The sequence below is a fragment of the Oncorhynchus tshawytscha genome, linkage group LG12 (assembly GCF_018296145.1).
Source record: "Oncorhynchus tshawytscha isolate Ot180627B linkage group LG12, Otsh_v2.0, whole genome shotgun sequence".
Taxonomy (NCBI): Eukaryota; Metazoa; Chordata; class Actinopteri; order Salmoniformes; family Salmonidae; genus Oncorhynchus; species Oncorhynchus tshawytscha.
Window position 1 is genome coordinate 64,862,357 of NC_056440.1, and position 144,179 is coordinate 65,006,535.

General features: G+C 42.3%; 1 protein-coding gene across 2 annotated transcripts; it reads left to right on the plus strand.

Moving 5' to 3' along the window:
* The first annotated feature begins 28,077 nt into the window (after positions 1-28,077).
* LOC112263673 (polypeptide N-acetylgalactosaminyltransferase 18) lies at positions 28,078-113,631 on the plus strand. Of its 2 annotated transcripts, XM_024440162.2 has the most exons (11): positions 28,080-28,741; positions 66,380-66,575; positions 67,310-67,476; positions 83,294-83,477; positions 84,720-84,917; positions 85,391-85,505; positions 91,787-91,972; positions 95,344-95,481; positions 97,571-97,666; positions 107,916-108,080; positions 112,922-113,631. In XM_024440162.2, exons 1-11 carry the CDS (start codon positions 28,504-28,506, stop codon positions 113,066-113,068), a joined length of 1,830 nt encoding a protein of 609 aa, XP_024295930.1. In that variant the 5' UTR covers positions 28,080-28,503; the 3' UTR covers positions 113,069-113,631. The 2 variants fall into 2 exon arrangements, with proteins under 2 accessions (XP_042186855.1, XP_024295930.1); XM_042330921.1 differs by lacking the exon at positions 97,571-97,666 and having other exon boundaries at positions 28,078-28,741.
* The last annotated feature ends 30,548 nt before the right edge of the window (positions 113,632-144,179 follow it).

The window sequence follows — 144,179 nt, forward strand, 5'->3', positions numbered from 1 at the left end:
AGCCATAAATGTCAAAGCAGTTTATCTCAATATCAAATCATTTTTCACTAACAATTAAGTACCTTACTGGAATTGTTTTCAATTACAATGGTCAAAAATAAACAAAAATAGCTTATTGGCAAAAGCTATTTCTCATGCAAGAATTTTGCTAGGACTGTCTGGGTGGGGAGGGGGAAACTGAAAACTAGTTGTTATTGTCAGAGAGGTTTGGAACTCTCTTTTTTATTGGTCTATTGATTAAATTACCACCTGGGGATGTCACCAGACAGGCGAAAACTCCATCCTACCAAAACAGGCAACATTTCTAGCCGGTCTTTTCAAACAGCTCTTACACTAAAAGGGCATTATCACCATTTCGCAGTATTATTCCCACCTCATAGTGTGGAAATCTATATAAAACACAGGAAAATCACATTTTTGACTGCACTGGGACTTTTATAAGGAATTTTGGAAATTATTGATGGCTGTGTTTTTTTAAATAAAATAACTTTATTATGGCATTTTAAGGAGACGCCTGAAAGGTCACTTTAACAAGTCCTTGGAGTGATAGTTTGCATCATCAAAATGCAGCTTCAGAATCTTAAATCAGATCACAAGAAGCTGACAGTACAGGAGGTAACAGACAGTAATTCCCCATAGTTATCTGGCTCCCTGATCAGTTTTGATGTATCAGCCATTATAGATGGATATGATAATGGATTGTCCTCCATTCAGATTGGATTCTATAAAGATTTACTGCGTGAGACCAATTTATGGGAACCTATTGGACAATGTCCTTGAACAGGACATTTTAACAACCTAATTAATTCATTAATTATAATTTCCCAAGTCCCATAAATCAAGCAGTCAGTTCACACTTGGTAGCACATTCCAAGACCTGAGGTATCAATATCATTTCGGAAATATGTGTCACATCCTTGTCTATCAATTTTATGAATGGAAATTATGATTTATCCTATTAATAGGCAGTAAAATAAACCTATGTTAGGTCTTCTGTTAAAACCATTAGACGAAAAAAAGGGAGAACACATTAAAAACGGACACAGAGTCAGTGTGACACTCTCCTCTTGGATTGACATTTTATTATGACTTATTGGAATAGATTCATGTTCAAGATAAAGATCAAATATCTTCCCCTAAAAAGGGGAAAGGATTGTGATAAAAATGAAAGACGCGATCACCAGATTACAGCAGGTATCAAAGGGAACGTGAATCATTGTTGCATATCAAAACTGAATTGCTGTTGGTCTGAGAATAACATGCATCTAAAAGACAAAGGACATATCCTAGAGTGAATTGTCATTCATCAGTTAACTTCCAAATGTACTTTGTACAGTAAGGTCACAGTAAAACCTAAAATACACATAAAAGTGTTGGCCATTGTTTCACAACCCCTGACAATGCAAATAACCTGAAAGATTAAGTCGTTACACCAGGTTCTGTGGAGAGAATGGTCAGAATCTGCTTCCCGGTAAGAATTTATGGGGATCTGCCTGGCTGTATCCAGCTGAGTTAAACCCTCTTGAGCTCAGTAGGTGTTAAGGGATTTATCCCTCTTTGCAAATGGCCATTAGATTCCAACAAATCCTGCTCTCTATGCTGTGTGGGGCCGACCCAGACAGCTTGATCCTCACCCTGGAGGGTCTGACCTAATGATGTACCCAGCTCCTGTTGAACAGTCAGGAGAATAGACCAGCCATTTGAAGTATTCATCTAGCCAGTCTTGTCTCATGACAGAAGGATTCTGATCAGAAGCAGCAGTACTACAGGACAACAATGTTTGAATGAGATATATTTGTTTTACTCTTGTTTTGCGGAAAGTGTAGGTTGGGAAAATGGAATTCAAATGACATTGTAATGAAAACTGACACATTAGATGTGTACTGTGCTGCAAAGGAAATTGGTCAAAATCATTCCTTAGGGACACATGCAATCAGTTGGAAAGCAATTGAACAACAATGTATATGTAAAAAACTTAATTGGAGGTTTACGTTTCACCATCTTCTTTGACTTTGTAGTAAGGGTAGGGGTTTACACAAATTACATAGCCTGTGGCTGATGTTGGATACAGAAGAAGCTATTAATACATTGCAAGACAGAATAGATTTCACACTTTCTTTCCTACTTCTTTCTTATGGGGTTTTCACATACTGTGAGCTCCAAAAGTCCTGGGACAGTGACACGTTTTGTTGTTGTTTTGGCCAGTGGTGGAAAAAGTACCCAATTGTCATACTTGAGTAAAAGTAAAGATACCTTAATAGAAAATGACTCAAGTGAAAGTGAAAATCACCCAGTAAAATACTACTTGAGGAAAAGTATTTGGTTTTAAATACATGTAAGTATCAAAACTAAATGTAATTGCTAAAATATACTTGTGTCAAAAGTAAAAGTATAAATCATTTAAAATTCCTTATATTCAGCAAACCAGATGGCACAATTTTCTAGTTTTTTAATTCACTGGTAGCAAGGGGCACATTACAACACTCAGACATAATTTACAAACAAATCATGTGTTTAGTGAGTCTGCCAGATCAGAGGCAGTAGGGATGACCAGGGATATTCTCTTGATAAGTATGTGAATGGACCATTTTCCTGTCTTGCGAAGTACTTTTGGGTGTCAGGGAAATATATGGAGTAAGTAGAAGTAAAAGTTGTCAAAAATATAAAAAGTAAAGTACAGATACCCCAATAAATGACTTCAGTACTTTAGACCACTCGTTTTGGCTCTGTACTCCAGCACTTTGGATTTGAAATAATACAATGACTATGAGGTTAAAAAGAGGGACTATGTACAAAAAGTGCTGTCATTTCTAAACAGTTCACCCGATGTGGATTAAAATACCCTCAAATTAAAGCTGACAGTCTGCACTTTAACCTCATAGCCATTGTATCCTTTCAAATCCAAAGGGCTGGAGTGCGGAGCCAAAACTAAAATGTGTCACTGTCCCAATACTTATGGAGTCCACTGTATAGTCCTCTTTAAAATAACTGATCTCGGCCCTCTTTAAAAAAGCAAAATAACTCCGTTCTCTTCGTAGTCACACTGCCCTTGTCTTTGAATGATGTCTCAGCTGTCTTGCCAGTTCACTTCAAAATGTTTGTGGTCTGAGTCCTCTTTGCATTCACATTGCTGAGTTTAGAAAAGAACCAAGATCTTTTTCCAACATTCACTCAATGCACTCTGGGTAAATCCTCAGTGCAGGACAAGCCATACCATCACAACCTGCTATCAGACAGCCATGGATGTACCTACATACATTTTGAAAGGTAATAGTTTGTATTTAGTTACAAAATAAAAATTATAATCAAAATATAATATTTACATGTAAAAATGACTGGTAGCGGGATAAATAGCAGAATAATAATTGCAGGTTTAAATAATGCTTAAATTGAAAATGTTATTCTCTAAATTTTACTGCCAACCTGCACATCATCTTTTTTGTTTGTTTGTGGCACTAATGAGAGGGGCTATGGCAGGGGAACTGTTTTGCAGTAGCTAATGGTGCTTGATGTGGAAATAATGACAAGTGAACCTGGAGAGCTTTGTGTTCACATTGCACTAAAACAGGGAACCGAACTACAGACTTCAAGTGAACCAAACTCAGACCACCTCTCAAGATGTTCTCAGTTTGGTTCACTTCATGGGCTCTTCTGAGGGGTCTCTGAGTTCATTTGGAGCATTCACAATGCACAAAAATGTAAGCGAACCGCACTGAGTTCCCAAAAATAACTCTGAAAGGGACCAAGTGTGAGTTCCCAGTTCTGCTTGAGTGAGGCTCGACTTTGGTAAATGGATGATGAATGACTTGTGTCTTGAGGAAACGTCCCCATGGCCTAAAAGCCATAACAGTAGGTCCATAAATGATTTTAGCCGCTGGTGCAGTGCCTGAATGAATAATGTTCAGACATTTAAGATATTTTAGAGCTGCAAGTTTTCCTTGCTGAACAGACGAGCTGGCGTTTTCATTGTACTGCGCTCCTTGACATTAGACAGTAATTGGTTTAAGCTAATTGCACTCTCTAGCAGGAGAAAGACAATAACCGAGCTGAGGTTGTTGATTAAAAAAAGTATGCTTTTAATCAGTACAGTTACAGTTCCATTTTTATGTGTGGACATCCATTTTACTAATGGTCTCCAATTTGCTGAAGCAATTTGTTGTTAATGCATCGTTACCTCTCTCTCCACCTAAACCACTGGACATTGCCCTTCTCTCTGACTTTGACACAATAATGAGGCAGGAGAAATGGGATGTTTTTCATATCCATTGTCCTTACAGTATCTTCACTCATCAGGCAAACGCCACTCCAGTTAGACTTCAGTCTGAGAGTGTGAGGGAGTAGCATGGACATGAGGAGAGCAGAATGCAAATAATTCCCTCTCCAAATGAACCTGCCCCCTTCCTTCTACCTCACAGCCACTCAAAGGAACATTCTGGTGACTGTAGAAACCTGTGACAGGACCATTGGATCCATGAGCACTTCCGTTTCCACAAATGAAATGGGCCATCCTTCTCAATGAGACCCAGATCCCTTCCTCTTCCAGAAGCTGTGCAACTGTGCTCCCTCTAACCAGAGGGAGGGAGCACAGTGGGAGGAGACTGGAGGAGGAAGGAGGAGGCCTGGAGGAGACTGGGGGAGGATGGAGCATGTAGAAAGCGGGAGGAGGTTGGGGGAAGCAGGAGGATGCTGAAGGAGACTGGGGGAGTCAAGAGGAGGTGGAAGGAGGCAAGAAGAGGTGGAAGGAGGCTGGAGATTTACTGGAGGAGGCTGGAGCAGGAAGGAAGAGGGAGGAATCTTAGGTAGACTAGAGGAGGCTGGGGTAGACTAGAGGAGGCTGAGGGAGGCAGGAGGAGGCTAAATGCGATAGGAGAAGGCTGGAGCAGGGCTGGAGGAAACTGGAGAACGGCTGGAGCAGGAAGGAAGCAGGAAGAGGCTGAAGAAGGAAAGAAGAGGGAGGAGGTTGGAGCAGGACTGGGGGAGTCTGGAGCAAGGCTGGAGGAGGCAGGAAAAGGGAGGTCCTGTGCTGCTGAGAGGGACATCCCAGCAGGAAGCTTTAGGCTCCTCTCAGAGGGAGAAGCTGGTTGGGTGACTCTGTATGTGTCCCAGGCAGCCACCATTATTTGCTCCATTTGCAAACACAGGCACTGGGATTTGGATGTTGTTGTGTTAGTGAGACAATTTTATCTTACTGCATTGTGTGCCTTGAGGACAATATAATTTAGCTTCTCTACATGAATGGCTTTGCTGTCGCTTTCCTGCATTCCTATTTCCTTAGTGCTGCGATGCTTTTTCTCTCCCCTCCGTCTGACCCTGGTGAATAATGAGCACACACTGCTATCGATTACCCCAGGGCCCATACAGCCAAGGTCTACAATTCAGAGAGGAGTCAATAGTATCGTGACAATCAAGGTTAGCGCAATGGCTATAACATGCCCCATTTACAATTAGATTGACTAAACAGCAGGAGAAAGACACTTGTTAAAGTTCACTTTGAGATAGTGTCATTGACACATCTGGTATTCAATAGTTTTCTGTTCAATTGTTTCCCGGTCTAATTGGCTAACTATAGTACACAGCTCAAAAGGAAGCACAAAGTGAAATGCTTTGAGGAAAAAAATTTTTTTAAACATTGCATTTCTGGTTGTGGTTGAGTGAAGTTTAATTTCAGGCTGCTAATATTATTTAGGAAAAGGAGTCCATGCCATTGCCAGTTCTGCAGTATTCAGATTGCGCTTGCTGGGGCAAAGTTAACATTATTTTGATGCATTTTTTGAGAACGTTTGATTATTCCTTATGCTTCTTAAACACCACTCTAAAATGAGCTGGTGCTATTTATTCCCTCCAGAGTTTGCATTAAAGGGCAGCAGCGAAAATGTGATGTCGTGTTTTGGCTAGGGCAGAGGCATGGGGGAAGATGATTGCCCGGGCTAAAGCTCCACTCTGACCCCTGACTCTGACTCTGGCACAAGACAGCTACGTTTCTCAGGGCCTGACATCCAAGATGAAGAGTGATTGTTGATCCGAGACAACAAAAAACTGCCCAGTAAACAAACAGTGTCCCAGAATGCCCTCCAGGTTATAGCATATGCGGTACTAGTTCTGCAGAGAGGGATAACGTGTGGTGAGTGTAGAAGAAGAAGAGGCCGATTACAAATCCCAGACAGCAGGCAGTAAATCGGCAGTCCCTCAGCGGTTTGAGATGTGAACCAAGTCACACTTCTACCTGCATTTGTGAGACTCGGGAGACCGTCTGAATGGCTTGTTATGTAAGTGGGGGGATATGTGTTCTGACAGCATTGGTGTTTTGTCTGTTTACTACAATTGTTACATAAGAGTTCTTACAGCTATAGATATAATACAATGAAATATCATTACTCTGTAGAATAGACAATAGAACTCAGGTAGAGAGGAATGGTTACATCATGCCACCTCTGGCACAGCATCAATCTAAGGTGAAGGCAAAGAACACTGGATTTCAACCACACTGGCTATTGCATTTTTGCCTGGAGCTGCCGTGGATATTTGGTCACATAGGGCTGTTATGACAAGGTGTAGACAATACTTTTAAATGACACAAATGCATGAGAAGCAACATTAATAAATAAATCAAAGACCCAGTGGAATCACAGGCCATTTATAGGGAAATTGTGTTCAGTTATAGCTTAAATCATCCTTTGCCAAAGTAACTCTCCAGCACACACACACAAGTGGCAAAGCGTGCAGTATAAAGCCGCTGTTGAATCTTTTCTGTTTGTACTGTAGGCTAGTCTATGTCTGGAAGTTAGAAAGACCAATCCTGTTTTGCTATTGTCTATGCAGCTAAACCTAAAACTGAATTACAAGTGTATGCAGCTGGAAAACGTAAGTGGTGTCGGTGGTGTCCCTTTGGGGGTTTAAATCCACTTCTTTCCATTCCTAGAGTGCTTCAGAGAATATCAGAAGCTAGTGAGACAGTTGAGAACCAACAGCCGTGAACTGGATATGCCACAGGCGTGTCACCCCAATTTCAAATGTTAAAAGAACCAAATGAAGCCAAGGCATGCATGGACTGCCCTAAAATATCATAGAACACTGGTGTAGGGGCTCTAACTCAAGATTGCAGTTGTACTGTTTACATGTGATCATTTATAATAGAGACGAATGATGCTCTGTGTCAGCCAAGCTTATTATTTAGTGGGCCATCAGGTCAATTCAAGTAACGCTTTTTAATAAAATAGGCAATCTTCCTAATGACTGTGAATTGTACAATGCATGCTCGCTCTTATTAGTGGAGTCATGTTGCTCATGTCTCAGAAGAGGGTAAATGAACTGCAAAATACTCCACAGAGTATATTATACATTCACAATTGATATCTGATGATTAGAGGAAAGGTAAGCAGTGCTCTGTGTTCAGTTTTAATATTGATAATAGTTTCAGGATTGTGAATTATTCCATATTCCTTTGTTTCAGCTTCAGAGCTTTGAGACACAACCACAACATGTCCACACAGACACCTGTTTCCGGCCTCTCCTCTTGGCTGATCCATCCAAACTCCCATGGATCCAAATGTTCTTCCCCAGGTTTCCCAGCCTCATCCATCTCTCTAATGTCTCCTTCGTCTCACCTCACAAACTTTGTCTCACCTCACTGGCTGTGATTGGATATACCTGATTGGACATAGCTGTGGCACCAAATTGGGTGTCGGCCTTCGTTTACACTGGTTACTGGTGACACTGGGATATGGAACAGACAGGGTCCCTTGCTTGTCTGGGGAGCTTCTGCCAAGACCTTTCAAATGAGGGTGGGTGTAGTTGATGTATGGCCTAATGTTGTTTTCTGTGGGTTCCTCTGTCTGAGAGTGAAGAAGGAGCTACATTATTTCTGCCTTATATATCACTGTGCTTCCAGGGACTTCATTTAGAGTCCTGCGGTGAAGCTGTAGGCTGATGGAACACTGTTTTAGTGAGGAGAGACGCATCACCTTCTCTGAGAGAGGATTGTTTTAGTTTGTTTTGTGGAGGGGATTGTTGTTGGATTTCAATCTACTGACCGGTGAGTGTTGTACAACACTGTTGTAAACCATGAGAAAACATTCCCTTTGTGTTTCTGTATTTCACCCTGTAGCCATCCAAATTCAGTTAAAATCTCAAGGGTGGTCTTGCTAAAACAGTCTTGTCTATGATCCACCTTTATACAAAATCCATGTTTTTTATTTTCTAAATAAGACATCAAGGTCAGGGCTACACGTTCAAATAACTTTGCGTAGTAAGCAACTCTACGACAAGCCTCTGAGCCCAATTTAGTTTTTTAATAGACGAAGCACCCAGTCAGCACTCCCCACTTTATAACTCTGACTAATGAGAGGAAGCAGTGCACTCTGGATCCAGCCACAGCACAGAGCAATAGCAGAGTGACATTTCTAGCAGACACAGCATCAGGAGGTCAGCGGCCTAGCACACAGGAAACAGAGCAGGGAGCTGCCCGTCAGCTTTTGATGTTCTCCCAACACAAAGGAAACAAACACAACAAGTGCTGTGAGTGACAGCTGAGGACTCGTTCGCTCATCAAAGCCTCAGTCTGAATCCCTAACCATATCAACTGGGCACAGAGAGCACCTGCATGGCTGTCCTAATGTTAGAGAAACGCTGGCCCAGAGTCACTTGGGAGAACCATCACCCTCACTCCAATTGATTTCCCCTTCTTTCTCAGACTTAATGAAATCAAAACCAAGTCTGGAAGGCTCTCTGTTCCCTCCCCCTCCCTCCCTCCCTCCCTCCCTCCCTCCCTCCCTCCCTCCCTCCCTCCCTCCCTCCCTCCCTCCCTCCCTCCCTCCCTCCCTCCCTCGCTACCTACCTATCTCCCTCCCTCTCTCTTTCGCTGTTGCTTTGAAGTGCAAATTAGATTGGACTGCTGTATGAAAGCAGAAAGCTCAGATCGTACACAAGAGACCTTTTAAATCACAGAGGGCATGCAGGAGGTCGGGGGGTGTCAGAGTGCATCTATTTCACCAGACGCATAGTTCAGAGAGGTCCACGTTATGCTATCAGTAGGGCGCCGGATCAGGACATGGTCCTCTCAGACTTGTTACTTCTGCTAAGTATATGGACTTAACGCCAGAGAGCTAGAGGATTGGTTATTGTTCCATGTGATTCAATCTGGATGGTGGAAAATGTCTCAAAATTGATAGTCAATATCAATAAGGGCAACTGGTGAGCTAAGTCAGAGACGGAGTTCAGAAATTCAGTGGTGTGAGCTTATGATAAAAAAAATGTCAACAGCCATACGCAGTAGACTACTCACAACTGTTCTTACTGTATAATACTGCATGCCCTATTACAGTTTGTATGCAACTATTTCACACAGCATGATAATGCAGTCATTCGTGCAGGCTGCTTAACTGCTACAAGGACACCACAACATTGGCTCAGATATACAAGCCTATGGCCACTGGGCAGTGTTCAGTGCCAGCGGAACAATACAATTCAGACATAATACTTATCACTGGATTACTGCTAATTATGTTTGGGCTTCCAGTTTCCCAAACTGTTAATGGTGTTCCTGTTGGATTGAAGAGAGAGTTTGTGTTGGATGGAGGGAGGGGCTTACCTTAGAAATGGACAGAATTAAGGGTTGCCCTGATTAGGCCTACAGTTGACTAGTTACTTGTTACTTACCGAGGCCCTTATACTGTAGTTTATGTAACCTAGCACGATGTACAACTATGGCTGACGGCCACTGAAGGTCTTTGGCTGACATGAATGGGGTTCCTTTCAGACTTTTCACGAGTGGATTTGATCAGTGTTTGCTCCTTGACTCCTCCACTTCAGCACATAATTCCCTTTTGGTCCCATATATTACCGTCTCCTGTTCAGTTCATATTGTCTATAATACCATTTTCTGGCAATAAAAGATGTGTGCGACGCTTATGTGTGATAAGATCTAATGAATTAGCCATCCCACCTCCTGCACTTGCATCCATTTATAGAGAGAAGAACAAAACGACAACACAGACAGTGATGTCCTCACTTGATTCCTCCGCGATGACATCTGTCCCCTGTGCTGCTGGAGCTCTTTCAATAATGCAGGTTTTGTCGTTCCGCCTCAAAACACACACTCACATACACTAATACGTCAGTGAGTGACAGGAATCACCATGTGATTGACAGGGTAAACATGATGCGCTCGGTGCTCCGTAACAAAGCCGGCAGACATCAAGGCGTCCAGATGGGCTCGCACAGTCCCCCGGAGAGAGGATGTCAAGACTAGTTAGCATTTAACAATCCAGGCCCAACACCTGCTGCTACTGCTCATCCAATGATCTTCACTAACTACCCCATCAACTAGCAGAGGGCTTGTCATGTTATACATCACTCTGCATTTGGTCAAGCCTGCCATTGGAAATGGGGAAGCAGAAGATAAGAACCCACTGGGTACAGACATCAGTTCAACGTCTATTTTGGATTTATATTTGGTTGAGTCAACTAATGTGAATTCAACGAGAATTCACCATGACATTGGATTTAGGTAAAAAATTGGGTGAAGAAAAGGCTAAATTCCCTTATGTTGATGACTTTTTGCAAATCCAGTCAATTTTCCATGTTGATTCAACGTCATCACATTTAATTGTTTTTGCTGAAATGACGTGGAAACAATGTTGATTCAACCAGTTTTTTTTCAGTGGGAAGTGACCTACAGTATGTCTATTCCTAATGAATTGTGATCTTCACTACAGTTACCCCTTTGTCTTCTAGCTACCTCACAAGAAATCCATCTGCCTTGAGGAGGGAGCAAGTCCGTGTCTCCCAAGAGGGTAGACTTTAACTTTGCTCTGAGACAGTTTGTTTTGTGATCTCAATTTGCACTGCTTGAGCAAATTTTCCTTGTCTAAATAGGCTTGACATTTCAAAGAAATGTGTGTTAATTCTGTCGAAGGGACATCGTAGAATGGGTTTGTTAAAGCCTTGACATGAAACAAATGCAGACTTCCATAACTGACATATGGCCATTCTGCTTCAGAAGATACACTTGATAACTGAGATTCACTTAATGTGTTCATGCATGCAGTCGGTTATCCTCCAAAGTAAGTCTCTACTCCTCTCTACCCCTATACACAGTATACTGTATTACCTCAATTACCTCAACTACCTCGTACCCCTGCACATTGACTCGGTACTGACTCCTTGTATATTGCCTCGTTATTGTTTTTATTGTGTTACTATTTCCTCTTTAAATTTGACAAATATTTGTCTTACTTTTTAATTAACTCTGCACTGTTGGGAATGGGCTCATAAGTAAGAATTTCATTGTAAAGTCTACACCTGTTGTATTCAGCGTATGTGACCAATGAAATGTGATTTGATTTTGATTTGAAAAGGTCTCGTATAGCTACCAAAATATATCAGATTCAGTTAGTAGCATAAATCAGAATCAGGTATAACATACAATGCCTCATATACACAAGATACTGTCATTGTTGTTCACGGTGCTTGACTTGGACTGAAATAGGTTCTGGTACTCATTTTTGGTGCAGGTACTGTTTATATTTAGGGGCAAGAGCTCAACAGTACTTTTGTGCTAATATTCTATAGGAGGAGCAGGAGCTCAAGCAGTAGAACATTTGAGGTGCCGGTGAGCTCTGGTGAGCTCCTGCCCAAGTCAAGCACTGGTTGTTCAATTAAATAATATCCCCTATGCACATGGGTCAGAACACTAATCATCTCTTGATGTAATTCTATCCCTGCTCATGGGTCTATCTTTGTGTTAATAATTCAGAGACTCAAAAAGCATCAATCTAATGGGCTAAATCATTAAATTGTCAAGAGGTCGGAGCCAGGAGAATCCTCACAATTGATTTTCTTCTCAAGTGTTCCTGCTATGCCTGTACTTAGATGCTATTACCGCTCAAACCCATAGGCTATTAGATTATCAAAGACCATGGTCAGGAAATACAGTACATTTCTCAGGAAAATACTAATGTTGTTCAAGCCTCTTATAGGTGCTTGGTTACGGATATGAATCCTCGAAATGTTACATCTGCTCCTGCCATGCCCTCTACTGCTCATCCTGTGTCTCCTTGACCTTCCGCCACTCCCCGAGTGCGTGTGTGGGCGGAGACAGGTGTGCTGGAGTCGGAGCAGATCCCCATCAGCTGCAACTTGTTCCATAATCAAGACCTCTACAAATACTCAGCCCTGCCACTTCCACGCTGCCAGATCGTAGCCCCTACTCAGTCAGTCTGCGTTTTAGCCATTGGCTCACGCATAGATCCTGTTTTCATGCTGTGCCCGTTTTCCCTTGCCTGACACTGTTTTCTCTCCGCTACAGTTCCATCTGCTCTGACTCTGGTCCCTGTCTCCAGCCCCACGTCTTTTCAGTCCTGCCACCCTGCCTAGAACACCCACTCCACTGCTTCCTTGGATTCCGCTCTGGACCTACTTACCCAGCCCCAACTCCTCTTGCTCCAGCCTTAGCCTCAGAACCTGGCTTCCTGCAACCCTCCCAAGCTTCCCCAGGCCTGCACTCCATCTTTCCCCTGCTTTTCAATAAATAACCTTGGATACCTTATCCCAATCTCCTCGCCTGAGTCTACTCTTGGGTTCACCTGATCCGCTCTGCGTAACACTCAACATTGCTACTGGGTGTTCAGACAAAGTGTTCTCTTCACACACTGATTTGTAAAAGGCTCACTTCAGGGACAGAGTTTCCTCTTGTGTCCTTGTTCTGTGCTGCCCACAGAGAACATGGAGATAAGTGACAGTAACAAATTGATATGAGAGATGAAGTGGCAGACACAAGGACGGGCAGGCGAGCAGCAAGCACCGACTGGTAGGCTGCCCTAAAAGCTTTTGTTTCAAAAAGGCCTGTCGCAGAGTTCTTGGTCACAGTTCTCAAGCTTTAATAGCTTTCCACAATATGTAAAGGGCTATACCGTGGTGATTACAAAGACACACACTCAAGATACATGAGTATCATCTGTAGTATTGTCAAACATATGAATATGCTATATTGATCTGATATGTATGTCATTCGTTTTATAGGTCTAGGGAGAAATGAAAACAAGTTCCGCTGAGAAGGATCTGAGTCACAGTGGATGCAGCAATGACAGTGAAGTACAGCTGTATTAGAACAATTTTACATTTACCCGGTTACCCCTGGGTGCCTAGGAATGACCGAGGTAAGATGTAGGAGTGAAATAGGGCAAAAGTGACCAGGGGCTTGGAAGATCACTCTCAAATAGGCCTAGAGTACAATATCTGGTTAAAAAAAATGTAATTTCCCCCTTGCAGGGATGATGATGCATTAGGACAGAAGCAGCAGTGTTCATTTCCTGTCTAAATGTCTCTACTCTATAGAAAACCCCCATGCAGTCATTATCACTGACATGATGACCTATCTCCTAAAGAGATCCTCTTGACGATGGTAATTTCCTCAGATGAGGCCAATAGGGGGTCTGATGAGAGGTCAGGGACTGAGGATCATGGGAGGTCAGGAATTAGACCCTGATCTACTCTGACCACATGATGCCTGGCTGCTCCTTGCACTGTTGATACGTGACTCACTGCTCACCCTGACATGTGGGCGAAAATGTGAGAGGCAAAAGTACATTCAAGAGCAGACTGTGTCCTCTCCTCAGAGTATTGTCAGTGCTCTTCTTTCTGTATACACCAGAGAAATGGAGCGGAATTGCTGCCTCCGCCTGCAACTCTAACTGAAAAAGTGGGGCAAAGGGATTTTCTCCCGGGTGTTAGTCCACTACTATTATTATGTTATTATTGCTACTTTCTGGTGACTGGGAGAGAGCAGAGCAGAATTTGTACAACATTTGGGAATGCAAATTTTGCATTAAGTCATAAAGGGCCATAAACGGTAAAGACCTGCAGTATAAGCAGGAACCACACGCTATAAGTACAGCGCTATCTATACATAACATTCCAGTAGCATAGAACTGACATGCAGCTGTCTCCATGCATTGTTGGCCGGTTACTCAAAGTCTGTTGATCAGGAGGAGAGTTCATTGGATTGGATTAGAATAATTGATTAAACCAAAGCTGTACTTGACAGGGCTTATCAATTGGTTGTTTTCCTCAGCATAAAAGAGCAGATTAAGGTCAAATAAATACTTCACCCATCCAGCACAGATTAACTGGACAAGCATCGTTATATATCTATGTGGGACGAACGCAGCTTAAGTGTACGGTTGTTCCTACATGATGCAAAGCGACATTCAGTACTAAAACGCCTCAGAGATAAATTGCAGTTTATTTGCCAAATTTTTTGTTTTATTTTGTTTCTATTACAAGAGACCCCTATGATGTATTTAACATAGCTAAACATGTGCCCTCAGCAAGCAAAGCTTTCTCCTATTTTCTAACCTCATGGATGTAACTTATGTCTCATACTGTAGTTCAAGAACAACGTTTCTCCAAGTCAAAATTATTTGCTTTTCTACTTCATTCAAGCAAAGACTGTGGTTTGCTTCACAACCCAGGGTATTTTTAAGGATAATCCTGTCAGGTTTAGCCTGGCATCATGTCAACAGACTGGAAGCTAGTCTCTCTCTCTCTCTCTCTCTCTCTCTCTCTCTCTCTTATATCTGGGAGGGCTTCAAAAATGTTCAACTCATTCAACTCTTGGATTAGGGACTTTCTGAAATTAAAGAGACCATTATGATTCAATGTCCTTTGCGGCAGCATTGTCTCACTAAGTTATCCTTATTTGACTCCTGTCTGCCTGCAGAGAGAAAGGCCCCAGACTTTTGTTCCAAGGGACCCAACTGTGCCTGTTAATCTTATTACCTCTCAAATCCCCTTTGACATCACAGACGATTCTCTTCACATATTCATTTTCCTGCCTGTTGTTTCTCCTTGTTTCCTGATTATTTTCCACAATCTGAAGCAATTCTTTTTAAAGGCTCACATCTGGCCCCACTGAGCTTTCCCAGCATGCAGCATGATGAGAAAATTAAAACATGTCCCCTGCTAACTCCCCCTCGTTGGTGACCTACAGTGTCTGTTCCTCCTGTCTGAAGGCCTCTGTTTCCTTCCATTCTCTGGGCTCATTTATTGTGAATTTATCTGATGCCAGCGAAGTCAGAAGAGACTGGCCAAGGGCAGGAAATGTGATATCCCTGTTCCACCTTAATCTCATCTGTGACCACCCATCCGACGGGTCAACAGAATGGGGCACAGACAGTAATGAAAAACAAACAGACATTCTCCTCTGGGTCCATTTACAGCTTTGAACAAGATAACGTAAAGTTCAGAGCTCTGCCTCTATTATTATAGACTTATGACATGCATGTGAATTTTGAATAAAAAAAACATATCTTTAAACACTACAACATCAGTTTAGAAGTATGCCATGCTTCCAAAATACACACACACACACTACACATACTGCACTATACTGTCCAAAGAGAAATTGGAGTCCATCCCCCAAAGACCTACCATGAAGACCAATAAAACTGCTTAGCTAAAACCCTACCCTAAACACCCTACACAGATCTCTTTAAAAGTGTTAGGGAAGATACTGTATAAAGTGAATTAGTTATATGTGCCAAACGCAGCGCCGTAATCCCTGCAGACGCACAGAAGGTACACAGAGCACCTGCCTCCTTCCTGTTGCCGTTAGGTTTTGCACACTGTAATAAACTGTGAGCTCATTAACGTGGAGCTGTGTGTTTGTGTTTACTATTGAGAGGATCCATTTCAAATCTTTAAAATCTCCATATAAAACCTTAGTCCACTCTTAATAATGAATATGCAAAATGTGGAGACATTTAGAAAAATGACTCAAGCTCCTTGAGGTTATTTATTTCATCTGTGCCTGTGGCCTATAAACTGTGTGGATTGTTCATGCATGCAGAGAGAGGATTAAAAGCATGAATCCCATGAATTATTCCACAAATCACCCAACCACCACATTCCCTAGCTAAGAATCAATCGGTTGATTACTAGAGGGACTCATGGGACCCCAGAGCTTGTGTAGGGGATGCCATAACCCATAATGAATCTGTATGAATCCCATCAAATTATTGATCATGGAGATTGGTCATCACTGAACATTTTCTGACATGATAACGGAGTATGAGTGTTCTCTGGTGCTCAGATGAAGGAGGGTGCCTGCAGACAAGCAGCCAGAGGAATACATTTACATCAGCATTATTCACATTATATTATTATATTATATTATTCACATATTCACATCAGTGGGACTTATCAAGTATCATATTGTCAATAGTGTAATAAGTACACAATTGTAATAGGTAAAGATACCTTCATAGAAAATGACTCAAGTAAAAGTGAAAGTCACCCAGTAAAAGTCTAAAAGTATTTGGTTTTAAATATTTTTAAGTATCAAAATTATTATTTAACCTTTATTTAACTAGGCAAGTCAGTTAAGAACAAATTCTTATTTACAATGACGGCCTACCAAAAGGCAAAAGGCCTCCTGCGGGTCAGGGGCTAGGATTTAAAATGAAAATATAGCTCAAAACACACATTACGACAAGAGAGACAACACAATAATACATAGAGACCTAAGACAACAACATAGCATGGTAGCAACACATTACAACACAGCATGGTAGCAACACAACAGGACAACAACATGGTAGCAACACAACATGGCAGCAGCACAACATGGTAGCAGCACAAAACAGGGTACAAACATTATTGGGCACAGACAACAGCACAAAAGGCAAGAATGTAGAGACAACAACACATCACGCAAAGCAGCCACAACGGTCAGTAAGAGTGTCTATGATTGAGTCTTTCAATTAAGAGATTAAGATAAACATTTCCATTTTGAGTGTTTGTTTGCAGCTTGTTCCAGTCACTAGCTGCAGTGAACTGAAAAGACGAGCGACCCAGGGGTGTGTGTGCTTTGGGGACCTTTGACAAAATGCGGACTGGCAGAATGGGTGTTGTATGTGGAGGATGAGGGATGCAGTATAGATCTCAGATAGGGGGGAGTGATGCATAAGAGGGTTTTATAAATAAGCATCAACCAGTGGGTCTTGCGACGGGTATACAGAGGTGACCAGTTTACAGAGGAGTATAGAGTGCAGTGATGTGTCCTATAAGGAGCATAGGTGGCAAATCTGATGTTCGAATGGTAAAGGACATCTAGCCACTCGAGAGCACCCTTACCTGCCAATCTATAAATTACTATAAATCTAGCATGGGTAGAATGGTCATCTGAATCAGGGTTAGTTTGGCAGCTGGGTTGAAAGAGGAGCGATTACTTAAGGGCAGAAAAAGCTTGTTGGACACTGAGAAAGCTTTGTTGTAGAGCATTTAACACAAGGGAGGGGCCAGCTGAGTATAAGACTGTATAATCTGCATATAAATGGATGAGAGATCTTCCTACTGCCTGAGCTATGTTGTTGATGTAAATTGAGAAGAGCGTGGGGCCTAGGATCGAGCCTTGGGGTACACCCTTGGTGACAGGCAGTGGCTGAGACAGCAGATGTTCTGACTTTATACACTGCACTCTTCGAGAGAGGTAGTTAGCAAACCAGGGCAAAGACCCAATACAGAGACACCAATACTCCTTAGCCGGCCCACAAGAATGGAATGGTCTACTGTATCAAAAGCTTTAGCCAAGTCAATAAAAATAACAGCACAACATTGCTTAGAATCAAAGGCAGTGGTGACATCATTGAGGATCTTTAAGGTTGCAGTGACACATCCATAACCTGAGCAGAAACCAGATTGCATACCAGAGAGAATACTATAGACATCAGGAAAGCCAGTCAGTTTATGATTGACATGTTTTTCCAACACTTTTGTTAAACAGGGCAAAATAGAAATAGGCCTATAACAGTTAGGATCAGCTTGATCTCCCCTTTAAATAAAGGACAAACCGTGGCTGTCTTCCGAGCAATGGGAACCTCCCCAGAGAGGAGAGACAGGTTAAAATGGTTAGAGATAGGCTTGGCAATTATAGGGGGACAACCTTAAAGAAGAAAGGCTCTAAACCATCTGAACCAGATGTTTTATTGGGTCAAGTTTAAGGAGCTCCTTCAGCACCTCGGACTCAGTGACCGCCTACAGGGAGAAACTTTGTAGCGGGGCAGGGGAAGAAGAGGGAGGAGCATCGGGGCTAGTCCCATTAGAAGGGGTGGGAGATCAGGAAATGTTGGAGGCATGGCTGAGTCAAATAGGAATCCTGACTTAATGAAGTGGTGATTAAAAAGCCCAGCCATGTGCTTAGTCTGTAAACACCACATCATCAACTTTAAGGGACATGGGCAGCTGTGAGGAGGAGGGTTTATTCTCCAGGTCTTTAACCTTTTTCCAGAACGTCTTGGGTTTAGACCCACAGAGAGAGAACTGCTCCTTAGAGTAACTAACTTTGGCCCTCCGGATAGCTTTAATGAACTTATTTCTCATTTGCCTGAACGAGAGCCTGTCAGCCTGAGCATGCGTGTGCCAAGCCTTTCGCCAAATGCAATTCTTAAGGGGAGTAACTCTACAAGATCACGGTCGCACTAGGGGCTGAACCTGTTATTAATTCTCATTTTCTTCATGGGGGCGTGTTTAAAAAAAATATTACTGAAAATATCAAAGAAGAAGGTCCAAGCGTCTTCAACATTGTAACGTCCGTTGTTCGAATTTAGACCAAGATGCAGCGTGAGGTAGATTACTCATATTCTTTAATGATAACCCGTGAAACAAGAAAAAGAGAACCAATGAAATGTACAGCCTTGCAGGGCTCAACAGCAACAATACAAGGACAAGATCCCACAACATAGGTGGGAAAAAAGGCGGCCTAAGTATAAATCCCAATCAGAGACAACGATAGACAGCTGCCGCTGATTGGGAACCACACTCGGCCAAATACAAAGAAATACAACACATAGAATGCCCATCCAAATCACACCCTGACCAAACCAAATAGAGACATAAAAAGGCTCTCTAAGGTCAGGGCATGACAGACGTATGGGATCAAGCTGATTCTATACCAATTTACAGAGGCCAGGCCATGAAGGAAGGCTTGCTCATTGCTTATTTTTAGCAAGTGTCTATGACAAATCAGGACAGGTCATTTCACTGAGCAGCCATTACGAACGCAGGCTGTAAAACAGTGATCACTAAGGTTATTACATAAGACTAATCAGGACTTTTTGTGGGGATAACATTGAGGAGAGTAGCCTTTTCTGGGTGTTTGGAGTCGTACTTTGTGGGATTGGTAATAATCTGAGAAAGATTTAGCAAGTTCGATTGCTTTAGGACTTGGTCAGGTGGTTTAAACATGTCCCAGTTTAGGTCACCTAGCAGGACAAATTCAGACTTAGTGTAAGGGGCCAGGAGAGAGGTTAGGGCTGGAAGGGTACCGTCCGGGGCTGATGGAGGACGATAACACCCAGCAACAGTCAACGAAGAGCTTTTTGAAGTTTAATGCTTAAAACCAGCAAATCAAATTGTTTGGGGACAGACTTGGTGGAGACAACCGAGCACTGAAGGTGATCCTTGTTAAAGATTCCCACTCCCCCAAGTTCCGTCTTTCTGAAAAAGGTTATAACCAGAAAGGTTAACATCAGTATTCAAAACGTTCTTTCTTAACCACGTCTCAGTAATGACCAACACATCTGGATTGGAGCTGTGAACCCACACTTTCAATTGATCCATTTTCGGTAATGAGTTTCTATTGTTAACGTGCAGAAAACACAGGCATTTACGAGAGCGGAAGTCTGTGAAACAGATATCAGAACACAAGTCAGAATTCAGGCTAGCAACAGTAGATGGGCCCGGGTGTACATGCACATTTCTAGATATCATCAACAGTAATACAATCAAGGCACGGCAGAGGACAGGGAGAGCTCTGCAGTGTTGATTTATGACATTTGAATGTGTATTATATGGCAACAAGATCATATTATACAGCAATTTCATCAGGTAACATGAAAACAAACCTGGCGAGAGGTGGTTAGAATAGGATGGGAGGCAAAAAGTCTGTGTAACCAATAGAGAGTCGGAATCCCGAGTGTGGGAACAAACATAGTCTGTCCCACAGTTGGGTAAAGATGAAAGTTCATAGTCAACAAAGCATGCAGGAGTCATGAGGCAAATATCAAAATGCACAAGAAAAAAATATATAACGACTTGGGGATAGCCATTGTAAGTTCAGAGTCACTCGCCCCAACAGTGCCTGTGTGCTGGAGGCGAACGAAAGCTCAGTAGAGAGGGGGGAGTGTGGTGGGGGTACCTGTACAAGACAGAGGGAGACAATCCGAGCAGACGGCGAACAAATCGCCAGGTGGAATCCAAGCAGCAGTGCAGCAGACAACAGGAGAAGGTGTCACACCCATGTGGGAGAAGCTTTTATTTCTGGAGGCAGATTTATTGTAGAATACTCCAGTGGATGATCTCTGAAAAGGAGGGGGCTTCAAGGCCTCTGGATTTGGGTGTGGTAGCCTGCCATATGTTGGCCTCAAAGGCTTTGACACCTCTCACTCCACACCTCCGTGCTAATTGAAGTTGTATCTGTTCTGTCTGGTCTGTCTCAGTTCTAGGTTGGATGGTGTTTTAATCCTTCCAGGTAATGTTGTCCATAAATTAGGTTGTAGGTTTGGAGTTTTGATCTGGAGTGAAGGTTATGCTGTCGAGGGTAGCCTTAAGCTCTCAGAGTGATTAAGTTGATCTAACTCAAAATCTATATTTTTGCAAAAAACATGTTGAAAAATGTGAGAGCTCACATGCAGCTGTCTCTCTCTCTCTCCCTCCACCTCTGAAGTAAATGTAATTGCCAAAATATACTTAAGTATCAAAAGTAAAAGTACAAATAATTTCTAATTCCTTATATTAAGCAAACCAGACGTCAACATTTTTTATTTATTTACAGATAGCCAGGGACACATTCCAACAATCAGACATCATTTACAAATGAAGCATTTGTGTTTAGTAGAAGGGCCTTGGTCAGGGAGGTGACCAAGAACCTGATGGCCACTCTGACAGAGCTCCAGAGTTCCTCTGTGGAGATAGGAGAACCTTCCAGAAGGACAACCATCTCTTCAGCACTCCACCAATCAGGTCTTTATGGTAGAGTGGCCAGACGGAAGCCACTCCTCATAAAATGCACATGACAGCCCGCTTGGAGTTTGCCATAGGGACCTAAAGGACTCTCAGATGATGAGAAACAAGATTCTCTGGTCTGATGAAACCAAGATTGAACTCTTTGGCCTGAATGCAAAGCGTCATGTCTGGAGGACATCTGGCACCATCCCTACGGTGAAGCATGGTGGTGGCAATGTTTTTCAGTGGCAGGGACTGCGAGACAGGTCAAGATCAAGGTAAAGATGAACGGAGCAAAGTACAGAGAGATCCTTGATGAAAACCTGCTCCGGAGCCATCAGAACCTCTTTGGCAGCGGCCCAGTCAGAGCCCGGACTTGAACCCTATCGACATCTCTGGAGAGACCTGAAAATAGCTGTGCAGCGATACTCAACATCTAACCTGACAGAGCTTGAGAGGATCTGCAGAGAAGAATGGGAGAAACTCCCCAAATACTGGTGTACCAAGCTAAGGGGTATGAACACTTTCTGAATGCACTGTACCCCAAAAAACTACTTACTGTAAGTAGTACTTTAAAGTATTTGTACTTAAGTATTTTACACCACTGCATAATGTGTCTTGCAAGACTTTAGTTTTGTAATATTCCTTTCTAGCAAGTTTTCGCAAAGAGGAAATTAATTTCAAACCAGAGGCACTATAGGTTGAGTCACATCCATGTTTGTAGGCTATAGTTCAGATTGCATCCTTGGTCCTTAGACAATAGACATAAAACTTCCTACATCCATTCACAGTGAATCATTGTTCTCTCTGTAATGTAAAGGTCAGACTCTATAAATATACAGTGTAAGGTTTGTTGATTAATGGACCCTGTCTCTACTGGCTTAGGGCAGTTTCTCTGGACCCCCGCAAAGTCCAGGTCTCTGTCGGGCCTGGGAGGCTGCTAGTGCTAGTTGCTGCAAAACTAGGCCTACTGGCTTCCACCTGCGATGGTGTTTCGTCAAACGAGGACAAGGGGGTACCTTGCTGATGTGGCAATTTGCCACAAGGTTGATCAGATAAAGCTTTTTTTGCGGCGTATTTGTGCACCTCTTGGTCTTGACTATTATTTATCCATCTTGAACAATTCACTCATTCTCCATCCGAGTCCGATCTGATTCATCCAACTTTTTTTAACTTGATAGGCAATTAGGTGATGAGTCTGAGGCGGTTTGCCGCCGGGGCCGTTGCAATATAGGCTAATTAGATTCATGAAAACTATATTGTCTGACTCACCTACTGTAGATTGGACAACACAATAACTCTGCTTGCTAATTTTATTTATAAAAAATATACAGTATCAAGGCACAAGGCGAGACCCAAATGCAGACACAGGAGGCAGATGGTTGGAGTCTTACATTGTTTATTAATCCAAAGGGGTAGGCAAGAGAATGGTTATGGACAGGCAAAAAGGTCGAAACCAGATCAGAATCCAGGAGGTACAGAGTGGCAGACAGGCTCATGGTCAAGGCAGGGAGAATGGTCAGGCAGGCGGGTACAAAGTCCAGAAACAGGCAAGGGTCAAAACCGGGAGGACTAGAAAAAGGAGAATGCAAAAAGCAAAATGCTGATTGACTTGGAAACATACAAGACACCTGAAGGGGGTGGAGACAATCACAAGGACAGGTGAAACAGATCAGGGCGTGACAATGCAGTACATATACAATTTAAACAGAGGTGTGAGATGACAGGCGCATGAGCCCCAAACTTAATGACAACACACTGCTCTGTCACTGTGGAAGCAAGGTTTCCATGGTTGGCATCCTCAGCCATTTTTATACCTGTATACAGAGATTGTTTGAGGATACTTTGACCACAACATATTAGATAATTCTATGTTGGGAAATGCCAGCATGCACTGTCAGGACTAGATGTAGTGGGTTAAAGTGGATGGAGTAGATTTGCGTCAGCAGCATGGGCTGGAATAAGGGTAAAACTATTCAGCCTATAGCACTCTCACGATTTAATGGCCTCAAAACCTAAGGGCCATCTGTCAGCCATGTCTGTCATCAGTGTGATTAAAGACAGAGAATATCATATTAATAATATGCTGGTCTAAACCCAAGGAGAGTTGCCATCTGCTTTCTATACACTTTGATTAAAAAGCTAATTCCATACCTTGAAGCAGGAGAGCTTAAGGCCAGTTCTGTACCATGCGACGAACTGTGCAGGGTTAGAACTCAGTTAAAAAGCACTTCAACTGACCCGGAAAAATCCAAGTCAATGTTTTTTAGGACAGTCTGAAAACTCCAAGATTTCCAAGACACATACTGTAGTGTAGATAGATATGGCAAGGTTAAATGAAAGGAATGGAGACTGGGCTGGAGTGGTGGGGTTGACATTAATTCTGATGTAAGTGCAAATAAGCAGAGCCAGATGAAAATAAGCACTACCATTTTACATCACACCCAGGTAGCCCTACAAACCGCTGACTTCACACTGTAGTAAATCACAGATGTGCAGTGGGCTGTATGCCTGTTAGCTGGGAGGAATGGACCACACTGATCATACTGTATAAGGGCCTGACTCATTCTCCCATGAGAGTGAAGCTGATGAGATGGAGCAGCATAGGAGACCAGTGGTTGTTTGTCATGCCACCTCAGGGCTTACACAGGGAAGGGGGAATGGAAAACAAATGGATCCCATCTTAATGATCAAATATATTTAAATAACAATGCTCTCTATGTTCAAATGTGATTCTAATGGGATTATAAAGGAATACAGTTGATATCAAATGGTAAGCAGATGGTATTACATCTTCTAATTGTGTTTGCATAATGTCTTCCCCTACTGATCCTTACAAATTTCCCATCAATGCAATTGTTAAAGCTTTTTAATTCCCAGAGATGCTGAGGCTGCTTGGTGCTCTCTACTTGTGGCATCCTCTCTCTAATCAAGTTTGTAATCGAGGCCAGCCACACAGGCGGCCAGTAATTCATTCTGTTCTGAAGAGGCAGGGACTGTGAGTGTCCCACAGCGAAGGTTGAGAGGGCACCCGCTACCTCCCTGCTGTGACATATGTTTGGTCAAACTCCTTAAGCAGTGCAGACGTCTGTCAGGGGCAAAGACCTGTCATAATTATCCGCCTTTAATCCGGTGTTGAAAACACAACTGGCCTGCTGGGGCAACATTCCCTGCCTCTCTTTCATCACATCTATTGTGAGTCTGGCCCTGCTGCTGTCTTTGACTGGTGCTTGTGATGACTAAGACACTGAGTGCAAATGACCCTCTAGGTCTCCTTCAGATCATATTGAGAAATGTAATTTTAGGTCGAATGCTGATACCAGACTTTGATACTGCCATTTATGCCCAACCCTGAGGGAGAGGAGGCTTAGAAACCCGGTGCTTTAGCAATAGGGAGCTACACAAAAGTCATGTTCTGGTCACACTGCAACAAACCTCACAAGAGGACCATGGGGCCAGTGGGATTTATGAATACAATATATAGAGTGGGCTGACCTGTAAAAAGGTATAAATTAGTTCCTCTTGATTGGTGACAGGAAAAGGGCTGTTGGAAGCTGCTGGTATCAGAGGAACATTTGGGGCATTACACAGATGTCTCTCATCTCTAAAAGCAGCCAGCATGAAGAGCGAATCAGAATGGGATTTGGGAACGTTTTGTTCCAACTGGCACACAAACAGAAAATCCATTGGCCCCACTGCACCAAGAACATTATATTCCAGCAGATATGAGAATTACAGCATGGTGCTTTGGACTGAGATTTTTACAAAACCCTCACCACTCTGACTAGGTTCTGTGGAACAAGACTGGCTTTCTGCTGTGCCCCTTAATTGAGTCTCCACTCTCTCCCACAGCTGCAGTGTGCTTGGCACTTACAAAACTGGCACTGAAGCCATTCACAAAGGGCCTGCACTCTGGGCAGACGCAAATACCAATTTTCAAAATTCAAGTTTCATACGACTAGACGATTTGAGATCCATTAACGGCATCACAACAAAAGGGAGGCCCAGAAAGGCAATTAGTGTACAGCAGAGCATGTAATTCAGGAAGGAGGATGCATTGTTGGGGTGGAGGATGAGGAATGAAGGGACATGACGGAAGAGGTGCAGCGCCCCAAACCTTTACCTTTATTAGCCTTTCACCTCTGACCAATGTCACATACCGTACATAAAGGTTGGATCTACAGTGCATTCTGAAAGTACTCAGACCACTTGACTTTTTCCACATTTTGTTACGTTACAGCATTTTTCTAAAATTGATTAAATTGTTTTCCTACTCATCAATCTACACGCAATAGCCTATAATGGCAAAACAGATTTCTAGACATTTTTGCAAATGTATTAAAAATAAAAACCTAGTCTGAGGTCCTGAGCAGGTTTTCATCAAGGATCTCTCTGTACTTTGCTCCGTTCATCTTTCCCTCGATACTGACTTGTCTCGCAGTCCCTGCCGCTGAAAAACATCCCCACAGCATGATGCTGCCACCACCATGCTTCACCGTAGGGATGGTGTCAGATTTCCTCCAGACGTGACGCCAAAGAGTTCCAGACATTCAGGCCAAAGAGTTCAATCTTGGTTTCATCAGACCAGAGAATCTTGTTTCTCATGGTCTGAGAGTCCTTTAGGTCCCTTTTGGCAAACTCCAAGCGGGCTGTCATGTGCCTTTTACTGAGGAGTTGCTTCCGCCTGGCCACTCTACCATAAAGGCCTGATTGGTGGAGTGCTACAGAGATGGTTGTCCTTCTGGAAGGTTCTCCCATCTCCACAGAGGAACTCTGGAGCTCTTTTAGAGTGACCGTCAGGTTCTTGGTCTCCTCCCTGACCAAGTCCCTTCTCTCCCGATTGCTCAGTTTGGTGGGGCGGCCAAACTTCTTCCATTTAAGGATGATGGAGGCCACTGTGTTCTTGGGAACATTCAATTCTGCAGAAATGTTTTGGTATGCTTCCGCGGATCTTTGCCTCGACACAATACTGTCTCGGAGCTCTAGCACAATTCCTTCGACTTCATGGCTTGTTTTTTCCTCTGACATGCACTGTCAACTGTGGGACCTTGTATAGACAGGTGTGTGCCTTTCCAAATCATGTCCAAACAGTTGAATTTACCACAGGTATACTCCAATCAAGTTGTAGAAACATCTCAAGGATGATCAATGGAAACAGGAAGTGCCTGAGATCAATTTCAAGTCTCATAGCAAAGGGTCTAAATACTTACCGTATGTAAATAAGGTATTTATGTTTTTTATTTGTAATAAATTAGCAAACTTGTCTAAAAACCTGTTTCGCTTTGTCATTATGAGGTACTATGTGTACATTTATTTTTATTGAATCCTTTTTAGAATAAGGCTGTAACGTAGCATAATGTGGAAAAAGTCAAGGGGTCTGAATATTTTGCGAATGCACTGTTGATAGATAGAAAAAGACAATGCAAAACCATGCATCAATGAATCGCTGTGGTGCTGAATATGTTATCTTTGCTTTACTGTAAATCCATTAACTTACAAAATAATGACGCCATATTGTTCAAGCGCTGAATCACTCGTTAGAGGGGAGGAAATAATGCCTTTCCACCAGTACATTTGCATTCCTATGAGGCATAAAACCAAAGTCTCAATGTGCAGCTGAACTCACGCTGGCATCAGAGATCAATAGCCTTCTCAACTTTACAATATAATATTGCATATCCATCTTCCATGATGCCCCCCATTGAGCGGCTGCTGAGTGTTTATTGTCGTTTTCAGGCCTGCAGGGGTGAAATCGTTTTTAGGCCTGAGGGGTGACATTTCTCTCATGCTTTCATGTTCCAGAGGAATACAGGGGGAGAGGGATCAAGGCCCTGTCTGATGCACACAGCAGGAGCAACTGGGCACACTGGGTTCCCTCCAGAAGGAGCCACTGTGCATGATGGGGTTGGTTCTAAGACCATTGAAGGAAGAACTGGCGCCAAATGCTTTCCCCATGGTCCCCACTCTAACAGTTGTAGCCTGTTTCAAGTAGGCTTCTCACTCAGGGACACCTAAATGCACACAGCAAAGATAGATTTCTGTGCCATTGTGCAATGAAATATGTTGTTGTGCATGCAGGGAAAATGTGTATTCTAAGTGACTGATTATAATAATAATGATGATGAGGATGAAAATGTGTTTCAGCACCATATTGTTTTGTTTGGCCGTCTGTTTGTCTACTTCACTGTGTCCTCACATAGCGTAACTGTGATGATCAATGGAAATGTAGTAATTGGGTTGTCCAGTGTTCCCCCCTTTGGAGAGAGAATAGGTTTAATCTACAAGCAACAAGCAGGACACTGTTATGAGATAAACGTGTTCATTTTCTAACATGAACCTTTCCTGTCGAACTGATGAAGTAGTGTGCACAAACACTTATAATACACCTTACCATTTAGGTCCCAGTGTCTCTGTCTTGTGGCTTGATAAAGTATTGCAAGTGATCTCTCACGCTCTTACTCAGTGCCACATCCATTGGAAACAAAGTTGAATGTTCAATTTGCAGGGAGACGCTATTAAAAAAATTGGTCATTAATTTATTTGGATACAAAAAAGATTAGGTGTCAACAATTACCTTAAGCGATATGGGGATAATTTTGTCACAAGAACAACACATGACATACCAACTGAGTGTTTTCTCCAAGCCAATCAGTCTGATTGTCTGTAAAGGTGGCAATATTTAATATGCTGTCATCTCTAGGATATGTTTACTAGGCCTACTCTTAGTATGTGACAGGTTGCAGATGACAAGAATGCATGTGACAAGAAATAAGCATTTGACAAGAATTTAAATGTCACATTTCACAATGTAAATTGTAGCCTAGGTTTAATCTAGTCCTTGATTGGAAAACAGTAAAGTCAAATTTAAGTCATTGTATGACTTCTTGGACTGTACAGTAGCCTACCTTTATATCAAAATAGGAACATCTTGAAACAATTACAGTTAATAATTGCTGCGACATCTTAAATGAGTAATTACTAACTATTAATTATTAGCGCAATTGAAAACCTTCACAATAACCCCCCCCTCCCCTCCCCTCCCACACATTCTAATCTAAATGAATAATTGTGGAAGTGAATGCACAGTAGCCTATTACACAATTTCACTATTGTTTCTCATTGGACAGCGTTAAACGCATGTTCCACACGCCTTCTGTCTGTCGGTGAAATCGCGACTGGTGTGGACTTGCAAATGAAGCGAAATAGGGAACGTTCGTCACCAAGACAATCACCTTTACTTTCCAACGACAGATTTTTTTTATCCATTTTTGACCTACCTATTTGGATTAAATCATAGCCTTCTGCGCGTGAAGGCAGAGTGCGGTTATTGGATCCGGAGGCGCTGGTTGCCCGCATTTGCAGAACGAATTGCATCGTTGTGGAGTTGTAATTTATCCAGGTTGCTCTCAAGTGACGCGCATAGCACATTCTAGGATTTTGGTGGGCGACAGTCGCACTTGTCCTCTGGTGTATTGAATTTCGTTGGCTGTATGGAGGGATGTCGGGATGGCTTGCACCAGGAGAACCAAAACTTTGGTGTCTACATGCGTGATCTTGAGTGGCATGACCAACATCGTGTGTCTGCTCTATGTTGGATGGGTCACTAATTATATCGCGAATGTATACATCAAAGTCCCTATGCCTGTCCCAGAGAAAAAGTTAGAAGGCGATAAGCAGGGGGAAACCCTACGGATCATAGAACGACTTGATCGACTTGAGAATGTGGTCAACCAGCACATACAAGGTAAAGTAACCACTACAAGGAGCAAGTATCCTTTACTTACCGTTTGATAGATTCTGAGTTGCATATGTTTAATTGCATTGAATGGATGGTTTGCGATGCATTAATGATATCGACCTATGTGAATGAGCCTATATCTCCAAACTCAGCAAATAATGACATTGTTGATTTATAACATAAGATGAACCTAACATGTTCCTTTATGAATAATGTGACCAACATTTGTCATCCCCTTACTTTGAGTGGTCTGCCTGTCTGGACAATGTGACAGAAAGGGAAAAGGACAATGAGATCATTGCAAAAGCCATTTATTCTCTCTGGAGGCAAAATTCCTAGTAGTCTATGTATTATAACTGGAGCAGTGTTGGTGAACTTAATGGCTTCTCCCACAGCATGAAATATACATATAGTCAATGTGTAGCTGCAGTTATACTCAACCTCATTGTTTGCTGTCTCTCACATGCTGAAGCTTAACCTTATTTTTCATACATATACATTTTGGCATAATTGTCTTTTTTTTTGTTCATCTGCTCATCAGGTGTATTATGACTGCCTATTGTGAAAATATTGAAGTTTGTTTTTCTGTTAGGCCAATAGTCTCATGAAGACTGTAGTGTATACTGTGAATGTGAAAACTAGCTCAGCGTACTGTACGTATCTGCTACAATGTCATCTATTTTGAGCTTTAAAACTCAATGTCAAATGTACTGGGACTACATTTTGAAGGATTTTATATCAATGTAATATGTCACACACAGTATATACTGTACCCAAACAGAGGTTGGTCTGTTTTCCCCAGACATAGCGTTGGATATACTGTTGAACTTGCAGCGAGTGAATTTCCACAGACATAATTTTTGTTATACTGTTCTTTATAGTATTATCTCACAAGCTCAATTGCTACAGAATGGGGCCATTAATTCAATTAATCTAATGGTAATCTGATATAAAAAAAACATTGAATATCCTTTTTACTTTGGATTCCTCTTGTGTTCTTGGGAATGTCTGGATTTCCCTTCTCAAATTCCTTCAGGCTTTGCCCCTAGCATACAGCATACAGTTACTCCATACTCATACTGTAATTCTCTCCCTCCCTTTTTGTGTCATGATTTGAGCTTCACTCTTGTCAACACGAGAATAATGTGAACCAGGCTCTGATTTGACAGGTAGAGTATGAGTTACGGGGAGACACCCATCCCTAGGTCACGGGCAGAGGTGGACTTCACTGAGCTGTGAGGCACCATACATAGTCAAGCCTGGCTGGCCAGTTGTGGTGCCAAGACTACATTTCACTATTTGGCACTGACAGAGAGCAGCCTGTTGAACAGCGCTCTGTACGTTTTCTATGTAAGAGTGTCTGCCTAACTGTCATCTCCTCAGGAAATGTTTGGACTATTTGTGTTACTCAAAAGGGGAAATGTCGCATTAGGTCAGATTGTAAAGATCAATTCAATGTGCCACAGAACACGGAAACACTGGAAGGACAGAATGCCCTCTGTCTATAGCACTATACTGTATGGATGACGGGTGGACTGATAAAACATGCACTGTAACTCAGCTGTGCATGCATGTTGCTTTGGAATGTATCATCACTCAGCCTATTAGAGGACCTCAGATTTGAGATAGGTTTGAAGACACGGCTTGGGCAGGCATAAAAAAAATGTGGATTAGTTTTTGTAGAATAGTAAACTAGGAAGACTACTACTCAGAACACATCTAGAGTTCTGTTTATCTTGCCAATGTAACTGCCAAGAATGAAAATATTTCTAGTTTGCTGTCCCTGTAACTGTCACAGACACACACACACACACACACACACATACTTTTGTTTTACTATCCTTGTGGGGACCAACAAATATATTCCCATTCAAAATCCTATTTTCCCTAACCCTAAATCTAACCCTAACTCCTAAACCTCTAACCCTGACCTTAATTCTACCCATAATCCTTATTGTAACCCTAAACCTAGCTGCTAAGCCTAAAATAGCCCTTTTCCTCGTGGGGACCGGCGAAATGTCCCCACTTATCCAAATGTTCTTGTTTGACTATCCTTGTAAGGACTTCTGGTCCCCACAAGGATAGTAAAACTAAACCACACACACCTCAAACGCTGCTTGAGATGTAAAGATAATGCCCCATGTCCGACAGTGTGTCACTGCATGTGGGAAGGGTACATTTTCACCATGTTGGACAAATCAAATCAAATTTTATTTGTCACATACACATGGTTAGCAGATGTTAATGCGAGTGTAGCGAAATGCTTGTGCTTCTAGTTCCGACAATGCAGTAATAACCAACAAGTAGTCTAACTAACAATTCCAAAACTACTGTCTTATACACACAAGTGTAAGGGGATAAAGAATATGTACATAAAGATATATGGATGAGTGATGGTACAGAGCGGCATAGGCAAGATGCAGTAGATGGTATTGAGTACAGTATATACATATGAGATGAGTATGTAAACAAAGTGGCATAGTTAAAGTGGCTAGTGATACATGTATTACATAAAGATGCAGTAGATGATATAGAGTACAGTATATACGTATACATATGAGATGAATAATGTAGGGTATGTAAACATTATATTAGGTAGCATTGTTTAAAGTGGCTAGTGATATATTTTACATTTCCCATCAATTCCCATTATTAAAGTGGCTGGAGTTGAGTCAGTGTGTTGGCAGCAGCCACTCAATGTTAGTGGTGGCTGTTTAACAGTCTGATGGCCGTGAGATAGAAGCTGTTTTTCAGTCTCTCGGTCCCAGCTTTGATGCACTGACCTCGCCTTCTGGATGATAGCAGGGTGAACAGGCAGTGGTTCGGGTGGTTGTTGTCCTTGATGATCTTTATGGCCTTCCTGTAACATCGGGTGGTGTAGGTGTCCTGGAGGGCAGGTAGTTTGCCCCCAGGGATGCGTTGTGCAGACCTCACTACCCTCTGGAGAGCCTTACGGTTGTGGGCGGAGCAGTTGCCGTACCAGGCGGTGATACAGCCCGCCAGGATGCTCTCGATTGTGCATCTGTAGAAGTTTGTGAGTGCTTTTGGTGACAAGCCAAATTTCTTCAGCCTCCTGAGGTTGAAGAGGCGCTGCTGCGCCTTCTTCACAATGCTGCCTGTGTGGGTGGACCAATTCAGTTTGTCTGTGATGTGTATGCCGAGGAACTTAAAACTTGCTACCCTCTCCACTACTGTTCCATCGATGTGGATAGGGGGGTGTTCCCTCTGCTGTTTCCTGAAGTCCACAATCATCTCCTTAGTTTTGTTGACGTTGAGTGTGAGGTTATTTTCCTGACACCACACTCCGAGGGCCCTCACCTCCTCCATGTAGGCCGTCTCGTCATTGTTGGTAATCAAGCCTACCACTGTTGTGTCGTCCGCAAACTTGATGATTGAGTTGGAGGCGTGCGTGGCCACGCAGTCGTGGGTGAACAGGGAGTACAGGAGAGGGCTCAGAACGCACCCTTGTGGGGCCCCAGTGTTGAGGATCAGCGGGGTGGAGATGTTGTTGCCTACCCTCACCACCTGGGGGCGGCCCGTCAGGAAGTCCAGTACCCAGTTGCACAGGGTGGGGTCGAGACCCAGGGTCTCACATAGGTATTCCTCTTGTCCAGATGGGTTAGGGCAGTGTGCAGTGTGGTTGAGATTGCATCGTCTGTGGACCTATTTGGGCGGTAAGCAAATTGGAGTGGGTCTAGGGTGTCAGGTAGGGTGGAGGTGATATGGTCCTTGACTAGTCTCTCAATGCACTTCATGATGACGGAAGTGAGTGCTACGAGGCGGTAGTCGTTTAGCTCAGTTACCTTAGCTTTCTTGGGAACAGGAACAATGGTGGCCCTCTTGAAGCATGTGGGAACAGCAGACTGGGGTAGGGATTGATTGAATATGTCCGTAAACACACCAGCCAGCTGGTCTGCGCATGCTCTGAGGGCGCGGCTGGGGATGCCGTCTGGGCCTACAGCCTTGCGAGGGTTAACATGTTTAAATGTTTTACTCACCTCGGCTGCAGTGAAGGAGAGGCCGCATGTTTTGGTTGCAGGCCGTGTCAGTGGCACTGTATTGTCCTCAAAGCGGGCAAAAAAGTTATTTAGTCTGCCTGGGAGCAAGACTTCCTGGTCTGTGACGGGGCTGGTTATCATTTTGTAATCCGTGATTGACTGTAGACCCTGCCACATACCTCTTGTGTCTGAGCCGTTGAATTGAGATTCTACTTTGTCTCTATACTGACGCTTAGCTTGTTTGATTGCCTTGTGGAGGGAATAGCTATACTGTTTGTATTCGGTCATATTTCCGGTCACCTTGCCCTGATTTAAAAGCAGTGGTTTGTGCTTTCAGTTTCACGCGAATGCTGCCATCAGTCCACGGTTTCTGGTTTGGGAATGTTTTAATCGTTGCTATGGGAACGACATCTTCAACGCACGTTCTAATGAACTCGCACACCGAATCAGCGTATTCGTCAATGTTGTTGTCTGACGTAATACGAAACATATCCCAGTCCACGTGACGGAAGCAGTCTTGGAGTGTGGAATCAGATTGGTCGGACCAGCGTTGAACAGACCTCAGCGTGGGAGCTTCTTGTTTTAGTTTCTGTCTGTAGGCAGGGATCAACAAAATGGAGTCGTGGTCAGCTTTTCTGAAAGGAGGGCGGGGCAATCGATATGCTGATACAATTTAGGGAGTCTTGTTTTCAGATTAGCCTTGTTAAAATCCCCAGCTACAATGAATGCAGCCTCAGGATGTATGGATTCCAGTTTGCAAAGAGTCAAATAAAGTTCGTTCAGAGCCATCGACGTGTCTGCTTGGGGGAATATATATATACGGCTGTGATTATAATCGAAGAGAATTCCCTTGGTGATAGATGCGGACGACATTTGATTGTGAGGAATTCTAAATCAGGTGAACAGAAGGACTTGAGTTCCTGTATGCTTTTGTGACCACACCACGTCTCATTAGCCATAAGGCATACGCCCCCGCCCCTCTTCTTACCAGAAAGATGTTTGTTTCTGTCGGCGCGATGCGTGGAGAAACCAGCTGGCTGCACCAACTCCGATAGCGTCTCTCCAGTGAGCCATGTTTCCGTGAAGCAAAGAACGTTACAGTCTCTGATGTCCCTCTGGAATGCTACCCTTGCTCGGATTTCATCAACCTTGTTGTCAAGAGACTGGACATTGGCGAGAAGTATACTGGGGAGTGGTGCACGATGAGCCCGTCTCTGGAGTCTGACCAGAAGACCGCTACGTTTCCCTCTTTTACGAAGTCGTTTTTTTGGGTCGCCAGCTGGGATCCATTCCGTTGTCCTGGGTGAAAGGCAGAACACAGGATCCGCTTCGCGAAAGTCATATTCTTGGTCTTACTGATGGTGAGTTGACGCTGCTCTTATATTCAGTAGTTCTTCTCGACTGTATGTAATGAAACCTAAGATGACCTGGGGTACTAATGGAAGAAATAACATGTAAAAAAAAAAAAAAAAAAAACTGCACAGTTTCCTAGGAACGCGGAGCGAGGCGGCCATCTCTGTCGGCGCCGGAAGTACGCCGACAGTCGGTTAAAATGTGTCTGACTGATGTCACCTCCATACTCAATATAATACGGCTTGAAAACTCCTCATATCAATATTTGATTGAGGGCAGTGGTCTGCATTTGTCTAAAGAGCGCATAAGGCACTGCACACAACCCTTGATTTGTATTAAGCACAGTCACTGAATGAGGCTTGGCTGGGTGCTGAAAAGTCCACACACGCCCACCATAAGTGCTGTTACTGCACTCTACGGCATTCTAAAGTGCCTATTAGGACATCCAATAGTCAAAGGTATATGAAATACAAATGGTATAGAGAGAAATAGTCTACGTGTCATAATTCCTATAATAACTACAACTTAAAACTTCTTAACTGGGAATATTGAAGAACTGGGAATATTGAAACACCAGCTTTCATATGTTCTGAGCAAGGAACTTAAACATTAGCTTTTTTAGATGGCACATATTGCACTTTTACTTTCTTCTCCAACACTGTGTTTTCGCATTATTTAAACATGTTTCATTATATATTTGAGACTAAATACATAAATAAAATCTATTATATTAAGTTAAAATACAAGTGTTCATTGTTCACTCAGCATTGTTGTAATTGTCATTATTACAAAAATATATATATATATATTCGGACGATTAATCGGTACCTGTTTATTTTTTTTGGGCCTCCAATAATCGGTATCGGCGTTGAAAAATCATAATCGGTCGACCTCTAATAGAATTGTGTCTTGTGCTGTATAACACTGGGCATCATTCAGGCATCAACCACTCAGAATGATGGTGTTTGTATTGTAAGTGTGAAGTGTCTTTCCTCCTGCAATGTGTATACCTGCCTTTTTATGAGCATACCATGGCTCACATTTGGAGCCGTTCAAGAGTGCTCCTCTACACAGGTAACCGCGAATTCACTTGAGAGGTCCTGAGTCATAAAAAAGTGAATATGAATTTAGACATGACAGAACTCAAAGGAGTTTTCTTCCTTAAAGTACAGCTGTGCCTCAGAGACTTTACTATAGATCTCCCCTCTGAACACGAGGAAAGCAAAGACAAAGTATGGGTGTATTTAATGGTGATTGTTTTTGTGAGAAGGCAGTGGTCCTCTGGTTTATTTTACCTCGGGGGGCTGTATATTACCCCTGGGGATAACTAATGCTATGTTGCTGATTCAGAGGGAGATGGTGATGCTATTTGATTGGAAGGCCTCAATCAAATCAACCTGTCAAATCAATTGAAAAGCCCTCTAAATCACAATGAGTGTTTACTCTTGAGAAGACGAGTGAGAGAGGGGACGTGTGTGTGTGTGTGTGTGTGTGTTATACACTCCTTGCTGGAGGGCAGGTAATAAATGTTGTATAATGGAAGAAGACATGTATAGCCGATGGTTTTATCTTTTTGCATGGTTTTGGCTATAGAGCATTTATCTGCCTTGTTGCTTCCACAAAAATATCACCCCCCGTATTCTGCCATGCCAAGTCAGTTTGCCCCCACATCCTTTCAATTAAATATTGAATGACATAATGGCTGCAAGAGGCAGCAGGCGTTGACCAAGTGTCATAATAATACATTATGCTTAACTTGCTGAATATAGATTGAATATGGATCGAAAAAAAGTGGTTATCTTGATCTAACATTAGGGCTGAACAGGCCGTGTTCAGCTGATCTGCTGACTGTTGGGAAGCTACCCAAAATACTAATCAAATCATTGGCGATGCCAGGTTACTTTTGTTTTTTGTAAACGTTACTTAATGCATCAAAGACTAACACGCAACCCAAACCGGCTACGCGCGTGCACCAACGTGCTCAAATTTATTTTGTCCCCCGACACCAAACGCAATCACGACACGCAGGTTCAAATATCAAAACAAACTCTGAACCAATGACAATAATTTGGGGACAGGTCGAAAAGCATTAAACATGTATGGCAATTTAGCTAGTTATCTTGCACTTGCTAGCTAATTTGTCCTATTTAGCTAGCTTGCTGTTGCTAGCTAATTTGTCCTGGGATATACACATTGAGTTGTTATTTTACTTGAAATGCACAAGGTGCTCTACTCAATTAATCCACACATAAAGCGGCCAACCGAATCCTTTCTAGTCATCTCTCCTCCTTCCAGGCTTTTACATCTTTCAACTTATATGGTGATTGGCATCTACATTTTCATAGTATTACCACGACAACCGACAAAACATTTAGTCTTTCAATCACCCACGTGGGTATAACCAATGAGGAGATGGCACGTGGGTACCTGCTTCTATAAACCAATGAGGAGATGGGAGAAGCAGGACTTGCAGCGTGATCTGCGTCAGTAATAGGAATTACTTCTATTTTAGCCCTTGGCAACGCAGACGCTCATTGGTGTGCGCGAGCAGTTTCATTAGATATTTAGTTACAGTCTGAAGTTTACATACACTTAGGTTGGAGTCATTAAATCTCGTTTTACAACCACGCCAAAACTATAGTGTGTTAACAATACATTTGTGGAAAGTCGGTTAGGACATCTACTTTGCATGACACAAGTCATTTTCCAACAATTGTTCAGACAGATTATTTCACTTATAATTCACTGTATTACAATTCCAGTGGTTCAGAAGTTTACATGCAATAAGTTGACTGTGCATTTAAACAGCTTGGGAAATTCCAGAAAATGATGTTATGGCTTTAGAAGCTTCTGATAGGCTAATTGACATCATTTGATTCAATTGGAGGTGTACCTGTGGATGTATTTCAAGACCTACCTTCAAACTCAGTGCCTCTTTGCTTGACATCATGGGAAAATCAAAAGAAATCAGCCAAGACCCCAGAAAAAAATGTAGACCTCCACAAATCTGATTCATCCTTCGGAGCAATTTCCAAACGCCTGACGATACCACGTTCATCTGTACAAACAATAGTACGCAAGTATAAACAACATGGAACCACACAGTCGTCATACCGCTTGGGAAGGGGACGCGTTTAGTCTTTTAGAGATGAACGTACTTTGGTGCGAAAAATACAAATCAATCCCAGAACAACAACGAAGGACATTGTGAAGATGCTGGAGGAAACGGGTACAAAAGCATCTAAATCCACAGTAAAACGAGTCCTATATTGACATAACCTGAAAGGCCGCTCAGCAAGGAAGAAACCACTGCTCCAAAACCGCCACAAAAAAGCCAGACTACGGTTTGCAACTGCACATGGGGACACAGATCGTACTTTTTGGAGAAATGTCCTCTGGTCTGAAGAGACAAAAATCAAATATTTTGGGCCGTAATGACCATCGTTTTGTTTGGAGGGAAAAGGGGGAGGCTTGCAAGCCGAAGAACACATCCCAACCGTGAAGCATGGGGGTGGCAGCATCATGTTGTGGGGGTGCTTTACTGCAGGAGGGACTGGTGCACTTCACAAAATAGATGGCATCATGAGGGAGGAAACGTATGTGGATATATTGAAGCAACATCTCAAGACATCAATCAGGAAGTTAAAGCTTGGTCGCAAATGGGTCATCCAAATGGACAATAACCCCAAGCATACTTCCAAAGTTCTGGCAAAATGACTTAAGGACAACAAAGTCAAGGTATTGGAGTGACCATCACAAAGCCCTGACCTCAATCCTATAGAACATTTGTGGACAGGACTGATAAAGCGTGTCTGAGCAAGGAGGCCTACAAACCTGACTCAGTTACACCAGCTCTGTCAGGAGGAATGGGCTAAAATTCACCCAACTTATTGTGGGAAGCTTGTGGAAGGGTATCCAATACATTTGACCCAAGTTAAACCATTTAAAGGCAATGCTACCAAATACTAATTGAGTGCATGTAAACTTCTGACCCACTGGGAATGTGATGAAAGAAAGAAAAGCTGAAATCATTCTCTCTACTATTATTCTGACATTTCACATTCTTAAAATAAAGTGGTGATCCTAACTGACCTAAGACAGGGAATTTTTAATAGGATTAAATGTCAGATATTGTGAAAAACTGAGTTTAAATATATTTGGCTAAGGTGTATGTAAACTTCCGACTTCAACTGGAAGTACCCGGCCTTGTACTGACAATCTGTATGTACTATTAAGGGACCAATGAATATCCTCATTTCAGAGCAGAATGCAGAAATGCTGTAACCCTTTTCCCTCAAAGGGAAGTGGAGATGCAGTATCTCATTCTCCCATGCTGCCTTTTAACTCTCCGAATGCCTCTTAGCAACTCCCACAGTTAATTACCTTTGCAGGTTATGGGTTGGTAGAATCTGGGTGTCGGGGTAGCATTGGTGCCACGGTAACAGAGTAGAAATGTTGTCCTTTCTCTACAGGGTGTCTGTTCTTTACAGAGTACAGCCTCAATGTATGTAGTGGTTTTGGGATTGACAATTTACTGGAATAACAATTAAGATCTACCAATCCTTAGGGAATGTGGTGTCAGTGAACGTGTGCTGAAGCAGGGGTGGAGTGTGAGTGTGGAAAGGGAGTCTCCAGAATGTTGATTTGCTTTACCAGTAATGGAACGATTGAGTTACAGAGAAACAAATGCGCTGGAGGATGATTGCTAATGAAAACAATTAATTACCTTGAATCCAGAGGGCAAAAGCATCATGAAGAAAATCAAAATAAATTAGAAATTGTAACCTCCCTTGCAAGTATTTCAGTTCCAAGAGTGTCCCCTGACAATTTACTCTAAACAGGAAACTATTTATGGCACTTCTTCAAGGCTGCCGTTCCATGTTTATTTGAATTAACTAATAAAATAGTGTCTTCATGTAATTGTTGTTAGTCACTACTGTGATTCTGAGGTAGATTTATGTCTCATTTCTGGAGAAGTGTAAGGAGGAGGTTATTTTTACGGTTTACTCCGTATCTGCTATAATATCTAGAAAGCAATGTACAGATAATTCAGAACAGCGTTTAGAAGTGTCCCACTGAAATAAAAGCATTTGACAGCTCTCTCTGGCTATACCATGATTAAGATGGTCCCATGCAGACTCTGCCTCTCCTCTATACCCCACCATCATCCCAAGCAATTTCTCAGTCCCTCATATCTGCCCAGTCTATTTGCTAAGTGCACACATGGGCACAAAGACAGCTTGTGTTCCACCATACAGCATTTTTAGGGAAGGCTCATCTCCATGTGGTGAAACGAGGAAGCTGAGTGAAGGTGACAGTAACTTAGACAAATTGGAGTGCTTTGTTTTTACATGCTAGATTGTCTACCCATATTCGTCTGCCTTCCTATTTACTTCATAATTCATGCCTCTGAGTAAGAAAGTAACATTTTGGTTTGAGCAGAAAAAGCCCTTTATTTCTGGAGTTCAACAGTCTTTCTAGTTTTCTAATACTGTTTTATTCTTTGATTTATTGATTTATGAGTAGGACTGTTTTCTCATAGAGCAGGAAATACCAGGATGTACTACACAGGGGAAATGCACAAACTCATTTTCTTATTTAGGAATTCATACAGAAACTCGGTGGTGCAAATCGAGGTCGTGCAGAGCACAGCACAGTCTGACTGCATTCGAGAAAAGGTCTGGAGAAATTTACAGATGTAGGATCTTAATTTGAGCTATTTCGCTACAGCAGGAAAATAATCCTCAGCAACAGGAAATGTGAATTATTATGTGGATTATAATTCATGTACATTTTTGTAGGGGTTGATGCATTTTTCAAAGGGAAAATCAAGTCTGAAATTTTCAATTACAAACTTCAGAAGCCTTTTTAAACCTTAAATACACTACATGTCCTGCAATTCAGGGAGGTTCAACTGCAACACAGTGATCAAATTAAGATCCTATATCTGTAATGAAGATGTCTTATTCCGTAGGTAGTGTGTGCAGGTTGAGACATTTAAGGGAGGGTATCGCTGGAGTCTATTGGCAAAGAGGAAAAGAAGAGTTGTTCTTATTGCATGCCTTATTTCTCTATGCCTCTGCACCTCTCCCTGATGAATCAGCAGACTACAGTTGTAGGATCTGAATTTGATCACCCTGTTGCAGGAGAACTTTCAAATGTAGTGTATTTGAGGTTTAAAAAGGCTTCTGAAGTTTGACATTTTCACAGACATTTCAGACTGAATTTACCCTTATGAAAAATGTATCAACCTCTACAAAAATGTATATTAATTATAATCTACATAATAATTCACATTTCCTGTTGCTGCAGGATATTTTAACCACTGTATCAAACTGGCTCAAATGAATATCCTACATATGTATCCTGCTGAAGGTTGGTGTAAACCATTGATTGATAACCCAGAGACTGAAGGAAGTGAGACAGAGAGAGATGATGACGGGAAGGAAGGAAGAGACTCAGCAGGAGACTGCATCACCAGTGGCCTGCCCGAGGATTCATCACTGTTAACCCTAATTGGGATGTTAATCAAAATGCATATGTCTCATCATGTCCCCTACTCACTGGCTCCCAGGGCTTTTTAAAACATGAATAATCCATCACTGATCCAGAAGTGAACCGAATGGACCTAACTAACTGTTATACTGTGGGTCATTGTGTGTTATTCTATGATAGTTATTCATTGGCACATGTGTAGCTGTGAGACTATTGAGGTTGCTGCTATGTCGTTGTTGTTGAACCGTCAGTGAGTGAAACAACTCCCTCCTGCGTCAGTCTTCTTATTACGGAGTGTACTGAGTGGAGAGGCTTTCTAACTTATACTAACTATTGAGTGAATGAAGCAGCTAATTACAGAGGAGACACTTTTTTTCCCTCCCATATCTTGAGCAGGGGATTCTAATTAGCGGCAATGGGACCTAATTGCTAGTTAATTAGAGGGAATGAAGAACCTGTGAGGAGCTACGAATATAGGCCCAATCAGCCAGAGTTGAACATTCCCTGATCCTGACAGAAATTAGTGCTCCATTGCAGACTGGCATTTGTGCTGATGTATTAGGAGAGAGTGCTACTAAGGCATCTCATACCCACAGGATGTTGAAAATCAGCCTCAATTATCACCATGTCTCATTTGATAATTTTTACTCTGGAACTTAATTACTTCGTGCTGCTGAATTCTCCTGTTATCTAATTGTTTTTCAGTATTCCTCACAAACCACCTGAAGGCAACACACACACCACACAGGTTTATTTTCAGATGTTCATTAAAATCACTACAGCAATTAGCATCTGGCCACTTTTGTCCACTGGGCTGCAACACGTCCTGTTATTCATAATAGTTATCACCAATCCATATAATCACAATCTGCCCTGTGCGCATTAAAGACATGCCCCATTCATGCTGTCGTGTTTTCTTATAGTGCACATTAATACTACCAGTTATAGTAATGTGCCTTCCTGTGTAGGCTATCTTTATATTCATTCATTCATCATTATATTGAACATATTGCAAGTACAGTAGGGCTGTGGGGGTCATGAAATTTTGTCAGACGGTGATTGTCAAGCAAATAACTGCCGGTCTCACGGCAATTGACTGTTAATTAACATAAACACGTTTAGCATCTCCTGGCTTCCACACATAGCCTACAAGCCACTGATGCAACCTTTGGAACATCTACATTTTAAAAAGGTTAATAAATCCATGTAATATAGCCTAGACCTTCACAATAAATCCATGATTATTTTAGACCGGTATAAAAAAACATTATATGAAGAAAATGTAGTCTATTTCAGAAGAACAGAATAGCAGCTGTCCTTATGTTAGGCCCTGATCTGGTTATGCCATATGGCTGTGGGCTACACTAGTTCATTTAGCAACAAGAGTTGCTTAGAATCCATACAATTTTTTTATTATTTTATAGTATGAAGAATACAATTGAACATAGCTGAATAAAATTGAAAATATATTTTCTCCAAACGATTTCCAATGAAGTGCACGCAATTCTGTGTTGAGCGGTTCACAAAGAAATAGGTCCTCATATATGCTTAATATCGAGTTATTTATGCAACTTTAGTTGTGATATAAACTTTGGGCTATATGTTTAGATTTTAATACATTCTGAAGCTGCATGATGCAACTCTAATGATGATTGGAAAAAATTCTCATGAAAGGCATGAGCTCTGATTTGTTTCTTGTGCAGGCTGCACAAACTTCATCAATCACTCATTCTCAATTTGACAAGCACTTGATAATATTCTCAACAGACCATGAATTTCCCAGCAGCATCCCCCTTGTGTGGCCATAATGCCCCCTAAAAAAATCCATGCCTTTTGTGGTGGACATTGTGCCCTTGGGCTGAATATAACCATTATAATTCCCTTCTCCCGGCTGTGGCACTCCAAAGCACCTCTCACTCATGTTGCTCTCTCAGATATCTCAATTCTTAGCCAATGCCCGTCACATTATCAGGTCCTTCTCACAGGCATCACAGCTAAGAAGTAGGCTACAAGGCTACAGACACATCGGAGACGCAACTGCGCGCATCCCTCTTATCGAGTTTCGAGGCGCATATTGAAGATGTTAGAAGAACTAGGCTTACCGAACAGCTAAAGCACTAGCCTATGTCAATCTACTATCCCCAATAGTACAAAAGTTGACCTAAAAATGTTTAAAATCAATGAGGCTGATGCAACAGATTACAACATTTGACTTAAAATGTTGATAAACAATTAGGCTATTTCTTCAAATCATAAATGCAGCAATGCATACACTGCAGTAAGCTATAAGCGCGAATGTTACAAAATGCAATCAATTAGCAGGAAAACACTGTTCTCAAAAGTGACTGCAAATGCATACGGCACATGCAACAACTTCAAAGACTTTACTGAGTTACAGTTTAAATAAGGAAATCAGTCAATTGATATAAATTCACAAGGCCCTAATCTATGGATTTCACATGACTGGGCAGGGATGCACCCTTGGCAGATGGGCCCACCCACTGGGGAGCCAGGCACAGCCAATCAGAATGAGTTTTTCCCCACAAAAAGACTTCATTGCAGACACATACTCCTCATTTTAATTGTGATTCAAAAAGTATCAAACATATAGGCCTATGGACTAAGCTACATGAGGTGTGCGACTGATTTTTTAAAAAGTAGCAAAAAAAAAAGGCATGCACTGTTTCTTGCCTTACTACACACACTGGGCATCATTCACAAGTGATAATACATCATTCACAAGTATTGTCACCCATCAGATGATTCTTAACTTAATGATGTCTTTTCATATTCTCAATAATATATATGTGAAATTGGTTTTGATGTAGAATAGACCATTATCATACTCCTGTCTCGAAACATGCACTTAAGTCGTGAATGAAGGACACTTTTCCCATGGTTTATTTTCATGCCAGCCAGGAAGGCTATGCTCCTGTTGTTAAGCAAAGCAATCTGCTTTAATATTAGGATAAATAAATATAGTAGACTTAGCCTATAGAAAGCTGATGGGATCCTCCTCTTTTTAAAAGAGGCCATCATAGCCTATAGAAATGTTGCGCAACATGAGTTTATATGCTCTCATGAAGTGTTTGATTTGATTTTTTGAAAACATTTGCATTGATGTCAGAGAGATTAGAGGGACAATAGAGTGCTGAGTACCAGGCAGTTAGCAAGTTTGGTAGGCTACTAATGACCACCAGCAGCATCAGAGCTTGGAGAAGCCAAGTTACCATGACTAAATGGTCTTGTGGAATTTGGTGGTAATACGGTCAACGAAACAGCCCTAATCCCAAGCATGTTCAACTGTCACTGGGCATTAGCGATGTCCATTAGCCATACTACTGTAGTTGTATTGATGTGGACATATAGACATGTTGTAGTAAAACTAGTAATGTATGATTGCAGTCTAGATGTGAAGTTGTCATATACTGAAAGGGAACGTAAGACAGCACCCTTCTGTCTGTTTCAAGGCCAGAAGAGACAGTTGCAGGTGAAGACAAAGAGTCATTCTGGCCTCATTGTGTTCAGGAGTTTTGGCTGAAGCCAAAAACATTTGCAAGCAATGATGTTCTTTGAAATGCTGTTAATGGTAAAAGCATGCAGGTACAAAGACTAGAAGTGATGATTTGCTTTGAAGCCAGACGAGCGTGCACGGTTCGGTTGAATCCCATTGAGTGCACCCGCTGTTGTTTTGCTGTTGTAAACCACAGACGACTCAAAAGATTAACTTTGAACAGATGTTATTATGAGGGGGAAATCATCCATGCCTGCACTATCAAACCTCTCCATTCCTGCCAGTGGGCAGAGGGCAGAGGTTTAGTCATCTCTGTCTCATCGACTGACTAATCTCGTATGGAAGGACAGACCTGTAGAAGCAGACAGTGGCCTATCAAGACACTTGAATTAAGTGTAGCTCACTCAAGATTCTATCTTGAAACATAACGTTGGATTGGGTTTAATAGTTGTTTTAAAAAAAAAAATTTAAGCAGTTTCCCAGGAACGGTTCAGGTATGCTTCAAGGCAAGCCCCTAATCTGCTCTGCTCAGAAAGAAGACCCAATGATGTGTAAACCTTCCCACTGTGTTAACTTTGCAACCTGTGTCGGTGTGTTTCGCCTCTGGCATTACCATGTAGGCGCGTCTTGTAACCTTTGAATCGAGAGAAAATTGCTTCAAAGAATATCAACCACTCTCATTATCCCATCCTCTTTTGATAACTTCATTCACCTTACGTCAGAGAGAAACCCTAATTATTTTCACTTTAAGTTGTGACATTAGCATGAAAGACAGTAGCCTTAAATTCTAATTTTAAGAGAATGATAATGTATTTACCCTCCAAGTTCAACTCACTCTTCCTCTTCTCTCCAGTTGAACTTGAAAGCCCCGTGTGACATTTGCATTAGCATACGTCAGATCCGAGGACAGATAGCAGCCTGTCCTCTGCTGTTTCAGTAAACTATTAGACTTGGGGTGTTGGTGTCAGATGCCTCATGTTGAAGAGCACAGACCACAGGGCTGGAGGAGGAGAGCCCTTTATGCATCTGCTTCCACAGGGAACCACTACAGAGACGACTTTGTGTTACTGTAGGACGCGATGCTAGGTGAAGTTATCAGGCCCTTTGAAGCTCAGAGCTTGCACCTGAATTGCATCAGTGTCACAGGGGACATCTTCCACATTGACTGCAGCAGGTGCATCAGCAGAAACAATGTGGGGGTATTTATCATACACAATATTCAGAAGTTTCAAATATTTTCTGTTTTAAATGTTAAAAAGGTCTCTTCAACTTGTCAACACTGGTTAAGTCCTGTCCACCTCTCAAGAGCTGTCACTGTGTCACTGCAGGCCATACCTGAAGGAATGCCCAGAGATATGAGTGGTGTTCTGAATCATGGCATCTCTACTCCTGAAATAGTCTGAGTGATGTATTACTTGTTCCCACAACTGCCTCTGACACACAGGCATCACAGATGTGTGCTCAATTAACATGAGGTTTTTGTACATTTGAGAGACATTGATCTGTAAACCTCATTACTGATATCTGTAGCATGTGTGGTTTCTATATTCCACTTCCTCATGAAACATCTTCTGCAGGTGTTGTTTTTGTTTTCAAAACCTCATCTGTGAATGTTTGTATCTCAAAGAGCTGCTATTCTTTCTATTGATTTAGAATCAAGGCCATCAGCTTGTATAGAGAAGTAGCCCACGCCAGTCAGAGGCTGAAGTGGAGCCAGAATCTTTGGTCATAAAATGAGTTTATGCCAGGAGTGCTCTGCTCTGCTCTGCCAGCCTCTCTCCTCTGCCTCTCTGCTCCGCCTCCTCACTGCACAAGTGCAAGCCATCAAATATTCACTGCTGCCTTTAGAATGCAAATGCAAAGTGTTAAAATAGATCCAATATGTTTTAAGGTGGTGATACTGGAAGGATGGAAGTCATTACACATTCTCCCAAAATATACTTAAAATGTTGTTTGCATTCGCATCCGACCCCCTCCACTGAATTGTGTGCGGAACTCTCATGAACTCAGGTTAAGCATTCCAACAGTGGTAGTGTTTGCTCGCTGCATTCTGATTCTGTTGGACCCACACAAGGCTCCTTGAAATGGTAGTGGTGCATTCATCAAAGAGGATAGCCTGAAGTGTATGATGTGCATCAGCTAGTACTTCTCACACTCATGACATGACCCCTCAGGTCACAGGTTCAGGTTCAGCCTCATTAGCTACTCCCGCTCTCTATCAGTTATTTAATCAATTCCCTAAACTGCAATTATTCAGATAAATATCTATGTGAAGACAAATAGCACAGCATGGAGAAGGTTAGAGGAATGTTAACAACAATCCTGATGCAGGTATTACATTCTAAAGTTAGTTCCACAACAGTGTATTGTATTCGCTTGTTACATGTTTATATCAACTCTGACGACAATTCCCCATTGTAGAAAGGATAGTACAGTACTGCTCTGTAATAAAATAACTATTTGCCTGATACATCTGCCGCAGAGGGACAAGAGTGAGCCATGGAAATAAAAATGCTAAAAACAAATTAGATCCCTATTTAAAAATGAGATGGAGAACAAGCTACATTGTTTTATGCAATATAATAGGGTTCTTAGAACTCTGTGTCTGTGTGAACTGAGAGGAGCTTTTGAGATAGGGGTATCTGGAGCTGACAATTGATTTATGCCATAGAATGAGTTGGTGTTTCTGTACTGCGAAGTACCAGGGACAAGATCAGAGCCTTGTCTTAGGGGACAAACGCTGTACAGTCTTCATAGCAAATGCTATCTGCCTGGGGGATATCCCTTTCTCATATATCAAGTCTCACCTTGGGACTCATTCCACACATCTGTTGTTTGTCATGTAGACTAAGGGGGTGTATCTTTGCCATATAAAAGCTTTTGGTATTCTTTGTGTCGGAGGGTGGTTTGTCGACCAGCCATCGTTATTGCAGGGCACTCACGTCATTCACTTGTGTGTGTGACCTGCTCTCCTTATTAATAAGTGAATAAAGATTTTGTTTAAGTATAACTCTGACTTGTGTGATAATATAGAAATAACCACTACAGCTATGAAGGAAAAATACTGGAGTTTTGGTGCAGGTACAGCCAACTAGTGCAAAACTATTATTGCGATATATTCAAACTGATACGATACAATATATTGTAAAAAATAATATCCTGATATTAAACTGAATAAATGTTTTCCCCCATCTCTAGTAATAACTCTACAGCAGGCATGCTGCACAGAGCACAATGCAAATAATGCCCATTTAGGAACAAGATATTATTTCTTTGTTCACAGCTTTGAATGTCTTCATGCTATGGTTGGAGAATATTGTCCAGCCACCAGCAGCTTGAGAAGAACAGAAAAGAGAATGGTCTTGAATTAAAAGGCTACAGGGCATTGTGTGTTACTTCTGAAAGCTCTAAATGGATACTTCTGAGCTTCCTTTCATAAAAACCCAATTTGAAGCTTTGGAAAACAGATATTCTGACAAAACATGACAGGAAGGATATAGCCACCAGGCAGGGCTTTGTCAGTCTGGCACAGAGGGCAATGGCAGCCATCAGCGGCCAACCGCTCTGTCTGACCTTAGGTGTTAGCGAAGCTGCACAGCGAAAACCTTCCCTCTCATGTGCTTTAGTGGGGCATCTGCGGAGTGGTGATAAGGAGTGGACTGTTTAATGTTTTCCCTCACTGCAGACATTTTCAAGTCCATTAAATCTCTCATAGCACTTTCTGGAATTTAAGTTAGGGCAATTGTTCGGTTCAGAATTTATGAATTTGCAACCCCAGTCGTGATAGTGATAGCACATGTTGTAAAATGATAGCTGGGTTTATTGTCATAAACCCCTCAAACAGTAAGGTAAGCATGGATGTGCTTTACTCTGATTACAGAATTATTGAACGTCTAAGCATTTCTTCCTCTCACTGTGCTGCATATGCCATTTTCTATGAATTAGAGCTACAGTTTAAACTTAATCTTATCACATCTGAGTATCGGTGTTACTGCCAATTCCACATCCTCTAGTCAATTTCAATTAATCAAGTTCACCTCACATGGGAGTTTTACTTCGTTTGATGATTTTGAAGGTAACACTTCTTTTAATAGTATAAGAACGATGGCTCTAGTGTTTTCTGTGCCAGGAGATAGACTCAGCATAGACGTGTGTGATGTAGAATGCTTTTTTTCTCCAAAATGCAGAGACTTCCAGGGACTACATACTGTCAAAAGTCTCATCAATGAATTAGACTGTAAACCGTAGGTGATTCACCTTAAAGTCAACAATTGAAATGCATTTTCCTCCATGGTTATCGATTGTTCTATTGTTTTCTTGAGACATAGGTTGTGGATAAATATTTTTAATTGAACCTTTTTAACTAGGCAAGTCAGTTAAGAACAAATTCTTATTTACAATGACGACCTACCGGGAAACAGTGGGTTAACTGCCTTGTTCAGGGGCAGAACAACAGATTTTTACCTTGTCAGCTCGGGGATTCGATCCAATGCTTTAACCACTAGGCTACCTGCCACCCAATATAAGCTTGTTGTTTTCATAACTGTTCACAAACTCTTCAGCACTCCCATAATCTAATGCCGCAACTAGTCACAACTAGAAAACTCGTACATTTCCGACTTGCTAACAGGTTGTAGTTATACATGTGCCATGTTCAACCAGTTAGCAAGTTGGACATTTCGTAGTTTCCTACTTCCGACTAGCACACGAACGCATTATTAACTTGTGGTCCATGCAGCTGCCGTTCCCTGTTGTGATTCACTCTAAAGAATGAGAATGTGTTTGTTGTGTCTGAGAAAAACTTTTCTAAGTAGAGGCCAAACCCACCAGTTTTGAGAGAAATAAAAGTGCTCTGCTGTAGCAAGGTTGGTGAATGGTAATTATCACAAATGAGAAAGCTTTTACCTTGCCATAAATATTTAGAGAGGAAAAAAATACAAGACATCTGAATGCAGATCTTTGTGGCCTCATTGAGTTGCCTTCCACCCCAGGCAAACAAAGCGTAATGGTGTTTGTCTGGTACACATAATGCAGAGTCAGCCAAGCACTTCTCCCTCTGAGAGGAGCCTAAAGCTCCCTGCTGGATGTCTGTCTCTGCAGCACGCAGACTGAGCACGCTCAGCAGCAATGAGCCCCCCAATCAGTCAGGCCCTGTTTAAAGGCCAGTCTCATCCAGTCACCCCCAGCCTCCTCCCTCTCCCTTCCTGCTTCAGCCACTTTCTTGTGGGGGTAATGGGGGGGTAATGGAAGTACTCATGGGTCCACTGGTCCTGTCACGGGGTCTCCAGTCACCAGAACGTTCCTTAAAGAGGCTCTGTGTTAGAGGGGAGGGGGCAGGTTCATTTGGAGATAGGTGCCCATATTACTCCCCAGAGAGATTGGGAAGATGTGGAGACAGGACTCAAGAGAAAGCTGTTTATTTTCAGTCTGCAGTCTAACTGGTCTGGAATGTAAGTGATGAATAAAGGCAAGGGGAGGACAATAGATAACAACAGATGACTGACTTTCCCTTCACCTCCATTCAGCTGTTGTTTGTCATTTTTCATCATGAATCTATTCTGTCAATGCGTGGGAGGAAAAGGCTAGGACTGTATTCGAGCTGGAGAATAGAAAGATGGTGGACATATTTCTTGCTGTTTGCATGTGGGATGGTCCGGTACAGAAAATACATCTTAAAATAGGGAGGCTCACCATCTATTTTGTATTATTCCCAGGCTCCCATCCTGATGTCTTGAATTTGGTTGGCAGCCTGTTTCCATCATGTACCATTATGGGAGACTTCTTGGGTTCTGGGGCTTGTTTTCTACCTTCAATGGCTGGTGACACATTCAGCCAGCTGGTTCAGTAAAGAAGGCTCTGCCATTAAACAACAACAACACTACTACCTCAGGCTATCATTCCACCCATCCCATCTCTCCCTGATGCAGCACCCCTGTTCACACCGGCAGCAGAACAGAGGAGGCTGGTTCAGTAGAGCTGGGTTAGCAGAATATAATGCCAGACAAATAAATCACATAAATAAAAATAAATCACATGACTGTACTTCCATCAACTCTGTGCTTTGGTGAAGAAGGGCGGTGTACGTGTGATCCTAGCCTCTACCACAGAGTATCATCTATTCCATGCAGAGTCAGGTGCAGCCCTAGGAACTTATGTTCCTAGCCAAAAGCCAAAAGCCAATCACAAAGCGAGCAGCAGCTCATCTGATTGAAGTACTTGCAAAAGGCTCAGGCTGTACTGACCTGTGCCAGATTCCCATCAACATTCCCTCAGTAAAAATCTGAGCGCTCCCAACTTGAATAATTAATTGAAAACCAACACCAGCTGGAATAACTGTGATGTTATGATGATGAGAGATCCCAGTGATTGGGCCTGCAATCGAAATCTGTGTGGACATAGTGTTCTAGCATATAGGCCAGTGAAGTCTGTTTTAGATGCAGTGAGAAACAACTCAAGTTCAGGTGCACATCACAAGTGGTGGGTGTTACATCTGTAGAATGGCTGTTTAAAGACAGCAGTCTGTTACTGAAATATTTAACACAGTAGAAGAAACCTTGAGTCTTCTCAAGTTCCTTTTTACTTTATCTACTGCTGTCTAAATGAGTCTTCTCAAGTTCCTTTTTACTTTATCTACTGGTGTCTAAATGAGTCTTCTCAAGTTCCTTTTTACTTTATCTACTGGTGTCTAAATGAGTCTTCTCAAGTTCCTTTTTACTTTATCTACTGGTGTCTAAATGAGTCTTCTCAAGTTCCTTTTTACTTTATCTACTGGTGTCTAAATGAGTCTTCTCAAGTTCCTTTTTACTTTATCTACTGGTGTCTAAATGAGTCTTCTCAAGTTCCTTTTTACTTTATCTACTGGTGTCTTCATGGATTGGAGCCTGTTTTGGAGATTTTAGAGGTTTTTTTGTGTTTTTTCTGGGGGTTTTCTTTAGAAAATATTATGTTGTCTCATTTGGTTGATACAATAATTAAGATGTAGTTATGGTTTAGATATCTTGGCAGACATGCAGATCCATTATTTGAACAATGTCATCCACAAAAAAAAGTTATCTTGCTCTTTGATGAACTTTGCTTAAGCAGGCTCCTTTGCAAAATCTTTGTATTATCTTATCTCAGTATTATCTCTGTGATAAAAATATCTAACTTATTAACCTGTAGGGCTTTGATCCAAGTTGATGGAAATTCATGTTCTGTAATGGATCAAGCACCATAATTCTGTACTTATCATAGATTTTGACCAGATAACTCTCTATTATCATCAGACAAGCTGCCTTGATCTCATTTCATTTGGCTCAGCCAAGTATTTATTTCCTGAATCTTGTGATCCAATCTAAAAGGGAAGGGAAGGCGAAATGTTATGGGCATGATAATCATTTTCTGTCTCTTTCCAGCTTCAGAGTCTTGTTACCATATTGGAAAATATTCAAAATGCTTAGGGAGGCACATCACGCTTCTCTCTTTCTCTCTCTTTTTCTCTCTTTCTCTCTCTTTTTTTCTCTTTCTCTTTCTCTCTCTTTTTTTCTCTCTTTCTCTCTCTCTCTTTCTCTCTCTCTCTTTCTCTCTCTCTCTTTCTCTTTCTCTCTCTTTCTCTCTCTTTCTCTCTCTTTCTCTCTCTTTCTCTCTCTTTCTTTCTCTCTCTATCTCTCTATCTATATCTATATCTATATATGTTATAGTGTGACATTCAGATTTATGTTCTAAATTTTGAAAAAGTGTTGAGTTACAATAATTTGTGGTAGAGGAGAAACATTTTCAATTTAGGTGGTGAACAATCAAGGCAAGTAATAGCTTACTGGAAATCAATGTAGTCCAACATTAAGGCACACACACTAGAACTTAATTTGATACAAAGCAAATGTGAGCCATGTTGACTTTTTATAGGTCTTACGTTGAAGAATATTCAGACAGTGCGTCCCTAGAGCTTATTGTATGTCATTGGTGTAATTGCTCTGGCCCTGGCAAACTTGTTAGCTGAGTGATGTGCTGTGAGTCAGACTGTCCGGCAACTGAGGACATTAAATCAGATAGATGATTCCCAACAGGCTAGTATAGATCTGAGCAAATGAGACACAGGATCATTTACATAAGAAATTAGTCTTTTGGGGGATATGCCTGTCCCATAAAGTTAGCAGTGTTTCATGATACCCCTCTAGGTTTGCAGTTTTGTGGAGTAGCCAAAGGAAATTAGAGTTTAAAATGTAACCACACTTCCATGCTAATTTGCGCTCACTAAAGCATGCTCCATGCACTCCATCTGTGACCGTGTGACATTTAACCTAATGAATGATTCAAGGAGATATAAATAGCACCAGTGCAACAGCTTTTTAACATCGCCCACACACATTATCCCACACTATCCATATTTCATTTACATTTTCAATATACTTCTTTAAATTGTCCTCCTGCATTTAGTAGGTAGTAGTTTGTACCATACTCAACTCCTCGTCTCACAGAATACAATGAGCTGCTATATGTAATATTAGACATAGCTTTTGGGGTTCTAAACTTGAGACCGCTGAATATTTCTTCGATAGTTTCTAGAATGGATCAATGTATAAGGGTTTTGTAGCAGTTTTTTAAGCCCTGTCAAATGGTGAAGAAATAGTTGCCTGACTATTTCCTGAAGAATGTATCTATCGCTGTATTTCCTGGTCTTTGTCCTAGAATACTTTTTAAAAATAAAGGAGAGCCGCACACTCTAGGAGCTCAGATGCAAAAATGTTTTATGTCCAACGTTTCGAGCATTTGTCCTAGAATAAACATGTATCGATCTGAAATACATTTCCTTGTTTGAAAAAATATCACTCGCTTGTTGATTTCTATACAAACATTGATCAAGGGATTTCACTGTAAAAACCTTTGCTTAAGTGGCTGCTCTACCATCGAAAACTGACGAGAGGCAATCCTCAATGGTACTTGAGACATGTACTGTAAAGATGCCTATGCTTCGATAAGAAGATGCACAGTATTTTCATATTGATTCCTGACTGTCTTCGCATGCCTTTGGCAACCACTGTTGTTCAGCCACTGTAATGTGTTGCTGTGAAATGTTTTGATTTGTTTCCTGCGGTGGTGAGTTTGTTCCTGAGCAGAGGCCATACCATACACTGAAAATAGAAACCCTTCAGGAGAAATCATGCTCAGAGCGCTGTGCAGATGAGACTCACCAAGCAAACAGAATCTCTTTTGAAATCTCCCTCTTCAGAGAGTGAACGCTAATCCACAGGCACCAAGTGTAGTGGGAGTCAGATCAACATGATAGGAGGCAACAGGAGACGCACCTCCACTGACTGGTTTAATAGAGTGGCACATCTAACATCTAGTCTCTCTCTCTTAGTCTCTAAGAGACTGAAAAATGTACCCAAACACAAGAAACAAAACAATGTTTTTGTGCTGTTTTTTTAACATGTACTTTACTTTGGAGAGAGAAAAATGTCCCCTTCTGATGTTCTCTTGTTTTTTAATGTTATTTTTCATTTTCTAGCCTGGAATTGTTGGAATAGGCCATATTTATCATCTGTGAACCACCCATTGGTTTCCTAGGGATGTCAGGGTGAGTGTGAGACATGTGAGTGCCTTCCTGAAGGGCCTAGTGATTGCATTACTTTAATGAGCAGAAAGGAAGAAGGAGCAGGGTTAACAATAGCTTGTGGGGAGCAGAGGCCACCCTACATCCAAACTTTGGCAGTGTGTTTTTCCCCTCTCAGGAATAAACCCAGAGAGTAGGCCTACTCCCCACCACACCCTTCTTCCTCCCCTACTCCCAGAGAAAGAACAATGTCAGGAAGACGTGTCAGCCGCTGATGTGTTCTAATGAGAGAGTGCCCCTTTTTACAGACCCAGTCAGAGAACTTCATCAGTCTCCACTGGGGCCCAGTATGACAGAGTACACAGCCTCCCAACCTGTGAGCACGTTAATTGGCTATTAGCTGTAATATGTGCTTTCAAGCAAGCGGGCGCTGGCACCAACCAAACTACAGTCGTTGAGAGAGAAGTGATACATTATGTCATGGCACTGAGCTGAGCTGAGCTGTGTGGAGTTGGAGTGTAAGCTAATTGTGCATTTATTTTCACAGGAGAAGTCTTGTTCTGTGAAGATGCGAGTTGTAAAGAGCTTTGACTGTTGAAAGGGGGGGGGTTGATGGCTGGATTGGAGTTATGTAACCTTGTAGCATGAATAGATGACGAGTGGTAGAAGTAGTGGTCGTATGCACACAGGGAATAACAACATTTCTCCACCTCCTTATCCCACACATTCTAGAGATTTCCATGTCAAGAGGTGATTATGCAGTACATTAAAATAGCAGCTCCATTGGTTCTTTATTTAAGTGGCAATTACGCATGTTGAAGGTAATGTTTGTGTTCTGGTCCAAGTTTTTGGGGGTAATAATTCTTGGCAGTGTGCATAAGCCAAAGTATTCCATCTGTCTATCCACATGGGATGCTGATGCTGTTCAATAAGCCAGGTGTTTCTCTTGTCTCAGTAGCACACTAGTGTCTATTCAACACCCCAGCTCACCTGAAAAGAATCCACCCAAAAACACAAATTCCTTTAATTTAGTGTTAAATAACACTAATATGTGAACAAATGTTTCATTTTGGTATTATAATAAGGTTGTTAGGAACATGGAAAATTGTTGTGGAAATCTGTTGCAGCTTAAGTCGACTACAAAATCCACAAATAAAATAAAATTGTATTTGTCACATGCGCCGAATACAACAGGTGTAGGTAGACCTTACTGTGAAATGATTAACTACAAGCCCTTAACCAACAATGCACTTCTAGAAATAGAGTTAAGAAAATATCCAGTTGAAGAGGGAGGTGTTTAGTCCCAGGGTCCTTAGCTTAGTGATGGGCTTTGTGGGTCCTATGGTGTTGAACGCTAAGATGTAGGTGGGAAAGGGCAGTGTGATTTGGGATTGCGTCATCTGTAGATCTGTTGGGGGGTGTGTGTGTGTGTGTGTGTGTGTGTGTGTGTGTGTGTGTGTGTGTGTGTGTGTGTGTGTGTATGTGAATTGGAGTGGGTCTAGGGTTTCCGGGATGATGGTGTTGATATGAGTGCTATGGTGTGGTAGTCATTTAGGCAGGTTATCTTCGTTTTCTTGGGCACAGGGACTATGGTGTTCGGCATATACTGTAGGTATTACAGACTCGGTCAGGGAGAGGTTAAAAATGTCAGTGAAGACACTTGCCAGTTGGTCCCCGCACACTCTAAGTACACGTCCTGGTAATCCTTCTGTCCCTGCTGCCTTGTGAATGTTGACCTGTTTAAAGGTCTTGCTGACATTGGCTACGGAGAGCATGATCACACAGTCATTCGGACCAGCTGGTGCTCTCATGCATGCTTCAGTGTTGCTTGCCTCGAAGTGGGCATAAAAGGCATTTAACTCGTCTGGTAGGCTCACATCACAGGACAGCTCGCGGCTGGATTTCCCTTTGTAGTCCATGATAGTTTGCAAGCCCTGCCACATCCAACGAGAGTCAGAGCTGGTGTAGTAGGATTCAATCTTAGTTCTATATTGACGCTTTGCCTGTTTGGTGGTTCGTCTGAGGGCATAGCGGGATTTCGTATCAGCGCCCGAATAAGTGTCCCGCTCCTTGGAAGCGGCAGCTCTAGCCTTTAGCTCGGTGCGGATATTGCCTGTAATCCTTTGTGGAGTAAAGCAATGCTCGCTCTATGGACTTGCTGGCTAGCTAGCTAGGTAACTAACAAACGTAGCTAGACACAATAACACCAAAGACAATATCAGCATGTAACGTAGCTGCTGTAGTTGGTGCAGTTTGTTTAGGTGATTTTACAGCTATCAATTTAGTCTAAAATCATACCATGTTCAACCTGCAGATCGATGTGCCTCACAGAGTGGGGTCAACATTGGCAACAGCAGATATACTTTTGAGAAGATTGGAAACGTTGCCCATGTTACGTCAATGAGCAACGCGGTGCATTCTGGGCGATTCGGGGACAAGGAGCGCTCTCCTTCAAGGAGTGAATGGGTGACTATTGGGCACTAGCTCAAAAACCCAACATTAGCATGAATTTAGTAAGCAAGACATCAACAAGAACATTATAAATATTTTCCAAGATGTGAGATTAACTTGCAATCTGTAGTATCATATAGCTTTGGAATCGTTACATAAGGGGCTTTCAAGGAAAATAGGCACGTTTCTCGACAACACTGACTTTGAGAAGGGATTGTGTGACTATTAGTTTAGCAACTGCATGGCGCAGCATGACAACATGAGTGCGATTGGTCAACAGTCTGCTGGGTGGAGTATTATAAGGTCCATCGTTCATTGGATTCCAATCTCCTTTCTATAATATCTCTGGCAATGGCAACATGCAATGCACCCTGAACAAAAGAGGCAGACAAATAGGAAAAATGTCCTAAACCCTCCATTAAATGATACATTTCTCGAGGTTGGAATATCGCAAAAATATGATCAATGGCTCATTCGAGAGAAGACATCCTCCAGTTATGACATCGGCCAGTATTGAAATCGGACATGTATGATAGACGTTTCGCGATCTAAAAGTCGTATTCCTATTAACTTCCAGTGTAGTGAGAGTGACTTTGTCACAATGTTGCGTCATACCGGACGGATTTTGGGGTAATAAGGTTACACACAACGGCAATTTATAAGGGCCTAAGGTGTGTACTGAGGGTGTACATTTTTCCTATATTTTCTGTCGACAGGCAAAGATTTAGTGTTTTTGTCAACACAACTTTGCCTCAGTCAGTTACCATGTATGCAGTGCCTCAACTTGGAGGTGTCAAAGACAAACGGTCCCTGGTTGAAATATGTTCTCCCTGTGAGGCCACAAGGAGATGTAATGTGATCTCTTTTAATCTTCAGAGTACTCTTATCACGGTGATTTCTTCAGAAAGGAAACTGTTCGTGTTTTGTGGGGAAAGTGTAATTGAAAATGATCGCATGATACGATAGCTTTAAAAATATAATAATACTTTGTAGTCCGTCATAATGATTTAATTGTGTTGGAAAGGGGATGTAAAGGGTTAATGTAGACCTTCAGTGTGTTTTCTTCCCTCTGTCTCTGCTGACCTCCCCTCACTCTGCTGGGGAGCCATTGTCATGTATATCATCTGATAGTGTTTGATATGGTACAGCAGCACAGATGAGAGCTGTTGAGTCTTAATTACCTATTATACCCCAGACGAGACATTAATCTCACTGAACAACTGAGGAGAACAGTGGTCGGCAGGCAAGAGTGGAGCTCTGGTGCAATGTGTCTTATTGTCCTGAAATCCCTGTTTTCCCATAAAACAGCAGAAATCCTCCCTCCGTACGGTTCGCCCTGGGTTGGTTCTGTGTGTTCTGTCATGGAGGTTAGCATAGGGAACACATGTTTTGCTGCAGCGTACAGACCTGCTCACTGTATCTAACTTTCTCTCACTCTGCGGTGGACCTCCTTTTGTAAACCTTCCCCTCGCCTCTCGTTGCCATAATCCCTTCGCTATATTGTGCTGTTTGCCTTCCTGAACCAGGAATAAAGGCACTTTGTGTGTCCTTTTTCCCTCTTCATGTTGTCTCTCAGCCTTCCTCCTCTGTGGATGTGCCACAGTAAGCACATGGCCCTAACTGAATTGTCCTGATGTGCACACAATGGAGCGCACTGACTGACTCACTTCACCAGGCTGGGCTGCTGCTGATAAGCTCTGGGCCTATGTTGCTGCTCTCTGTGTCTGGACCAGAGCCATCACAGTTTAAAGCAAAACCCCGCTGGGTCCCCCTTCCTGAGCCCTTCAAAACCCACCGCATACACACAGACACACACTCCCACCCACAGAGAAACAAGCCAGGAGAGAGAGACAGGCAGGGTGTTCCTCTTCCTATTATAGGAGTTGCAGTTGTAGGCTACTTAAATGGAACCGCTCAGTATTATCTGAGGAACGCTCAACTCTGTTCTCTTGTATTGAGACGGAGTTAAGTTTTGACAACTGGTCTCGCGATTTGCTATCAACAACATTGAGCCACCATCAGTCGATACTTGTAAAAATGTAAATTCTGAAAACACTTACCTGTACCTATGTTTGTCCTGTACCACTGCGGTCCTTCCGACGTGTGCTTAAATTCATACTTTTAATAAAAACTTTTATTCAATTCAACCACCAAATTTTTCCTCATTTGTGTTGCTCATCTCAGCGTGAATGTGCTTGGTAACTCAATGTTGTTGCTAACAAATCACATGACCAGCTATCAAAACTCAGCATTCCTCAGCCAGACATGTATTGACATGCATCCTCCCTTTCCTTCTACTCTCCCTCTCCTTCTCCTACTGAAACATCAGTTTATCTGCTTCGTGTCATGTTTTTGAGATACCTTTCTTCTGCCTTCTACATTTTTTAAGTCTTGTTTTGTTGAACTGCGATTGGGACTTGTGTGTCAGACGAAAGTGGGATAAAACTACTAGCTATAAGCATTTATAAATATATTAATGCATTCATTTATAATTCATTACACAGACTTGGTTCATAGTGTTACTGAGTTCTCGACACTCTCCTTTGTCTTAGAGGCGATCATCACTGAATTACTGTACCATTTTTGTCAGAGAGCACTGAGCATACAGCAGTTGAGTGGTTCCTCTAATGTGTTCAATAGGCAAATGAGGCTGCCTACATGTTTTAGGGGTTTCTGAGTTCTTGTCCCAACAAAAGAGCCTTTGGGATGACACACTGCCCATACTATTACAAGTTGCCTAGGTTACCCTGTCTGCAAAACATCAACCCCTGACCCAGCCGGCGCTCTAGCCTTTCACTCCTGAGGAAAGCGTCTCAGAAGGCCTAATTAATCACCAGCACAAGTAGTCACATGAATGAGCCTGGAGGCATGTTTGCTGGGATTGGCAGACTTTTAGAACATCATCCCGGTCTGAGCCTAATCACTGTGTTCTTCTCCCATCATGAATGGAGGCATTCCCTTGCTATTCAAAGCAACTGAAACTTTCAATGCTGTATGTTTAATTTACTGTAAGGTTCTGCTTGTCTTTTCTTCGTCAACCTTGTGTTCTTTTTCTTTGTGTTCTTGAACGTAGCCCTGTTTCTTTGTGTTCTGGAACGTAGCCCTGGCTTTCATTTTTGTTCATTGATTTCACCTGTGTTCGTTTCTCACCTGGTCTCATCAGCTCCCTATTTAGTTCAGTTCTTTCTGTTTGTATGGTTGTGAGGTATTGTTTGTTTTTGACTCTCTACCTATGTTTGACCATTGCCTGCCTACCTGTGTTTGACCATTGCCTGCCTACCTGTGTTTGACCATTGCCTGCCTACCTGTGTTTGACCATTTGCCTGCCTGCGACCATGATTCCTGCCTTCTGCGAAGGCTTAATTAACATCTGCTGCACTCTGCGTGTGAATATACACATTTTTCTCCCTGAGTATTCCTTACAGTTACGCTACCCATCTCCAGGCATTATAGTGCCCTCCACTAATATTGGCACCCTTGGTAAATTTGAGCAAAACGGGCGGTGAATTTTTTGTTGTATTTTTTTATCCTCTCAATTTAAATAAAACAAATAATTTTCTCAAATATATATGTGTGCCAGAATTATAGGCATCCCTTCATTCAATACTTTGTGCAACCTCCCTTTGCCAAGATAAAAGCTCTGAGTATTTTCCTATAATGCATAATGTGGTTGGAGAACACATGGAAAGGGATCTGAGACCATTCCTCCATACAGAATCTCTCCAGATCCTTCAGATTCTGAGGTCCACACCTGTGGACAATCCTCTTCAGCTCATCCCACAGGTTTTCTATGGGGTTTAGGTCAGGGGACTAGGATTGCCATGGCAAGACCTTGATTCTGTGGTCAGTGAACCATTTTTGTTGTTTTTTGAGGTGTGCTTTGAATCATTGTCCTACTGGAAGATCCATCCATGGCCCAGTTTAAGCTAGCAGAGGCAGTCAGGTTTTGATTTAATATCTGTTGGTACTTGATGGAGTCCATAGTACCATGTGTCCTAACAAGTTGTCCAGGGCCTTTGATTGAAAAACTCCCACAACATCAAAGATCCACTACCATACTTCACAGTTGCGATGAGGTACTTTCCTGCATGGCTGTCTTTCTGTCTACACCAAATCCACCTCTGCCGTTTGTTTCCAAAAGGCTCTATTTTGGTCTCATCTGACCATAGAACCCGGTCACATAGGAAGATCCAGTAACGTTTGGTAAACTGTAGGCGCCTCAGTTTGTTTGATGACAGCAAAGGCTTTTTATGGCAATCCTCCCAAACAACTTCTGGTTATGTAGGTAGTTTCTGATCATACTTTTGGAGACTTTCTGACCCCAAGACCCAACTAACGTCTGCAGCTGTGATCCTGAGAGATTTTTTTGGCAACTCAAACCATCCTCCTCACTGTGCGTGGGGTCAATATAGACAAGTTCCCTTCCAGGCCGATTATTAACACCTCCAGTTGCTTTAAACGTCTTAATTATTGCCCTGATAGTGGAAATGTGCATTTTCAACCATTGAGCTATTTTCTTTCTTATAGCCATTTCCTGATTTGTGCAGCTCAACAACCTTTTGTCTCACATCATTACTGTATTCTCGGGTCTTTCCCATAGTGATGGATGACTATGGAAACTTGGCCTGTGTGTCATCTTATATTTACACTACCGGTCGAACGTTTGGACATACCTACTCATTCAAGGGTTTTTCCTGTATTTTTACTATTTTCTACATTGTATAATAATAGTGAAGACATCAACACTATGAAACAACACATATGGAATCATGTAGTAACCAAAAAAGTGTACAAATCAAGATATATTTTATATTTGAGATTCTTCAAATACGCACCCTTTGCATTGATGACAGTTTTGCACACTCTTGACAATCTCTCAACCAGCTTCACCTGGAATGCTTTTCCAACAGTCTTGAAGGAGTTCCCACATATGCTGAGCACTTGTTGGCTGCGATTCCTTCACTCTGCCGTCCGACTCATCCCAAACCATCTCAATTTGGTTGAGGTCGGGGGATTGTGGAGGACAGGTCATCTGATGCAGCACTCCATCACTCTCCTTCTTGGTAAAATAGCACTTATACAGCCGGGAGGTTTGTTGGGTCATTGTCCTGTTGAAAAACAAATGATAGTCCCACTAAGCCCAAACCAGATGGGATGGAGTATCGCTGCAGAATGCTGTGGTAGCCATGCTGGTTAAGTGTGCCTTGAATTCTAAATAAATCACAAAGTGTCACCAGCAAAGCGCCCTCACCCCATAACACCTCCTTCACCATGCTTTACGGTGGGAAATACACATGGCAGTTGGAACCAAAAATCTCCAATTTGGACTCCAGACCAAAGGACAAATTTCCACCTGTCTAATGTCCATTGCTCATGTTTCTTGACCCAAGCAAGTCTTTTTTTCTCATTGGTGTCCTTTAGTAGTGGTTTCTTTGCAGAAATTCAACCATGAAGGTCTGACTCACACAGTCTCCACTGAACAGTTGATGTTGATGTTTCTGTTACTTGAACTCTGACGTATTTATTTGGGCTGCAATTTCGGAGGCAGCTGTCACGTCGGCATAAATGATTCGGGAGACAGGTGCAGGAATGCATAATAGTTTTTTTTATTAAGCCCAAATTACGGCGTGCCGTGTAAGGGCACGGGGACGAAGACCAAACAAACGCTTATGCGGCTGCCGAAGTTGCGTCATCGTCGGACGGGCCAGTTGCCGCTACCAAAGTTGCGGCGGCGTCGGACTGACCAGTAGCAGTGGCGCCGGACGGACCGGTTGTGGCGTCGTCGTCAACTTTCAACGTTATTGACATTTTCCGTATTGACTGACCTTCATGTCATAAAGTAATGATGGACTGTCGTTTCTCTTTGCTTATTTGAGCTGTTCTTACCATAACGTGGACTTGGTCTTTTACCAAATTGGGCTATCTTCTGTAAAGCCCCTGTATAACTGATTGGCTCAAACTCATTAAGAAGGAAAGAAATGCATTCCAGGTGACTACCTCATGAAGCCGGTTGAGGAAATGCCAAGAGTGTGCAAAGCTGTCATCAAGGCAAAGGGTGGCTATTTGAAGAATCTCAAATCTAAAATATATTTTGATTTAACACTTTTTTGATTATTACATGATTCCGTATGTGTTATTTCATAGTTTGATGTCTTCACTATTATTCTACATTGTAGAAAATAGTAAAAATAAAGAAAAACCCTTGAATGAGAATGTTTTCTAAAACTTTTGACCGGTAGTGTATACCCCAGTCAAACAGGAAGTCATGGGTTACCACTTAAGTGTTCCTAATCACTCTGGTGAACTTAAAAAACATAAAATATGAATGGGAATATACTAAAGTTAGATTTTACTCATAAGAATTTATAGGGGTGCCAATACTTGTGGCACACATGTTTCAAAGAAAAATATTCAACTTTTTTTGTCAATCATTGTACTTAAATTAAAGGTTAGATTTTTGTGAATATTTTGAATGAAAGACCAAGAGGATAAATAGCATTTCTTTTCACAGCCCGTTTTGCTCATACAGTATTTACCAAGGGTGCCAATATTAGTGAACACTGCACTTTGAGTGATTGAACTGTTGTTCAAGCGACTCTCGTGATTATTCATAATCATACACCATATTTCACAATGTTCTTTCTAATTAGCATGTGACCAAATACAGTACTTACAGTAGATATTGGCTGCATTGCAAACATGTAAAAGACACACCCTTCCCCTCAGACCTCAAATTACTTGGACACTTCTAATGACTTATGAGGATTTGACACTTGCAGGGGCGGGGAAGAAGTAATTCATTTTAAATGGACCGCCCTTGCATGGAAATGTCACTCGTTCGTCCCACGGTTGTGTTTTCAGTCATCATGGAACCACCGGTAGTGTTGTATGTGCTTTATATGCGCTAGTCAATTATGATTTGCATTTCATATCTTGGCTGGAAGACGACGCATACTATCCGACGATATGAAGTAAATCGAAAATTACAATGTATAAGTGTGATAGCAGGGAAAGTTCAATGCACAAGCTAACTTTTCCAAAAGCTAGCCAAACTAAAACATAATTACTTTTATGATTTGTGTTTTTGCCGTCATGTGCAAAGTTTCGCGCACAGTTTCTAACTCATTTACATTTCTTTTTACTTACACTTGTATGTAGATGTTGGTTTTAAGTTTTGGTATACTTTTCTTAGCGGATCTACAATCATCGCGAATTGAATTATGGGGCGTTTCAGGCCCCAGAGTGAACAGAATTGTACATTCGCACAGTTGCCAACTTCCCTTGCTTGGCTAACTGTTTGGACCGATGGCAAAGATGGTCGTGGGGATTCCACCAAGGGCATAAGCCCAGGGTAAGTGGAGGGGTGTGTGTCTTTTAATGAGTTTGAAACACAGAGAATAACAAGGTTGTTTGTTTCATAGGAAAGTCCAATGCCGCTCTTCATACATACCACTGACTCAAGTAATAGGATTAAATGCTATACTTTGTCACCATAGCAGGCTAGCAAGGGCAGAGATGCTGCACTGATTTATAATGCAGTACTGTGTTCCTAATAAAGACCTTTACCTACAGATAGACAGACCATTGGAGGTACTGTTTCCTGTCTCTGAAAGTATACCATTCAATCTGAGGTAAACAATAATCAACCATCTGCTATGTTTATTTTGACTTTTAGATAATTCATTAAAAGCACATATTTCCTTCTGAATTTGTTGAATGTATAACAGTAGCATTACTTGTTAATGTTTATCTATTCTTGGTTTGGAAAACACATTTTTGATACCTGGAAAAGAAATGGAAATGTTTTTTTCCCCCACTGTTTAGCTTAACATCCTTTCTGTGAAAGGGTAATGGTTCATTGTTGTGCTGCCATCAAACAGATTCTCATAGTGATGTTTCAACTCTAATCTAATTCTCACCCCATTTTTTTTTTTCATATGACCTCGTGTTAGGGGATATTTAATTTGGTTTGTCAAAGCAATTGTTTTAGTCTGCTGAGTTGATCTGGAAATAGCTGGAGGCAATCTAGATTTGTTTTCCCCTTGACATTTTGTTTTGGTTTCATGTTGATTATCTATTTTTTTTCTTACAGTATGTTGTTACCCAGGTTTCTGAATAAAACACTGTATAATAGTACATTTGGATATGAGTTACCTTATTTTTTCTTCATGTAGTTGTCTGGGGAGTGTGCATCCTATCACATGCCCACATCTGACAGACCATTCAGCCCAGGGACCTCCCTGACCCCACAGTCTCAGTGTCCTGACCGGTGCCTCTGGAGCTGTTCTCCCTTACTGTTCTGTTACAATGGCCGTGCACTCTCTGCCTTGTTTTGTCAAATCAAATCAAATGTTATTTGTCACATACACATGGTTAGCAGATGTTAATGCGAGTGTAGCGAAATGCTTGTGCTTCCAGTTCTGACCATGCAGTAATATCTAACAAGTAATCTAACAATTTCACAACAACTACCTTATACACACAAGTGTAAAGGAATGAATAAGAATATGTACATAAAAATTATATGGATGGCCGAACGGCATAGGCAAGATGCAGTAGATGGTATAGAGTACAGTATATACATATGAGATGAGTAATGTAGGGTATATAAACATTATATAAAGTAGCATTGTTTTAAAGTGGCTGGTGATACATGTATTAGACATTTTTTTCATTATGTTAGTGATGGCTGTTTAACAGTCTGATGGCCTTGAGATAGAAGCTGTTTTTCAGTCCCTCGGTCCCCGCTTTGATGCACCTGTACTGACCTTGCCTTCTGGATGATAGCGGGGTAACAGGCAGTGGCTCGGGTGGTTGTTGTCCTTGACAATCTTTTTGGCCTTCCTGTGACAATGGGTGGTATAGGTGTCCTGGAGGGCAGGTAGTTTTCCCCCGGTGATGCGTTGTGCAGACCTCACTACCCTCCTGGAGAGCCTTACGGTTGTGGGCGGAGCAGTTGCCGTACCAGGCGGTGATACAGCCCGGCAGGATGCTCTTGATTGTGCATCTGTAGAAGTTTGTGAGGGTCTTAGGGGCCAAGCCAAATTTCTTCAGTCTCCTGAGAACCAGTGGGCTTCAGTCTCTCACGCTGTCTGTGTGGGTGGACCAATTCAGTTTGTCCGTGATGTGTACGCCGAAACCAATGACTACTCGGTGACTTCCCCAACTCCCTTGTGTTACAAGGTTTTGGCTAAACCCCTTAAACAATGACTGTCCTCCTGGTAAACTTGAGCCCACTGTGGTCACCATGTGAGATGTGTATTTGAGAAAAAATAGGAGACCTTGTAGGTTTAAGGTCTTCACAGTGGCCAGAACAAAATGAGCAGATTGAAAACCTACAGCTTGATTTTCTGCCGTTTTCTCTTGGATCATTCTGGATCTATTGAAAGCTCCTAGATAGACACACTACACTGAACCATCATAACATAACCTTTTCCACTGATCCCCTTTAGAGTAATTTATGATGTAGCGACATTCAAGATTTGCACAAATGTATTGAGTCTTTTTTTTTTCCTTGTCTTCACAGCGATCATAAATGTCATCGAGCTGTACAACAATGTCACATTCAAATCACACTGCAGCGTTCAGCATTACAGAGCTTTCAGATGTATCCTTCTGTCCTCACTCTAATGTAGAATCCCTCCACACTGGGATTTAAAGGAACGGGTGCATTAAATGACAGCCCTGGGGCATACAGTGTGTGGCTGTGAGAGTCATAGAGGAAGACGCAGGATCTATTTAAATTCAATTGGAATCCAGGAGTAAACAGTGTAATCACATGTACCAACTGTCTGTCTGTTTGACAGATTTAATGTTTCACTCTATCACGCTCACTGGAGCTTTCATTTTTATTGGCTTCGTTAAATGTGTCTTTGGTTTACAAACTACTAGCCTCTGGCTGCGTTCTCTGAAGGCTCACATCACAATGCTTGACTACATCTTTCTCAGTGACCATGGAAATCTATTATCTTGAAAAGCTGTATAAATGAATACAGTCTCTTTTCTATCGCAGTATATGAATGAAATACTATACAATTATTTACTCAACATTCAGAACTGTATATTGATATGAGTTGTTACTGCTTTCTAAGGTGTGATAGCTGTGTGAACATAAGCAGTGTAACGTCAATTCATTTATTAATGCAAGAGCTCTACTATGTCTTCTAACGGTAGTTACATTGACCTTGTTATTGAGGCGTTGCTCTCACCTCTCATGCACCCTCATTAACAGGAAGGGTCTATGTGTGGCTGGTTTATACAAATATTCATTTTCTCTCTCTCTCTCTCTCTGGCTCCCACAGAAACCCCTCTGAAAGGAGAAGATGTTCTAGGAGACAAATCGTTTTCTGACTCGTCCCTGTTTGCCCACTGGGGTCAGGAGCTGAGCGCTGACAGCCGCAGGGTGGCCCTGAAGATGTTCCAGTACTACGGCTACAACGGCTACCTCAGCGACCGCCTCTCCCTGGACAGAGCCATCCCAGACCTCAGACCTGATGGGTACGTTGAACTATCTGAATGAAGCACTGAGAATATCACCCACTTAAACTTCTGCTGTCCCCCCAAGTCATACCAGGAGCCCAGGGGCTAACAGGACCTTCATATCCAGACTGTCTGAATTCACTATGGTCTGACTATAACACACTAGTTGTGATAGTTTGGGATACAGACTATACGGAAGAGCACACATTAGAGTCCCAACTTGTTTGACTTTGTAGAGAGCATAAAAAACATAGCTGCCTAGTGGGTTTTCGTGTTGAGAATATGCCTCTGCATTTGACTCAAGCCCTGTTTTGACTGGCAACCCAGAAGGGAAGTGTTACTTCAAAACAGTGGGGTGCAATTTTACCTCTCATAATTACCAACTCTTGTCTACCCAGTAGGAGCCTAAAAGACCCTCACTCGCCCTCTCTGTCTATCTGCGGCTCTCATACAATAACGTTACATTGTGAAAAGTGTCATATCTTATCCCATTGTTTGCTTCAGATGCTTTAATCTGGATCACACTGAAATACACGTATTGTTACTGTCACATCTGCTGTTGGGTTTGGAGGTCTGCCAGGGACATTAACATAACAACCACCTCAACATTGAGACCACAAATTGCCCAGGTGTCTGAGAAACAGACACATCTTTTTAATATAGCTAGAATGTTATTGCTTTGAATGTGCACTTCTCTAAATCAGGTCCCTTCTTTCTACACGCCGCTCACATCAGGTCTGTTTTCTCCCCAGGTGTAAAAACATCACGTATCCATCTAACCTCCCTCAAGTTAGCATTGTGTTCATCTTTGTAAACGAGGCCTTGTCCGTCATCCTGCGTTCCATCCACTCTGCCATGCACAGGACCCCCTCCCACCTCCTCAAAGAGATCATCCTGGTTGACGACTACAGTGACAACGGTGAGCATCATTAGACTGTATTGAACTGAAATGACCCATGATGAAAGTGTATTGCAACCAAGTGTTTTGTCTGAAGCAGCCGTAGCTTGCCCATATTTTGTTTGATTGCCTTTTCCTTTGAGAACAAGAGCGGCGGTACTTTTCTTTCGCTCTGGGTCTTGGCTCTGTTGGACTCCAGTTTATAAGTGGGAATCTTCTAGTCTTAGTCTGCAGGAAACAAAGGGGTAATTACTATCTTTCTATAATCTAGCTCTTTAATGTCCTTAATTATGGGCTGTGCTCACTGGATTTAAAGGATAGGTGAAAGAATACTAATTAGCAGGAAAAGCAGGGAGATCTGCCTGATGGTAGATTACCATCCAGAGAGGTAATTAAGTATTTTGAATTTTATTATGGCCTCCCAGCTGTGTGAGCTCACTGGTTCTGAGATCTGTCTCAAACTGTGGTTTAAAACACCAGCTGATCCTATGGAGTCTCACCACAAGCACACAGTCTTTTAAAACAGTGCAGCCATATCGGTGAGCGGCCTGTGTCTACTGTTACTAATGACCACCGTCACACAGTCTGGTGTGGAGGGGAAGGCTGATTAAAGATGACGCCAGCTGTGAGATGGAAGCAAACATCCTGCTGTTGTAGAGTTTGTGCAGGACTACATCACTAAAAGTCAATAATGCCAGCTATCAGTTGGTGTAGACTGGTGATTGGAGAGAATGTTGATGGGTGGGTCAGTGGGTTGAGGTCAGCCAGAAGAACCTCATACTCTCCCTGCTGGGATAAGAACTAATTTAAAGATACCCCTCTTTCCTTTTTTCCCTCGTCTCTCTTCTCCTCTCTATCTGGTTGTGCACTCAACCTCCTGCACCCTTCTGCTAATCCCTAGGTACCTCAGGCACACTTTATTGCCTCAGTGAGCTGACAGCCTCCTGGGACAGTCCATTATTACCTGGGTACGGGGGGTAGGCTGAGTGCCCTTATCTGGAGATGCCATCTGTTTCTCACCTATGTGAGGTGAAATTCCAAAGGTTGTTGCCGTCCTCCCTCAGCTCAAGTGGATTACCGTGTCCCATGGAATCTTTGATTTTATCATGTAATTGGGAGGCAGAGAGCAGCCCCTGAGGTCCCTCAGGAAAGCTAGTCGTGCCGTGACATTTTACTAATGGCATTGCAACCTGTTTGCCAGAGCATTCTGTCAGATTCACTCTGATAGATTTATCCTTATCATTATCGTCATGATTGCTAATCTTAACTCTACTAAACGTTGTCAGCCTGTTGACCCATGGTGCTGCTTAGGCCGTTTCAGGGGGCCACCATCTAGCTGCTGTCCTCCAGCACCAGGAGCATCATAATGTGAATCTCTGTCTGCAGAGAGAGTTCTCCTCCACCTCCACCCAGCATTAGCATGCAGGAGACACTGTGACCATTGAGGGGAAGAAGGGCCAATGTACCTGGCTGATTGGATGATGCACCCGGCCTGAGGAAGACATGTCTCCATGCCACAGGGACTCTGACAGGTGTCCAATCATCTGATTGATTGGAGGAAGGCTCAGGATTTCATTGGAAGCCAAGCAGAATTTGGAATGGCTACCAATGACTCCTCAATGTTTCAACATTGAACTACACACTACTGTATTTTAGGATAATTGTAAACAGCATAACTTACAGTATATTGTTTGGAATGTTGTCGGTCCTTTCACTGTATTCAAATCAGTATGAGGTCACCTGACAGGGTTGTATCAGAGTGAGTTTCTAAATGATTATCCTTACGAACAGGCAATGAGAACCCCTTAGGCACATCCTAACAGCCTTGTTATCCAGCTACTCTCCATTGCAGGGAGAAAGGCTGTATATCACAGGGCTAGAGAAAGAAGCATGAAGGAGGAACCATCTTTGTCTGTCCACTCTCTGTCTCTCTCTGGTCCCTCATCATCTTCTCTCAGACTCTATACATCAGTCTCTCTAACGTTTGCCTTTTCTCTCTCTCTCACACTCTCTCTCTCTCTCTCTCTCTCAGTTTATTTTCTCTTTCCCTCGCTGTCTCTTGGTCTGGGTGGAGTGATGAGGATTTGTTCATGTATTACATTCACAGCCCTGACAGAGTTGCCAACCCAGGCTCATTTTGAGTGATGGATGGCAGCCTCTGTGTCTCTCCAACTCCCAGCTTTTAGCTACAGAACATACAGAAACTTTGACTCAACAACAAGGATTGGGTCCATCCCCCCTGGATTATAAACTCCTCAACTGTGCTCGATTTAGAAAGACACATTTGGAATATAGGAAACGGCTTAACAGTGAGCTCCAAAAGTATTGGGACAGTGACAAATTTGTTGTTGTTTTGGCTCTGTACTCCAGCACTTTGGATTTGAAATAATACAATGACTATGAGGCTAAAGTGCAGACTGTCAGCTTTAATCTGAGGGTATTTTCATCAGCATAATAAACAAGCAGACAGTCTGCACTTTAACCTCATGGTCATTGTATCATTTCAAATGCAAAGTGCTGGAGTACAGAGCCAAAGAAACAACAAAATAGTCAGTCCCAATACTTTTGGAGCTCACTGTATATCATAACCTATTCATTATGCTTCTTATACAGATGTAAGATCTTAAGAGTTTCCTACAGCAGGATTTAAATGTTTAAAAACAATATTTCACCTTTATTTAACAAGGTAGGCAAGTTGAGGACAAGTTCTCATTTACAATTGCGACCTGGCCAAGATAAAGCAAAGCAGTTCGACACATACAACAACACAGAGTACACATGGAGTAAAACAAACATACAGTCAATAGTACAGTAGAAAAATAAGTCTATATACAATGTGAGCAAATGAGGTGAGATAAGGGAGGTAAAGGAAAAAAGGCCATGGTGGCGAAGTAAATACAATATAGCAAGTAAAACACTGGAATGGTAGATTTGCAGTGGAAGAATGCGCAAAGTAGAAATAGAAATAATGGGGTGCAAAGGAGCAAAATAAATACAGTAGGGGAAGAGGGAGTTGTTTGGGCTAAATTATAGATGGGCTATGTACAGGTGCAGTAATCTGTGAGCTGCTCTGCTCTGGTGCTTAAAGCTAGTGAAGGAGATAAGTGTTTCCAGTTTCAAAGATTTTTGTAGTTCGTTCCAGTCATTGGCAGCAGAGAACTGGAAGGAGAGGCGGCCAAAGGAGGAATTGGTTTTGGGGGTGACCTGAGAGAGATACCTGCTGGAGCGTGTGTTACATGTGGGTGTTGCTATGGTGACCAGCGAGCTGAGATAAGGGGGGACTTTACCTAGCAGGGTCTTGTTGATGACCTGGAGCCAGTGGGTTTGGAGACCAGTATGAAGTGAGGGTCAGCCAACGAGAGCGTACAGGTCACAGTGGTGGGTGGTATATGGGGCTTTGGTGACAAAACGGATGGCACTGTGATAGACTGCATCCAATTTATTGAGTAGGGTATTGGAGGCTATTTTGTAAATGACATCGCCAAAGTCGAGGATCGGTAGGATGGTCAGTTTTACAAGGGTATGTTTGGCAGCATGAGTGAAGCATGCTTTGTTGCGAAATAGGAAGCCAATTCTAGATTTAACTTTGGATTGGATATGTTTGATGTGAGTCTGGAAGGAGAGTTTACAGTCTAACCAGACACCTAGGTATTTGTAGTTGTCCACATATTCTAAGTCAGAATGGTCCAGAGTAGTGATGCTGGACGGGCGGGCAGGTGCAGGCAGCGGTCGGTTGAATAGCATGCATTGAGTTTTACTTGTATTTAAGAGCAGTTGGAGGCCACGGAAGGAGAGTTGTATGGCATTGAAGCTCGTCTGGAGGGTTTTTAACACAGTGTCCAAAGAAGGGCCAGAAGTATACAGAATGGTGTCATCTGCGTAGAGGTGGATCAGAGACTCACCAACAGCTATAGCGACATCATTGATGTATACAGAGAAGAGTCGGCCCAAGAATTGAACCCTGTGGCACCCCTATAGAGACTGCCAGAGGCCCGGACAACAGGCCCTCCGATTTGACACACTGAACTCAGAGAAGTAGTTGGTGAACCAGGCGAGGCAATCATTTGAGAAACTGCCGATGAGGATGTGGTGATTGACAGAGTCGAAAGCCTTGCCCAGGTCAATGAATACGGCTGCACAGTATTGTTTCTTATCGATGGCGGTTAAGATATCGTTTAGGACCTTGAGCGTGGCTGAGGTGCACCCATGACCAGCTCTGAAACCAGATTGCATAGCGGAGAAGTTGCGGTGGATTTGAAATGGTCGGTAATCTGTTTGTTGACTTGGCTTTCGAATACTTTAGAACGGCAGGGTAGGATAGATATAGGTCTGTAGCAGTTTGGGTCAAGAGTGTCCCCCCCTTTGAAGAGGGGGATGACCGCAGCTGCTTTCCAATCTTTGGGGATCTCACACGACACGAAAGAGAGGTTGAACAGGCTAGTAATAGGGGTTGCAACAATTTCTGCAGATAGTTTTAGAAAGAAAGGATCCAGATTGTCTGGCCCGGCTGATTTGTAGGGATCCAGATTTTTCAGCTCTTTCAGAACATCAGCTGACTGGATTTGGGAGAAGGAGAAATGGGGAAGGCTTGGGCGAGTTGCTGTGGGGGGTGCAGTGCTGTTGACCGGGGTAGGGGTAGCCAGGTGGAAAGCATTGCCAGCCGTAGAAAAATGCTTATTGAAATTCTCAATTATAGTGGATTTATCGGTGGTGACAGAGTTTCCTGTCCTCAGTGAAGTGGGCAGCTGGGAGGAGGTGTTCTTGTTCTCCATGGACTTTACAGTGTCCCAGAACATTTTTTAGTTTGTGTTGCAGGAAGCAAATTTCTGCTTGAAAAAGCTAGCCTTGGATTTTCTAACTGCCTATGTAAATTGGTTTCTAACTTCCCTGAAAACTTTCATATCACGGTGGCTGTTCGATGCTAATGCAGAACGCCATAGGATGTTTTTGTGTTGGTTAAGGGCAGTCAGGTCTGGAGAGAACCAAGTGCTATATCTGTTCCTGGTTCTAAATTTCTTGAATGGGGCATGTGTATTTAAGATGGCGAGGAAGGCAAAAAAAATAACCAGGCATCCTCTACTGATGGGATGAGGTCAATATCCTTCCAGGATACCCCGGCCAGGTCGATTAGAAAGGCCTGCTCGCTGAAGTGTTTCAGGGAGTGTTTGACAGTGATGAGTGGAGGTCGTTCGACCGCTGACCCATTACGGATGCAGGCAATGATCGCTGAGATCTTGGTTGAAAACAGCAGAGGTGTATTTAGAGGGCAAGTTGGTTAGGGTGATATCTATGAGGGTGCCCGTGTTTACGGCTTTGGGGTGGTACCTGGTAGGTTCATTGATCATTTGTGTGAGATTGAGGGCATCAAGCTTAGATTGTAGGATGGCTGGGGTGTTAAGCAAGGCCCAGTTTAGGTCACCTAGCAGCATGAGCTCTTAAGATAGATGGGGGCAATCAGTTCACATATGGTGTCCAGAGCACAGCTGGGGGCAGAGTGTGGTCTATAGCAGGAGGTGAGAGACTTGTTTTTAGAGAGGTGGAATTTTAAAAGTAGAAGTTCAAATTGTTTGGGTACAGACCTGGATAGTAGGACAGAACTCTGCAGGCTATCTCTGCAGTAGATTGCAACACCGCCCCCTTTCGTCGTTCTATCTTGAAAAGTTTGTAGTTAGGGATGGTAATTTCAGAGTTGTTTTTTTTCTAAGCCAGGATTCAGACACGGCTAGGACATCCGGGTTGGCAGAGTGTGCTAAAGCAGTGAATAAAACAAACTTAGGGAGGAGGCTTCCAATGTTAACATGCTTGAAACCAAGGCTATTATGGTTACAGAAGCCATCAAAAGAGCGTGCCTGGGGAATAGGAGTGGAGCTAGGCACCGCAAGGCCTGGATTCACCTCTACATCACCAGAGGAACAGAGGAGGAGTAGGATAAGGGTACGGCTAAAAGCTATGAGAATTGGTCGTCTAGGACGTCTGGAACAGAGAGTAAAAGGAGCAGGTTTCTGGGGGCGATAATATAGCTTCAAGGTATAATGTACAGACAAAGGTATGGTAGGATGTGAATACAGTGGAGGTAAACCTAGGCATTGAGTGATGATGAGAGGGATATTGTCTCTAGAAACATATTTGAAACCAGGTGATGTCATCATCGCATGTGTGGGTGGTGGACCTGAAAGGTTGGATAAGGTATAATGAGCAGGGCTAGAGGCTCTACAGTGAAATAAGCCAATAAACACTAACCAGAACAGCAATGGACAAGGCATATTGACCTTAAGGAGAGGCATGCTTAGCCAAGTGATCATAAGGGTCCAGTGAGTAGTGAGGTTGGTTGGGGTCACTGCGATTCAGACAGCTAGCCGGGCCATGGGTAGCAAGCTGGCAGAGGATGGAGGTCTGTTTTTAGCCACCTCGTGCGTTTCCGTCGGTAGATTAGTGGGGTTCCGTGTGGTAGAGGGGACAAATCCAATTGGCAAAAAAAGATATAGTTATAGTGACCCAAGAAAATTGATTGACCTATTCAGATAGCAGCCGATAAGACAGCTAACGATTAGCGGGCCGCAGATGGGCGTTCAGGTTACATCGCGACAGAGGGGCCAGTTGGATAACTCCCTCGGGCAGATAACGTCAGCAGTCCAGTTGTGAAGGCCCGTTGGGGCTCCGTATCGGCAGTAAAACGGGTCCGGATAGGTGATTGATTCCTGGCTAGCTTCTGGCTAGCTTCTGTTGTGGATTTCAGATTTGAGGTGAATAATTTTATTTGTTTAAATTGGTGAGGCGTGTTGCAGGAGAGTGTTTTGAAGTTGAGTTTTTTGGCCGCCTCTCCTTCCAGTTCTCTAAAAAAAAATCTATATATAAAAAGATATGCGAAGAAAATATGTAAATATATATATATATATACACGGGACATGACAAGATAAGAAAATAATTCTGCAGCAACAGGAAATGTGAATTATTATGTGTATTATAATTAATGGACATTTTTGTAGGGGTTAATACATTTTTCGTGAGGGAAAAATCATGTCTGAAATGTAAAAATCCAAAAGACTTTTTAAACCTCAAATACACTACACGTTTTAAAGGAAACTTGTCCTGCAACAGGGTGATCAAATTAAGATCCTACATCTGTACTGTGCATTTTGTTTTTATAGCAACCTATTATGTCCATGATTCTGCAGTTGTCTTCATTAGCTTTTCCCACAAATGTACAAAACAGAATAATCTTTATAAAAGGAACTTTGAATCTATATGAAAAACACTTTGCACTTGATGACTTCACAAATCGAGAGGATGTTGCAGTTTTGTGCAGCTGGGTACTCCCACAGCTCTAACTGTAGGACTGTGCCTATTACATTCAAACAGGAGAATTTCTTAGGAAGCTTCAGTTAGGATATCAGTCATAAAAGATTGATGTTCTTGGTCATCAGCCGTTCCCAGGGTAATGAACCTGTAACTCCATGTGCTTTATTATGATTCATTAGAAACCATTACACTTCATCATTATTCTTCTCAATTCACACACATCTGAATCTCTTAATTATTAATTGTATAAAACAAATGACTTAAGGCGGCTGATGAAAGGTCATCAGCACGTGCCCTTAAGGTGCCTATTGCTTTCCCGGAGGAGACCGATAAAGGGAATGATCTGAACAGAGAATGCCATTTAGCCACTCCCCATTCCATCACTGAACTGATATGTGCCACTCTGAAAGCATTAACACAATTTGTGAAACATCTAGCAGCTTGTAACCAACGCTCCTTTTCTGAAAAGGAACAGCACCACCATTCACAGCACGTCCAGTTGGGCTATTGAACTTTACCCAATGATTGATGAGGGACACATTTTGCTCAAGGATAAACAAAGCGCTAGGGTGCTCAGCCAAAAAAAGAACAACTATTTCAAGGGCAAGGTGTTGCGCTTCAAGGCAGCAAACGAGGTTCTCTCAGACCTGAACTGGGACTGCATGGTGCTGGAGTGGTTATTAGAAACAAATGTAACCATTGTATTATAAAATAATCTAATTTAATCATGTAGGATTCATATACTTTTTTTCCAGATTCTGCTCCATGTATTATTCTTATATTTGCTGGGAAATGTATGCTGTCCTTGAAATCACAAGTCTCTTACGTCTAGTGGAGATCTCATGTGTTTTTTTATTCAGTGAGATTCTATGGTACCTGGAGCTCAACTCCCTCAGACAATGTTTAGTATGCTGCTGTTCACTATGGGAGAAGATTAGAATGGAGACTGCTGCTTGAGGGGAACTACGGCTGCATTATGGAAAACAATGAGGAAGCAAAAGTAAAGCTAACACTCTCCATTCTCTACTTACCTCTGCCCTGGTTGTAATGAAATCAATGCCTCTTTGAGTATAAATCAAAACAAATCCAATTTTGTCACACACACATGGTTAGCAGATGTTAATGCGAGTGTAGTGAAATGCTTGTGCTTCTAGTTCCGACAATGCAGTAATAACCAACGAGTAATCTAACCCAACAATTCCACAACTACTACCTTATAGACACAAGTGTAAAGGGATAAAGAATATGTACATGAAGATATATGAATGAGTGATGGTACAGAACGGCATAGGCAAGATGCAGTAGATGGTATAGAGTACAGTATATACATATGAGATGAGTAATGTAGGGTATATAAACATAGTGGCATAGTTTAAAGTGGCTAGTGATACATGTATTACATAAATACGGCAAGATGCAGACGTTTAAATGAGTATAGTATATACATATATATATATATATATATGAGATGAGTAATGTAGGGTATGTAAACATTATATTAAGCGGCATTGTTTAAAGTGGCTAGTGATACATTTTTACATCAATTTCCATTATTAAAGTGGCTGGAGTTGAGACAGTATGTTGGCAGCAGCCACTCAATGTTAGTGGTGGCTGTTTAACAGTCTGGCCTTGAGATAGAAGCTGTTTTTCAGTCTCTCGGTCCCTGCTTTGATGCACCTGTACTGACCTCGCCTTCTGGATGATAGCATAGTGAACAGGAAGTGGCTCGGGTGGTTGTTGTCCTTGATGATCTTTATGGCCTACCTGTGACATCGGGTGGTGTAGGTGTCCTGGAGGGCAGGTAGTTTGCCCCCGGTAATGTGTTGTGCAGACCTCACTATCCTCTGGAGAGCCTTGCGGTTGTGGGCGGAGCAGTTGCCGTACCAGGCGGTGATACAGCCCGATAGGATGCTCTCGATTGTGCATCTGTAGTTTGTGAGTGCTTTTGGTGACGAGCCGAATTTCTTCAGCCTCCTGAGGTTGAAGAGGCGGTGTGGGTGGACCAATTCAGTTTGTTTGTTTGTCCGTGATGTGTATGCCGAGGAACTTAAAACTTACTACCCTCTCCACTACTGTCCCGTTGATGTGGATAGGGGGGTGCTCCCTCTGCTGTTTCCTGAAGCCCACAATCATCTCCTTTGTTTTGTTGACGTTGTGTGACACCACGCTAATGACACTCAATGCTTTCCCTCTGAACAGGATGACCATCAAAGTGTCTTGTAAAATCTTGAGAGCTGGTAGCTGTTTAGTGTCTACAGTGCAGTGTCTACCCAGAATACCAAAATTGGTTCTGTGAATGTTCCCAGAACATTTGTTAGGGTGCGGCAATTCTCAAAATTCTCATAACACAAACACTGCCCAGTTGTGCTGATGAGTATACAATGTTTGTATAAAACAATTGCCTGATGTTGCAAGAACGTTCCCTGAACACATTTCTATGTTATTACATAACCGGGAACCTAATGAGAATGTTTGTGGAATGTTCTGTGGTGGTTGTTACAGACGTTACAGACGTTTTTAGTGAATGTTCGAACATTCCAAGGATATTTAATTTCAAACATTTTCTGAAGATAAACAACATTTTGTTATCTAAAACATTCTTTGAGTGAATGCTTTTGGGATGTTATCATTCTAATGTTAGATAAAACACGAACTAGAACTTAATGGGAACCTTAGCTAATGTTCTAAGAAGGTTCCCAGTTTGCTGGGTAGCTACAAATGCTTTCTCAAAGGTTCTTCAGTGAATCTCGGTGGAGCGCAATCCGCATAGCTGTGTGTTGTAATGAGTGTACTGACTGAAAGGGAACCACCCCAAAAAATGTAGGCAGGGAGGCCTTCTGTCCCATTCTCTGTGGATCCATTAGTGTTTACAGTAAGTCATTACTCCCAGGTGGACTGTTTGGTGTGGTGTTACACATGGTGAAATGTGTGATTATTGGATTATGGCTGCCAGCCATACAGAGCACAGTAGCTGTACTGTTTAGGGGTCCCTCTGTTCCTGGCCTGTAGACGTACCATCTGGTGAATATTGCGAGAGATGACTGATAGCACGTCAGATGCAAACAAGCAGGTGCCTGGTGGGGGTGTGCAAATTAATTTACCACATCTCTCTGCTTTATAATGATGCTGCAGAACGCTGAGACTTGAACAATAGCACTTTGGAAGAGTCTAACTATCTTCACACTGTAGGCATTTCTCTGGAGGTTTACACAACACAGCTCATAAAAGTGTATTTAATATTCTTTGTAATTGACTGAAACCTTTTTGATTGGCTGGCATTTCATAGGCTGCTATTCCCCAATGTGTGATTAGTGTGAATGTAAAGATTTCCTGTCCTGTAGAGGGAATTGTAATGTCTCAGGTTTTTAAGTCAGTGGTACCACAGAGTTCCAGTTAGCACACAGGTGAAACCACTATCTGTCCGCTGACATCAGTTGATATCAGGTGGTTGACCTCATGTTTCCTTCAGTCTGAGACTTGGCTTGACATTATGTTGATTAGTAGCCCTTTACACTCGTACCCCGATACGAGTTGAAAATGTCAGATTTGGACACTGATAAGCACCTAAATTGGAACGCAGTGGCTGTACAGTTACATGCTATACATGACTCCAGAGCTCAGGTTCTTTACAGCTCATTATTGAATGACTGTCGTTCTGAACGTGCACGACAATAAAAAATGAGGCAGCGTGATGTTTCAGTTTACATAATGTTTATTCACTTTTCAATTCACATTAGCAACAGAACGTCATGTGCCGCAAGAAGATTCGGCGCTCGGCAACGGACATTTACTGTAAATATTCCTATGAACTATCTCAGTAGGCTCTAGCCACAACTAGTATGCTCTAACTATGCAAGTGACTTTTTATCTTAACCAGATAACACATTTGAAAAAGGAACCAAACCACATTACACTCTTGAATAAGGCAACAATTCACAAGCATGTGGAGAAAATAAGTTGGCCAGTAGCAGACAATAAGTTGGGCCAGGAACCGAAAGGCTGCTGGTTCAACTCCTCGAGCCGGCAAGGTGGAAAAATCAGCAGTTCTGCCCTTAAGCAATGCAGTTAATACCCAATTAAAACTGCTCCCGGGGCGCCGATTTGGACGTCGATTTAAGGCAGCCCCCCGCACCTCTCCGATTCATGCATTCAGTTGTGCAACTGACTAGGTATCCCCTTTCCCTACACAATACATTTTAGCTTCAAGACAAAAGCACAGTTTTTAACAGCATGTCTTTATCAAGTAACTTTAGCCTGTCAAAAATGAAAGCTTAGGCCTACTACCCATTCTCATACAAATATAAAAGTACAGTAGGCCTACCTTACAACATTACAAGTCAGGCTTAATTTTTATCAATATCATGCAAATAATTTGGTCTACATGTGGTAAAATGGCTCTAGGGTATCATGTTTCAGGTAAGAACCAGATGCAGATGGTGTCGAAGTAACAAAAGATTATTACTTGAACAGGGGCAGTCAAAACGACAGGTCAAGGGCAGGCAGAGGTCAGTAATCCAGATACGGTGCAACAGGTCCAGAACGGTAGGCAGTCTCAGGGTCAGAACAGCCAGGGGTCAATAATCCAGTGTGGTGTGGCAAGGTAAAGAATGGCAGGCAGACTCAGCAGAATGGTCAAAACCGGGAAAAACTAGAAAACAGGAACTAGAACAGAACAGCAAGGGGAAAAACACGGGTAGGTTTCACAAAACAAAACGAACCGGAAACAGACAGAGAACACAGGTATAAATACATTGGGGAAGATTGCAAAAAGACATACAAAGATCAGGGTGTGACCCCCCCCCCCCGATACCTGGAGGTGGTCTTGAGAAGGGCTGACCAGACTCTCTTCCAGGTACGAGAGCCTTCCAGGCGGACAAACATCTGTGCCGAAGGTATGCCGACCTCTTCGCTCAGGGAAGAGCGGGGGCTGATATCCCAGGGAACACTCAAAGGGAAATAGAACCTGGGGCAGAGCAAGGAAGGGTGTTGCGGGCATATTCAACCCACACAACTTGCTGACACCAAGTGGTCGGGTTGGCGGAGACCAGGCTGCGTAGAGTCGTCTCCAGGTCTTGGTTGACTCGCTCCGACTGGCCTTTGGACTGGGGTTCGGAACCCTGTAGGACAGGTTGGCCGACGACCCAGTGAGTGTGCTGACGCCATCCAGGATGAGAACTGATGGGGGAGACCTGTGACAAATTCCAGGGATATGTGAGACTAGGGACAGTGAGGGACAGGCAGAGGTTGATGGAGACCAGCCGGAGCCTTGTTCTGTGCACAGATCGTGCATGCAGTGACGAACGCAAAGAGGTCAGGAACCATGGAAGGCCACCAAAAATATTGTCACACAAAGGCCATGGTCCGCCGGGAGCCCAGGTGGCAGGATCGAGGAGTGGACCGCATCAGGAATGAACATCCGGTTATCTGCCCCCCCCCCCCGGTTGAAGCCGTGGGATTATAGTATGTAAAATTCTGACTTCAACGGTAGGCTCCTGCTGCTATGTGCTGTTCCAGCTCGCACATGCCAAGGCTACTAACTTACTCTGGGACCTGTGATGCTACCTCTGAAATCACCACACAATGTTAAAAATTAAAGGGGGAAAAAATCATTTTTGTATGATCTACTATCGACATTCTACATTTATTTTGGTGGGGATGGGCCTCCATAATTTTAAGTGGCTCCGTGCAGGTAAAAACTCAATAAAATGTGTCTCAAAATTTAGGAAAATGTCTATACATTTCAGCTGTTTCAAAATTATTGCTCTAGGAGTGTTGGGCTGAACAAATCAATTCTGTTCATACTGCCTTGTTTCAAAGGGGGAAACTCGTAGCTACTGAAGTAGCGTTGTGCGCTACTTCTGAAGGTTGCGGTAGAGAGTTAGCAAATTCACATTATTAAACAGTATAGCCAAGGGTGTTCTCCCAAAACCTCTAGAGAATCTGTCGTAGTGTGAAAAGGGTCAGAGTTGCCTCCACCACTCCCGCTAGTTGAGCAACTTGCAACTTCTTCGTTGTTTGAGTGATGGAAATGGTGTGTGTATATGACGAGGACTTTGAAAGATGAGATGTTGAGGATTATAATAAATACTGCTTTGATGTCATACAAGCAAGCCACGTGCACTTCACATTTCCATATCATAAAACTCATGTAATATACAGGGGTTTATGATCAGTTACAAGATGCCATGGCATTATACCCTGGGGTGTCCTAAACAGAATGAGCCTATGTTGTTGTATTGTGAATAAAAAAAATTCCACAGACCACACATATACTCAGCAAGAAAAAGAAATGTCCTCTCACTGTCAACTGTGTTTATTTTCAGCAAAATTAACATGTGTAAATATTTGGGGGTCAAAATCAAAAGTAACAGTCAGTATCTGGTGTGGCCACCAGCTGCATTAAGTACTGCGGTGCATCTCCTCCTCATGGACTGCACCAGATTTGCCGTCTTAGGCGTCTCACAATACGGCGTCTCACAATACGGACATTGTAATTTATTGCCCTGGCCACATCTGCAGTCCTCATGCCTCCTTTCAGCATGCTTAAGGCACGTTCACGCAGATGAGCAGGGACCCTGAGCATCTTTCCTTTGATGCTTTTCAGAGTCAGTAGAAAGGCCTCCTTTATTGTCCTAAGTTGTCATAACTGTGATCTTAATTGCCTACCGTCTGTAAGCTGTTAGTGTCTTAACGACCGTTCCACAGGTGCATGTTCATTAATTGTTTATGGTTCATTGAACAAGCATGGGAAACAGTGTTTAAACCTTTTACAATGAAGATCTGTGTTATTTGGATTTTTACACATTATCTTTGAAAGACAGGGTCCTGAAAATGGGACATTCTTGCCCAGTTTAGAATGGAGTCATGCACTTGTGATTCCATTCTATGCCCATACAAATGACAATCTGCTTCTCTGAATTGCCTTGTGAAAACCTAACACTGTAAGATCATATTTTAGAATTTAGCTGCTTATGCTGGCAATAGAACAAGCTTTCATATTACGCCCAACCTAACCCAGATTGTGATTTATAATGGACTGTTTTTTGATTGTGTAAACAACAGTAGTATTTGTGTGAAGGCAGGGATGCATGTCTGTGTTCCAAGCAAAACAACTACAAGTGTGCTTGCTCTAGTTCCTCAACCTCACAGCTAGGAGTGCAAAAAAACTGCACCTTATAATTGAGGATTCTTTTTTGAGTCATAAAAGTGCATTGCAATAACTTATGAACTGTGCACACTTTGGAGAGGTTTGTGGCCATTTTGAGACACCAGATAGATGTCATGGGTAACTTGGTGCGTGAGGGAAGAATCAGGCGCAGAGAGCATATAGTTCCACAGGAAGACATGCACTTTTAATATCGCACAGAAAATAATGCCCAACAAAACAGGGCGCGGAAAATGTGGACCAACCCAACACAACAGGGTACCAGGTCCAGAGCACGAACACCAAAAAAAACATACACACGTAACAAATGAGTAATCCCGCACGAAACAAGGGTGGGTAAACGTACTATAAATAAGGAAGCCAATCAAGCACACAAATAGACAGGTGCAACTAATAAGACAAAACAAACAGTAGGCCGGTGACGACGACCGCCGAGCACCACCCGAACAGGCAGGGGAGCCAACTTCGGTGGAAGTCGTGACAATAGACCTCTTACTCAAACCCTTGTAATTATGTTGAATCTACCACAAATTTCTTGTGAATTTTCTTATATTATTGAATGTATCCAGAGTATTTTCAGATTTCGTTATTAAACAAATGCGGCAAAAAGTACAGTAAATGTAAAATGTAAATAAAATCAACAGTGTAGTGTTTGGATTGAGTCTTGTGTCAGTTGAACTGTTTAGTCTAATAATTTTCCCATAATCTCCAATCTGTTCCCTTTTAATTGCTACCATGGTTATGCATACAGTATGCTTTCCATATTTCGTCTGTAAGAAACATTTTAATTTAGCCCTATAGGCCAATACACATGAGTGTAAGGGGTTAAGAGAAAAACTGTCTTTGGTTGACCCCTATAGCAACACTTTACAAGCCTGTGGCACTATGCCACCATCTTTATTTAGGCCTATTCGTTTCCATAAACCTACAGTTTGTGTGACTCAAAAGCATAATATTGAACTGATTATGAGGGGACTTGTTGGTTTGTCAAAAAGTTAAATACTGTATTGAGGCCAAAAGCACCCCAACTGTGCCCAATTCCTGCTTTTACTTTCACGCTTTTGATAGAATTGCGGCCTGATTCTTCAGGATTGCAATATCCCCTCTTGTACAGCAAGCCCTATGGAGCCCTACAACTAGAGGCAAGTTCTTTGGTCTAGTGATCAAACCAGTGGAGCATGAGCGCTTTTGGCTGCCTCCCTCTACTCTTAAATACCCCAAGGTGGATAAGATGGAGTCTATTGGTTGTGGTGTCGTCTATGTATCATCAGTAGCATCTCTTACTTACCTCACCAAAGATTATGAGGAAACTCAAGGTTTAACACATTATTGTGTGCATATGTGTGTGCGTAATCATGTGTGTTTCTTCTTTAGACGAGCTGAAGGAGAAGCTACAGGACTTTGTGTCTGCGACCAACCGCCAGCGTCCCGGCTTCATCAAGGTGGTGCGCCATGATAAGCAGGAGGGTCTGATCCGCTCCAGGGTGAGTGGGTGGAGGGCGGCCACCGCTCCGGTTGTGGCCCTGTTCGACGCCCACGTGGAGTTCAATATAGGCTGGTGAGTCACATGACATACACACAAAGTACATTAACACACTTCAATACACTGATTTGTGAAGCATATGGGTTCTCAGGTACAGCACTCTATGGCCATGCTCAAAGCCACATTTGATCAAAGACTATTGCCTTCTGAGGTATAGCTTAGAGTTGCCAGTGTGTTGGCATGGCATGTTGTCTATGATGACAATGTGGCAGGAAGTGTGTGAGGCCTTCTGTAGGCCCTTCCCATACTTCCCTGGGGCACAACTATCATTGCTCTGACAGAGTTCTCATACCGTCGAATTGTGGTCTCAACAGCCTGACCCAAATCTGTCAGGGGGGTTTGAACAGCATCCCAAGTATTTCTGTTTTTAATCTGTGCTGATTCGGTGTTAAACCTACATAGCACAAATAGCATCCCTCAGGAATGCTTTTACCTAGATGTGCACTTGCTACAGGCTGATTCATTGTTTCAGTCTGAATACTTGGCAGGAGCGCCTATGCACATGGTTTGTTCAGAATACAATAGATTCATTTTCCAACTCAGCTTCTACAACCTAATCTGTTTTTATTGTCACACACTTGATAGGTGCAGAGAAATGTGTTGTTTTATAGGGCCAGCCATAGTAGTACAGCATCCCTGGAGCAAACTATGGTTAAGTGCCTTGCTCAAGGGCACATCAACAGATTGTTCACTTTCTTGGCTCAGGTATTCAAACTAGCGACCTTTCGTTTACTAGCCCAACGCTCTAACCGCTAGGCTACCTGCCACCCTGTAACTATCAGTATGTGGCTAATCCAAGCCATTACTGAGCATGATTGCACAATTATTGTATACTGTTTGCATTGTTTTTTTGTATGAATGAATCATTAACACATCTATGCTCTATTCTCACATTTCTGTTTTCCCAGTAGCGTATATTTTACATATACATTTTAGTAATTTAGCAGACACTTATCCTAGAGTGACTTATAATTAGTGCATTCATCTTAAGATAGCTGGGTGAGACAACCACATATCACAGTCGTAGTAATACATGTTCCTTCAATAAAGTAGTTATCAGCAAAGTCAGTGCTAGTAGGAAAATACACATTTTTATATTTTTTATTTTTTGGACCCTTAGTTACAATGGACCCTACAGAAAGCTAGTTGCAGAAATGTTATATATTGCACATGGTCCTCGTTTACATGTGTAGGGTAGGTAATTGAGATAGCTTCTCACATACTCAAACTTAATTGCGTTCTACTATGTGTTTGAAGGGCTGAGCCTGTTCTCATGAGAATTCAGGAGGACAGAACACGCATCATCTCTCCGTCGTTTGATAACATCAAATACGACACGTTTGAGATTGAAGAGTACCCACTGTCTGCTCAGGGCTTCGACTGGGAGCTGTGGTGCCGCTACCTCAACCCACCCAAGTCCTGGTTTCACCAGGCCAACAACAGTGCTCCAATTAGGTAGGTAGAAATATGGAGACTTATGAATATAGATTATTTCAGCTCTTTTGTATGCAGGCAGAATGTGATGGTTGCGTTGTTTCATAACACCTGTTAAAACATGCAGTGTGTTTTCTGATTTACAAGGCAAATGCATACATAAATGAATATACTGTAAGTCATTTGAACACAATATTATTTTGATTGATTGATTGCTATATTTTATTTGGGGTAAAACAGTTTGTACAAATGAAAAAATACAGTTTTTAAGTACAAGATACCGAGAAGATGACACATGAAAGCGTAAACACTTATTTCCTCGTGTAGGACAAAAACAGGACATAACACATAGGAAAACACATTAAAATACACATTGATTGATTTGATTGTGTTCATGACTCCCAAGTTATTATTTTTTAGTTCAGCAAAGTATCCAGTAGGTCGACTAACACATGTAAATACATTTTGTATCTACTCCATGTGTGATGGTGTAGGAGCCCTTCTCTGATTGGCTGCTTCGTGGTGGACAGGCTGTACTTTGAGGAGATTGGCCTGCTTGACGAGGGGATGGAGGTGTACGGGGGCGAGAACGTGGAGCTGGGGGTCAGGGTGAGTAATGACGCCACCTCCAGCAGGCACAGGGCATCGTTCATTTAGGCATTGGCTCTGATCCTGGAGAATTAACAGCGATAATGACCCACACTGTTTTTGGCAGCCCTACCTTTAGAGTTTGGCCTCCCTCTACTTTTTATGTAAAGTGTCCTCTGGCTCAAAGCATTGTGTGGTCTGTAATTAGAACACATTATCAACGTGTAGTAAGAGGACTAGGAGGAGTTATACCACCCCAAAGTCATATTTTTTTTCTATTTCAGTCTTTAAAGGCCCCCTTAGTTCCTAGCAAAGAAAAATATGTCCGATTTTAAATCAAAACCTTTTATACACTTCACAGAGTGCTTTGGGTTGTGCCAGTTATATGTATCTGTGTTAATCTTACGTCATATTTTCAAACTGTCGAGAATACCCCCAGTCAAGTATATCCCCTGTATGTGTGAGTGACGGGCCATTCCCCTGCCTCAGCTCTGTCTCCTAGGCAGAGTCAGTGTGATCTCAGCAGTACAATGAGCAGATGGGCCAGAGGAGGCAGGACTTCCCCAGGGAGGTCTAATAATAACCCTGCTACACTCACTGTACATATACCGCCACTAAAACAGCAATCAACTCCAACAATAACACCCAGAGACAGGGGACAAACACAGTCTTCCTCCAGCTATACTCTGTAGATTACAGTACAGCCTCAGACAGAGACAGTGTGAGAGAGAGAGAAGGCTTACCATGTGATGCCAATGTGGGGAAATATCCATCCTCGGTAATGACAGAGATGTAATCAACAGTCACTCTTTAGGAAAGAGGAGGAGATTAGTCCCATAAGTAATTTTCCTTCAAAAAATGACATGCTTTCAGGATTTGGGGCTTGATAATGGCCCTGCTGATTGCCTTCTGCTGAAAACATTGGTGATTTTATCACCTACATAATACATCAGTGTCCTGCATACCGCTATGTACAAACAGTTGATGAATCATTTCAGTTAACTCTACCTCTAAAAATAGAGACAAAGGAAATCTGTGCCTCCGGATATGCTGCTTGAGCCATGTGCTGTTTTAATGGCTGGGGTCTGTATCTGGACAGAGTCATATAGGAGACTGAGTCATATAGGAAGTGACCCCTGGTCCCTAGTTGGAGGGTTAATGTGGCGTAGCCTGCAGCCCTGTTCTGTGTCCTGGCTGTGTGGACTGATGGGAGGCGTTGGTCTGACAAGGTGATGCAGTGAACTGAGAGCTGCAGGACTGGAGCCCATAGAGGCCCTGGAACTGGTCCCAGATCAGCAACCCCACTGAGCTCCAGCAGGGCCGGCCTGTTGCAGCATATTTGTCCTGCCTGCAGACCACCTACCTGCACACACTCTGGCTGACACCAGAACAGTGCTAAGGGACATTCACAGAGATACTCACACACAAGGCCAACACTGCTGCACAGCGCAAGGGACCTCTCTGGTCCAGGCTTGGGCTTAATCTGTAGGGAATGCCCTGGGTGTATCAGGATGACAGCTGCACCATGTTTTCATTCTTTTACTGGAAGAAAATATACAAGGATCATGAAATGTCATGTGAAGGGCATTTACAATGAATGGTGTTCATTTATTTATTGTATGTGTTAGAGATTTAACATAACCGTCCCCTGTGTGCTGCTTTAGCTTGCAAAATGTGTTGCTAGGGAATGGAAGTATACAGTAGTGCTGACTGGCTGTTGTTGGCGCTAGAGGGCACAACATGTTTCTGTCCTTTCTGATGAAAACCCAGCTGTAGACGACGGCCAAATCTAAATTATATTTCTGAAAGATAATCCCTCAAGGCTAATTCGGTAATAAAACACAAGCAGAAATGTACTTTGTTTTGCTAGAGGGTGAGAATTAGGTTTGAATATTTTCCTGGTATTTTACAAATGTTCTATCCTTCCCGCCAAAACCGGGAGTGTCATTATAAAGTATATAAATAGGCCTATGTCTGGATTTGATTATAGCTTTGATCGAAAAATTCAAGCCTGAGCCATTAAATCAATTTTATGGGCCCTACATTAGACATGTAATGAGCCCAAGCACAAAAAAAGCCCTAATGATTGTGCTGTTATTCAACACATATTATATAAGCTACTGCACATTACTCAAGACAGAAAAACATAAAAGCCCATAGATGTAGCTAGCTATATACTCTCGTAGGTAAATAAATTAAACTAGCTCCAGTAGGCTAATCCTTTTGATTGTGAACTGTATTACTGTATTGTATTATACTGTAGCCTATTATATTGTAGCCTATTTTACGCACATCAAACCATGATAAAGCATGGACAGAACATCCAATTCTGGTGCAGCACATGCGGCCTACAAAGTTACAAGTATAAGCTAAAGAATTCGATTTTTCAAATTACTAGGCTGGCACATATATACCTTTTCATTATATTTCCCCTAATGTTATTAGCCTGCCTCTTCTTTCTCTCTCTATTGTTGCTTCATTCCTTCCTAAAGTTTAACAGTTACATTAAATAAGCTTTGTTGTCCTTACCTTCGTCATTCTAATGACCCTCATGAATAATATAGGACTAGAATTAGATACAGAAGGCTTTCACTTCTCTTCACGAAGATTGAATGATTGTGGGTCTGAATAAATAACTTTTATAGCCTACCGCCATATCACGTTCACTCTTCTGGCTGCTCTATTCAACATTCAGCAAAGAATAGCTACCGTCCCTCTTCGAGTAGTCTATTGGTATAAGAAATGCTAATCCAGCAAACTATTCAAGTCTAGATTTTCCTGCATGGGACTCCAAGAGCTAAGGAGCGTTTTTTTAAGGAGAGAGGCCAGGGGAGCACAGGTGCGTGTGTATATCACAAGAGACAGACGCTATAAGTTAGAAGCTTATTATGCATAACCCATCATTAAAAATATAAAGCTAATACTGCATTTAATTTATTACCTGAAGATGTAGGTTATGACATCTTCGGAAAATATTCAGACCCCTTGACTTTTTCCACATTTTGTTAGGTTACAGCCTTGTCCTAAAATTGCTTAAATTATTTTTTCAATCAGTTTGTCTGGGTGACCAGCTCTAGGAAGAGTCTTGGTGGTTCCAAACGTCTTCCATTTAGAAGACCCAAACGGCGTTCCATAGTATGTCGTGAAGCTAATAGCAGTGACACTATTACTGTGTAACTATGGTAGGGCAACATCTGAACAATAGTGCACTTGGTAAAGTGTACCGGTGCTCGACCAGTCACGAAAGCCAACATCACCACGGCAGATGATGGTTGATTGTCAAGGGCAATGAATTCCATTATCTTGCCACTAATGGATTTGGCCTTTGAGTTGTCTCGCTGAAATGTTCTAACTCTTTCAAATGACTGCTCGACTTGTTGACTGCTCAATCCACACAGCAGACATTGTGAGCTAGATTAGGAATGCTATGTTGCACATATAGTGCAAAATTTAACGTAGCTTCTTTACGTCACGTACCTACGTTATATAGGAATGCACATCAGCTTTTGACATCGGTTTTTCACATCCGCGTTAAATTTGACGTCTGGCCAATACCGATGTTGGTTGCTGATATGTTCACCGATATATCGCACATCCCTAGAAATGATAGGTCTACATGCATTGTGAGATGGGCTGTCTGTCCCCACCCTGAGCGTTGATTCATCATGCTGAGGCCGTAGAGAAACCAGTTTTAGACATTGCATATAATTTAACAGTTCCATTTCACGCCATGCTGTTCATATAAATAATTTACTATCATTCACCGGTAATCAGGTTCCTGCCATTCAACCCTATTGAGAATGTATGGCTTTGTATGCATATTCTTTCATAAAACCTGCATATTTTGGAGATGCAGCCATTGGGACTTCTTTTGGATGGAGAAATTGGGATCATTGAACACTGTGAAGAAGCTTATAGATCAGTTATGCAAATGTTATACGCTCTCTAAGACCGTTTATGAATAACCCAATGGAACTCCCTGTTAAAATAAAGGTTTTTGAATGAGTATGGATATATATGTATGGAAAGCATGAAAAGCATGAACATTTTCATAATAAAACATAACTAGCTTTAGACAAATTTATATCCTAGCCCTATCCTATCCATATAAACAGTATACAATACAGTTATGTTGTGTATAAACAGGAGACATAGCATGCACCTACAGTATGCTCTGCAACAGGTATCTCTGGTTGATAAGTACGTGCTGGAACTGCAAATGTAGTTGCAGACTGCATGGAAATTAACACATACTGCATAGAATGACTATTAATGTAGCCTATGTGTCACACAGAAGTAATTTACTGAAAATGTCAGGTAAAAGAAAATTATTGACTTTTTATTAATGTTAAGGGCCATAGGATTTGAGACTGTTTTACTATATTAGTTATTGTAGGCAGGAAATATTCCATAGATTCCAAAGCCAATTGTACGCTGTATGTTGTGAACAGCTCCGTTCAACACCCTATTCACAATGTTGACGTAATAAGCCAATGGCTGGAAAACTATGCCATAACACATTCTCTGTGATGCTTGGTATACACAGCTCCTGTAGCATGAAATACAGTCTTGACATGTGGGAGAGAGAATGAGTGGGTTGTGAAATGGTTTTCCTGAAGAAGGTTCACTGAGGTCATCTGGCGTGTCCATACTCTGCCCCATGCCATAAGGGCTGAGAAGATTGGAGGAGAATGATGATGAGAGCAGTTGGATGTTCTTGAGGACCTATACTGCACCTCTCCAATCAGACTGATGAAGATTTCTGTCTGTTCTCTGTCTGTAGTGTATTAACACCAGTTCACTTGGTTCACTCAGGTCAGGGGACAATATTGACATACATGTACGTTACTTCTTCACAGATGCCTGTTTTGCCCCTTCAGTTTGTTTAGTAGAAACTCTAAATGGGGAAATAGGACTGTGGGTGTTGACATTGCCAGTTGGTTAGTTTACCATGGAGAAATGAGCACAGCAAACAGAGGAGAGGAGGTGACTCTGGAAAGCAAGACTGAACGCCTCTGTGAGAGAATGTGACAGAGTGCCTCATCCTTGGAAGTAGATCATAGCACGGCAGTCACAGACATCATCAATTACAGGACTTGCGTCATTGAGCTGTATCACTCCTGTAACGCTGTAGTCTGACTGTTGTGGTCTGTAATTGTGTGTTGTTCTGTGTGCTCTTGTTTCGCTTTCTGGGTCTGTCTGTGTGTCTGCATGTATGTATGTGTCCTGCTTCGTATCCCCTGATAGACGACTTAGAGCTTTCTGTGGCTGTCCCTGAGTGCTATAGGTAGACAGAGGAAGGAAAACTCCTTGCAGACCGCTGAGGCGGATCTACTCTCCATGCCAGTTCAGGCAGTACTGTGGGCAGCAATGTAGGAAATGATAACATTGTGGAATGAGCATTACCTCTCCAGAAACTCTGGAAGAACTCTGGAAGAACATCAGAGCTTTGTAGTGAATTTTTGCGCGTTGAACCTGACAAGAGGAGATGTGGAATGAATGTCGGTGTGCAGGAATTCTCAGGATGGAATGTTAGCCCGTTGGAGCTCGGTTGGATGTCAGTTAGTGCTGTGCTGTGGAGGGAGTCGAGAGGAGAGAGGCTCCTGGCTGGAGGCTATGAGCTCTTCAGGGCCGGAGCAGAGAGCTAAAAGCAGGCAGAGCACAGATATACAGAGCCACAGGGGACAAAGAGCAGACAGTTTTATCACAACAGTGATTCACAGCATTACACTAGATTTAAGAAAGAGCAGGACATATGGCCATACTGTAGGAATGTTGTTACTGACATACTCTGAATTCTCCTTCTCCCTTTTTCTCATTCTCTCACACACTCTCTTTTCTCACTCTCTCGCTTTTGCTGTGTGTGTCTCTATCTCTCTCCCTCTCGCTCTCCTAGCAGCCATTAATCATGACATTAAGCATAAGGCACTGGGACTCCAAATGTCATCTCACATCAGCAATTAAAACGGTTACCCCACTAAGTCAGACACAGCATGTCAGATGTCAGTGAAAACATGGTGCTCCTTTTTGATGAGGCTTCTGGCACCCTCAGTACTGTGAGGTATTATCTGGACCAAGGAGCGGTGTCTCCAGGTTTTCTTCCTGGTTGGATCTGACATGCTTTTTGGATCAAGTAGAGAGGTGGCGCTTATGTAGCCTTGTCAGCCTCAGAGTAAGAGGCTTCAGATCTGAGTCTCCTGGAGCACCCTCTAGAGCTCTAGATCTGCTCTGGGTCTTATCCTGCCTGGCACAACTGATGATTAACCAAGTTTTTCCCTCTGTCTTTTTATGTGTGACGCCAGGTGTGGCAGTGTGGGGGCAGTGTGGAAGTCCTGCCCTGTGCCCGTATAGCCCATATAGAGCGTGCCCACAAGCCCTACACTGAGGACCTGACGTCTCACGTGAGACGGAATGCCCTGAGGGTGGCGGAGGTCTGGATGGACGAGTTTAAGAGCCATGTCTACATGGCCTGGAACATCCCCCAGGAGGTGAGAGTCTGTCAGCCGCTAACTGGATGGGGTCTACTGAACCATGTCTAATGGAGGGTGGGCAAGTGGTCAGGGTGGGGAATATTGTCTCGCTAGTGGTAATTTGTAAATAAAGAGTGATGTGTAGTACGTTAGTGTACAGGTTTAGGATCTTAATTTGATCATCCAGGAGAATTTTCCTACAATGCAGGACATTTTAAACTTGCAGAGTATTTGAGGTTTAAAAGGCTTCCGAAGTTTGTGAATTCCACTTTGAAATGTCAGACTTAATTTTCCCTTATCAAAAATGTATCAACCCCTAAACAAATGTCCATTATTATAAACCACATAAATCGGCATGTAGCCTTTTGGGCGGCAGGTAGCCTAGTGGTTAAAGCTGTTGGAACAGTAACCGAAGGGTTACCAGATTGAATCCCCGAGCTGACAAGGTAACAATCTGTTGTCCAAGGTAGTTAACCCACTGTTCCTAGGCTGTCATTGTAAATAAGAATTTGTTATTAACTGACTTGCCTAGTTAAATAAAAAATAAATTCTTCAAATTAACTGTTGCAGCAGGATTATTTTACTGCTGTAGTTAACTGGTTCAAATTAAGATCCTACACCTGTATTGTGAAGAAGACGGAAGTCGGTAGTTTACAAACACTTAAGTTGGAGTCATTAAAACTCCTTTTTCAACCACTCCACAAATTTCTTGTGGACAAACTATAGTTTTGCCAAGTCGTTTAGGACATCTACTCTGACCCACAATTCCAGTGGGTCAGAAGTTTACTTACAATAAGTTGACTGTGCCTTCAAACAGCTTGGAAAATTCCAGAAAATTATGTCATGGCTTTAGAAGCTTCTGATAGGCTAATTGACATCATCAGTCAATTGGAGGTGTACCTGTGGATGTATTTCAAGGCCTACCTTCAAACTCAGTGCCTCTTTGCGTGACATCATGGGAAAATCAAAAGAAATCAGCCAAGAACTCAGAAAAAAATTGTGGACCTCTACAAGTCTGGTTCATCCTTGGGAGCAATTTCCAAACGCCTGAAGGGACCACGTTCATCTGTACAAACAATGTATGCAAATATAAACACCATGGGACCACACAGCCATCATACCGCTTAGGAAGGAGACTCGTTCAGTCTCCTAGAGAGGAACGTACTTTGGTGAAAAAAGTGCAACTCAATCCTAGAACAACAGCAAAGGACCTTGTGAAGATCCTGGAGGAAACAGGTAAAAAAGTATCTATATCCACAGTAAAACGAGTCCTAAATTGACAACCTGAAAGGCTGCTCTGCAAGGAAGAAGCCACTGCTCCAAAACCGCCATACAAAAGCCAGACTACGGTTTGCAACTGCACATGGGGACTAAGATCATACTTTTTGGAGAAATGTCCTCTGGTCTGATGAAACAAAAATAGAAATGTTTGACCATAATGACCATCGTTATGGTTGAAGGAAAAAGGGAAATGCTTGCAAGCCGAAGAACACCATCCCAACCGTTAAGCACAGGGGTGGCAGCATCATGTTGTGGGGGTGCTTTGCTGCAGGAGGGACTGGTGCACTTCACAAAATAGATGACATCATGAGTGTCACGTTCTGACCTTAGTTCTTTTGTTATGTCTTTGTTTTAGTATGGTCAGGGCGTGAGTTGGGTGGGTTGTCTGTTACTTTTTCTATGATTTGCTATTTCTGTGTTTGGCCTGGTATGGTTCTCAATCAGAGTCAGCTGTCAATCGTTGTCCCTGATTGAGAACCATATTTAGGGAGCCTGTTTTCTATTGTGTTTCGTGGGTGATTATTTTCTGTTTTCTGTTGTGTCTGCACCAGCCATAACTGTTTTCGGTCGTTTCTCTTTGCTATTTTTGTTATTTCCGTGTTCATTTTAATAAATATGGACACATACCATGCTGCACCTTGGTCCTCACCTTCTTCCACCAACAACGGCCATTACAATGAGAAGGAAAATGATGTGTATATAATGAAGCAACATCTCAAGACATCAGTCAGGAAGTTAAAGCTTGGTCGCAAATGGACAATGACCCTAAGCATAATTCCGAAGTTATGGCAAAATGGCTTAAGGACAATAACGTCAAGGTATTGGAGTGGCCATCACAAAGCCCTGACCTCAACCCTACAGAATTTGTGGGCAGAACTGGAAAAAGTGTGTGTCAGCAAGGAGGCCTACAAACCTGACTCAGTTACACCAGTTCTGTTGGGAGGAATGGGCCAAAATTCACCCAACTTATTGTGGGAAGCTTGTGGAAGGCTACCCGAAACGTTTGACCCAAGTTAAACAATTTAAAGGCAATGCTACCAAATACTAATTGAGTGTATGTGAACTTCTGACCCACTGGGAATGTGATGAAAGAAATAAAAATGAAGAAATAGAAATGAAATATAATTCTCTCTACTATTATTCTGATATTAAACATTCATAAAATAAAGTGGTGATCCTAACTGACCTAAGACAGGGCATTTTTTTACCAGGATTAAATGTCAGGAATTGTGAAAAACTGAGTTTAAATGTATTTGGCTAAGGTGTATGTAAACTTCTGACTTCAACATCTATATGTTACACAGTTGTAGTACATTAGCAGGGATGCTTGGTGTTTCTTTGAACAAAGGTTGAGTTGATTAGATGCTTAATAGTTTTCCTGTTTGCACTCAATACTCACCATTATGTAAAAACTCCTTTCAAATAGATGAGCATCAGCAGGCAAATCTCTAAATTGATATCGATAAACTGAGTTCTGCAATTCTACTCAACAAGCTTGGAGGGAAATTTGGTCTCCGGATTAGTCTCGTGAATTTATTTTGTCCAAACGTATGAGAAACTTTATTTCAAGTCACAGCTGTTGCTGTTTTGTCTATTAGACTCTCGTCAGTCCATTTATCGTATCTCAGTCGGCTGCAAGTTGCCTCCATTGCAGTTGATGTTGGATCTATCAGGTCTGCATCAGCTTTTAAGTTTGTCAGCAAGGCAGCAATTAAGATAATTAGGGTAGAGTGGACAGGAGCGGCAGCTTGCTGCAGAAGGAAGTCTGGGCCAGAGTGTGACTGTGGCAGCGTGAGGACTCGGAGGAAATGGCAGATGATGTTGAAGTCAGTCACTTAGTCCTGCGGTTCTTTATACAGGGAACATGAAGGGCTCGCAGGAGTTATGTCATATTGAAACGGACTTAACTATTCCTCAGTGAGTCTTGCCTCTCTGAAATCAGGGAAACTGATTCCTTTTTCCACCTAAGAGCTTGGCACATATGTCCTTTCCTATGCACAATATCTTTATGCATTTGTATCTTTACAGCAATCACTGCCGAACTGTTTATCTCTCTGTGTGTGTGTGTGTGTGTGTGTGTGTGTGTGTGTGTGTGTGTGTGTGTGCAGGACTCAGTAATAGACATTGGAGATATCTCTGAGAGGAAGGCCCTGAGGAAGAGGCTCCACTGTAAGACGTTTCGGTGGTACCTGGTCAACATCTACCCAGAGATGAGGATGTACACAGACACCATTGCATATGGAGTGGTAAGCAACATGCCCTCTGCAAACATGGAAATGCGATGTCAAGTAAAGGCTCCACAGAATAAACCATGCGGTCCATGCCTGAACAAATAATCATCCATTGAGTTACGATTTGGATGACTGCAGTTAGGAATACATTCATTTCACAGAGAGATGCATTTCTGTGGCAGTTTGGCTCTGAAACATGTGGACATGCCTACCATAGCCTCAGTCTTTGTGTGCACTGCCAGGGTTGGCACGCTAAAGCTTGGACATGATGTGGAAAAGGTGCAGGAACTCAGACTCTGGGAGAAAACAGTAGCCTCTTTCCCATTACATGGACTGACCAGGTGAATCCAGGCGAAAGCTATGATCCCTTATTGATATTACTTGTTAAATCCACTTCAATCAGTGCAGATGAACAGGATGAGACAGGTTAAAGAAGGATTTTTAAGCCTTGAGACAATTGGGACGGATTGTGTATGTGTGCCATTCAGAGGATGAATGGGCAAGACAAAAGATTTAAGTGCCTTTGAACGGGGTATGGTAGTAGGTGCCAGGCGCACCGGTTTGTGTCAAGAACTGAAACGCTGCTGGGTTTTTGACGCTCAATAGTTTCCTGTGTGTATCAAGAATGGTCAACCACCCAAAGGACATCTAGCCAACTTGACACAACTGTGTTAAGCATTTGAGTCAACATGGGCCAGCATCCCTGTGGAACCCTTTTGACACCTTGTAGAGTCCATGCCCTGACAAATTGAGGCTGTTCTGAGGGCAAGGGGGGTACACAACTCAATATTGTTTGGTATACATACTATATAAAAGGTTGTCTATTGTGTAGTCTATGCACACACGAACAGAGCATTGTGCACTGTCGTGTAAGAAACAGTGTAATGTGTATTCATGAGGGTATACCATGGAGTATGCACATATTGTTGTGCAGTGGTGGGGCTGGTGAGCAGAGCTTGTTTTATATCACCTCCTCTCACAGAGATCTGCCTGTGTGGCAAATGGAATTCTCAGCAATGCTAGACAAATGTTTCTGAATTTGTATTCTGGCCATGAGGGCACACTGGCAGTATTTATATTAGCAATTCATGTTCAACACAAACAGCTTTATTTCTGTGTGGCCACAGTGCATCAGTGCAATATGCCTGAATCTACAGTGACACACCCAAAACGTGGTCTCATTGGAGAACAGTCTTCATTTTATGGTTGGTTTCCTTCTCCGTATTTCCATTTATTATGAAAGGTAGAAAGATACAGAGAGGAAAATAGGTCAGCCTTATTAAAATTAATTCAAGGAGTAAGTGGGTTCGAAAATAGCATATCTTCATTACACTGCATTTGCTAGGTGCATTTCATGAACTTGTCAATCATTTTTGTCAGAGAATTCGTTATGCAGACTGTGTTCAGCACAGCATTTGAGGTCAAAGGTTATGCTACACACACCACACTGACAAGCAGCCCCAGGTTTTATTCACTCATACATGAACCTTGCACGTTATAATTTTTTTCATTTCATGGAACCTCAGTGAAATTTTTATATGTTGTCTGTTAGACTTTATTCCATCATGTTCACTCCCTGCCTGGCTTTTTACTGATCAGCAGACCGAATGAGACATTTCCTGTGCCAGTGGGGAGTTGACAGGCACAGTCTCTGGCTGTGTCCTTGTAATGTCATATCCGTACCTAATCCTGTCCTCACGGACAGCAAGGCAAACACATCTTAATCCTCCCAGCCACCAATCCCAGTCTCCAGAGTACCTCCCCTCTCCTCACACAAACTTGTTGATTAGATCTTTAAAATAAATGCTGCTACAGATTGAAATAACTGTGCAAACACAAGGCTTCATGTTTGAATTAAAAATCCCATTTATGTTTTATGTCATGTTGTTCTGCAAAGAACAGAAAGCGTTCCCTCCATGTGTTGTTTTGAAGTTATACCAGAAACCTGCTCTCTGGTTTGATTAAATAGGGTGTTGTGATAGGTGGGAATATAATCAATTCAAGGTCTCATTGATTCTCTGTCACACAGCTAACCTCTCCCTGAACTAGCCGATTGAGTGACATATCAAATTATGACTCCCTTTGTGTGCATGTCCTCCCTCAGCTGAAGAACTCTCTGAAGAGTGACCTGTGTCTGGACCAGGGACCGGACACTGACAATGTCCCCATCCTGTACCTCTGTCATGGGATGACACCTCAGGTTAGAAACCCCCTCGAGCCCTCTTCAGCCCACATCGCTGCTACATCATTTCTGTCTCTGTGTCAAATCTCCCACGTGTATAGTCTGCCTTTTCTTATCCCTCCTTTTGACCCTTTCTTATCTTGCATGAGGCTTATCAATGAAGTGCAGTCCACGACTCTGCTACAGTACGACCCGTCGCTTGGCTTAGTAATGGCAGCAGCCGTCATGATCTACCAGCTGACCAGCAGGACTCCACTTATCATTCACCTCGCTGCCAAGGGCCCCCATCCACCATGGGCTTTATGTTTCTGAACTTCAGCCTAAGCTGCATTTGTGTTGTATTGACAGAATACAAAGTGGAATCCATTTGTAGATAGTTTCTACTTCAAAAGTGACAAGTCTGCAGGAAGGAGTAAACTTACAGGAAGCTTCCTCAGAGATTAGACAAAACTTGTCTCTTTCTTCACATTGTGTTTGTATTCGTTATCATCAGAGAGAGAGAGAGAGAGAGAGAGAGAGAGAGAAAAAACTGAATCGAGTAGTTTTTTATAAAAGGTATACTTTCCCGGTTTCCAGACAGGCATTAGTAGATAATTCCAGGAAGCCACTACAGTGCTGTTGAGATGGAGAGCATCCCCTGACACTGTTTCTATCTGGGTCAGGCTGGCAGCCTGATACAGTCCTATCTCAGCACAACTGCTGCCTCTGCACTATCAGCCTCACCTTCTCTAACAATTTCCATAATGTTTTGAAAACTGAAATACCTTGGACTATGTAAATGTTAAGCCAAAACCAAAATGGAAACTAAAATAACTTTCTACAACGGCTACCGAGTTGTATATTTTTCGGCCATAAATATGCACAGCAGTCATTTCTTTTTAGAGATTTGGTTCTACTGTTTCTGAATAGACTTCTCTCAAGTTTGCAGAAGGTGAGATTTTAGCCCTGGGCTTAGGGAGATTTTAGCCCGGGCTTAAGCAAGTCTTTACACTTGCACATCCTAAAGTGGGCTAGCACCAACCTTAGCCCAGGCCTAGCTGGCTCTGCTCAGTCATTTAGGGTTAGCATCGACTTTTCGGGGCTAGCCCCAGAAAACACAGTGCCAAAATAGCCAGTGTGAAACAGGGTCAAGAACAATGCCTGGAATGCTCACTGTCCAATCACAAAATCTGCAATGTCACTTAATTGACATATTCTTGTGATGATGCCTCTAATGCATTCTGCACATCATTTAGTAAATTCATACTATTTAAACCCTCCATCTGAGGACAAAAAACAAAATACTTGGTTGCTATGCCTAAAAAAATGGTTGCTATGCAGACTGGCTAATGTCTTCTCACTTAGCCAACTAAAGCTACAAACTCTACAGCTGGAAGGGCAGCAAATGCTAAATTCTTTTCGTTTTTTATAGGTTTTGTATTGACATTTAATTGGATATATTCATGATAATAATATTGTTGCATAATTTGGCCTGGATCAGAAAAGTTATTGATTTCTTTTTTCTTTTTTTTGGTCTTTTTCTTCTTTTTTTCGTGCACAGCAGGACTCCACTTAGGTCTGTAGGTCTGAAACATTGTTTCCTAGGTTAGACGGGCAGACAGCAAGGTTTATTCAAACCATCACTGTTGGAAATCAAATGCTTGACAAGGAGCAAGAGGAAATCATGTGCTAATAAATGTCTTATTGCTTATAATATTGGTCACGTGTCATAGATATAATGTTGGGCGCATGTTGTGTTTGTCTGTTAGCCCAGGGCTTTGGAATACAAGTGTGAATCCTTAGCCCGGGGCTCAAGCTTAGCCCAGGGTTAACAAATGCTTGTGTAAACACAGGCTAAGCTAGCCCAGGGCCAGTCTAGCATGTGGCTTAGCTAGCCCTGGGCTAAGAACAATGCCTAGAGAGTTTTATGTGATCCTGTCTAGTATTTGTATTTTGTAAGGATCCCTATAGTCCTAGTTGGTATTCACATAATAATAATAAGGAATATTCCCCTCGACCACATTATTTTCTATTGACCCCAATTGTAAGAGGGACAACATCATCAATTTTTTACATTTTTTTAAATATTTTTTATACAGAAATAACAAAACATGCAGAAAAGCTGCTGCTGTTGTTCAATGTACATGTAGCCAGGTCAAAAATCACAACCTACGGTTCACAATGCTCCCACGTAGGGAAATAGAGCCCTGTGGATTCAGGCTATTCAGAGTGGGAAATGTAGGGACACTGTGTCCAATTAGGCTACACATAGCTATGTGTGTAAAAAAACATTTAACTTGTTAAGTACAGTCTGTTTGTAACTCCACTCACTACTTGTAGCTGTATAGTCTATTTCTTTGTGTTGTTGGTCTTGGCTAGGTTAATGTTTCGGTCATTGGTAACTAGCTAGCTAGCACTAGTGGCTGCACCGTCATAAAAAGGGGATGGAGGGAAGCCTTATAATGTGTTTTTCTAAGTAGTGAGAACACTAGGCAATATTGAAAAGTCATCTTTAGACATGTACTTTTCTTAAATGTAGTTTTGTACTTGACTAAAACAGACAACAAAACATTTGTTTGAATAAGGTAACGTTTTTGCTGTGAGCCAATGGGATCCAAACAAGATTAAGGCAATTACATCACACAAAAAAACATATCATACAGCACATTATTACACCACTACTCTACCAATACATATCTACAATACAAAATGTATAATACCACACTACAACATAATTACAACATTACATTGTACGTGTGTAGAGTGCATGTGTTAGTTTTATCCGTTTTTAAAAATTTGATTTTACTACTCGCTTGAGTTACTTGATGTGGAATAGAGTTCCATGTAGTTATGGTTCTATGTAGTACTGTGCATTTTCCAGAGTCTGTTCTGGACTTGGGGACTGTGAAGAGACCCTTGGTTGCATCTCTTGTGGGGTATGTATGGGTGTCTGAGCTATGTGTTAGTCGTTTAAACAGACAGCTCGGTGCTTTCAACGTGTCAATACCTCTCACAAAGACAAGTAGTGATGCAGTCAATCTCTCCACTACATTGAGCCAGGAGAGATTGACATGCATGTCATTGATGTTAGCTCTCTGTGAACACGAAAGGGCCAGCCGTGCTGCTCTGTTCCGGGACAACTGTAAATAGCCTATTTCCCTCTTTGTGGAACTTGACTATATGACTGGGCAGTAGTCCAGGTGCGATAAAACTAGGGCCTGTAGGGCTTGTTTTGTTGATAGCAATGTAGTGGAATCATGTAGTTACAAGAAAAGTGTTCAACAAATCAAAATATATTTTAGATTCTTCAAAGTAGCCACCCTTTGCCTTGATGACAGCTTTGAACACTCGTGGCATTCTCTCAACCAGCTTCACCTGGAATGCTTTTCCAACTGTCTTGAAGGAGTTTCCACATGCTGAGGACTTGTTGGTTGCTTTTCCTTCATTCTGCAGTCCAACTCATCCCAAACCATCTCAATTGGGTTGCGGTCGGGTGATTGTGGAGGCCAGGTCATCTGATACAGCACTCCATCACTCCCCTTCTTGGTCAAATAGCCCTTACACAGCTTGGAGGTGTGTACAGCTGGTGCTCTCATGCATGCTTCAGTGTTACTTGCCTTGAAGCGAGCATAAAAGGCATTTAGCCCGTCTGGTTGGCTCGAGTCACTGGGCAGCTCGTGACTGGGTTTCCCTTTGTAGTCCGTAATAGTTTGCAAGCCCTGCCACATCAAACGAGCATCAGAGCCGGTTTTAGTAGGATTCAATCTTAGTCCTCTATTGACGTTTTGCCTGTTTTGATGTTTCGTCTGAGGGCATAGCGTAATTTCTTATAATTGTCCAGATTAGTGTGGCACTCCTTGGAAGCGGCAGCTCTAGCCTTTAGCTCGGTGCGGATATTGCCTGTAATCCATGGCTTCTAGTTGGGATATGTACGTACGGTCACTTTGGGGATGATGTTGTCGATGCACTTAATGATGAAGCTGGTGACTGAGGTGGTATACTCCTCAATGTAATTGGATGAATACCGGGACATATTCCAGTCTGTGCTAGCAAAACAGTCCTGTAGTGTAGCATCCGCGTCATCTGACCACTTCCGTATTGAACGAGTCACTGGTACTCCCTGCTTTAGTTTTTGCTTGTAAGCAGGAATCAGGAGGATATAATTATGATCAGATTTGCCAAATGGAGGGCGAGGGAGAGTTTTGTATGGGTCTGTGGAGTAAAGGAGGTCTATAGTCTAGTTCCACATGTGGCATGCTGGTGGAAATTCGGTAAAACGGATTTAAGTTTGCCTGCATTAAAGTCCCCGGACACTAGAAGAGCCGCTTCTGGATGAGCATTTTCTTGTTTGCTTTTGGCCTTATACAGCTCTTTGAGTGCGGTCTTAGTGCCAGCATCGGTTTGTGGTGGTAAATAGACGGCTATGAAAAATATAGATGCAAGCTCTCTTGGTAGATCGTGTGGTCTACAGCTTATCATGAGGTACCCTACCTCAGACGAGCAATACCTCGAGACTTCCTTAATATTAAACATTGTGCACCAGCTGTTATTGACAAATAGACATACACCACCCCATTCATCTTACCGGACGTAGCTGTTCTGTCCTGCCAATGCACGGAAAACACAGCCAACTGTATATTATCCGTGTTGTCGTTCAGCCACGACTCGGTGAAGCATAGGATATTACCGTTTTTAATGTCCCGTTGGTAGGATAGTCTCAGAATAGAGCTCATCCAGTTTATTCTCCAGTCATTGCACGATGGCCAATAGAACGGATGGTAGAGGTGGATTATCCACTCGCCAACAAATTTTCACAAGGCACCCTGATCTCTGCCCCTTGTACCTCCTTTTCTTCATGCAAATGATTGGGATTTGGGCCTAGTCTCGGAGAAACAGTGTATCCTTCGCGTCGGACTCATTAAATAAAAAACCTTTGTTCACTTCGAGGTGAGTAATCGCTGTTCTGATATCCTGAAACTCTTTTCTGTAATAAGAGACGGTAACAATGGTAGCAACATTATGGTAGCAACATTATGTACAAAATAAGTTTCAAACAATGTGAAAAAACACAAAATAGCACAGTTGTTAAGAGCCGGTAAAACGGCAGCCATCCCCTCCAACGTCATTCTCTAAAAGTCTTTCATAATTTGGTAAGTTATGTTATGCATGGATGTGTAGGTTCAGAGTTTGTTTTTGGCATGTCTTGCCTAATTTTGCTAATCTTGCCAATTAAAAAAAATCATTGAAGTAAGTTGGCAATATCAGTGTTTTTTTGTGATGATTGAGCCATCTGATTCAATGAATCATTGCCTTTTTGCCCAAAATGTTATTTAAGGTGCTCCAAAGCTTTTTTACTATCATCCTTTATATCGTTGTTTCATGGTACAGTTTCTTCTTCTTTTTGTTCATTGTAGTCTCATGATTTCTCAATTTACAGTATGTTTGCCAATTGGCTGTGCAGCCATCCAGACTTATTTGCCATTCCTTATGTCTCGTCCCTGTCAACCATACAATTGTTTAATTCCTCATCAATTTATGTGAATTTAGCTGTTTTTACATTCATTTCTTAATGGGTGCAGGCTTATTAGTAAATGGAATAAGCAATTTCATAAATTATTAAAGTTCAGTGTCTGGTTGCTCCTCATTAAAAACCACAGACCAGTAAATATGATTTACATCTTCAACATAGGAATCAGTACAAAACCTCTTATATGATCTATTAAACGGTATATTAGGCTCACACTTTGGTTTTCTTAGATATGCCTACTACTGTATGATCACTACATTCCATTTAGAGCAGATTTCTGTAAATTCCCTGGTAGGTTGACTGATAACCTGAACCAGGTTGCAGGAACTGGTTAGTTTGAAGCTTTTATTTTCAGTTGACAGCTTGATGTCAAATATTTAGGTTACTCAGAAAATATATCTTTCTGTTGATTGTCACACACATCATCAAGCATTTCACACATATTATACAGATACTGACGATTAGCACTTAGTGGTCTATAGAAACTTCCCACAAGAATAGGCATTAGGTGAGGCAAGTGAACCTGTAGCCATATTACTTCAACAGCATTTGACATGAGATTCTTTCTAGGTTTTAAAGGAATATGACTCTAAATATAAAGAGCAACACCTCCCCCATTGGTATTTCTGTCTCTTCTGTAGATTTTATAGCTATGTATTGCTACCACTGTATCATCAAATAATTATCTAAGTGTGATTCAGAGATCCAGTATATGAATGTTATCTGTTACTAGCAAGGTATTGATTTCATCAACCTTGTTTCTTTGGCTACATACAGTATGGTAATCTGGGCTATTTTCAGCACCTTTCTGTGTTGCGTTATTGTTTTTATTGCTTTACTGGGAGGCTTATCAGAGGTAGACATGACAGTGATGTTTATATTTGAGCTGATAGTGCAAGGTGAACTACTCCCAGTGGGCTTCCTACTAGGGCAAACCGTATCAGTGCTTACAGCATACCTCAGGTTCGTTTAGGCGCATGATTACTGCTGACAATAGCTGTCGGATTGACAGAGGCATTCAAGGGAGTTAGAGGAACATAAATTAGGTTACTTACATTATGACTGATAACTCTCCTGGGAAACTGTACATTTGCAGCAGAACGACGACAACTCAGCATCACAATGGTAGGGATTATCTGAGCAGGGCTTGGGTCACCGGTATGTCATTGTCTCAACACAGCCTTGAAATGGGAGGACAGGGTCCAAGTACCAGCAGATTTAGATGGACTCCATCATTCCTGTAGAGTATCTTCTGTTTCCAAAAGGTGTCAATGGTATTTATAAAAGTTATGCCAACAGAGCTACAGTAATCTTTTAGCCAGATGTGTAGTAAAAAGTGGTTTAATCCTTGAAAGTGAAGCAAAACGTTGCATCCACTATCATCCTTGCCTATTCAAACATCTCCATGGTAAACCATTCACACTCATTGCACCTGTATTGATGATTACGCTGGTTTACAAATTAAAGCTCTGGAGGAATCTCCTGTGATCTCTTACAAGAAAGTAAGCCAGTCGGAGCTGATCTTTCCCAAGATGCCTTGCACACATTTCTTAACAGATAACTCCAGAGAAAACATACTGTAACACCCAATCTCACATCCCGAGAGCAGGCTAATTTAAGAACTCATTAATGTTAGAAATCTGTTCAGATGTCTCTGTTGAATAGTTGTCGGGTTACAGTGCTGTTACTCCTTTTAGAATCCGTTTACATTTCATACCACTACTGATGTCGTTTTCTTCCTGCTTTACCTCCCACTGATAGTGAGGATAGTTTTCACTTTTTTTATTATAATATTTAATTTTCCCTTTTTAAAAACGTCTTTTTTTAAACAAACTTATACATATGATCATCAACTTACAGACACAACACATGGCTACATCTGGAAACCATTAAATTCCCTTTTGCACATATTCAATCATAATTAATCACAGAAGTACTGTACATATGGTCATAAAGTATTATATACATACAAATGGGTCCAAGTTCAAACCTAGGCAACAGTAATTAGATTATGTTGGAAACTGTTGGAATACCCGCCCAAATGACCATTACATGCGGAACGCGCAGTGACCATAGATCTAATTAGTGACCTATTTCAAAAACAACTTGTGTACCTCTAATAATTTGGTATCAGTAGTTACAAAAAATCTAATATATTTACAAAATGACCAAGTTGAGACCAATATGGCAGGACAAATCAACGTGACATATTCATAGAATGGTCTGATATCAAACTCTTGGTTTAGACCTTTAGGAGACATGGCCGACAAATAGTGAATCCAATACAATTCTCTTCTTAGGAGTAGATGATCAGTATCTCCCCCCTCCTAAGAGTCTTAACATGTTCGATACCAATGTATCTCAGAGAGGAATCCATGAAATCCTTAGCCACAGGGATTCTCTGATCAAGAGTCCTGATATTACTCCTGTGTTATGCTATCCTTGTCTCATATTTTTGCCCATGATAGGGTGATTGAACATTGTGCATTGTTCGTGAAGTTACACTGGGTACATCGGCCACATCTGTAATTACCGTCCGTCCGGCACATTGTCTAGGAATGTGTCACGTGGCACCGGTGGAAGATCAGACGTCACCACCATTTGACTGATGTTGGGGGCGCGTCAAAAGACTACCCGCGGGGGTTCTTTAAATGTCTTTTCCATTTGTGAATCAGGCCTCAAGATGTGCCAGTGTTTTTTTAATGATATGGTCAAACTGTTTGCCAAGTGGGGAGTATTGAAGGAACACTGAACTCGTTGGTCAGGGGGGAGGGGTGATTTGGGTGTGAGGATGTCATTCTTTGTCATAGTTTTTTTTATAATCCCTTGCGTCATGCAGCCATTCCTCTGGGTAACCCTGCTGTCTGAAAAGCTCGTCCAGACAGTCGGCTTGTTTGTCATAGTCACTCTGTGTACTACAGATCCTGCGTAAGCGAATGTATTGGATGATAGGGATGTGAGCACTCGGTCTGTTTGGTTTGGATCATGTAAAATCCGTTTTATTTTCTTCCATATCGTTATAGTGTTTTTAACTATGAAGTTGTTAATGTTCATAGCTTTATCCTTTTGAAAATAGACACAAAAATATTCTGGAGTTGAGCATGCACATCTTCAATATGTATCCCATTGTTCCTCTTTAATACATTTAACTGTCGCAAGGAAATGTCTTGGGTAGCGAGTTGATACAATGCCAAGTCTGGAAGGTTAAAACCACCCTCGGATTTAGGAAGATGTAAACACTTTGTATTCTATGAATTTGATTTGCCCATATAAAGTCTGTTATGACCGAGTATACTTCTTTAAAGAATGTCGTCGGTGGGGTAATTGGTATGACCGAGTATACTTCTTTAAAGAATGTCGTCGGTGGGGTAATTGGTATGACCGAGTATACTTCTTTAAAGAATGTCGTCGGTGGGGTAATTGGTATGACCGAGTATACTTCTTTAAAGAATGTCGTCGGTGGGGTAATTTGTATGACCGAGTATACTTCTTTAAAGAATGTCATCAGTGGGGTAATTGGTATGACCGAGTATACTTCTTTAAAGAATGTCGTCGGTGAGGTAATTGGTATGACCGAGTATACTTCTTTAAAGAATGTCATCGGTGGGGTAATTGGTATGACCGAGTATACTTCTTTAAAGAATGTCGTCGGTGGGGTAATTGGTATGACCGAGTATACTTTTTTAAAGAATGTCATCGGTGGGGTAATTGGTATGACCGAGTATACTTCTTTAAAGAATGTCATCGGTGGGGTAATTGGTATGACCGAGTATACTTCTTTAAAGAATGTCATCGGTGGGGTAATTGGTATGACCGAGTATACTTCTTTAAAGAATGTCGTCGGTGGGGTAATTGGTATGACCGAGTATACTTCTTTAAAGAATGTCGTCGGTGGGGTAATTGGTATGACCGAGTATACTTCTTTAAAGAATGTCATCGGTGGGGTAATTGGTATGACCGAGTATACTTCTTTAAAGAATGTCGTCGGTGGGGTAATTGGTATGACCGAAAATAAATACAAAAACATTGGCAGCCTTGTCATTTTAAAGAGATGTATTCTACCTGTATGATTGATGGGGTAGTTTAAGGTGACATACACAGTGTATTTCTGACAACTGTTTGTGAACGACAAGGCAGCACTAAACACCTCCCAATGTAACCCTGTGCTCCCTACCACCTTTTTCCCCACCCCTATCCAGCTGTGATGTCCTCCCTCCCCTCCAGCTGTTACATTCCCCCGCCTCTCCCAGGGTTCTAGCTACCCAACATGTCTAGCTACCCCACATGTGCAGACAAGCCCCCTCATCCCTCATACGCACGCCGATGGAGTCCGAGCACAGATGCAGCTGCCATCTGTAGCACACACAACTACCTCTGCTGCTCCGCTCAGTTCAAACAGATGCTTTTTCCTTCCAGTGGTGTTTTACGGCCCGTTAGCTAAATATGGGCACTCAAGTGCCCTTGGAAAATACGGGCTGGAAGGACCGCATCAGAGAGTGCAATTAGAAGTGTTTGGGCTAGCTGATCGATGTGTATTGTTTATGGAGAGCGCTCCTCTCCATAAACAATAAGCCATTTCCCACACTATGCCATTTCCTGCCCTGCGCTCCAGTTCAGTGAGGGTAGCTGCATGAATAGACATGCCATATGGGTGAAGTAAGTCCTAGTGAAAAGCCTAAAACAAATCAACATTTTGTGAAATGCTTGAATGCCTCCAGCTCTCAGTAGCTTATGTATGTGCTGTCTCTTCTGTCATTCCAGAATGTGTACTACACCAGCACTCAGCAGTTACATGTAGGGGTGCTCAGTCCCACCATCGATGACGATGACAACAAGTGCCTGGTGGATGTGAACAGCCGACCACGCCTCATCGAGTGTAGCTACGCCACAGCCAAGCGCATGAAGCTCCACTGGCTATTTACTCAGGTAAGAAACCATACAGACCTGACCAACACACTCAGCCTGCTCACTGAAAATAGACCAGCAAGCGATAGATCATTGACTTGCCATTTTCTAAATTAATACTTTGTTGTAAGGGAGTTGGATCATTAGTAAATGTGGCACCAGTGGAGGTAGGTATCTTGGGTACATTTTAAGGGGTAATATTCGTGTAAATCTATGGCTCAGTGCTCAGTGGGGTTGGATTGGTCTCCATTAAGGAGTGTCACAGATATAAGAGTTTTACGGTCCACAGACCTCTCCACAACAGTAAATGCATCATAATGACTCTCTCGGTCTCCATTATTGGACTGGCTCACTGAGCACAGTGGCCTGTAATGAGGGCTACATCAACATGGTCTGAAGAGTGCGTCACCCACTTCACCCAGTTTTGAAGGTGCAATTAAAACCGTTCTGATCATGTTCAGTGTCATCATAATGTATGCGCTCAAAATATCCACTCAAAATGGTGGGGTGCTAACCTTGAATTCAACTTCTAGGAATTGTGTTTTCAGATAAAGACGTATGTTTCTCTCCATTGGTGGATCACTTATTTATTTTGAGTGGATGCCCGCACAAGTTAGAAACTTGTAGGTTCTGTACCGTATCCCCCCCAAAAAATGATAACAAGGAGTGAGACATTGAAAACATATTATACAGTAGTATGTACTGTATGTCATATGCCGGGATTGGTTGAATCTCTATCACTAACCTCCTAAAAGTCCAGGTATTGTCAATTATGGATTCAACCTATTTGCTTCTATAGCTTTGACATTAGTGTGATGCCTTGTGAACTTACTGAGAAGGAAATCATGTTGTGTGTTCCGTTCAAAGGTTTTTATTGAAATGCTGCCAAGCACAGTTTTACATCTTAATGCAAATGTTCTTTGATTATGTTGGGGAGATCATTGTTGATGGAACTGTGTAAAATTCTTAGTTTGCGCCTCCCGAGTGGAGCAGCGTTCTAAGGCACTGCATCGCAGTGCTAGCTGTGCCCCTAGAGATTCTGGGTTCGAGTCCAGGCTCTATTGCAGCCGGCCGCGACCAGGAGACTCATGGGATGGCTAACAATTGCCCCAGCGTCGTCCAGGTTAGGGGAGGATTTGGTCAGCAGGGATGTCCTTGTCCCATTGTGCACTAGCGACTCCTGTGGCGGGCTGGGCGCAGTGCACGCTGACACGGTGGCCAGGTGTACGGTGTTTCCTCCGACACATTGGTGTGGCTGGCTTCCGGGTTAAGCGGGCGTTGTGTCAAGAAGCAGTGCGGCTTGGTTGGGTTGTGTTTTGGAGGACGCACGGCTCTCGACCTTCGCATCTCCCGAGTCCGTACGGGAGTTTCAGCAATGAGACAACACTGTAACTACTAATTGGATACTACTAAAAGGGGTGAAGTATAGGAGTGTAAAAGGATTGAAATGCTTGATCTCACGTTTCACATATCTACATGGCTCTTCTGTAGGTGGTTTCTTGGTTTAGCATTGTATAATTTAAGAAGGAATAGAGTCAGACACTATGGATTATTGAGCACATTTCTGCTAGACATGGTGTGAAATGTGTTTTTTACCTCAAAAGGAAATGCATCGATACAACTCAAGCATAGGGTGGTACAGTACTGTAGCGAGGAGGAATGTTCCTATTCCCATTCTAGCTTAAGCGTTACCACACTTAAATTCTACGAGGTGGAGAGGAGGAGAAGAGCAGCAATCAATGAATCTCTCTGGTTGAATGTGCCTGACAATTTTGTGACTTTTCTTCTCTTTAGAGCCTTATAGTGGAAATTCAACATGCTCTCCTCAAGTTAAATAATTGTTATGTATCTTGGGAAGCAGAAGAAAAGAAGTGGGTGTTTGTATTTGTAAAGATTTTGTCAGCAGTTAAGGTGGCTGTAGCGTGGGCTGTATTATGGAGACAGAGGGTTTAGGTGTAAAGAGCCCTGCTTGGGAGACAATCTTAACACGCTGATTAAACACATCTAATTAGCTTTCTGTTCATCCTCAGTGCTTTCACTGACTCGATGACATCACCTTCCCAAGTGCTTCTGTTTTCTACTATCCTTTGTGCTTTTCTACTACATGGTGTATCCTCTCCCTCTCATGTCGGCCTACACACTGTAAACACTTCCCAGAAGCACTTGGGAAGGTGATGTCATCGAGTCAGTAAAAGCACTGAGGATGAACAGAAAGATAATTAGATGTGTTTAATCGGCGTGTTAAGATTGTCTCCCAAGCAGGGCTCTTTACACCTAAACCCTCTGTGTCTCAATACTGCAGCCCATAATATCTCTTTATGTAACACAACACGTAAACACATGCATGCATGCACACACAGACTCCCAAACTGTTCACTCAAAAATAATCAATTAGATGAAAGAACGCAGGAGAGTTGGTTAACCTTTCACCGCTGCTTGTGAACCCAGAACCATTATCATTCTGGCTCACTGGCTCACTCTCTATAGCAAATCAATATGTTGATTTGGCAGCAGCCCACAGGATCAAGCACAGGGAGCAAACAGGACTGGTCTTCTGCCAGTACAGAATTCAATCTCGGGCCTTGTATTGTAATGCAGCTTCTCCTGGAGAGAACGCAGGCTTTTTAAGCACCCTGAAGGTTATAATGGTTATTGGTGTTTAGCATCTTTTGATGTTGACTTCCCAGATAGAGAGAGGCTGAGTAATGCTGATATTTTTTGTGTGAAATTGTTCTGAAGTGTTCAGTGACCCACTGGAATTCACCTGCCTCAGAAAATGTTTGCTATTTAGCCATGTATAGCCGAAACATCAGGTTAAGAACATTATGCCGAAGCCTTGAGGTTACTTGGCAGGCATCCTGCTGCAAGATGGTAATGTTTCAAATATGAATAGAATCAGGATGAAATGATGAATATTTTCTGTAAATAAATACTTGTTTTAGCTGCTTGGTAGATGCCTCGTAAATATTTCAGGATGCGCCTCTGGCAAAGTATGATAATGACAGAATGAAAAACAATTGTATTATTGTTTTATATTTTGAAACAACTTCTTAAGAACATTATGCTGAAGCCTTGAGGTTACTTGGCAGGCATCCTGCTGCAAGATGGTAATGTTTCAAATATGAATAGAATCAGGATGAAATGATGAATATTTTCTGTAAATAAATACTTGTTTTAGCTGCTTGGTAGATGCCTCGTAAATATTTCAGGATGCGCCTCTGGCAAAGTATGATAATGACAGAATGAAAAACAAATGTACTATTGTTTTATATTTTGAAACAACTTCAATTTCATACATAGTCTTAACAATTGATGAGCTGAAATAAATTCATCAGCAATGATAACAAAGTACATGTACAACTTTTTTCATATGGGACTTTTTGGTTCGACTGCATTGTGTAGCTCAATTTGTTTTCTTTGTCATATCTTATTTGCAGGTAATGTTGTTTTCCTTGGACTCCTTCAAGGCTATATGCACCATGTGGCCAATGAGGTGTATCTAATGGCTAATGGTTCTTTCATTTGGTTGAACATATGGAATCCACCATGTTATATTTCATGCTACATCTGACAGCCATTACTACACGTGGAGATGTTGATTACTGATGAAAAACTATTAGTGAATATGTAAACTGTATCCGTCCCCCATGTATTTTACAGAATGCACTCAAGCAGATAATTGTTTCATTCCATAGCTTTTAGGCATGCAAGACCTGACAAGCACTCTTAACTAAACAGACAGTATTCTATTCTAATGAAAACTTATCATATCCTGAATCAGAGTGACATCGACTAGACTCCTTGTCATTTTGATTAATTCACTTTCAAATTAACCTGACCAAATCATCCGTATGCTGAATGTGCAACAAAACATTGATGACAAGTTGACAACGAGATTGCTTAGAGGTGGTTGTTGACTCCACATATAAGGATGAATCCCTCATAAAAAGCTATGTTAATTATCAATTGGTTAGTGCAAATCTTAATGATGTGTATTGGTCTGAATTTCTGAACCTTAACATGCCCTTGGCCTCTTTCTTTAAAGATGAGGAGAAAACATTTTTCACACGTCACCTGAGAAAACAACCCTCACACTCACAGGAAGAAACTCAATCTTTGTCACCTAAGGAATCGTGTGCTTCGAAGTGTCTCTCCATCTCATCTCTCATTCCCATTTCCCATAGAGCATCTAGTCTTGAACCAAAATTAAAGGCCATTTTAAAACGGTTGCCTTTCCAGCTTGAGTCTTGTTCTCCTGACTGAGAGGTGACAGGGGAGATTCTCTCATCCCAGGCCCTGAAGTTAGAGATAGTGAGCTTATCTGATCTGTGCAGTGACTCCCATCACACTGGTCCCAACAGTTGAGTCCAACACAAAGCTTTAAGGCCTCCACGTACATGTGAGAGACTCTCCACTCTAACAAATGGGAATGAGAGATGAGATGGAGAGACACTTCGAAGCACACGATTCCTTAGGTGACAAAGATTGAGTTTCTTCCTGTAAGTGTGAGGGTTGTTTTCTCAGGTGACGTGTGAAAAATGTTTTCTTCCCATCTAATGTTATCTTCTTCTGTTATCACATAATCTTGGCATTCCTACTGAGAGTGCTACTGAGTATAATGGTAGATAGAGTGTTGTTCTTGCTTCGTGAGCATGCTGATGCTATCTGGGAAGGCCCCAGTGCTGGTGCCGAAGGGAAATCGGTACAAAACAGAGCTGCGGGTGCTTGTTAAGCTATACACATCAACCCCATCCATTAATTCATAGCACTGTGGGGTTAAGGTGACACAGCAATCAACGACATGCACACCAATGATGCTGTCGCATCCCACTGTAATTTGATCTACCCGTTTTTCCTTTCAGGGAGGTTCCATTCAGAACAGGAAATCGAAGCGATGCCTTGAGCTGGTGGCCAGCAATGACAACGAGTTTGGGTACCAGCTGGTCCTTCAAAAATGCACTGGACAGAAATGGTCCATCACCAACACACTGCCTGGCAGTGCCCTATGATGAGCCCCTCTGAGAGAACACTGGTCAAATATACTGGAGCACACTGGACTGGATGGGGTGCTTACTCTGTTACTCCTCCGGATTTTCTGTTGTGGATAAAGGAGAATGGTGTATGGTTAATGACAGGCATTGGAGGACCATGATGTCTTTTGTTCACCAGTTGACATCACATGATAAATGTTAAACATTTTCTTTCGCCTATGGATCAGCGATAGATGGTTGATATTGTTCATTATGAGATACTACAACGTTATGAAACATATTTTGTGAAGAGTGTAGTTGGTTTTCTGTTGACTTGAAGGTTGTACTGGGTCCTATATGTTCATTGTTGTACTTGGTACATAACTGCTACTGTGTAGCAAGCATTTCAAAAAGTTCTCTGCTGTTTTCTTTTCTTCTAGTGTCTCAGGTTTGTAGGATAAGTTTATTATGCGATTAAGCTGTACAGTTTTGGGGAAATGCCAACATGTTGGAATATATATATATGAAAATAATATGCTATTTTCTAAGTGTAAATATTCAAAATATTTATAATTTATGCCAGTAAAAGAACTGATACTACATGAATGTGTGGTAGTGTGTTTTTTTTCCAATGGTACAATATTGAGTGTGCCCTTTCCATGTAAACAGCCACCAGCTGTTCCATATGTGCGTCTGGTCCCATGTGACACAAGGCAAATGTCATGTTATCAAAATGAATGTGTGTTTTTCCCCTAAAACTCATGCCTTTAAGGTTATAGCTCTCTCAACATACAGAAGTTAATAATTTATGTTCACTATTTAATGGTAGCTGATTACACAAATGATATTAATGATCACATACAGATGTAGGATCTTAATTTGATCACTCTTTTGTTGCTGAGAATTTTCCTGCACGGCAGGAACTTGTAGTGTATTCAAGGTTTAAAAAGGCTTCTGAAGTGTGTAATTGCCTCTCTAAAATGTCAGACTTGATTTGCCCTAACGAAAAATAATCCACTTAACAATTCACATTTTCTGTTGCTGCAGGATTATTTTCAAATGAATATCCTACATGTGTCCTTATTTTTTATGGTTTTGTGCAGTAATGTAACAAAAACATTTTGCGAGCACACATGCGCACAGGGAGAACATTTGAGAAATGGCATCTAAATCAGTTTCTCCCAAAGCAGACAGCAGTCTCGAATCAGGGCTTGTTTCTGTCGAAGCCTTTCTCTTCTGACTGTTGTGTGTACCAGGGGAGGAGAGGAGTGGCGCATTCGGTTTTCAACATGCCAGTCCTCGTTAGCATCCACATTCATGCTGGGCCAGGGGAGTCATGCCATTAAATATACACTACTGTTCAAAAGTTTGGGGTCACTTAGAAATGTCCTTATTTCTTTTTAAGAAAAGCTCATTTTTTTGTCCATAAAAATAACATCAAATTGATCAGAAATACAGTGCAGACATTGTTAATGTTGTAAATGACTATTGTAGCTGGAAACAACAGATTTTTTAAAGATTGTTTTATGGAATATCTACATAGATGTACAGAGGCCCATTATCAGCAACCATCACTCCTGTGTTCCAATGGCACGTTGTGTTAGCTAATCCAAGTTTATAATTTTAAAAGGCTAATTGATCATTAGAAAAGCCTTTTGCAATTCTGTTAGCACAGCTGAAAACAGTTGTGCTGATTAAAGAAACAATAAAACTGTCGTCCTTTAGACTGGTTAAGTATCTGGAGCATCATCATTTGTGGGATCGATTCCAGGCTCATAATGGCCAGAAACAAAGAACTTTCTTCTGAAACTCGTCAATCTATTCTTGTTCTGAGAAATGAAGGCTATTCCATGAAGATAAATTGCCAAGAAACTGAAGATCTCGTACAACGCTGGCTCTAACCAGAATAGAAAGAGGAGTGAGAGGCCCCGATGCGCAACTGAGCAAGAAGACAAGTACATTTGAGTGTCTAGTTTGAGAAACAGACGTCTCACAAGTCCTCAACTGGCAGCTTCATTAAGTAGTACCCGCAAAACACCAGTCTCAATGTCAACAGTGAAGAGGCAACCTCCGGGATGCTGGCCTTGGCCTTGGCAGGGATGCTGCCTTGGCCCTGTACGCCTATGTAGATATTCCATAAGAAATCTGCCTTTTCCAGCTACAATACTCATTTACAACATTAACAATGTCTACACTGTATTTCTGATCAATTTGATATTTTAATGGACAAAAAATGTGCTTTTCTTTCAAAAACGAGGACATTTCTATGTGGCCCCAACCATTCGAACGGTAGTGTACATGCAAACCCACTTCCTTCGCTAACAGATTTAAATCCGGAAAATATTTTTGTGCATTCTCAAATTCAAAACGGAATTGATTTCCCAAAGGTTGGGAGTTGATATGCACAAACGTTCTCATATCTGGAATACCATAATCGTCATCTCAAATTTTGTCACAGTAGTTGTATTGCTCTAAATTCATAAAATAATGCAGAACCACATACAGTGAACTCCTCAAACAGATTTCACCAAGTGAGATATTCAAATCTTTGAATCTCAGCGTGACATTGAGTTATTTATGACACTGGAGCTCTTCTTGTTAACGCATACAGTAGGTGGCTTTTTTGCATAATGTTAATCATGAATGATTAAAACCTTTCAGATGAGCATAATGATGAGATAGCACCTGCTTTGAAATGGCCTCTTCATACTCACAGTAAAAGAATTAGGATTCACATATCATTTCATGAATTAAAGCCAAATAAATGGAAGTGTGATTTATTACATGACAATAACATGGACCTGTTCAATCAATCCCAGTAACAGTGTTTCTAAGATGACTCTATAAAACATGTGCATCACATGAGAAATGGTATTGTTATTGTACAGATATCGTACAAACTTTACATAAAGATACTGATTGCATTCCTGGATACGTCACTGAGTAATAACCATCTTGCTTTGAACACTGAAAAATTCTTCCAATATCTCAAAATGCGGGTTCGATGATTCTATGAATGGCATCGCTCCTTGTTTTTTAGTTCATCTGAAAACCAGAGCTTTCTGAGAAATCTAGAATTCCTAACCCAATAAAGCAGTTGTGTCCTTGGTCTGTGTGCGTGAGACGGTCCCATTACCCTTACCCACATTTATAATTCAGGTTTCTGCCTCTTGGGAGAAAGGCAATGAGAGAGTGCACCTCGATAATCATGCACACTCGCAGTTACTGCTGCCCCTGACACAGTCGCAATAAAACAGACAGAGAGATATATTCTTGGCACAAAACAAGCCCACTATGGGGGAATCAAAAAAGGTTTGGGTAGCATATGGAGGGAGTCGGAGCCTTGTCTGAATTGAGAATTAATAAATGTCCCACAGGACTCACTGGAGGAGAGAGTTTATCAGTTGTGGATCCTGCAGGTAAGGTACAGGTGGCTAAGTGAAGTAGAAGAACCACCACAGGAGGGCCCAGGGGATACGAGAACTGGGGCTGGTAATGGGGAGCCAACTTTCAATTGAAAATTCAATTAAATCCTGCTCAAAGTAAAGTCATTTGTCATCTCTATTTCGCATATATATCGTAAGCTTACTGAGCTGTAAAAGAGACAGATTTATAGTCAAATAGCTTTACTCTGGTTTAGTGTGACCCTACATCCAACACATAGTGAAATGTCCCTGTTAGTTATTTTCCAAATCTAAAGTGCATTTTACCCATACCATCTCTTCGAGGATGCTTCATGTTGCCAGTGGTGTAAAGTACTTAAGTAGTACTTTAAAGTATTTTTACTTAAGTATTTTTTGGGGGTATCTGAACTTTACTTAGCTATTTATATTTTTGACTACTTTTACTTCACTACATTCCTAAAGAAAATATTGTACTTTTTACTCCATACATTTTCCCTGACAACCCAAAGTACTCGTTACATTTCGACTGGACTCCCGTTCGCTTAATATAAGGAATTTGAAATGATTTATACGGCTGGTATCCAATTGTTAGTAGCTACTATCTTGTCTCATTACAACTCCAGTACAGAGCCTGGGCGCTGGCTTCCAACCCGAACCAGCTGCACCAGAGTCTCTGGTGGCACAGCTGGTGCTGCAGTACAGCGCCCTTAACCACTGCGCCACCCGGGAGGCCCTACATTTGATACTTAAGTATATTTTAGCAATTGCATTTACTTTTGATAGTTAAGTATGTTTAAAACCAAGTACTTTTAGACTTTTACTCAAGTAATATTTTACTGGGTGACTCACTTTTACTTGAGTAACTTTCTATGAAGGTATCTTTACTTTTACTCAGGTATGACAATTGGGTACTTTTTCAACCACTGCATGTTGCCATAGGAACGTTGCTTAATTTAAGTCACCTATTTTCAGATCCCAAGCGTCACATCAGAGGTGAACATACAAACTCAACAAATCCATATTTCCTGCTGATACAAGATTAATCTCTGACCTTTTAATATTATGCTTGAATGCCTTGAGCTATGCACAGGAACTGACTGACAAACATCTTATATCTGCATAGACTATGGTCTGTGTGTGGTACAAAAGGGACATGGAGATAGTAAAAGAGCATTCACGAGGCGTGCTGTGTGTTATGCGCTGATGGATAGCTTTCCGGAGGTTCACAATTATTAAAAAGACAACCACAACAGCATGCAGAACTATCAGCTTGTTTGAGGTTAGGCCCCTTGCACATCTCAGACCAGACACAAACCATATCTGAAGTGAATTGAAGCCTTGTAACTCATCCATGAACTACTCTGAAGTATTTTTCTAGTCCTTTCCCATTTCCTCCCTGTTTTGACAGTGCTCGTTTCGATTGGACATCCACTAGTGCAACTTCAAAGCTCCTCCAAAGCAAATGTCAGATTGTCTGTCATGATCAGAAGAATGATACAGCAGGTTGTTGAAGCAGCCAGTGTCAGTTTGTCTGCTCCAAACAGAGCAATGAGGCTGAATATTATGGCTTTCTGCATTTGTCAGACTGCTGGATCATCACAGAGGCAGAAGGAGCCCTGATAAATCACAAGGCTCATTTCCTGGGCCTCACTTTCTTGATGCTTATGGATTACAGCAGTAAGGTTGGATGACAGTGTACATTTACACAAGGCACACAGACAGTATGTCTGTACACCTCAATTGCTGCCTAACAACCATTTGGCTGTTTGACGGCGCCTGCCGTAACGGATTGTGCCATTGCCCAATGGAATGGTGTTTGAATAAAGAGTTCCAATCCTCTAAATAAAGGTTGGCTTGTCTTTTTATACCAGTGCATTTTGCTTTTGTTCTTTTGCCAAGTCTTACTGTATACATTTCTATAGTTACTGTACCAGCCCTCCAATTGCACCAAACCCTCCTATGGACTGTTGTGAAATTACTTTTCTCTTGTATATAACCACACCTTGTGTTAAGCTCTGTGTGAATAAATCAAGCTGTAAATTACCCAGGTATCTTAGCGTCATGAAGCAGACAGATTTGGAGCAAGTCTGCAAATGAATTCGTTACATACTGAGAGGAGAGAGAATCTTTAAAAGAGTCAGCGTTTCTCTGTTCAGTATGAGCTCATCACTTGGAGAGACTATCCTGGGAGGCAATATAAAGAGTGAGTGGATCTTTATTGAAATAAATAGACATGCACACAGCTCAGAAAACCTCTCAACACAACCAAATATCAATTGAAATTAGTGTGAAGGAATATTTGAATATTTTAGATTTTATTGCTGTACTGAAATGTTTGATCTCAAATACACTTGACCCGAAATTCAAAATTAATCATAGATGACCTCTTAGGCAAACGGCACCTTTCAAATTGGAGTTCAATATTTCAATGGTATTTACTTTACAGGGATAAAGACCCATTTTATGACCACCTGGTGGTGAACTTCCCCCGGCTGTGCACACAATACAATAAGCCCTAATCCTCTGTATATTGCAGTAGGAAACCCATCAATACTTCTGAAAGGCCTTGTGACTCAATTATCAGCTTCATAAAATACATTGCTTATGGCATTGAAACACATCATGTGCTTCCTGGCAATACGTATTGGGTTTAGAGTCCTAGTTTGCACAATGATTTGTAAATGTCTGAGTCATTTCTCATTTTAAGAGTTTTAATATGAACCTAATCCTTAAAGTCTGCAAACACAGAAGCCGTTCCTAGTTTAGTTAATATACTTTTGAACAACATCTCAAATTTTCTGTGCACTTTTTTAAAACCATTATTTAACTAGGCAAGTCAGTTAAGAACAACTTCTTATTTTCAATGATGGCCTAGGAACAGTGGGTTAACTGCCTTGTTCAGGGGCAGAACAACAGATTTTTACCTTGTCAGCTCAGGGATTTAATCTTGCAACCTTTTGGTTACTAGTCCAACAGCTCTAACCACTAGGCTACCTGCCGCTTTACCGGTCTGTGTAATGAAATCATCTCCATATGAGAGAGGAACTTCTCATTTATAGGCAAGGTTGATCTTTTATGTAGGCTACTGATCTTCCTATAAAGTAAAAGTTCATGCAATGACAATATTTATTTCTTTATCTCTGAATGTATAAACTAATGGATTTCTTCAAAGTTGCAGTGTATGGCTTTCAGTTATCATCTATCCATGATAAAGGCCTGTTTTTCTTTCCCTCGTAAATTGCATGTTGATGTTTACTTTCATGAGTCTTGTCCTGGAACTGAGCGATTTCAGTAACCTTCTCACTTGAGCTGTAATTCTTACAGTTAAAGACACTTTGATATGACCTCATTTATGAGCAGGTTAACGTTTTTCATTATGAATCTTACACTGGAGGCAGCTCTGCAGAGTGGTCACTACAGCCACAATGTCATAAAATCTGATTTTAAACCTAACCCTAACCTTAATCACACTGCTAACCCTAATGCCTAACCCTAACCTTCAATTAGGACCAATAAGCACATTTTAGTTTTCATACTTTTTTACAATATAGCCAATTTTGTCTTTGCAGCTGGCCCATCTGGCAGAAATCGCTCAGTTCCAGGACAAGACTCATGAAAGTAAACATCAACATGCAATTTACGAGGGAAAGAAAAACAGGCCTTTATCATGGATAGATGATAACTGAAAGCCATTCACTAGATAGGGGGGAAGGTCAGCTCAATCACTGAGGCAGTGTTTTCATACAGCTGAGCTAAGATTTGCTTTAATTGGATAGGTCAGGAATACATTTGTCAGCACATCCCCATGCTTGTGTCAAGTAGGGATCACATAACAGTGATATGGGATGAATAGATACAAACAGAAGGCAACACTAAATGAGGCCTCCTACTAGGCTGGCCTTCTAAGGCTGACATGACCCGGAGCCAAAAGATTTAAACAGAGGTTAGAAACTTAGCCTACATTAGAAATTGGCTGCCTGTGTACTGTATGTATGATATGATTTGATTTAGGTTTAATCTTGGACAGATATTGCAACCTGAGTAATCATGCTCACTGTGTATACTAGACAAGGACCAAACCTCACCACAGCATTAATCACATTCATATTGTGGTTTGTATTGTCAAACAATATGAACAATTCCATAGAGACAGATGCCTCAGTAGGAGCCAGGAGGTGTGTGATATGAGGTAGTGTCTGTATGGGTAATTTCAAGTGTGATCACCCTAGGTTCTCTTTCATTCGTCCCTTCTCCTGACTTTCGATGATTGTCTGATGGCTGTGATCCAAAACACAATAGGGGAAACTGGGGCATGGAGGAAGGAGTGTTACCTTTGTATTAATATGCTGATAGAACTATGTGTGATAACAAGCTCCATGCCTCATAGATGCTGCAGTATTACCCTCTGCGGTGCAGGTTTTATCATCCTCATCCCGCTAATGCAACCTGGCTGCAGAACTGATTAAGCTGCCTGCAGACAAACCTGCCCTCTGACACATTGTTTCAGATTAGCAGTTTCCCAGGGAGCAAATTGCCCACAAGCCAGAAGATGATAGCTTTTGATATGACAAAAAAAGGGTTCAGGTCTTAAACTATGTGTTGCCCATTGTTACCCATAAATACAATTAGATTATAGAATATAATAGCTATTGAGATTTTCAGTGTGTGAGATTGTGTTTTATTGCCTCCGCTGAACAAAACATACAGTATACAGTATACATTGGAAGTGTATGACTGTACATTGCTGTACTCGGGGTTAACAATGCAATTGTATTGATTATGAAAAGGAGTTATGGTTTGACAATGTTAAAGAAAACAGAAATGGCACTCTCTAAACATTAATTTAAAGACATGCCGATCATTTTAGTGTTGGGTAGAAGAATAGAGTCAAATAGGAGAAGCCTCTAGGTCAAAACCATACAAACACTAGGCATAGATTTAATATGCCTCTCACTCCTCCTTCCTCACTGAGACCATTTGACCTGAGTAGCATGAAACACAGAGGCATTAACAGTGAGCAGCTCTGATGTTGTTTCCTTGGCCGGAACAAGGGATGCGACTGATGCTGAGATAGTTTGATATGCTAATGATATCTGTCAGGAGAAAACTGTAAGCAGAGGAGGGTGTTTGCTACTGCACAACAGTGGGCAAGGTCACACACACACAAGTACAAAATATTGATCCATGCCAGCACTTTACCCAGAGAGACAAAGAATGTGTGAGACAGAAAGAACAAGTGGGGGGGGACACAGAGAGAGAGAGAGAGAGAGAGGGGAGAAAAGAAGAAGTCATTACTGTAATTCATTTGGGATGATGTGCTCATATCAGTGCTAAGACACAGTAATGGAAGCCCTTGGAGTTTGGACTGTGGAATGACCACAGAAGGAGTGCCAGCCAGGGAAGGATGAAGTGCAAGGCCAAGTGCTGTGAGGTCATTCAGAGTGGTGTTCACAGTGACAGCATGGGCTTTGATTTTACCCAGCACTTTATCAAACATATTGATCACTGAGCCACGTATTGAGCTGCACATTGTGTCCTTGCCACATCTCATGAGAGAGCTCGTTTGGATGGGCCAGGATTATTTCTTTGCCTGTTGTAGTATTGTGAGATAGATATTGTGACAGGCATCGCCAGCCTTGACAAACACTCTGTGTGTGTGTGTGTGTGTGTGTGTGTGTGTGTGTGTGTGTGTGTGTGTGTGTGTGTGTGTGTGTGTGTGTGTGTGTGTGTGTGTGTGTGTGTGTGTGTGTGTGCGTGCGTGTGCGTGCGTGCGTGCGTGAAGTGGCTGTTTGAAGAGGCAGGCAGACACGGTGGTCCCTCTGCGTCTGCCTCCTACACCGCCTGTCTGTCTACAGGAATGGAGCACCCAGAGAATTAGGCCACTGCCAGGGGGATGACAGCTCAGTGACACACCACTCCAACAGCATAACACCACGTCTGAAAATGTCTTATTCTGTCAAACAATCTGTTTGTTGTACTTGAATGAACTCTAATATGCGATAAATGGTGGTGAGTTTTGGAATGTTTTGAGTTGAGTAATAATCAAGGTAACAGACACATCTCACTTTTTTGTTGTAGTTGTAGAGTTAGGTACATACATACAGTATCACTAAGTGCACAGAGTATCCTATATTAGGGTAGACTAAAGTGTATTATAACGCTTTATTCATCCCTCCTCCACTCTTCCTCAGTTTAACAGCATGAGTCTTGTCATTATTTGCTTCCTGTTCAATTCACATTTGCTTAAAACCTTTGTTCCCTACTGCAATGCATCTTTTTTAAATTATCCAGGAGTCACTCAAAATAGTATCTGAAACAATATATTTAATGACACGAGAAAAGTCACTCATTTGTTGGAGAGGAAAGCCTAAGCCGCAGTAAATTGTTTCCTAAAGGCAAACACACTGAGCAAAATGAATTATACAGTGACTGCACAGAGCCCAGAAGAAAGTGAGAGACAAGCCACCCAGGGAATGAGTACACAAAACTTTCCACATCTCATTTAAATGTAACCTTAGTGCCCATCAGTCTCAATCTCGAGGAAACAAAATCAATAGGAACTGGGCAAAGCAAATTGAACCAGAGGAAAGAGGAGTGTTAAATTGTCTTAAAGCTTTGTTTCTCTTACATAGTACTTCACCAAACTGGATACGTGTTTAAAGTGTTGTGGATGTCTCTGACTGTGAGTAAGGTACCCGAATTGGAGGGTGCAGATTTGTAATTGACTTCATTAGATAAGGAATTAGGTAAAATCTTAAATGTTTTCCACATCTAATTGGGAATATGAATTAACATATTTTATCTACCCAGAATTTACTTAATTCCATTTTCATTGTAATGCATCCCAGAAATGTCAACTGATGGACACTAAATGCAGGAGTTATCCACTAGAGTATTATTTTTACTCATTTTCCATTACACAGTCTGTGTATTCTTCATTATAATTGGATTAAGCTACTGATGTCTATGTTACCCCAGCTTTGTGAGATGAGGGAATATTGGGATCACTTTATTACTCAGGCCACAGGGGGGAGAAACATGTTAATGAAAATATAAACATGAGAGTAGAATTGGAATAAACCTAATATTCGCTCGCAAAAGTTTGTCATTTCCTGTTTTACTTCTGGGGGGAATGCCATTAACAATTGTGATTACCTTTGTGCTAAGGAAGGAAGTGAAGTCTCCTCCCTCGCAAACGGAAACTCTCGGCCAAACCTGTCCCCTCCACTAATTTCACCGTATCATGTATCATGGTCAAAAAGGACATGTTTGTTTTCATGAATTTTTACGATTTAGCCAATTTTGACTTTGTGGCTATGGAATTTAGTGGGAAACATTTATCATCGACACACAGGCTTGAACATCATTGCACCGGTTTAATTCAACGTGAGCCATGGCAGATTCTCACCGTTTCACCTGTCCACGAGAATCTGTCTTTAAGAGATTATAATAAGCTAACAAAAAAACACTACAAAGTACTGTACTTTAAGTGTTCATCAGTAAAGTGGCTGGGAGCACATCACTGTATAATCGGCAAGAGCTAAGAGAAACAATCCAACCTTTTAATGATCTAAAACCAATATATTGATTTGAAATACAATGTAACTCTCTAACACAGAAAACGGATAGCCAGTGTTTAGATGCACCAATCAAGCTTGGCCTCCTGGGTGCCTACTATGCTGGGCAGCTGTCTATGGTCCCTTGGCAACCATTGCTCTGATTGTTCAGGTACCTACTTGGAGGGGATACTAAATAATTTGCATTCTGTTTATGCATATAATCTTCCATAAAGAAGCCTATATGTTTTCCTCAATGGAATCAGATGTTAAAAAGTAACAACTTGTAAGCCCACCAATAAAGGCATGGAACATAGAGCATCTTCCCCATATGCAAAATGTACCTTGTTTTGACATAGAAAGCCCATATACAGTTGGAGGGGAGAGTAGCATTCTGATTCCAAGTACAAGTACTTGTCAGTAGCTATCACAATATAAAAGTGACCTTGTCCTTGATGAGACAGTAGGAAAGGTGAGAGAGTTTGATTTTACCCAGAAATACAGTTCATTATAGCTGTGGATCAGCCTATCATAAACAATATTTTTTTATAAAAGTATTCATGCACTTGACTGCTAGTGCAGTTTAGCAAGGGACAAGGACAAGATTAGATGCTGCTATGGGACTGAAGGACAACTCGCCCCCAAAAGACAATCAGTCATCCGTGATAGTCACACCTCCGTGGCAGTCAGATAACGAGGGAGAGGAGCATGGCTGGGTAGAGTTCGCAGGAGGATGAAAGCTCTCTGACAGGACAGAGATAGTGGTCAATAGAGGGGTTGCAGTGATAACAGTGGGCATGTGGCCACAGGAGTGTTTTCTTTGTGTTGGAACTGCTCTGATTGACTTTTATAGTTGTTGTGAGGCTCAATACAATGCTGAATAGCAGCTTCTTGTGAATGTCTCACTGTGAAGCAAACAATTCCCGTTCAATGACAAACATTATTGGCAACCAGGGGCGCAACTTTGGTTTTAGAAGTGGGGGGGGCATATCCTGTCAGAGAGTCTGGGGGTTTCCTGCATTTCTACACAATTTAACATGACCCTTTTGGGGTTATTTTCAACACTTCTACAAGAATGTGGATGATAATCCTGAATGAATCGTGAAGAATGATGAGTGAGAACGTTTTAAACACACAAATATCAACCCCCCTCCCTCCACCCCCTGCAGTTGTAATCATGAGAGGTTATCATGTCTTTGGGGTATGATATTTGTGCGTCTCTAACTTTCTCACTCATCATTATTAACGATTCTTTCAGGATTGTCCGTAATCATGGTAGCATCCACATTAATGTAGAAGTGTTTATAGACACATTATATTCTTATTTACAATAAAAGTGACTCCAAAATGACACAATACATTATTTACCATTCATTTCTATTGGGCACAAAGTAATCTGAAACACAAACAAAATAAACAGTAAATGCATCCAACACGTGTAGAGTCACAAGCTTGATGTAGTCATTGCGTGCTATGAATGTCGGACCAAATACTTAACTTTTTACTTCTTTAATGCACATATAAGTGAATTTGTCTTAATACTTTTGCTCCCCTAAAATGGGGGGACTATGTTCAAAAAGAGCTGTAATTTCTAAACGGTTCACCCGATATGAATGAAAATACCCTCAAAAGAAAGCTGACAGTCTGCACTTTAACGTCATAGTCATTCTTTGATTTCAATACTTCACTGTCCCAATAATTACGGAGGGCACTGTAATTCATACCATAGACCTAATAGTACTGTACATGTAGAGCTTATTTTACTTGAACACACTATAGCTGGATCGCTCTGTCCTGCACCCTCGTGGTCACCACCCTGCAGTGCCCCAACCCAACACACCTCACTCAGCTTTAGGATCTAAGTGAAACATTCATTATGGTTTCAGGTGTGTTTGGCCCAGGCCAGAGTGACAACCACCGATACAACAGGCCTCCAGGGCCAGGACTGAGGAGCCCAGCAGCTAGGGATTGCCTAAATACTGTAGGTATCTCCCCAGATGTGGGCATGTTTTCAATGCAGACACTTTTTGTCATACAGTATTCCATATAAGGCATCCAGACCTTATGAAAGTTGCACAGTATACCCTTAATCTTGTAATAAATAAAACCTAGTGAAACATAACTTGACATTTCTGCCATCCATTGTGACATTGTGGGAGGATTAACAACCTTCCAATTAATGGCAATGCATTTCTTAGCCGCTTTAAATGCTAGGTTACACATTTTCTTCTGATAACAGTCTCCAGTATCAACATTTCCAAACAAACAAAAACAGGGAGAAGGGAGGATCTGTAGACATGCTGAGATAAAACAACATACTCTTTGCCAGAATTAGGCCATCCTTCACAAGAACACAACATATGCAAATATGTCCCCTTTTGTGTTTTACACCTCCAGCAGAGGAATAACATTTCTGAGTGCATGTTATTCAGTTTCACTGAAGAGAGAGGGAGCACTGGGGCAGTGGCGGCAGGTTATGGAGACACAGGATGAGAAGTAGAGGGCGTGGCAGGAGCAGATGTAACAGGGACAAAATAAAGGCTGCTACATACTGCTACCTGATAGGTAGCTAGAGCCCAGAAATGAACTGGCTGTGGTAGCTACTAGCTAGCGAGTTCATTCACTTCAGACAGAACTTTAAACATTAGCTAACCAATTAAATATGTTTATAAAAATACCTTTTTACATCACCTTTTTTACATCATAAAGAAACCCAGTCTAAAACCCCAAACAGCAAGCAATGCAGATGTAGAAGCACGGTGGCTAGGAAAAACTCTCTAGAAAGGCAGGAACCTAGGAAGAAACCTAGAGAGGAACCAGGCTCTGAGGGGTGACCAGTCCTCTTCTGGCTGTGCCGGGTTGAGATTATAACAGTACATTGTCAAGATGTTCAAACGTTCATAGATGACCAGCAGGGTCATCTATGAACGGAAATAATAATAATAATCACAGTGGTTGTAGAGGGTGCAACACCCAACCTCAGGAGTAAATGTCAGTTGGCCGAGCATTCAGAGTTCGAGACAGCAGGTGCGGTAGAGAGAGAGAGTTGAAAACAGCAGGTCTGGGACAAGGTAGTGTGACAGGTTAAAGGAAATACTCATTGCCTGTTATACATTAAAAAGTATTAGTAAGTTCATAGTATGTGAGGATCTTAAAACATCTAAGGTTAAAAAGATCATGCATTCAGAATTAGTTGATAGAGATTGATAACATTCATATAATTGTGTTAAAAAGTTCAAATCCGTCAAGCGTACAAAGGATACGAATTGTGAGAGGAATGTGTAAACGTTATATTAATTATTTTTTCCAAGATGGCGTAGCAGTCAGACGTCTTTGTCCTGTCGTGTCCCTTGTATATCGTTTTACATCTTTTTCGTCGCATATCCTTTAAAATATTTTGATAAACCTCAACATCTAAATATCCCCTGCAACCCGTCTCACCCAATGTGGCGTGGATCTGCTTTTTTTTCCTAAAGTATTTATAATTTACTTCGGATCCGGAATCCCTCAACTGAAGCTAGCCAGCTAACTACCAGCTATCAGTCAGCAAACCATTGCCAGCAGTCATCAGCTAACCTTCAGCTCGGAAAGCTCTCGTCAGTTCGAACAACGTGACTCTAACCAGAGCATAACGGACCTGTTATTTTTATCCCCGGATTCCTACCGCAAACTGAACATTTTCATCTGGATCTTCACAACTAGCTAACCGCAATCCCGGATGACTACTCCTGGCTAGCATTTCCATCCCAGAGCAAGCACCAATTAGCTTGAAGCTAGCCCGGCCAGGGCTCCTGTGCTACCACCGAAGTATACTCTTGGGCTACAATATCCGGACCCCTTCTACAGCCGGTAGGGGGCACGGAACCCTGCAGATCCCCTACGACCAGAATATAGACATAATCTGCCCAAGGACTACAACAGGCCCCTCAGGCGCGACGCCCGCTGAAGACCCATTATGCTAACCAGCTAGGCCTGCTAGCTACCTAGAGCTACTTGGAACCCTACTAATTCCATGACTGGTCTATCGACATCACCGCACGAAGAGGCAAAAAACAGACTTACCCCCATCATGACGTCCCCCAAAGGCTAAGTTTCTAGCCCCTGCTATCTACTTGCTTGCTAACCCGGTCTGCTAACTGCTAGCTTGCCGGGCCCGGTCTGCTAACTGCTAGCTTACCTGCCCGGTCTGCTAACTGCTGGCCCCTGCTAACTGCTTGCTAACCCGGCCTGCTAACAGCTAGCTTGCCCCTGTCTACTAACTGCTAGCTGCCGGCCCCGGCCTGCTAACTGCTAGCTTACCTGCCCGGTGTGTAACTGCTGGCCCATGCTAACTGCTTGCTTGCTAACCCGGCCTGCTAACTGCTAGCTTGCCCCGGGCCACTAGCTGCTAGCTTGTTTAGCCCCGGCCTACTAACTTTTAGCTTGTTAGCCTGCTAACTGTCTGAATCGCCGTGTCCCCAGCCAGCCCAACCACTCACTGGACCCATATGTTCACTTGGCTACGCATGCCTCTCTCTAATATCAACATGCCTCGTCCATTACTGTCCTGGTTAGTGATTACTGTCTTACTTCACTGTAGAGCCTCTAGCCCTGCTCAATATGCCTTAACCAACCATGTTATTCCGCCTCCTACATATGCGATGACACCACCTGGTTTAAACATCTCTAGAAACTATATCTCTCTCTTGATTACTCAATGCCTAGGTTTACCTCCAATGTACTCACATCCTACCTTACCTTTGTCCTTACACTATACCTTAAATCTATGCTATCGTGGCCAGAAACCTGCTCCTTTTACTCTCTGTTCTGAACGTGCAATACGGCCAGTTTGTATAGTCTTTAGCCGTACCCTTATCCTACTTCTCCTCTGTTCCTCTGGTGATGTGGAGGTTAACCTCTTGAGCTTATGGCTCAATACTGCCCCCGTTGGAGGAAGTGCGTGCCCATAGTAAACTGAAAATATTTTTTTCCAAAATTGCTAATATATGCATATAATAATACTTATTGAATAGAAAACACTCTAAAGTTTCTAAAACCGTTTAAATTATGGCTGTATGTAAAGCAGAACTCTCAGGGCAGCCTTTCTCCCAAACTCTCTCTTGTCAAGAGAAAAGTTGGGTCAACTTTGACGTCATCGCCCCCACCCTTCCCAGGCAGCTACCGATCTGGGAACAGTATGTATTTGTTCAGCGCGATGTCTGCTTTCAATTGGCACGTTCATTGTTTGAATTTCGGGCTCCCTCATCCTTTGGCGGGCGAAAATGCCCGGTTCACTCTCACATACATGCACTCTATTGCGCGCGGCCGATTTGGGGAACGTTCTTTTCCAATAGACACCAGTTGAAGCCGGTTCGTTTGTTTGCGATTATCATTGTTTTACATGATAAAAACATCATTTTGCTCGATTCTGCACTTAGTTTGACCAGTTTAGTCGACATATAATATGTAATTTTGAAGTTTGATGCGCAAGAGTGTGGGACCAGAAGGAGCAGAAGTTATTTTGGGTGCATTTCAGCTGAAGCTGTTAGCATATGCTAATACAAAGACGCACAACTTGAAACCAAACGATGTATTGGGTAAGTATGACTCCTTCTACGTCTTCTGATCGAAGAACATCAAAGGTAAGGGAATATTTATGTGGTTATTTTGGGTTTCTGTGGACTCCAAACGTAGAGGAGACACTGCTAATATCTGAGCGCCGACTCATAGCATAGACTAGTGAACGAATTCTGTAACGTTAAAAATAAATGTAACACAGCGGTTGTATTAAGAAGAAGTGTATCTTTGTAACTATATGTAGAACATGTATATTTAGTCATGTTTATTGCTTGTTATCTGACGTTATCTGTCGGAGCTATCATAATTTCTCCGGACATTTTGAGTAGCATTTTTGAAATGTCGTCATTGTAAACAGAGATTTATGGATATTAATGGCATATTATTGAAAAAAAAAAATGTACTGTGTAACATGTAATATTACTGTCATCTGATGAAGATTTTCAAAAGGTTAGTGAATTATTTATTTTTTAATCCTACTTTTAAATTTTATATTTTCTGGGACAAAATGGCCGCCGCTTGCCTTTTGTTTCGGTGGTGGTCTAATATAAATGTGTGCTATGTTTTCGCCGTAGAACATTTTAGAAATCTGACTTGCTGGGTAGATGAACAAGGTGTTTATCTTTCATTTGAGCTATTGGACTTGTGTAGGTGTGGAGGTTAAATATGTCTAAGAATATTTTTTCGCATTTTGCGTTATGCTAATGAGCTTGAGCCGTAGTCACGATCCCGGATCCGGGATGGGTAGCATCAAGAGGTTAATCCAGGTCCTGCAGTGCCTAGCTCCACTCCCACCCCCCAGGTGCTCTCATTTGTTGACTTCTGTAAACGTAAAAGCCTTGGTTTCATGCATGTTAACATTAGAAGCCTACTCCCTAAGTTTGATTTACTCACTGCTTTAGCACACTCTGCCAACCCAGATGTCTTAGCCGTGTCTGAATCCTGGCTTAGGAAAACCAACAAAAACCCTGAACTCTCCATCGCTAACTATAACGTTTTCCGCCAAGATAGAACTGCCAAAGGGGGCGGTGTTGCAATCTACTGCAGAGATAGTAATACAGAACTCTGCAGGCTAAGTCTGTACTCAAATAATTTTAACTTCTACTTCAAAAAATTCACCTTTCCAGAAACAAGTCGCTCACTGTTGCCGCTTGCTATAGACCTCCGTCTGCCCCCAGCTGTGCCCTCAATACCATATGTGAATTGATTGCCCCCTATCTATCTTCTGAGCTCATGCTACTAGGTGATCTAAACTGGGCCATGCTTAACACCCTGGCCATCCTACAAACTAAGCTTGATGCCCTCAATCTCACACAAATGATCAATGAACCTACCAGGTACAACAACAAATCAGTAAACACGGGCACCCTCATTGATGTCATCCTAACTAATTCACCCTCCAAATACACCTCTGCTGTTTTCAATCAAGATCTCAGCGATCACTGCCTCATTGCCTGCATTCGTAATGGGTCTGCGACCAAACGACCACCCCTCATCATTGTCAAATGCTCCCTGAAACACTTCTGCGAGCAGGCCTTTCTAATCGACCTGGCCGGGATATCCTGGAATGACATTGACCTCATCCCGCCAGTAGATGATGCCTGGCTATTCTTTAAAAGTGCCTTCCTCACAATCTTAAATAAGCATGCCCCTCTCAGAAAATTTAGAACGAGGAATAGATATAGTCCTTGGTTCACTCCAGACCTGTCTGCCCTTGACCAGCACAAAAACATCCTGTGGCGTTCTGCATTAGCATCGAACAGGCCCCGTGATATGCAACTTTTCAGGGAAGTTAGGAACAAATATACACAGGCAGTTAGAAAAGCTATCCCAAAGATTGGAAAGCTGCCGCGGTCATCCCCCTCTTCAAAGGGGGTGACACACTAGACCCAAACTGCTACAGACGTATATCTATCCTACCCTGTCTTTCTAAGGTCTTCAAAAGCCAAGTTAACAAAAAGATTACTGACCATTTCGAATCCAACCATACCTTCTCCGCTATGCAATCTGGTTTCAGAGCTGGTCATGGGTGCACCTCAGCCACGCTCAAGGTTCTAAACGACATCATAACCTCCATCGATAAGAGACATTACTGTGCAGCCGTATTCATCGACCTGGCAAAGGCTTTCGACTCTGTCAATCACAACATTCTTATTGGCAGACTCGACAGCCTTGGTTTCTCAAATGATTGCCTCGCCTGGTTTACCAACTACTTCTCTGATAGAGTTCAGTGTGTCAAATCGGAGGGCCTGTTGTCCGGACCTCTGGCAGTCTCTATAGGGGTGCCACAGTGTTCAATTCTCGGGCCGACTCTCTTTTCTGTATACATCAATGATGTTGCTCTTGCTGCTGGTGATTCTCTGATCCTCCTCTACGCAGACGACACCATTCTGTATACTTCTGGCCCCTCCTTGGAAACTGTGTTAACTAACCTCCAGACGAGCTTCAATGCCATACAACTCTCCTTCCGTGGCCTCCAACTGCTCTTAAACGCAAGTAAAACTAAATGCATGCTATTTAATCGATCACTGCCCGCACCTGCTCGCCCGTCCAGCATCACTACTCTGGATGGCTCTGATTTAGAATACGTGGACAACTACAAATACCTGGGTGTCTGGTTAGACTGTAAACTCTCCTTCCAGACTCACATTAATCATCTCCAATCCAAAATTAAATCTAGAATCGGCTTCCTATTTCGCAACAAAGCATCCTTCACTCATGCTGCCAAACATACCCTCGTAAAACTGACCATCCTACCGAACCTCGACTTCGGTGATGTCATCTGTAAAATAGCCTCCAACACTACTCAACAAACTGGATGCAGTATATCACAGTGCCATCCTTTTGGCACCAAAGCCCCATACACTACCCACCATTGCGACCTGTATGCTCTCGTTGGTTGGCCCTCGCTTCATACTCGTCGCCAAACCCACTGGCTACAGGTTATCTACAAGTCTCTGCTAGGTAAAGCCCTGCCTTATCTCAGCTCACTGGTCACCATAGCAGCACCCACTCGTAGCACACGCTCAGCAGGTACAGTGGGGCAAAAAAGTATTTTGTCAGCCACCAATTGTGCAAGTTCTACCACTTAAAAAGATGAGAAAGTCCTGTAATTTTCATCATAGGTACACTTCAACTATGACAGACAAAATGAGGAAAATAAAAATCCAGAAAATCACATTGTAGGATTTTTAATGAATTTATTTGCAAATTATGGTGGAAAATAAGTATTTGGTCACCTACAAACAAGCAAGATTTCTGGCTCTCACAGACCTGTAACTTCTTCTTTAAGAGGCTCCCCTGTCCACCACTCGTTACCTGTATTAATGACACCTGTTTGAACTTGTTATCAGTATAAAAGACACCTGTCCACAACCTCAAACAGTCACACTCCAAACTCCACTATGGCCAAGGCCAAAGAGCTGTCAAAGGACACCAGAAACAAAATTGTAGACCTGCACCAGGCTGGGAAGACTGAATCTGCAATAGGTAAGCAGCTTGGTTTGAAGAAATCAACTGTGGGAGCAATTTTTAGGAAATGGAAGACATACAAGACCACTGATAATCTCCCTCGATCTGGGGCTCCACGCAAGATCTCACCCCGTGGGGTCAAGTGAATGACCTGCAGAGAGCTGGGACCAAAGTAACAAAGCCTACCATCAGTAACACACTATGCCTCCAGGGACTCAAATCCTGCAGTGCCAGACGTGTCCCCCTGCTTAAGCCAGTACATGTCCAGGCCCGTCTGAAGTTTGCTAGAGAGCATTTGGATGATCCAGAACAAGATTGGGAGAATGTCATATGGTCAGATGAAACCAAAATATAACTTTTTGGTAAAAACTCAACTCGTCGTGTTTGGAGGACCAAGAATGCTGAGTTGCATCCAAAGAACACTATACCTACTGTGAAGCATGGGGGTGGAAACATCATGCTTTGGGACTGTTTTTCTGCAAAGGGACCAGCATGACTGATCCGTGTAAAGGAAAGAATGAATGGGGCCATGTATCGTGAGATTTTGAGTGAAAACCTCCTTCCATCAGCAAGGGCATTGAAGATGATAGGTGGCTGGGTCTTTCAGCATGACAATGATCCCAAACACACCGCCCGGGCAACGAAGGAGTGGCTTCGTAAGAAGCATTTCAAGGTCCTGGAGTGGCCTAGCCAGTCTCCAGATCTCAACCCCATAGAAAATCTTTGGAGGGAGGTGAAAGTCCGTTTTGCCCAGCAACAGCCCCAAAACATCACTGCTCTAGAGGAGATCTGCATAGAGGAATGGGCCAAAATAGCAGCAACAGTGTGTGAAAACCTTGTGAAGACTTACAGAAAACATTTGACCTCTGTCATTGCCAACAAAGGGTATATAACAAAGTATTGAGATAAACTTTTGTAATTGACCAAATAGTTATTTTCCACCATAATTTGCAAATAAATTCATTAAAAATCCTACAATGTGATTTTCTGGATTTTTTTTTTTCTCATTTTGTCTGTCATAGTTGAAGTGTACCTATGAGGAAAATTACAGGCCTCTCTCATCTTTTTAAGTGGGATAACTTGCACAATTGGTGGCTGACTAAATACTTTTTTGCCCCACTGTATATCTCACTGGTCACCCCCAAAGCCAATTCCTCCTTTGGTCGTCTTTCCTTCCAGTTCTCTGCTGCCCTTGACTGGAACGAATTGCAAAAATCTCTGAAGCTGGAGGCTCACATCTCCCTCACTAGCTTTAAGCACCCGCTGTCAGAGCAGCTTACAGATCACTGCACCTGTACATAGCCCACCTGTAAACAGCCCATCTATCTACCTACCTCATCCCCATACGGGTATTTATTTATTTATTTATTTATTTTGCTCCTTTGCACCCCAGTATCTCTACCTGCACATTCATCTTCTGCCGATCTACCATTCCAGTGTTTAATTGCTATATTGTAATTACTTCTCCACCATGGCCTATTTATTTCCTTAAAACTTACCTCATTTGCACTCACTGTATATAGACTTTTTGTTTTCTTATGTTCTACTGTATTATTGACTGTATTATTTGTTTATTCCATGTGTAACTGTGTTGTTGTATGTGTCGAATTGCTACGCTTTATCTTGGCCAGGTCGCAGTTGCAAATGAGAACTTGTTCTCAACGAGCCTACCTGGTTAAATAAAGGTGAAATAAAAAAATATTTTGTGGTGCCTAATGGAAGGGTAAAAATGTTAATCTGTGATCTACTAAATGCTCTTAATCTATGAGCCTAAGATCGATTGCTCTGGTCTCCACCCAAGTTTCCTCATTGCACTAAAAGTTCTCATTGAGCAAATAATATCGTATCACTCGTGATTATTTCTCCCCTTTTTCAGGGGCGTAACAGTAGCACGTCCGGTGAACAGGTCATGGTTCCATAACCGCAGGCAGAACATTTGAAACTAGAGCAGCAGCACAACCAGGAGGACTGGGAACATCAAGGAGTTATCAGGCCAGGTAGTCCTGAGGCATGGTCCCAGGGTTCAGGTCCTCCGGGAAGGGAGAGGGAGAGAGAGAGGGAAAATACTTAAAAATTCACACAGGACACCGGATAAGACAGGATAAATACTCCAGATATAACATACTGACCCTAGCCCCTGACACAAACTATTGCAGCATAAATACTGGAGGCTGAGAAAGGAGGGGTTGGGAGACACTGTGGCCCCGTGACACACCCCTCCTAGGGATGGGATGGAAGAGCACCAGTAAGCCAGTGACTCAGCTGACGTAATAGGGTTAGAGACAGAGAATCCTGGTGGAGAGATGGGAACCGGCCAGGCAGAGATCGCAAGGGCGGTTCGTCGCTCCAGTGCCTTCCCGTTCACCTTAGCACCCCTTGACCAGACTATACTCATTCATAGGACCTACTGAAAAGATGAGTCTAAATATAAAGACTTAAAGGTCGAGACCGAGTCTGCATCTATCACATGGATAGGCAGACCATTCCATAAAAATTGGTCAGAACCTGTTTCAGTCATCCAGAGATTTGAGACTGGGATGGAGATTCACCTTCCAGCAGGACAATGACCCTAAGAATACTGCTAAAGCAACACTTGAGTGGTCTAAGGGGAAATATTTAAATGTCTTGGGATGGCCTAGTCAAAGCCCAGACCTCAATCCAATTGAGAATCTGTGGTAAGACTTAAAGATTGCTGTGCGGAACACCAGCGGAACCCATCCAACTTGAAGAAGCTGGAGCAGTTTTGCCTTGAAGAATGTGCAAAAATCCCAGTGGCTACATGTGCCAAGCTTATAGAGACATACTCCAAGATACTTGTAGCTGTATTAGCTGCAAAAGGTGCCTCTACAAAGTATTGACTTTGGGAGAGTGTGATTCAAGGTTGTAAGGCAACAAAATAGAAAAAATGTCAAGGGGGGGTGAATACTTTTGCCAGCCACTGTTGGTATGTATGGCAGGACCAAATCGGAGAGATTGGTAGTTACATGTCAGTTACACTACTAGCTCAGTACTGGGAATAAATACTTTTTTTCTGTTAAATCAAACAGCAGTTACCTTGCCAGCTACATCAGTCAAATAAAGAGTAGCCAGCTTCTGCTCTGCTTGGTTTTATATCTCGGAGAAAAAGCATCACACATACACAGACAACAGCTGCCTCTGTTCACACACTCTGTGGTGTCTGCAAGGTCCTAAATCCAGCCAACTGGAGGGGCGGGGGGTTGAAAGCAGGAGATAAATAGGCATTGTAGTTGAAGAATATCACCGGCCCAGCCTGACAGGAGCGCTCAGAGTCTCAGAGTACAGAGGCAATGGAATCCCACACAGAGCGAGGGGGATTTGACAAAACCTTGTTTTGCTTCCTCTGTTGAAAAAAGGTTGACACTGAACATCCAACAGAGCAATTGCATTTGTGTTCTCTCATACTCAAGTCTCATACTTTGTGTTAACACCACCTGTGATTTAATATAATGTTTCTCTCACCAGGCGATGTTTGACTGGAGCTTCTGCTCTCCTGTCTCGGCAGTGAGTTATGGTACTAAAGGAAATAATTAAGCAAGCGCCTCTCCTCTACTTCTCATTCCCGGATATTGAATCGGCACAGCCCAACCACAGTGAACATCAAAGGAGCCTTTTCCAGCAGGCAGGGAGTGGAACCTCCGTCTCAGTATCTGAAGATGTGGGTTTGATTTGATTGTCAGAGCCTCCCCATCTCTTTGATTATCCACCACTCAAGCTGTGTTTGGCCTTGATGACTCAACCAATTAATGATGACAGGAAATAATTTGACACAGAGCTGTCATAGCCTTAAAGGAATACCATGGGGAGTAAACATTTCTGATATCTATATGTCATTACAGCTCTACCGGAGATGAATTCCATCAAACTGAAAGTAGTCTTACCAGACTTTCCCTTGATTTAGTTTTTATTTTTGTAACTTCTTAAATCATCAGGGTACATCATCGTAACGATGTGCACTGAGAGTCGGGAAGCAAGTTCAGGGAATGAGTGTTTTTATAAATAAACACAACAAGAAACAAACAACGCACAGACTTAACACTTGAACAGAAAAAATAACATCTGGGGAAGGAACCAAAAGGAGTGAAATATATAGGGATGGTAATCAGGGAGATGATGGAGTCTAGGTGAGTCTGATGATGCGCAGGTGCACGTAATGATAGTGACAGGTGTGCGCCATAATGAGCAGCCTAGTGACCTTCAGGCCGGAGTTTGAGCACGTGACAATCATTATAGTTTTTCTGCTTCTTAGCCCTTAAAGCAGTCGTTGTTTGGTATTGTTGGGTAGAAAAAAGGGAATTTGACTTCACTCTTATGATGTGAGGCAGGTCAGATTGCCTGTAGGGATGTAGTCGCTTTGCTGAATTAGTGAGTGAGCGTCAGAGTTTCAGGGCATGTTTGAATCTGATTTCTCCTGACAGTCTACAATAGCAGGCAGGGCTATACAGTGTACAATCTCTGCAACAGACTGAGGGAGCTGAACACACAGGCACACAGGCATGTCTACTGGATGTCTGACATCCCTTGTTCTGAGCAGAAGGTCTGAAACACAGTCACATTACTGTAACTCAACTGGAACCTGTCCCCAAGTCACTCAGCTGATCCCTCACCCAGCCACTGTGGGGATTTATCCCTTTCTGTGCCTATGCTGTGTGACATCTGTCGGCATGTGTAGCAAACTCCTGGAACAAAACTTAGCTGCATGCCATGAGGGAGCAAGCTATCAATGTCATTGTCAATGCAGTTCAACCAGACACAGGCCTGCCAGGACACGGCGATGAGAGCGAGAGGGCGATGAGAGCATCACCAGCCACACCCTAACCAGCTAAGACCACCTCAAGCATACCCTGGCCAAACTCTATATAGCCACCTCCCCCACATCAGACCTATGCCCCTTCTGCCCACCCCATGCCCCCCGACACTGTAGTAAGGACCTCAAGATGACAGAACATATGTCCAGGCCATGAGCAGAGCAACAGGCCCAACCCTCACTATTACACCCGTCCAAGCTCCGTCATGCAACCGAAGAGGTACAGTTGAAGTCATAAGTTTACAGACACCTTAGCCAAATACATTTGAGCTCAGTTTTTCACAATTCCTGAAATTTAATCCCAGTAAAAAATTCCCTGTTTTAGGTCAGTTAGGATCACCACTTTTTTTTAGAATGTAAAATGTCAGAATAAGAGTAGAGAGATTGTCACGGCAGATTTCCTCCTCTTCCTCTGAAGAGGTGAAACAAGGATCGAACCAAAACGCAACGTGGTAAGTGTCCATGGTTTTAATAGGAAAACTCAACATGAACACAACTACAAAACGTGGAAAAACCGAAAAGTCCCGTGTGGCACAAACACAGACACAGGAAACAACCACCCACAAAATACCCAAAGAATATGGCTGCCTAAATATGGTTCCCAATCAGAGACGATAGACAGCTGCCTCTAATTGAGAACCAATCTATGCAACCATAGACATACCTGTCTAGTTAAATTGTAGGAAACAGCCCCATAAACATACAAAAACCCCTATACAAGTCAAAGCACATAAATCCCCCATGTCACACCCTGACCTAACCAAAATAATAAAGAAAACAAAGATAACTAAGGCCAGGGTGTGACAGTAACCCCCCAACGGTGCGGACTCCCGGCCGCACACCTAAATCCATTAGGGGAGGGTCTGGGTGGGCGTCTGTCCACGGTGGCGGCTCTGGCGCGGGACGTGGACCCCACCATAGTCTTTGTCCGCTTTAGTCTCTTCCTAGGAACGGCGACCCTCGCCGCCAACCCTACTAAATGGCCCCACTGGACTGAGGGACAGCTCAGGCCTGAGGGGTGGCTCAGGACTGAGAGGTAGCTCAGGCTGGTTGACGGCTCTGGCGGCTCCTGGCGGCTCTGGAGGATCCTGGCAGACTGGTGGCTCTGGAGGATCCTGGCAGACTGGCGGCTCTGGAGGATCCTGGCGGCTCTGGATGATCCTGGCGGCTCTGGAGGATCCTGGCAGACTGGCGGGAGACTAGCAGCTCTGGACAGCCGGGAGACTCTAGCAGCCGGGAGACTCTAGCAGCTCTGGACAGCCGGGAGACTCTAGCAGCTCTGGACAGCCGGGAGACTCTAGCAGCCGGGAGACTCTAGCAGCTCTGGACAGCCGGGAGACTCTAGCAGCTCTGGACAGCCGGGAGACTCTAGCAGCTCTGGACAGCCGGGAGACTCTGCTAGCGCTGGAGAGGAGGAAGGCTCTGGCAGCGCTGGACAGATGAGGTGCACTGTAGGCCTGGTGCGTGGTGCCGGCACTGGTGGTACTGGGCCGAGGACACGCACCTCAGGGCGAGTGCGGGGAGCTGCCACCGGAGGGCTGGTGCATGGAGGTGGTACTGGATAGACCGGACCGTGCAGGCGCACTGGAGCTCTTGAGCACCGAGCCTGCCCAACCTTACCTGGTTGAATGCTCCCGGTCGCCATGCCAGTGCGGCAAGGTGGAATAGCCCGCACTGGGCTGTGCAGGCGAACCGGGGACACCATGCGTAAGGCTGGTGCCATGTACGCCGGCCCAAGGAGACGCACTGGAGACCAGATGCGTAGAGCCGGCTTCATGACACCTGGCTCGATGCCCACTCTAGCCCGGCCGATACGAGGAGCTGGTATGTACCGCATCGGGCTATGCACCCACACTGGGGACACCGTGCGCTCCACAGAATAACACGGTGCCTGCCCGGTCTCTCTCGCCCCCCCGGTAAGTACAGGAAGTTGGCGCAGGTCTCCTACCTGGCTTCGCCACACTTCCTGTGTGCCCCCCCCCAATACATTTTTGGGACTGACTCTCGGGCTTCCATCCGCGCCGCCTTGCTGCCTCCTCATACCAGCGCCTCTCCGCCTTGGCTGCTTCCAGCTCTTCCTTGGGGCGGCGATATTCTCCTGGCTGTGCCCAGGGTCCTTTCCCGTCTAGGATCTCCTCCCAAGTCCATTTTTCCAAATAGTTCTGCCTCCCTTGCTGTTGCTGCTGCTGCTGCTGCCCCTCCTGCTGTTGCTGCTTTTCACCACGCCGCTTGGTTCTGATTTGGTGGATGGTTCTGTCACAGCAGATTTCCTCCTCTTTCTCTGAAGAGGTGAAACAAGGATCGGACCAAAACGCAGCGTGGTAAGTGTCCATGGTTTTAATAGGATACCTCAACATGAACACAACTACAAAACAAGAAATGTGGAAAAAACGAAAACAGTCCCGTGTGGCACAGACACTGGAAACAACCACCCACCATATACCCAAAGAATATGGCTGCCTAAATATGGTTCCCAATCAGAGACAACGATAGACAGCTGCCTCTAATTGAGAACCAATCTAGGCAACCATAGACATACAATTTACCTAGACAGGTAACAGCCCCATAAACATACAAAAAACCCTAGACAAGACAAAGCACATAAATCCCCCATGTCACACCCTGACCTAACCAAAATAATAAAGAAAACAAAGGCAACTAAGGCCAGAGCGTGACAGAAATGTATTTATTTCAACTTTTATTTCTTTCATCACATTCCCAGTGGGTCAGAAGTTTACATACACTCAATTAGTATTTGGTAGCATTGCCTTTAAATTGTGTAACTTGGGTCAAACGTTTTGGGTAGCCTTCCACAAGCTTCCCACAATAAGTTGGCTGAATTTTGGCCCATTCCTCCTGACAGAGGTGATGTAACTGAGTCAGGTTTGTAGGCCTCCTTGCTCGCACACGCTTTTCAGTTCTGCTCACAAATGTTCTATAGGATTGAGGTCAGGGCTTTGTGATGGCCACTCCAATACCTTGACTTTGTTGTCCTTAAGCCATTTTGCTACAACTTCGGAAGTATGCTTGGGTTCATTTGGAAGACCCATTTGCGACCAAGCTTTAACTTCCTGACTGATGTCCTGAGATGTTGCTTCAATATATCCACATAATTTTCCAACCTCATGATACTATCTATTTTGTGAAGTGCACCAGTCCCTCCTGCAGCAAAGCACCCCCACAACATGATGCTGCCACCCCTGTGCTTCATGGTTGGGATTATGTTCTTTGGCTTGCAAGCCTCTCCCTTTTCCCTTCAAACATAACGATGGTCATTATGGCCAAACAGTTATATTTTTGTTTCATCAGAACAGAGGACATTTCTCCAAAAAGTATGATCTTTGTCCCCATGTGCAGTTGAATCTTCTAATGCCATGCCATCATTTTCTGGAATTTTCCAAGCTGTTTAAAGGCACAGTCAACTTAATGTTTGTAAACTTCTGACCCACTGGAATTGTGATACAGTGAGTTGTAAGTGAAATAATCTGTCTGTAAACAATTGTTGGAAAAATTACTTGTGTCATGCTCAAAGTAGATGTCCTAATCGATTTGCCAAAACTATAGTATGTTTACAAGAAATGTGTGGAGTGGTTATTAAAACTTGTTTTTAGACTCCAACCTAAGTGTATGTAAACTTCCGACTTCAACAGTATGTATCAGATGCTCAACGTGCCCTGCTCACACCAACTGTGATTGTCCGGGTCTAACCCACACAAAACAACACTAGACACTGTGGAACACAAAGCTTTTACTATCTCATCCTGGAATATACCAGGCCTGAGGTCATCTGCCTTTGGCCTAAAGTGCAGGAACCCAGACGTCATCAAAGAAATTGGAAATACAGACATTGTCATCCTACAAGAAACATGTTATAAAAGAGGCGGACCCACTGGTTGCCCTCTAGGTTACAGAGAGCTGGTAGTCCCATCCACCAAACTACCAGGTGTGAAACAGGGAAGAGACTCAGGGGTATGCTAATTTCATATAGAGCAGACCTAATCCACTCTATTAAATTAGTCAAAACAGGAACATCTGGCTAGAAATTAATAAGGAAATTATCTCATGTGTGCCACCTATATCCCCCCCAGTAGAATTCCAATACCTTCATGATGACAGCTTCTCCATCCTAGAGGGGGAGATCAACAATTTCCAGGCCCAGGGACATGTACTAGTTTGTGGCGACCTAAATGCCAGAACTGGACAAGAACCTGACACCCTCAGCACACAGGGGGACAAACACCTACGTGGAGGTGACAGCATTCCCTCCCCTATATGCTCCCCTAGACACAACTACGACAACATAACCAACAAAAGCGGGCCACAACTCCTGCAGCTCTGTCCGAAGCTGGGTATGTACATGGTAGGCTTTGAGGGGACCCCTATGGTAGGTACACCTATAGCTCATCTCTTGGCAGTAGTACTGTAGACTACTTTATCACTGACCTCAACCCAGAGTCTCTTAGAGCATTCACAGTCAGTCCACTGACACCCCTATCAGATCACAGCAAAATCACACTACTTGAACAGAGCTTTGCTCAATCATGAGGCATCAAAGCCAAAGGAACTTAATACTATTAATAAATGCTATAGATAGAAGGAAAGTAGTGTGGAAATCTACCAAAAAACAATTAGGCAACAACAAATTCAATCCCTTCTAGACAATTTCCTGGACAAGGTGTAAACTTGGCAGTAGAAAACCTAAACAGTATATTTTACCTCTCAGCTTCCCTATCAAATCTAAACATGTCAAGCAGACAACCTAAAAAATTAACAACAATGACAAATGGTTTGATGAAGAATGCAAAAACCTAAGAAAGAAATTGAGAAACCCATCCAAACAAAAACATAGAGACCCAGAATACCTGGGCCTACTCCTTCACTATGGTGAATCACTAAAACAATACAGAAATACACTATGGATAAAGAAGGAACAGAAATCAGCTCAATGTAATTGAAGAATCCATAGAATCCAACCACTTCTGGGACAATTGGAAAAGTCTAAACAAACAACAGGAAGAGATTTATCCAAAATGGAGATGTATGGATAAACCCTTTCTCCAATCTTTTTGGCTCTATAACAAAGAACAAACAGTAGAAACTTATACATGATCAAATACAAATCTTAGAATCAACTATTAAAGACTACCAGAACCCACTGGATTCTCCAATTACATTGAATGAACTACAGGACAAAAAATACAAACCAACCCAAAAAGGCCTGTGTGATTGATGGTATCCTAAATGAAATGATAAAATATACAGACCACAATTTCCAATTGGCTATACTAAAACTCTTTAACATCATCCTCAGCTCTGGCATATTCCCCAATATTTGGAACCAAGGACTGATCACCCCAATCCACAAAAGTGGAGACAAATTTGATCCCAATAACTACCATGGGATATGCATCAACAGCAACCTTGTGAAATCATCTGTATTACCATTCACAGCAGACTCATACATTTCCACAGCGAAAACAATGTACTGAGCAAATGTCAAATTGGCTTTTTAACAAATTACCGTACGACAGACCACGTATTCACCCTGAACACCCTAATTGACAAACAAACAAACCAAAACAAAGGCAAAGTCTTCTCATGCTTTGTTGATTTCAATAAAGCCTTTGACTCAATTTGGCATGAGGGCATGCTATACAAATTGATGGAAAGTGGTGTTTTGGAAAAAATATACGACATTATAAAATCCATGTACGCAAACAACAATTTGGAATAAAATACACATTTCTTTCCACAGGGTCGGGGGGTGAGACAGGGATGCAGCCTACTATAATCTGAAGTGAAACGTCACCTGTTTGCTGATGATCTGGTGCTTCTGTCCCCAACCAAGGAAGACCTGCAGCAGCACCTAGAACTTCTGCACAGATTTGGAATGTCTTTATTCTTTGGAACTTTTGTAAGTGTAATGTTTACTGTAAATGTTTTATTGTTTCTTTTATTTGACCTTAATTTAACTAGACATTTTCACTTTTGTTTATTATCCATTTCACTTGCTTTTCCCATGCCAATAAAGCCCTTTTAGGATAAAAAGAAAAGGAATGAAGCTAAACCACTTAGTTTTCCTCTGAGTATTTGGCAGGCATTGCTGTCTGAAGTGGTGCCTTTACAGCAAGGTCAGAGGGTACTCTAGCCTACTAATTCAAACTCTGAACTTTGAGACGAGAATGGGATCAACATGTTTGAATAGACTAATTAGGAAATGTAAAACCTTATTATGAAGTTTATGTTTTGAGAGACAGACAGACAGTTCTGCTTGCCAGGTCTTTGAGATGCGGTGTGAATTTATGCAGAAGAGAATTTATGCAGTGCTTACTGATTCT

Coding starts and splice junctions, on each gene's coding strand:
- LOC112263673 (XM_024440162.2), top strand. CDS start 28,504: ATGGCTTGCACCAGGAGAACCAAAACTTTGGTGTCTACATGCGTGATC. Junction 83,478..84,719: donor GTGGAGTTCAATATAGGCTG/GTGAGTCACATG, acceptor ATGTGTTTGAAG/GGCTGAGCCTGTTCTCATGA. Junction 91,973..95,343: donor CCTGGAACATCCCCCAGGAG/GTGAGAGTCTGT, acceptor GTGTGTGTGCAG/GACTCAGTAATAGACATTGG.